Source organism: Gobius niger (assembly GCF_951799975.1).
Source record: "Gobius niger genome assembly, chromosome: 20".
NCBI classification, from domain to species: domain Eukaryota; kingdom Metazoa; phylum Chordata; class Actinopteri; order Gobiiformes; family Gobiidae; genus Gobius; species Gobius niger.
In genome coordinates this window covers 16,944,191-17,051,510 of record NC_136871.1, presented here as the reverse complement: position 1 = coordinate 17,051,510, position 107,320 = coordinate 16,944,191, and the positions used below count along the sequence as shown (strand labels likewise).

General features: G+C 39.9%; 6 protein-coding genes across 7 annotated transcripts; 3 read left to right on the top strand and 3 right to left on the bottom strand.

Moving 5' to 3' along the window:
• Window positions 1-10,939: 10,939 nt before the first annotated feature.
• dynlrb1 (dynein, light chain, roadblock-type 1) lies at window positions 10,940-13,272 on the bottom strand (the record flags this gene model as incomplete). 2 transcript variants are annotated; one of them, XM_079578977.1, is made up of 4 exons in its annotated part: window positions 10,940-11,076; window positions 11,157-11,324; window positions 12,808-12,883; window positions 13,123-13,272. In XM_079578977.1, 4 exons carry the CDS (start codon window positions 13,123-13,125, stop codon window positions 11,033-11,035), a joined length of 291 nt encoding a protein of 96 aa, XP_079435103.1. In that variant the 3' UTR covers window positions 10,940-11,032. The 2 variants fall into 2 exon arrangements, with proteins under 2 accessions (XP_079435103.1, XP_079435102.1); XM_079578976.1 differs by lacking the exon at window positions 13,123-13,272 and having other exon boundaries at window positions 12,808-12,892.
• A 2,765-nt stretch (window positions 13,273-16,037) lies between these two features.
• Window positions 16,038-17,553, top strand: npffl (neuropeptide FF-amide peptide precursor like). Its single transcript, XM_079578931.1, has 3 exons — window positions 16,038-16,211; window positions 16,683-16,798; window positions 17,246-17,553. Exons 1-3 carry the CDS (start codon window positions 16,065-16,067, stop codon window positions 17,364-17,366), a joined length of 384 nt encoding a protein of 127 aa, XP_079435057.1. The 5' UTR covers window positions 16,038-16,064; the 3' UTR covers window positions 17,367-17,553.
• A 6,152-nt stretch (window positions 17,554-23,705) lies between these two features.
• On the top strand, window positions 23,706-45,429 carry LOC306980140 (protein phosphatase 1 regulatory subunit 1A-like). Its single transcript, XM_079579383.1, has 7 exons — window positions 23,706-24,091; window positions 33,083-33,143; window positions 39,018-39,055; window positions 39,124-39,187; window positions 39,802-39,987; window positions 42,701-42,823; window positions 44,192-45,429. The coding sequence occupies exons 1-7, from the start codon at window positions 24,011-24,013 to the stop codon at window positions 44,269-44,271; spliced, it is 633 nt and encodes a 210-aa protein (XP_079435509.1). The 5' UTR covers window positions 23,706-24,010; the 3' UTR covers window positions 44,272-45,429.
• Window positions 45,430-47,218: 1,789 nt separating this feature from the next.
• On the bottom strand, window positions 47,219-64,811 carry LOC306980173 (dual specificity calcium/calmodulin-dependent 3',5'-cyclic nucleotide phosphodiesterase 1B-like). The gene is made up of 14 exons (XM_079579436.1): window positions 64,690-64,811; window positions 63,117-63,230; window positions 62,035-62,217; window positions 61,673-61,739; window positions 61,467-61,583; window positions 61,218-61,358; window positions 60,815-60,915; window positions 59,105-59,230; window positions 58,081-58,182; window positions 57,719-57,839; window positions 57,202-57,283; window positions 56,943-57,060; window positions 47,813-47,949; window positions 47,219-47,585 (listed from the first exon to the last, which is right to left on the bottom strand). The coding sequence occupies exons 1-14, from the start codon at window positions 64,740-64,742 to the stop codon at window positions 47,494-47,496; spliced, it is 1,554 nt and encodes a 517-aa protein (XP_079435562.1). The 5' UTR covers window positions 64,743-64,811; the 3' UTR covers window positions 47,219-47,493.
• LOC306979988 (uncharacterized protein) lies at window positions 50,750-52,636 on the top strand. Its single transcript, XM_079579177.1, has 8 exons — window positions 50,750-50,879; window positions 50,955-51,132; window positions 51,200-51,276; window positions 51,362-51,548; window positions 51,621-51,869; window positions 52,007-52,178; window positions 52,243-52,391; window positions 52,460-52,636. Exons 1-8 carry the CDS (start codon window positions 50,796-50,798, stop codon window positions 52,588-52,590), a joined length of 1,227 nt encoding a protein of 408 aa, XP_079435303.1. The 5' UTR covers window positions 50,750-50,795; the 3' UTR covers window positions 52,591-52,636.
• Window positions 64,812-83,441: 18,630 nt separating the features above from the next.
• Window positions 83,442-100,469, bottom strand: nckap1l (NCK associated protein 1 like). Its single transcript, XM_079578898.1, has 31 exons — window positions 100,299-100,469; window positions 99,075-99,185; window positions 98,897-98,989; window positions 97,807-97,863; window positions 97,152-97,294; window positions 96,930-97,020; window positions 96,572-96,709; window positions 96,069-96,117; window positions 95,584-95,740; window positions 94,880-94,936; window positions 94,716-94,812; window positions 94,405-94,514; window positions 94,189-94,324; window positions 93,724-93,805; window positions 93,256-93,314; window positions 93,048-93,193; window positions 92,846-92,972; window positions 92,224-92,343; window positions 91,782-91,921; window positions 90,870-91,001; window positions 89,831-90,049; window positions 89,297-89,427; window positions 88,494-88,591; window positions 87,799-87,892; window positions 87,498-87,580; window positions 87,160-87,240; window positions 86,211-86,304; window positions 85,671-85,787; window positions 84,605-84,714; window positions 84,310-84,399; window positions 83,442-83,817 (listed from the first exon to the last, which is right to left on the bottom strand). The coding sequence occupies exons 1-31, from the start codon at window positions 100,386-100,388 to the stop codon at window positions 83,701-83,703; spliced, it is 3,369 nt and encodes a 1,122-aa protein (XP_079435024.1). The 5' UTR covers window positions 100,389-100,469; the 3' UTR covers window positions 83,442-83,700.
• Between the last annotated feature and the right edge of the window lie 6,851 nt (window positions 100,470-107,320).

The window sequence follows — 107,320 nt, the reverse complement described above, 5'->3', positions numbered from 1 at the left end:
GGCTCCTTGTGATTCCACAGAAAAGCCCATAATCTTATTATAACTTTAACTTTAACTGGTCCTTTGCCAGCTTTATAATCTGAGGACAACGCGCCGTGGGCATGTCATTTGTCCTCTTTACTTCTTTTTTTTTACTATGTATGTCGCCATATTCACTAATACAAAAAATGCTTTAAAACAAAAAAAAAATACAAAAAATAATTATACCACACAACTTTCTGCTAGTCAGTGTATAATAGTATAATAATAAGCAGGCATCATAGCTGTTCCCCATTGGAGAGGTACACAGGTGTACTTTCAAGTTGGATAAGTTCTGTCACATGATGTGAAACCTAACCCCGCTCTGTCCCCTGAGACTCTTGTCCACGTCCTGCAGAGCTGCCACATGCAGGCTGTCAGTGCCACAGCCACATACAGTCAGCTATAGTTCAACATGATTTATATAGTCAAGTAAAGAAATTAACACATTGGCAGCCTTTTTCACATAAATGACAACATGTAAAAAAAAAATCAATACATTGGAATTGTGTTAAACATTTCTACAGTAATTATTACCAAAAAGTTCATCATTATTTTTTTATTTATCTTGTAAAAAGGCAAAAGTATAATCTGCAATTCTAATCATTTTAAAGGACATTTTCTACATTTTCCTCACCTTTGTTAAATAGCCCACACCATAATCAACCAACACCATGATTCTGACCTAGTAATGTAGAAAAATTGTTATGTACCTGCTATTCCTGTCTCAGAGATGACACATTGGGAGGCACATAATGATCTGAGCGCCCTGGCTGCAGTGAGAGGTCATGGAGTTGGTCCCAAAAGAACCCTTGTATCTGGTACAGAGGGAAAGAATAGCTGTAGAAGAGGTTATCAATTGGGATTAATCTCGTTTCATTCATACTCCTATCTCGAAGGTGACCAACTAAAACTCCTGTTTGTAAATAAAAATACAATTTTACTGCACACTAACACGTCAAACAGCTTTCTTCTGAAAATATTTATTATTGTTCAGTTTCTTCTGCTTTTTTAAATCTGAAATAATTCCAAGTGCCCCTGAACCGCTAGGAGTCCTTATACTTGTTCTTTAAAATTTATTTATTGGTTTAACAGTGCATGTTAATGGGTCTCATGCACACGGGATTGCAGCCTTGGGTTAATTTCCATCCGTCGTCCCCCATGCGCACTCTCAAACACACTCACATTCATCCTGGCCTATTGTACATGTTTTTAGCGATGGGGAAACCGGAGTACCCAGAGGCAGACACGGGGAGAATATGCAAACTCCACACAGAAAGGCCCCGTCCCTGGTGGGAATGGAACCCGGACCTTCTAGCTGTGATGCACGAGCGCTAACCGCTGTGCTACTGTGCCGACTAAAATGGTTGGGAATTAGGTTACACAGTGGCTTTGGGCTTCTGTGCAAAATTTGTTTAAAGGGAATAAGTTGGTTAGATGAATTATAATTATTATGTTATTATAAGCTTTTGATGAAAAAGTGATCAAACAATAGTTGGGCTCTTACATGAAGAACCTCTAAACTTCATTGCTCCCAGACCGTCCAATTTCCCTTCGATGTTTTCCTTTTTTTTTCATCCTGCTGAAAGAACTGTGCTGAGTCAAAAGCTTAGAGTTGGACAAGAAGAGAACAATGCAGGAGCCGTTAGGGACATCCGTGTGAGGTGACGCTCATAAACATCCGTCTGACTGAGCGTCTAATATTGATTTTAGTGGGAGAAAGCAAACAGACTCAAGAGCTGAAGTTTGGCATCATCATTGTGTTTGAATAAGTAAATGGCTTCTGACAGAATTTGCATACAGCATGAGATAAGTGGAACAAAGTCGTCACACCGGGCTTACATCTCGCTCTATGCCAAACCTCTCATATGATTAAGCAGTGCTTATATCAACTGTTGGCAGTGAGCCTGGTAAGATCAAGGACACGATATCTAGGTCAACGAACAAATGCTCCTTATTGATATTGTCAAAACTGAAAAAGAAATGGTAAAAAAGTTAACAAAATTGATAATGATTTTTGCTTTGTTTGAGCTGTTCTTCTACACTATTAGCCAGTGTAGTGTTATATAGAGGAAATTAATCTGTCAAACATCTCAGCAGATTCACCAATAATATATATGACAATATATGTAGAAAAGATGAATTATATATATGAAATATATGTTACAGTGAGCTAAATGTTTATGAACATTATTATTATTATGTTCACTCAAATTAAGCAGCAATAACCAATAGGACTAGGGGCTGACGTTTAAAGTTAAGGCCCGCCCATTTGTTTGTTTGAATCACGAGCCACTCCTAAAACACATAAATCAGTTTAATTATCTCCCACAGACAATTTTGGTTTCCCCTCATTTAAACATAGTAATCTGAAAAGCTTTTCTCCCAAAAAGGTGCCATTTCCTGTTGTAGGATATTGGTCACGAGTTTGAGATGACTCACACCTAATAACGCACTGGGAAGTCACTTTATTGGTATCACCCTTGAAACACTAACAGCCTCCATGCCTGCATTGTATGCTCAAATGAGTGTCTGTTGAGTCAACAAAATGAAAATTAAAAACAGTAGACTTCACCAGTGACAGTGAGATGGAGACACTGGGGAGATTTGGATACAATGTAATAATGGAAATGACCGAATATACAGAGATCAACAGGTTACATAAGAGTGTGCCGAGGGCAAACCCTGCAGCAAGTGGACGGACTGGTTTGAAAAATACATTCACTTTGGCTTTGTGCAGCTCTCTCTGTACTGACTTACTGGTGGCATTAACTTATCACTACAGTGCAGTAGAAACAGAATGGTACCTAATAATGTAATAACATGGTATTCATGGTAATCATATAGAAACGTCCAGTGGGCAAGGTACTCTAAAACTGTAATATATTCTATATTAGTAGTTACAGTTTTTAAAATGTCATATGTTTGTATTGCGTAATACAGTTTCAAAACTGTAGCTCAGTTACACTACTTTGAGTTACTTCTGAGTTTCTTTTGTCAAAATATAAACTGAATGTAGTAATAATGCCACCGAGCCAAAGTGCAGTCAAAGATTTCCTTTTCTTTTGCTTTCCTCGTCCTCTTGTGTGTGTGTGTGTGTGTGCATTTTATTTGGCGGGAGTAACTCGAGTAACTTGAATTTTAATGAGAAATATAGTTTTACGTATTTTGTTTCAGTAATATCGTATATTCCTCGTTACTTCAAAAAGTTATTTATTTTTGTAACACGTTATTTTTATTAATACGTTGCCCCCCCCAACACTGGAAACGGCACATATAATGTGATTCATGGTTATATGACGAGCTTGAGCCCAATAACTAACCCATTATAAAGACTGCAAATTACCAGGGAACATGGGTTGTATTTTCTTGGTAAAACTATTGGGTTGCAAATTGCATTGTCCTTTGTAGTAACCATGCTATTTTAATCTTATTACTGTGCGGTAAAGGGCAAACAACTTTATTGTGTCCATGTGGAACAATAGTACAATAGAAATAAGGTTTTACCAGTTTACCAGATTTTCTCAAAGACTTCCTTGAGCTGCATTTATTATTATCACCCTTGATATAATTAGTCTCAGATGACTGCTGTGTCATCAGCTACTCTAACACTGAATATTTTGGCAGGACACCTTAGCATTGTTCCCTAAACGGACTTGGATGATGCTCAACCATTTTTTTTTATCAAGTCTAAGTGTTTTTTTATAGTGTCCACAAATAAGCTTTTCACATAACAGCAGTTCTTGAGTAATATCTTAAGAAACCACTGGAATCAAACCACTTGCCTCTAACATACATTTGTATGAACCAGGACACAGTAAAGGTTACTCATTTATTCAATACATGCCTCTGTTCGAGCTTTGAAAATAATATGACTCTCACTGGATTTACTGTAGGTCAATGAAAATATTGCATTGTATGTTGTTAACTCACACAGACGGCAATATCGTTTTAGTTTATTAAAGGTATTCTGATATTCCTTATCTAAAAGTATCATTATGCCACTCGAGAGAAACATTTATAATAATATGAACACATAAGCCATCTCAGTATGATATGTAGCCTATAAAATCCAGGCAGCATCTCGATTAGCCTACATAACATACAGTTGCACGACAACAAAGATGTGACAAAGATGAACACTCTGACCTCACAAACTATCCCAAGTGAAGTTAGAATAATACTGTACTGGGACAACAGTATATTGACACATACAAGTACGGCCATGTCATCAGCGGGTGTAAACTTTCACTGTGCTCACATGAATGGAGACATGAACCCATAGACACACAATGTATGGCAGCATCCAATTATCTCAGTGTAACTCTACTCTCCGGCTCCCTGCATATGCACATTGTGTTTTTAATTAAACTATTTGGAGCATTTAGTTGGTAGCAAAAGAGCAGAGTCAGGGGGACAGAGTACGTCACTCGCGGCGGAGTCCTGCTTATATAATGAGCCCGTAGTGCTGGCAGACCGGTGTCAGTGTGAAGAGAACACGAGAGGGCGGCTGTGCTGTGAATGGAGGCATCTCACTGAAGAAACACTCTCTCCACTTTGTGCCTGAAAACACCAGATATATTGAGAATTGAGAATATTACATTACAATTTATTATGGTGTTACTACCACTCCAAAACTTGGAACTTTGCTGTAAAATTGCAGTTTAAGCGGTATCAATTTGAGTGGCTAAAAGCAGTGGGTGATTGTATATTGTCCAGGTATCGCACAGTGATTAATTGCATGTGTTATTGTTGAAGGGGTGTGGCCAAAGCTACAATTTCAGAGCAGCACACTTCCGAGTAATGACCATTATTATGACCGTGTATATTTCTGGAAGAGGAAATACAAGGATATTCTTACTGATATAGCCGTACTGACAGTAAATAGTCTAGTCAAGATATCGGCTTGTGTTGGAGTTTGAGCGTGAGACAAATAAGTGCTTGAGTCCTTTTTTTTTTAATGTTTCCAATGAAAAGAGTATTCTTTTTCTGTGGGGCTGGTAGGCTGGGCTCAATCGTTTATGTTTAAAGGAACAGGCCACCATTTTCCCATACTGAGATATGTTCTTACCTGAGCTTAGACGAGATGATGTGTACCTGTCTGGTCTTTGTGCGTGCGCTCAGTCACGCAAAAAGACCAAAGATGTTGTTAGCATTTAGCCTCTCCTCCTCTCCTCTATGGCTCCAAACGGGGTTGAAGTTAGAAGCAACCAAGCTCTTCCATGTTTTCCCCATTTGAATACGGTTACGTGAGTAGTCACACAAAAATAAACATGTCGATTTCCGCGCAGTAACGTCGAAGCGCTTCTAAGGTGTTATTACGCCTTACAATATAGTTCCCCATTTCAAGTAGCTTCTTGAGGATATGAGAGACATCACATGACATCAATGGGGTGGCAAGACCTTTACTAGGAATGGCAGCTCCCACCCTGTGCCACCCCTCTAGATCCACCCTGTGTTTAACTGTACTTGGATCGTGTAACTACTCATGTAACCGTATTTAAATAGGGAAAACGTGGAAGTTTTTCGAACTTTACTCCGTTTGGCCCCATAGAGGAAAGGAGGAGAGGCTAAATGCTAACGACATCTTTGGTCTTTTTGCTCAGGTAAGAACATATCTCAGTATGGAAAAACAGTGGCTTATTCCTTTAATCTTTCTTCACTTTCTACAAGATACACAACACAAATTCTGAACGGCATATATGAAGAACTATCTTTGGACTTTGAAAAAACATTACACCTCTCATCCAAGTATTGAGATATTTAAGTGTTTAGATGTCATAATTAGATAACCGGCAGTTCAAACTACAGCCGAATCAAGCTCCCAAAGGCAAAATACAAAAAGTGCTCAAGGACTTACTCTGGTTGACTGATCCTTGACCCCAACAGGTCAAAACCTTGACTTGTTTTTATGAGTCCTATATTACAAACAGGGCCTGCTCAGATAATGCCTGTGCTGTCCTCCCACTGCTCTGACAGAACAGCTCCGATGAAGCAGCTTTGGTTCACAACTCATGATTACAGCTCATACGTGAGAGACTGCCCATTGTCCGGACGCTGTTCTCCTCACCACAGAAAATGCCAAGGAGAAGGAAGGTTGAAATTAAAATAAACCACACAATAGATCTTTTGTCGGACAATCAGCTGTTCTCATGCAAGTTATGGATGGTGGATAGAAGCAGCATTGTGGAAATGACTAAAGTCTTGTTTTTATGCTTTGAAATATTCATAAAAGTTAATAATGCCAACTCGGGACAATTCAGCCTTTTCGAGATGCAGAACCCAAGCTCTGTCTTGTTAGATAGTGAAAGTTTATAGTAGAATACTGTCTACATGATGTCACTTTGATCCACATTGTTGTATTTATATATATAAATTTATGTCAAACATTTTAGGTCATGTGTGCATGTGCAAGACGTTGAGTAAAATGCACAGGTTCATAAAAACACTTGAGCAGATGTCATGTAAGAAATAAGGTCAAATCAAAAATATGAATGTGCAGTTGTGAAGCATGAAGAGAATACACGCTTTGGGCAAAGGGACAGGCAGGCTCCAGCTTGCAACTTACTGGCACATCAATAATATTCTCAAGCTTTTCTTCGGTGACAGAGTGCATAATGTCAGAACTAGGTCAATAAATAACTATAAATGCCAAACTACCACACACAATTACAGGCCTATGCATCAAGAGGTGAAATAAGGGGCACCTCCACTTTGAGACCTATAACGCTGGAACCTGCTGTGCTCAATCCAGGTGACCCAGAAAGGACAAAATGTGAATAATGGACGTAGGTTCATTTTGATTTGGTAATTGAGAACAGAGTAATTTCCAGCAAACGGAGCATTTTGAAACCAGGGGTGGGCGATATTGACAAAAATGAATACCTCAATATTTTGGGGGACTTGATGAAGCGATATTTTTGCAAACTGTCAGACGGAGGAAAATGTGCTGGCAAACTGTGCAGGAAAAACACTTAATACCCTTTTTCTTATATTGCCCACCTCTATTAACCTGGCTAACGCCATGCTGCTGTGTGCGCTCGAATCATTTCGAACTGCACAGCAGCCTGGGGACCATGGCCGAAATTTTCGCATGGATTTGGGAACCAATCACAGAGCGAGGAGGGACGGTGAGATGATGACGAGCTATTCGATATACGGAAGCTTGTAGTTTATATACGGATCATTTTTTTTAAAGTTTATTTACGGATCAAACATGACAGCAGCAGACGCGACGCTTTGATCAAGCTTTAGGCCGTGTTCTAAAAAGTTTAGCTCGAAAGTTTACAGCGGGTACGTCATACGTCATCTCATATGATGACACGATTGGCTGTGGCCACGTGCAGATGCATGATAGACATTTGTAGCGCCCAATAAACGGCTATGGACGATCGTAAACCACACCTTTCCTACGAGAAAAGGAATTGGCGGTCCCCGGACTAAATATCACTTGTGACTTTAGTCTGGCGTTAGCCAGGCTACACCTCTATTTGAAACTTAAGTCCATTCGCAATTACACAATGCTAACATTATGACAGCAAAAAGTCCACAATTTTGTTTATTTTGGCAAAAAATGTCTGGAAAACTGACATTAAGACATTGCTATACCTACGCTAAGTGCATGACAGGTTTTAATCCTTTGGTTTGGTTTATTTGGTGCTTTGTTATTTTGACTTTATATCTGGGGTAAGAATCTTGCTTTTAGTGAGGCAGCAATGTATTGAAGAAAAGATGAGAGAAAGGGGAAAAACTCTTTTTTATGTTAGTGACGTAGATAAATCTTTGTCTACCCTCCTACAAATATCTCTTTACATTTAAGAGGATTAATTTTGTGAACTACTGGTGGGTTGAATCAATAAAGGCACTTCATACAATGAGTGTTTGTTTTTATTGGTCACATGTGATCTCCTGTTTTGAGTTGTGGTCATGTTAAATAAATGGTATTGTGTAAGTCCATGGGATAGTCCCAGTGTCACATGATGATGGGTTTACTGTCTACATGAGCTTGTAGGAAAACTCAAAGATACAATCTATGTTTTCATCTGACTTATGACTTGAGAGAACTTATTCCATGAATCTGACTCATTCTGACCATTTCCTCTTTTATGAGTCACACGCATGATCCACAAATGAGCCAATTTAATAGCTTTATTTGCAAATATTTCAAGAGCTGGCTATTTTGTATCTAATTCGCACATGCTACAAACATGAACATTTGTTTAACTAAACAAACAGCCCAACATATTGTGCTGACCCGTCATTTGTCAGTCAACCAAACGCCTGCATCAAATGTGTTCCCATAGCGCCCTCTCCAGACTCCAGCCTACAGCGACTTTTCAAGTTGGCAGAGGTGGAAGAAGTACCACTATTAAAAGTGCAGATACTGGACCAAAAATGTCCTTAAGGAAAAGTAGAAGTTTCTGCTATTTTTTTTATTAAGTAAAAGTACAAAAATACTTTATAAGTAAAAAAGTAAATGTTTTGAAGAGTTTAATGTGCAGGATTTATAAATCATTTGAATCAAACCAAGTCTAAACGAGTGAACAACTAACTCAGATCAAAAACAGGAAGTAAACAAAGTCTAAAGCCGGACTAAACTAGGTCAGGTCTAAACCAGGTCTAAACAAGGTCTACAGGAGTAAACCACTCAACCAAGTCTACACTGGGACTAAACCAGTTCATGTGGAGAGGTCACTTTGAAAATAAAGTACAGATACAGGCTCTAAAATGTAGTGAAGTAAAAGTAAAAAAGTATTCATCATAAAATGTACTTGAGTAAAGTAAAACTACTACCTATAATTTGTACTTTTTACTTTGTTACTTTCCACCACTGAATTTTGGCCGGACAAAAAGTTTCATTCGTTCTTTCTTTCTTTTCTCAGTGTTTGATTGGCGTGCATGTAGCGTGCACGTGCTTAATTGGCTAAGGCCACATGGCACAACGAGATGAACTTGCAGGTGCGGAGAAAATGGGCTGAAACACGGTATGTGCACGTGCTCTAATCATCTTTCTTATTTAGTTTAGTTCTACACTGTGGTGTGGTTAGTATTTCGTCCGATGAAGATAATATTTTGCGTTGAGTAAGAAATTCCGGCTTGCAGCGTGAAGGTAGGCGAACCTTTGAAAGCTGTTGGAAACTTTGGGGTTTGCCTATTACAATACCTGATGAAAATCTTTGTTGTGTTTAAAGCACATATGTGTGGACTAAAAACAAGTTATATCAGCTGTAATAGTTAAATACTAGTAATAAAATGTCTATGGGAGTGTTTCAAAATACTGTTGTTCACGTTGCTGTAGTACCACAGATTGGCCAATAGGAGGAGCACCCTGTGACGTTGAGTGTCTTGGCCAGTAGATGTCCCTCTAGCGTTAACCGAGGCAGCGGTTTTGAGTTGTCGATCACGTGACCAGAAATACTACATTAGTAATTGTTTGTTTGTTTTACAATGTATCCACAGCATATGAACTGCACTGTACATTACCCTGAGTACGTTTTAAGTTTATTATACAAACATGAGGGTGAAAATCCAACGCCGTCGTCTCTTTGGAAATGTTTGCTATGATTGGCTGATAGAAGGTCACGTGGTGGTCTTTACACAACGACCATACAGGAAAAAAGATCAATTTACAAACTAGTTACGCATTATTACGAGTTTATTCAACGCGCAGATACGGTTGTATGTTAGTATATAGTGTATACTTGTGTCTAAACCCGTAAGCAGAATGAAGGAGGATAAAGAACCATATGAACCGTGACTGTGACAGTCAGTGCGGAGATTGACTACCTCCACTTTGACTCTACTCAGGTATCGCTTCTCGGCCTTTTGGCTAAGATCAAGTGTAGTATCTGTTCTTATCAGTTTAATATCTGATACGTCCCCTACCCGGGGACCATATATTAAATTGATTTTTGGAACAGGGAGATGGAATAGGGGCTTGCTCCGTCCACTCCACGCATCGACCTGGTATTGCAGTACCTCCAGGAACGGTGCACCCCCCGAACTGTGCAAAACAAAAAAAACTGAGCAACCCTGAGGCCGTTTCTTGTCTTTTGTGTTACATCTTTGTAATATTTGCTGTACAAAGAAGATCCTATTTTTTCTCAAATGACATCCATGCTAAGTAGGCTGCAACTAACGATTATTTTTACGATTAATCGTTTGGCTGTGAATAGTGTAAGAAAATTGTTTGTTTGTTTTTTTTAAACAAAATTTAGCACACAAAGCTAAAGTGCTGTCGCTTGAGGACGTGTTGATGGAGTAAACTTAAATGTTTGTTGGAGGCTCTTGGCGCTAATTCAGCTTCTGCTTGGATGAGACACAGATTCATGAAATGTACAAAACACTACATACACTACCTATGAAAAACTAAGTAGGTTTCAGAAAAAAATTTCATGTCATTTTTGCTCTATTTGAGTCTGTGTGAACCAGAAAACGATTAATCTATTACTAGAATAGTTGTCGACTATTTCAATATTTGATTAGTCGTTTCAGCCCTAATTCTAATAACTCATGAGATCAGGTTCAGTCTTCAGTGTCACATCACTATAAGTATTAATCAACAGCAGACAAACTCTTAAGAACACCACAAAAGTCACATTAATGTTTACTTTATTTCGTTACATCATCAAGAGAGCTAAGGTGCAACATACCGCACCGTAGCTCACCAACAAAATACTGCTTTGAAGAAAATGATAAATAAAAAGCTTAGAAAAGAACCATTATGCAGTTATCAGGTGGTGATTAAATGCTCCTGTTTTTGTCTGGTGTATGAGTGCTCCTACGGTCGCACAATAAAACTGCAGAAAATATATCTTAAACTACTAAGGAATGCTAAATCACTTGCATCATAAAGTGGATAATCCAGATTTAAGTACATACAACTTCCTCAGCATCACTGAGTACGACCCCCCTTAACATTTCTGGTAGATCAGTTGAGTTCTCAGTTTCTTTATTCTTCTTGAAGAAGAATATTGACTTTACAGGTTGACGAGCAAATTCATTGGCTACATTTTCAGTCCGAGGGATTCTGAATCACAATTAAAAAGTAGTCTTTATCTGTAGAGACAAAAAGGAAACGCATGAAAAACACAATGTATATCGAAATAATCTAGTCTTGGTGAATATTTATGCTTTACCTGGTGCTATCATGATCTCATTCTTTTTAGAGCGGACCCGAAGGAATGTGAGGTCGTTCTGAGGGTCGATGTCCCGCACGGTGCTCCTGGCCTTCAGGAGCAGCTGGTGGATCAGACCTGCGTACTGCACCGTGCTGGAGTTGTCTAGTGTTGACTTGATAGGAATTCCTGAAAATATAAGGATTGAGTAAAATTACAAGTCCACCAAGTGGGATCAAGAATGGGAAAAAAATACGAATGGAACTATGTGTCTTTTCTGAAAATTATTAAAAAAAATAGCATTAAGATAAAAGTTTTCCCCTGAGGCATTTTAGTTTAATCAAAGCAAGGCCTGTCCTCACGGTGTAAGACAACAAACTGCATTGTAACCAGAAAAGCAACAGCCACATGACAAGCAAAGGGGGGGGGCTGACATTTTAGTTTAGTCTGCAATCATCATAATGTCCTGTTCTCCAGTTTGGCTTTACCCAAATCTAAAAGCTTCTACACTGGCTGACTACAAAGCTGATTGTGAGTTTTATGTCTCGTCGCCGGGTTTTTGTCACATTTGAAGCGGTGTTGTCGTGTGTTTTTTTTTTTTTTCGTGTTTAAGTCGTTTTTTGTTGCTCTTGTCACTCTTTTAGGGCTGAAACAACTAATCCATTAATTGACAACTAATCAATTATTGAAATAGTTGACAACAATTTTAGTAATAAATTAATCGTTTTCTAGTGCAGGGGTTCTCAAACTTTGTTGGCTGGGACACCAAAAATTGACACGTAAACAACTTGGGACCCCCATTGTATAAAGTTATTGCCTCTTACGCTACTTTAGGGAAGAAAAACATTTTAAAATCAAGTTAATGTGTATATAATCAGTTTTATTTTGAATATTTGGATGAGTTTCACAAATGATATGCAATTTTATACAAATAAAAATATAGAAAACAGAAGCATTTTTCTTTTTACCTCATCCTGAAATCATCTGGGGACCCAAAGCCTTGCGACCCCCACTTTGGGAAGCATTGTTCTAGTAAACACAGACTCAAATATAGCAAAAATGACATGAGCATGTTTTACTTTTGATGGAAACCTACTTTGTTTTTTCCCCCAGTTAGGATAATGTAGTGTTTTGTACAGTGAAAATGTCATAAATGTCTGTCTGGGTCTCATCCAATCAGAAAGCAGAATTGGCACCAAGAGCCTCCAAAAACACTCACTTTCAGTTTACTCCATGATCAACATGTCCTCAAGCGGCGCCACTTTAGCTTTATGTGAGTTTAAAAAAAAAAAAATTTTCATGAAAAATCAGGTAGATTAATTGATTACCAAAATAATCGTTAGTTGCAGCCCTACACTATTGTTGCTTTTCTGACACCGCATTTGTTCCTTCTTTTGTGGCCTTTTTTGTTGTTAATCCCTCCTTTTGTTTCATTTCTGTCATGTTTTCATCGCTTTTTTATTTTCCTATTGTCACTTTTTTGGTCACATTTTTGCTGCGTTTTCATCCTGGTTATTTTGAAGCTTTTCCCAGACGCTTTTAGATTTCCGTAAAGCCAAACTAGAGAATATCCTCACTTCAGGTGGGGATTAAGAGGTTAATAAAATATTAAATAATGTGAGAAAGTGCTTAACCATGAGTATATTGACAAGCACACGAACAATGATCTTACCTTCTGAGTTGGCTATGACAACTCCCTGAACCCCTTTCTGGCTCTGAATCCTCTTTAGAGTTTCCTCTACTTCAGCCTGCAGCATGAAAACAGCACAAGTCAACAAAATCAGCAAGCAATTAAAAAAAAAGACCAGACACTGAGCATATATCAACACCAAGAGGGCTCGTCTAAAGCTAATCCGACAACGCCCGATTCTGTGCTAGCTCCTGTCGTCACACTAAATACGAAGCTACATTCAACACATTAAGCTACGATCACGAGCAGAATAGGTTTGTACTATAGGATTAAATGTAGAAGTGTGTCATACTGCACCATTTTACGGTCGAGATACAGCCAGTAGCTATATTTTATAATGACAAAGGCTTCAGACAGTTCACAACAGAGCAGCCGTGTTGCCTGGAGAACGCTGAGGTAAACTTCCGGGTCAACGTTGCTTTCACGGCTCGCGGTCGATTTATGTAAACATGGAATATATGTATAATAATGTGATAATTTTACATTTTAGAGTACATTTTATTTACATAGGTGTCGATTCCTGAATGTAAATCCCAATTTTGTTCCTTTTTAAAAATGAACTGATGTCCTTGTATAAGTCTCTTAAAATTCTAGAAGGTAAAAGTGCCTTAAAACTGTGTGGAAAAACTATCTGTATATATGAGCTAATGTCCTGATGGTTTTTTTATTTATTTATTTTGGTTTATTTTTTGATGCTGCTTAGATTTTCATGCACAGCAGTCATTTGTATTGCCTTTTTTGATTATTGACTTTGCAATAAAATTTAAAAAAAAAAAAAAAAAAAAAAACATGATGCTGCGGCCATTGGACTGTTTACTCTTATGCTAATAGGTTATATTAACGCGTGTTTAAAGGGAGTACCCAGTTTTGCAAAATGAATAGTGAGGCGCAATGGAAAATCAACGCGATCAAGTTTAAAAATAACTGATCGGTAGTTTTCCAAATAATCCACCAGAGGGCAGTAGCGTGTCGCTCCAGTGCCGCTCAGTTATGCCTATGGTTGGGAGGTAATATTGTTTTTACTAAAATATTATAGATATTCAGTGTTGGGTTGTTAGAATACTTGTGTTGAGTAACTGTTACACTTTAATTTGAGAGTCTTTAGAATACTGTTACTTTCCAAATAAGGTCAGATAAGCCTTTATTGATCTCACAATGGAGAAATTCACTTGTTACATTCAGCTCTCAAGAAACAGGGTGTGCGAAATAGACAGGAAATGTGCAAACACTTAAATAGTAAATGGAGGTATCTTATATACAATTACTACAAAAAAAATGGTTTACAGTCATAGTGCACGTGGTTGATAAAGTGATGCAGATAGAGATTATTGCACATGTTAGTTTACAGTAGTGTTGTACAGTCTGACAGTAGTGGGGATGATGGATCTGCAGTAAATATCAAGGGAATACAGGTACTGGTACTCAATCATTCCATTTTAGCTCCATATTGCACAACATTATAAATAAAGAACTTTAAATGTTGACCTGTTTTTCCGCCTAAAATAAAATAAATGAGCTGTGATCTGCTGCTCCTGTGCATTTGCCAAGAGAGTTAAAGAGTTCCTAATTAATGGTAAGTGAGTTTATAACAGATGTTCCAACAATCGTTATGTCTATACATAAATGAATGACAATCAATGTGAAAGTATTCTAAAAGTATTCAGAATACAGTACTCTGACTAGACAAAGTTACAGAAAATGTTACAAAATACATTTTAAGGCAAGTATTCAGTAACTAAATACAACATCAAAGTGTTCTCCCCAACACTGAGTAAAAATTAGGTACTATGTAAGTGACTTAAAGGCTACCCATGTACTAATGTAGCCTAACTACATTAGTACATGGTAGTTGTACATGGGATATATATATCCCACATATAAGTGGGATATATATTTTTCCCTACACTCAGATAATGAAGGCTGATATTCCCTTTGGTGCACCTTATTCTATCACCATTTTCTACAAATAGCTGTTGTCAAAAGCTTATCATGTGATTAGGGCGGCGTGGGGAGATCCGATTTGTGTAGCTATAAATGGAACATATTTACATTACTTCAGAGAACGTCCCTAAATAAGTAAAATATCTCTGTCCTTCGTAATAGATTTTGTCACAATCTTCCGGGGGGTTCGGGCAGATGTAACCCCTGGGACTGACGTTGCCTAACTGCCCAATAGTAGACATAGGTCTATACATTTTCAACTCAGACAATAAAAATACATGCTCTGTCCTTATCCGAAGAAACTTCTTGAATCTTGAGACTGTAATTAGGTAAGAAACAGTTTTCAGATGTCACTGCAGTTGCCATGGTGCTCAGAGAGACTACGTCCTCCTGGGAGCGCCTGTGGATTAACGATTGTTTCCAATTAGACCCTGTGAAGAGATCTTGATAAAGATGATTATGTATGGAGGAAGTGACTAATAATGACCAATGCGTGTGTCAGGCCAGAACAGTGCTGGAAAATTTGATCAATTAAATGTGCTTTAACTAGAGCTAAAAGGGTCGAGAAACTTTTTATAACTTACAGACATCCTCATTTTATACATGTTTATATTATAGAGTTAAATATTTTGTATCATGTACCAACAGTGACCATTGGACACTGACCGACTAAATTAGCAGTGATCATCAGCACTCACAACCTGTTTATAGTAGAAGCTAATACACCAGGAATTGCTTTGCTCAGTATAAATTAATGTGTGAGTCCGAATGACCGCACATATAGGACGCAAAGGTTCAAAGTGCTACGGAAGATGTACAGAAAAAACTATAATAGGGGATTAGGAATAAACTGTAGTTTTCTGTATACGTTTACATAGGGCTGGACAATGAAAGTAAATGTATGTATTGACTCAATACATTTAGTTCGTTGGCCAGACTTTGGGGCTAATCTGCTTCCCATTGACTCATGATTAAGTATCCTGGTTGCTGTCCAAGAACTATGGACAATAGGGACACCTGTCAGGGGACCATTTACTGGGATTTATCTTTAATAACTGGTAAAGTTGTCTTGTCCCTACCCTAAGGGCTTCATAATGCGTGGGTGTGCTCAGTCATCACTAATTCTCTAAATGGACATGTTTAAGACTCATATTAGGTCCCTCCTGGACACTCAGGTCTTTCTGCATGTCCCTTGAGAATGTGTCTCTAGTATATAAGAGTGAAGACCGTAGACATCACCACCTTCAGCCTGTTTCGCTCCACACGAAGATCTCGCTCCTATCGGTCTCCTCCTGATCATGGACACAGCTGCAGTGATGACAGTCCTAGCCCTTGTCCTGGCAGTGACAGGGGTCAGTCAGGCTTTGCACGTCCAGGGGGGTGTTGAGAGAGGAGACGTCCTGCCCAACGGATCACAGGAGGACACAGTCAACAGCCTGCTGCTGGTGAGACTACACTCCACACAATGAGGAGATCATGAAACACAAGATGCACAATATGGTTTTCAGATGTTCTGAAGTCAGCCACGCTAAAGGGAAATGGTTTAAATATACAGTATGCAAATTCACCCTGCCATACAATCAGCCATGCAGGTATTTGCAATAATAGTTTCAAATGCATTTGAATTATTCACAGGACCATTTTGATTTCAAATCGAATCTACATCATTTAGGTTAATGGATTCTACGGTCAGCTGCCAGTCAGAGTAATCAAGCACTGGCACTAACATTGAAAAATAGGCTTTATAGAAAGACATCTGCATATGGAAAAGGATAAAACCATCTGAGACTTCTTTCTGCCTTTTCAGTATGACAGAGAGCTCGTCACAGCGGGACGGGCCAACTATCCCCAGGCTTATAGAGTGAATGATTTGTTTAATGTTTTAATAATGTGTTTACTTGTTCATGTGTGTTCAGGAAAGTGATAACATAGACAACACAGTGGATGAGCGTCTTCTAACAATGGCTCTTAATGCTCTGTTGTTTGGGTCTCAGAGAGACGCCAGGAACTCAGTATTGCACCAGCCACAAAGGTAAGTTTGAGAAAACATATTGATGGTATGTGCGGCTGTTGTTGCATAGTGATTTCCAGCGTCTGTCGTTCCAAGAGCACCTGTCGCTCAAATATTCGATTATAATCTTTGATTTTAACATATACCGGCTTTCAACCACACGACAAGTAAAGTTAAAGTCACAATAATGTGTCCTTGAAGACCACACCTCTAGAGTCAGAATAAAACGTTTGTCCGGGAAGTTTTGTTCACCTTATTTAAATGTTCTCCAAGGGTATAAAAAATCACACTTACACATCAGTAACCTGTTGGGTAACTTTGCCGTCACTGCCTTCACGTAAAGTGCTTTACATCTTTAATAGATTCAATAGGTTTTGTGTGCACGGCATATTTCTGCAACCTTATAATAATACCATATTTTAATACTAACCGTATGTATCTGCGTCCTCCCTTCCCCCCCGGTGGCAGGTTTGGCCGTAGCAACAGAGGGCCCCTGCTGTCAGAGGAGCAGATTGTGTCTCGCGACGGAGAGGCTGTCCCGGGCCAGATCTGGAGTATGGCTGTTCCCCAGAGATTTGGCAAGAAATAATTTGACGCAGAGAATAGGAATATGAAAAACGCAGGATTCAGCTGAAATCTTCCAATGCTCTGCCTGACAATTAGAGCTTCTTTGACAGTCAGTAATATATTTAGTTAATTGAAAGATCTACATAACAGACTTCTTTGTAAATTACTAACGCTGCTAATATTGTTCAATAAGCACATCTCACTTAATTTCATTAAACCTGTAAATGGATATGCTTTATTTTTGTGCGTTTTGTTTTTGTTTGAATAAAATTGCTTTGAAACTATGTGCACAATATCATCACTTATTGTATGTCAAATATTTTATATTATTTCCAGACACAGATAAAAAGACCAGACATTTTTAACTGGTAATACAAAAGATACAACACTTTTACAACATTTTGATTTGCCTTTGGGGTTTGTTTGTTTTCCCCAGAATCAAATACTCGAGTTCGGGCGCAGGTCTGTACACCATTGTGAGGCAGGATCACATAGATGACCCTGAAGACCAAGTACACCCAGTACATTTTGAGAACCACTGCACTAGATCAGTGATTTTTAACCGTTTTTCACTAAATACCACTATAAAGAAAGACTTGAGACTAAAGCAGGATTACACCAAATCAAACTAGGCTTACATTATAATATCTAGAGAAAAACTCACTTGAAAAAACGCATATAAATGTAAAACCACATTCACTCACCCTTTACAGATATAACACACGCCTGCTTAGTAGTGTGTGTGGTGGATTTACGGCACACTGGGGGAAGTGGCACGCAATAAGCTCTGGCCCTAATTAAAACACAGCAACATGCAATTAGCCCTCACTTACACACGTCCCACGGACAATTACTGGAAACCACAGCGCGTCAGGGGCATTTACTTCTGTTCACATGACCTCCACAGCACTGGATGTAATGTGTCATGGTCAGGGAGAAAAAGAGGTGTAAAAATAAGGACAAAAACATCACCAATAGACCCTTTTATTGTTTGTAAACATTCTGGGCTTAGCTGGAGGCAGGAAGCTATAGATTCCTAATTGTTGTCATAGCAACGATAAACAACCTTTTTCTGGAAATATCAGAGAAACCTTATTTTATCGTCTCAAATGTCATTCCTGTTGTTCTTGCACCTTGAGCCACAACAGGGCCACACTTTTGAGTTGTAGTTTAACACTTATAATTGCTAGTTTTAGTTTAATCTTATTTATGTGGATCACTTCCTGCTTCCAGCTGACGTCACTGATGACGTAAGCAGTTAAAGGGTCTGCAACTGATGCACTGATGTTGCTCTATGGTCGTACACTGGTTAGTTTTTTGAAGATTTTGGAAACTTGGATTGTCCACCTCGAGTTTCATCTCTTGTGTGCTCAGAAATTGATTGTAGTAGTTCTGAAAGGCCGTTTGATTTACAACGGGTTTAAGGGCCGGGGCTCTAAAACATGTAGACCTCAATAACTATACATGTATGAAACTATAGTTCATGTCCCTTTTTTCCTAATTCCTTATTTAGCAGGCTTACCATTGTTCGTCAATATTCTAATGGTAACATCACACTATATAATAAGATTGACTAATTAAAGAGATATGTAATGTTATACTATCAGCTGACTAAGATTCATAATACATCATGTGGCAGTCATCTGGTTTATTGCATCTTATTACACACACGGTAGAAATGTTGCATTGCTCTTGCGCTACCGGAGAAAATCTTTGTCACAGCTTGATGTTCTCTGTGTGCTCCTCAAATGTAATACTCAGTGCTTCAAATCAACAGCACTTCATCTTTTTTATGAGTTGATGCAAGCTAGATCAGGTCACACAATGTTCCTATCTAACATCATTTTAACGACTGAGTATTGTGTCGATATATCCCGGCGAGACAAAGGAAGACCCTGCATCAGCATTTGATCCCACAGCTGGGATAAAACTGCTCATCTGAATTTCATGAGTCTGCATGGGTGCACTGTGACAAAACTGCACAGCAATTATGGCACAGACAGACAGAGACTGCTCCAGACTCAGCTTTAAAATGTGTAGCCAGTACATGGAGTTATTATAAAAGTTTGAATAAAAAGTTGAAACTTAACATTATTTGAATATTAATCTTTCTTTGTCAAAAAAAATAACATTATTCTAAAATATAAAAGTTTTGTGTGTGCAGGTGAAGCCTGACCTTATAGCGACCCCTCATCCTAATGGAGAGCAGGGCAGCCATTTTCAGCTGTGCAGGAGGTCTTGGCTGTTAGAGGAAATGTCCATGACACAGCGAAATTTGTCAGACAGCAGGCTCAACAGTCAGGGAGAATTATCCTTTTACCACAAACAAGGGCACTGTGACTTTCAGCAGCAAATTACTAAGGGCTTTGCAGAATGAGTCAAGGGAAAAGAGAAAAAGACTCAATTGTTCGAATAGAACAGACATCAGTGACCGAGAGGGTATGCAGATAATGTCGTTGCATGGCAAAAGAAGCCAAATGAATTGCAGCGTTAAGTTATTATTGTGAACATTGTGGGTGCTGTTTTGAAGGAAAATTATAGGCGCAATATGGTTTTTCACCCTGCTCCTGCGGCTCTTTGCCTGTCTAGGTCGATCTATTGGTTTAGTTCTGGAGTTTTTATGTTATTCAGTCCTGGTTTATTTCTTGTTTACCCCTGACATTCACAGTAAAATGGGTTGACAGAAACTATCGCTTATTTGAATACAATTGTGTTCATTGTTTGTTTTTCCCCTCTAACGTTCTTCATCAAACATTATGTGCTCCGTGCTTTAGAAATAAAGCCTGTTCACAGCACTAGTTAGGGTTAATTAGCTTGTTGCATAGAAAAACATCCTCATCATTGTGGAAATTATGCAGAAGGCTCTTGCTTAGATAAATCCAAGTGGGGACTATGTTTGAAATATGCTGCTTATGATCAAAACAGGACATAAAAAGGCATACAATTTCAACAGTGGGCCTCAAAATAATACTAATGTGCAACGAGTGATTCATTTTCAACCATTCTGAATGTCTCATCCAACAGAACACATTTTAAAGGCTGGGGCTGAGATGTCCCCACTTGAGAAGTGTTCTGGCAGCGACGCTTGGCTCTCAAAGCTCCCCATGTGTGTCCTCATTCATTATCTGGATTCTACTCCTGCTGCTTGGAGCTTACAGTGTGTAGACACCATCAACAAAAGAACACCTGGGACCAGTCCATGTTCATGAGCGAGATCATCCCTCGGGTTGCCCTTAGTCTTTCTCTTTTTGCTTATTCACCTAAAGAATCATCTGAAATTGCTGTATTTTTATGATTGTTTGTCTAAGTATTATTAGAGTATTATTATTTGATTATTATTAGTAAAGATATTTTAAATCAGTGGACCCACCATCAGTATAAGCCAACCCGAAAACAAATCTGATTTGTTATATGTAAAATTCAAGATGCTGTAATTTCCTCACTAATTATTTTCGAATAAGTGTTACATAAGCTGTTAAAGATGAAAGTGATCAAAACAACTCAGTAACAGTCACTTTAACAGACCATTTGTCAGTTTATAATTGTTGTTGCTCACATTCATATCATGTTTTTTCTTCCAACTCTGAGCTTTTGACATGAAGGAACCATCCACCCACCCAGCATTTGTCATAATATCTCCTGATTTAAAAGTATATATATACATTTCATATCCAATGAAGCTGGTGCCATTTAGCTACATGGCTGACTTGTTCAATGTAAATTGTAAGAACGGGAATTTCATCTTGGAGCACAGGGAAGGCATTAGTATTGGTCACAGTGGCTGTTTGCCGTGCCCTCTAATTAGGTCTCTGTGATGACAAAAGCTTTATGCACCAAGGTTGTTATTACTGTGGCAGCTTTTTATTATGTCCCATCTATTACCCTCACAGCTGTGAGAATAATAAATGTAATGGGTCGATAAATGACTAGCGCACAGAGAAACCAGAAATTCACGTGTTATGGATGTAAAGTATTTTACTTGGTGAAAAAGTACTCGGGAAGACCGGGGCTATTTGTCACAATTTTTTTTCTAGACTTTGCTGCTCATCAACAAAAATCCCTCAACACTCAGACCTGCATGAAATGAAAGCTTGGACCCTTGACTTGAAGTAGACCTCACTCTCTTTTTTTCTATCATATTGCAATAAATCGTTATTAACCGTCAAACACAAGAAAATTGACTGTGACAATGTGCCCCATATCCTGGCAGGGCAAGTTGTCACAAGGCGTGGGGTTGGTTGGCACTATTGTTTTTAATGGAGTTTTTAAATGGTTTTTTTTTGTACTTTTTTGCTTTTTGAGATAAAAGGACTAAATATGTCTTAAAACAGTCGCAATGCCACATGTGTTCATAACAATCTTTTTAAGTAATTTTTTTTAAGTAAAGATTTTTTTGCAAAATGCTGTATGAGGTGTAAAATGTACAAATTCACTAAAACGACCCAAACACACAGCCTCTATAAAAGCTAATGTTAAAATAAAGTGATCAGAAAAACATATAAGACACAAAAGAAAAAAATGTTCCACCATGTTATGCCCCATGTGACAAATGACCCCTCAGTTTTTGTGACAAATAACCCCGAGTGTCCACTTTACCAACAATAAGCTAGCTAACAAACGGCTTTAGCATGCTAGCTCTAAAACGGCTCAAATCAAAGCTAACATCTGTGTCTTTCAGATCAGTGTCTTTTGAATAAGGCACTAACTAAAGGAAAGCTCTCATTACTTAAATAACCCAAACATTAAAGTTCAGGAGAAGGCCTTAAAAACAATTCAAATGTGTCCTGTCCTCACGTCTTCAGTCCAAATGAGATGAATGATTATCGGTAGAGAAGAGGAATACCAATACACAAATTATATATCAGTACTGCGCCTTCTAGTGTGGCTATAAAAAGCGCTTACCCCGTGTGACAAATAGCCCCAGACTCCCCTAATAAAATAGAGGCTGAAGCCATATAGTAGTAGGAGCTGGTCTGTATTACTAGACATAGCAGGTTTTACTTTGTTAGTGTTATGCTTCTGATAATTCAGTTGTAAATAGGTTTTGTCACAGTTGCATTTGGCCCCTAAATTCTCCTGTTAATGTGTAACGGGACACCAGCCGTCTGCTCCATGGTGTCACGTAACAGGCCACAGCTGTGGATGTGTGATTGTACAGACAATCACCCTCGCATCGAATCAATAAGGACTGTCCCGGCAGCTGTGCCACATGTGAACAGGGGTCACACGAGCCTTAAACCACATTTGGAGCACTCACCAGTATCTTATAGATGTTATGTTGAACCATTACGGCACGTAAGGATCAAATGCATGGATTAAATGGAGTGTGAAAGTCACTTCGTATCTGATAACCTGTAACTAATGTGTCACCTCTTTTAGAATACGCAAGTTCAATTGCTCTATGTAAAATCCTTGTGAATTTGAAGATATATGAGCTTGGTGTCAGCGGTGATTGGGGGCAGCACATAGGCCACTACTGGAATCTGATTGCCACTCAGAGGGGCAATAACACGTTCAATTCAGATGTCATAAAGCTGTATCAAATATGGGCCATAAATATTCAAAATTAAGGTGTACTTTATTGTGCGTGGAGGAAAATTTTGTAATAGAATAGTTCAAATTCGGTAGCCTTCTCAACCTATACTAGTAAGGTAGATCCTTAGATTTCGCATTAATTCAGGATATTTTTAGTGCTGCAAGGTGAACTGAGTCACACTATCAGCTTAGGTGGGTCACACTGGACAATGTCACCTCAGCAGTTCCAATATGCGAGTTTTTAGAAGGTTTTAGAACAGAGAACCTACATAGCACTGGGGAGGGGGGGGGGGGGGGGGGGGTCTGCTGTAAACCCCATGACCCTTGTATCATTAAGCCTGCACATTTCTACCCATTTAAATACTATATCTGGGTATTCACCACCATCACTTGATATTGGCTGGCCTTCAGTAATAATACATAAGTGTCTAAAATCAACTTTCTTGTCCATAGCATTGCAGCGTTTGGGCGTTATGGATTCATCATGAGTCAGGTAAGTGCAAGTGCAGCCTAATCGTCGCTTTGAAGCTTGCACAAAAAAAAAAAAAAAAAAAAGTAGGTCGTGTCCTGCAGAGTATGTAGGCAGGTGCTTGTTAAAAATACTTGGAGTCAGATGATGCACGCACGGTCGGTTCCCACTCACTTTCCAGAGCCAGTGTCTTTTGTCATCCTCACTCTCCCATCTCCATCTGCTGCAGAGCTAAACCCGCGCTCCCGCAGCCAATGCAGCGACACGGAGCTGCGAGGAGGGGGCGGGACGTAGCGTGAAGAGGTGTACAGCTCGGCCAATGGGAAGGAATCGCTTTTTTCTTTTTTGCTTTTTTGCGTGCCCTTGCCTCAGAGCTGGGAGTGAGGAGAGGAGGAGAGCGCGGTATAGAGAGGAGTGACGGGGTTGTCTCTTGAGCAGGTGCACGTTTTTATTTCTTTGGAAGCATCAAGAAGACACGAGAATTAAATCAAATGTGCCAACTCATTGAAAAGGCTAAAAAGTCGAGTGTTTGAAGAACTGGAGTTGTATTACCCCCCGTGCGGCGCAGCTGTCCTTCGTGATTTTATCTTTTTTTTTTTGTAACTCTATCATCACGCGCGGATTCTCGAGCACCAGCAGCATCAGCAGCGGCGAGTGACGCGATGGAAACCGGCAGCCCCAGGAAAATCCAGTTCACTATGCCCTTACTGGACACCCACCTGGACCCCGAGGCAGCGGAACAGGTGAGGAGCGAGTGACCTGCGGGAGGAGGAGATGCAGCGCGTAAATGTGTGCGTGACTCATGGGTGCCATCGGACATACAGTAGGCCTATTTAGGAGGAGGATGCGACCGTGTAATGCGCAGTGGAACAAAACTTGGTTCTGTCTTGAAGTTAATTTAAGAAGGTGTATGAGATTGAAGCTTGAGTTTTGAAGCTTGAGTTTTGAAGCTTGATTTTTGGAATAATTTGGCATGATTTTCTGGAGGCTATATCATCATGACAAGCTTATCTGAAGGCAATTAACTTTTCTGCTATAGCTTCCATTTAAGGAAAAAACATACTTCAAACTTTTTTAATGATAGAGATATTATATAATATAAAAACAAATCAAAGATTCAATATAAATCCTATTTATTTATGTATTTATGTATTCTTGCCTCTTTTCCCCCCTACAGGCGAGCAGGGTTTGTTTCATTATGAGCTTACAATGATGCAGCTATATAGTGTTTTTTTAAATAAAGTAGTACATTTAAGTAAATCTGGTACTAATTGTTCTTCATTGTATTGGCAATAGAAAGACTTCTTATTAAACATTTGTTTGAGACCACACTTTGGATGCTTTAAAACCATCTTGATCTCAAGGCCACAACCCGACTTGTCTTTATGACATAAAACTGAAGAATTCCAGTGCCTGCAGAGAATATAGTGTGAAAATCTGTCCCATTTGTACTTTGTATGAATATAACATGGACAGGGAAGTCATCCATAATGAATCAGTCTTGAGTCTAAAAAAAAATTAATGAGACTTATGGCCGAGCCCCGGGATCTGTCTCTGTCTCTGTCTTCCTCCTCTGTCCACTGTGTTCCTTAATGTCACAGCAAACCATTTAAATAAGCGAGTTTGGTTTTGCCCTTTCAGAGAGTGTGGGATGTTTTATTGGGGTGGCATCATTTTGGTCATTTGGGGACAAGGTCAGGATAATTAAGAATTAGATGAGCTCATTTGGAAACGCTGTGCTCCTCCAAGCTTGGATATAGAGAAGCCATTATTTCTTGGCCAGGAATTGGAACTGGAAACTCAGATAATGGCTGATGTGCAAAAAGATTGTAAAATGACATTTTATCTTTGAATGTCTCACCTTATGTTGCATATAGAAACACATAGTCATTGTTTTTGTTGAATACCTGTGTTTTTTCTGTGTTGTGGGTTCGGCAGGCTTGCCTCCACCATCAATGCAAAAATTATTTCTAGATATGTATGTAGATTGCTCATATCCAAGGATGATCAGTCTCTTTGCCGTCAATATGACAAGGGTTTGTAACTTTATGTGGTTTTAGTGTTTAAGATAACAGAGTCCAACATTAATCATTTTATTAATCAATTTTCAGATTCAAATTCAGAAAACTCAAGGGCAATTACTTTGCTGCAACCTCAGACAGATATTGCACAAACACTCACTGTGTGTCACTTCCAACAGTACAGACAATAGTAGATATTTAAGAAAAAGACACATTTCAAAAAGGTCAATGTCACTTAGTAAATACACTCCCTTCAACTCCCAATTCAACAGTTCAGTGACAGAGGGGACAAAAGTTTTGGAGAAACCATTTATTCGAAAAGGTCCATATAAACCATAAGCGAAAACTCTGAGGACAGAGCATGGAGAGGCTGACCCAAGATACAGTTAGAATTTTTAAAGTACACCAACTTTTCTGTCCTGTTACAAATTGCTGTGTATTATCCAATAGGGCTGAAACCAGTAATTGAATATTGAAATAGTTGACAACTATTGTAGTAATCGATTAATTGTTTTCTGGTAAACACAGACTCAAAAAGATGACATGAAAATATTTTTTATCTTTTTTGTGAGGGTCTGTAGAGTGTTGTCAAATGTCATAAATATATCTGTCTGTGGCTCAGGACAATTATCCAATCAGAAAGCAGAATTAGCTCCTCTCTTATTGTTGCCAGATCCTATAGTTTAAACCAGTTTGGAAATTGCCGGGCCAACCAAACTACATGCTTTCGTGTAGTGACGTCACTAAACGCCTACTACACGAAACGCTCAGGGGAACGTACAGGCTTGCAGTCATAAGTAGTGACACTCATGTTTTAGGGTCATTGTACCCACGTTTTAAGACAAATTTGCCATTTTAAAACCTAGTTTGGACTTTATTTTAAATCAATTTGATTTTCTGTCTATCTATTCATTTCTTCATTACACCAATTTGTGTTACGGATTATGTGAGTTTTAACCTATCCATGGCCCTAATCTTAAAATACTTTGATTTCTAATGCCTAATCTGGAAAACAGCCTCATTGTTGGAAGGGAAAACGACACACAGTGTCACTACACTACACGCCTTTCTCTTGCAGGCCGCAGGTAGAAACTCTTGTAATTGACAGACGGCATCAACCAATTACTGAACTGCCGGATATGACGCCGGATCAGGCTGCAGGAAGCCTTTTCAATAAACATTAAACAAGGAGGGAATGGCATGACTGCCAGTACAACGTTGTTTGTTATTTAAAACAGTGGAAAAAGCAAAAGAAAACATGTCTCAGTAGCCGCGATCTCCATCTTTAATGTTTTGGAAGAGTGCAGTGACAGTGTTGAACTCCCTCTCGGTCCATGAGTGGACCGATAGTGGTAAAATTGGGAAATGATTGGCTGCGAGAAGCTGCTCAGACGGTTCTTCTTTTCAACAGAAAGGAGAAGTGTCTGGCTGGACAGGCAAGTTTGGAAATAAACTTCCTCAATCCCAGCTCCTGTCCCGACTAAGTCCCAATAATTTCCAGTTGCAGCTCAGTGGCTGAAAACTTCGTCATACTTTCAAATGAGGAATGCCCCGTTCACAGAAACGTGTACTTGTTCATGTGCAGCTTTGAGCAAACCAGGTTCAACTGTAGTGACGTTTTAAAGCACTTTGTGCCTCCTACAAACAATCAACTCAATCAACATATCCTTAAACAGCATCACTTCAGCTTTATGTGGGAAAAAGTCTCAAAAGCCTTTCACAGCAAAGCGATAACTCGTAAAAAAAAATTATCTGCTGCTTTATCAAATACCAAAATAATAATTTGTTGCTGCTCTATTATCCAGTAACAATTATTATAAAAAAGAGTGAATTATTCCTTGCTGTAACTCAGCATAAAAGTCGCTTTGAAGGTACTTTTTAAAGTCGGCTTTGAGGAAAAACAACAACAATATTTGTGGGAAATTTAAAAGATCACATCAAGACGACACATTGGTACGCCCATGGCAATGTGTGTGTGTTATTTTTCCCCATCTTTTGCTCAAGGGCAATGTTTGAATGCTTGCACAAATAGTCCAAGACCATATTTCAGTTTGAACGACTTTCTTTGTAGATCAGCATTATGTCAATGCATGGGGAGGTCAAAGCAATTAGTGTTTCAGTAATATGTACAACAATGGTGTATTAAAACATGCGTGTGAGTGTGTGCGTGTGCCTGTGCGTGCGCGCGCGCGTGTGTGTGTGTGTGTGCGCATGCGCGTGCCTGTGTGTGTGAACCTGCTGTGTTTGCAAGCACCTTGAAAATGGCACTGTAGGGGGCTTCACCCACGGCCCAGTGCTCTGTGTAAACCTGACACCTCTCAGCATGGAAAAGCAGGCTCTGTGGAGACCCCGCACGTCAGTCAAAACAAGAGCTCTGACCTGCACAACAAAACCACAGCCAGTTCTGTCAGCCGCATCCAGTCACACTATGCTGCCTTTACTCACCTCATTATAAACCAGCAGATTCGTACAAACAAGGACACACCCCATACTGTCACTATAGTGGTAACACTTGAATAATATGAAGTAATATTGCTGCTTCTACACCTTAAAAATGTACAATCAATCAATCAATCAATAAAACTTTATTTATAAAGCGCTTTTTTACCGAAAGGTGTCACACAGTGCTTTACAGATTACAGCATTTACAACAATACGCCTGGTGGAACCTCCCATATATATACTTTTTATATATTGGGATTAAATAAAGATTAGTCAGTTAAAAGCTAAGCTAAAAGCTAAAAAGGTGGGTCTTGAGCCTGCTCTTAAAAACATGAACGTTCTCTGCAGCCCTGAGCTCCTCCTCAGGTCGTTCCAGAGGCGAGGGCCGTAATATTGGAAAGACACCTCATCATGAGTCTTTTGTTGACTCTAGGAATAACTAGGAGACCCCTGCCGGAGGAGCGAAGGGGCCGTGAAGGTTCATAAGATAAAAGCAGTTCTGAAAGATAAGAAGGACCAAGACCATTAAGACATTTAAAAAACATTAAAAGAACTTTAAGATCGATCCTGAAACACACGGGGAGCCAATGCAGCGATTCAAAAACCGGTGTAATGTGGTCCCGCCTCCTGGTCTTCGTCAGGACACGAGCTGCTGGATTTTGTAAAAGTTGCAAACCTGAGATCCTCTTTTTGGGAAGACCAGAAAGCACATAATGTGTGATACAATATGTGATATATTGAATAAAGTGTCCTTTCGAATGTGTGAATAAAGTCTATTCTAAATCTTTTGTCGCTACCCCAAGTATCACCAGCGCTAGCTTTACATAGCAGTAATAGAGTCCAGCCTCCTCAGCCACATCACTGCGCATCAGAGCTTTTTTCTCAAGGACACCTTGGCAGGGATGAAAACTAGTCCGATGTGAAGTGTTTTTATTCTGTGACTGTGCAGTACAACAACATATACCCCATAAGAACATGGAGCACACAATGAGATTTTTCCTGGTTAAATAAAGGTTTGAATGAATGAAAAAATAACCATATTTTAATAATAGCCACATTTATTTACAAGAATATTAAGAGATTAGAGGTTCAGGTTAATCAGCAATGTGACTTTTCCTTAGATTTTTAGATTTATTTCAAACATATCTGCTTTGAAAAGACAAAAACAAGAAATCATTTGCTGTACAACGTGAACATAAATTAGCAACAGAGCAAAATAACTTGAGCATATGTTGATTAAGACATTTTTGAAAAGGAGAGGGATGAAGTGTAACCTTTTTTTTTTTTTTTTTTCCACCCCTTTAAATCTAAATAAATCTAAAAATAAATCTAGACTTTTCCATAGCCATAGCACAATTGTTTTTAATGATAATAAATGCTAAAAAAAAAGAACTCTAGTTATATTTTTTGAGCGTCTACAGATCCTGTGGCGCTTCCTGCACTGTGCGATTTGAAGCATTTTGCGCGAGTTGGGCTGGATGAACGCGTTGGGATAGATGAGCTTTTGACAAGGGTCTGAATGCATGACAAGCGTCTAACTTAAAAAAGCACAAGCGTCACTAGGGGCGATTTGGACGCTTCAGAAGCTTTTGGTCTGAACGCAGCATTAAACTCAAAATAAATAATCAATGGGAAAATGTATTACATTCACTACATTTCTTTCCAGAAGCCCCGTCCACTGTTGCAAACTCTATACATAAAAAGATGGTTATTATCCAACAGTTACTGCAGGCATGGATCATTTGGCGCATGATTGGTGCTTCGACTCTATAAGAAAAGAAGAAGAAAGAGCGAGATCATTGAAAACTATTTGTGAAGAGTCTTGGCTGTCTGGGTGAAGCTTAATGACTCGTTGGCATCCCATTGTGTTGGATCCATCAAAGCTTTTGGGGGGCATCTGGAGAATTATCGTACCCAGCAGGCTCAGGTCAATGCGAGACAAGAAGATGGAGAACGCTGTCTCTGTTCCACACAAAGACCTTTAATCGGATCGCAATGGACTGAGATTAAAGAGGAAATGAGCCTCACTGAATAGCTGCGTTTTCTTTTATTCTAGGATTGTGAGATGATTCATTATGTCTGATTTCAGCTATTAGAGGATGGTAATAATTCAAATGGCTGAGAGAATGCAGACTGTCGCGGTTTCTGCTGTTCTTGCATGACCCCCTTGTCAACAAACCACTGGAAGTTCACTTTTTTTGGCTTGTAGGTCATTTTTGATCAGAATAGCGTGAAAGCAGGTAAAGAGGGGAGATCAATGCCATATGATGTAACCCCTTGGCCACCAAATTTCTGCACACGTGACCAAGAGGGTAACCAATTGAGTGCATCCACTTCCTTTCATCACTTTCATATGTTATTTTCCCTCATTCGTTCTTGGTGAACAGCAACATGTAGCCTGGAGTGACCCACATTATGGCTTTAAATACAACAAAAGCTTGAATTCTCCATTGTTCTGGGTGGAGTTTTCTCTGCCTACCAGATCTGGAGGCATGCTTGGCTTTTTCCTGCCACCCACCGCTTTGTGACGCTTGTCGCCTGTTTGTTGACTGCAGCTGAGCCTGGTCCGGCGGTGAGAGGAGCGCTCCTGCCCGCTCACTGTGGTATTTGTGTGAGAGGACAACAGTGCTGCCGCTGGCTGAAGGGAATAACAATGTGCTGGTAATCAGTTCCACACAGACACCGTTCTGGCTTTAATGTAGGCCAAGGGTGGGCTGTTGTGCATTTAACTACAGAAAAAGACACAGGATAAAATACTGAGAGCAGAGAGAACAATATTTAAATGCCAAATTCACCAAACCTTGATACATTATTTATTTATATTTCATTTTACCTTTGCACAATGACAAATGAAAACATTGTTTTCTAAAATAATCAGTAATGTATGTGATAAACTATAATATAAAAGATTTTAGGAGAAGAAAATCATGCAGCCTCAACTTCAGTTGTGTTACATAAACAAGTGCCCTTTCTTTCAATAAGGAAAATATATATACACAATTATACTCATATTCTATATTTATACAGTATCTACAAAGTGAAGTATATATCTGAATATTGATCATTTGTCACACTCTCCAGTAAGTGCTGGGATCTTTGAAGTAATGTGTATTTGCTGTTATTGGAGAAGACAGCAATAACCTACCTCGAGGAAGGTTGTCATGATCATGATTACCTTCATGACAAATGATTGACTCTTTCTGGGTCAGGGGCATTTGTAAGTCAACACTGCATCTATAATATACACTTCAGTCTATATTAAGGTACAGCATTGCATTTTCTCATGCTCCCCCTCCCCCTTTATTTTATTTTAAAAGTATGTTTTTTATGTTACTGTAACTCTACAGGTGTTGTTCTAGTGAAATAGGCCTCCACAATATGAGAATTAGCAGCATTTGATAACTGTCTTGAATTTGAGACGACATCGTGTTCTATTATAGATAAAACATTTTCTTCCTCCGGGTTAAGAGATGTTATAGAATATTGCAATATTTCACATACATTGCAGGTAAGAAAGTTGTAGTTTGAAAAGCAACTTTTATCTAAAAAAAATCCCGGTTTCCAATATGTTTCATTGAGATAGAGGTATTCTTCATTACATTTGAGTTCCTTTGTATAGCTTTCGCCCGTACAGACATGAAAACATGATGACAAAGTTAAAAACAGTGACATCACTTGCAGAAGGAGAGTCATAGTACACAGGGCGGACAATACTATAGTCAGCATTTTTTCTCGAAAGAGCATACAAAGCACTAGCACTCTGGATGCTGCTGGTTCAAGAAAAGACAGTCTCGCCCTTTCTTTTTTTCACCTGCTCCTTATCGTCACAGTACAAATCTGAATGGCCAATTAGACTCTCTGTGTGAAGCTGAGATGTGCACCTCACGTGTGACTGCTCATCTTTCATTAGGAGGCATTTTAACCACAGTTTCATCACTACTCGGTGTCATTACGGGGTGTGAAAGAGCAAGTGTTTTCAGCGTGCACTCAGTGACGTTCATGTTGCATCAGCAGCTCTGAAAATGTGCCGCCTCATTTATGCAGCATGTTGTGGGCGTAGACATCCATGGGTGTAGACTGACTCATCTATTCAGTCATCAAAGATTCACAGCAACGGTTGGAAACGTAGTCAGTGTTAATTGGACCAGGCACCCCCAAAAAGTATGGTGTTGTTTTGCCTTTTTAGTGTGGTGAGGCCTACAGAGTATGCCTTAACAGGTCTAAAGCTTCCCAGAATGCACTGCACCCACCATGCCTATGTATGAATGTAGACTGTGCGTGATGGGTCTGCACTTCCTAAATGTTTTTCATGTTGCTACTACCATCATCACACAAATTAACATAAAACTAACCCAAGCCTGTTCTTAATCCTTATGTTCATCTTTATTTTGTTTCGGAATCAGAGCATTCTTGAAGTGGATTTTATATTTTCTGGTATAACAAAGTAACTCACCAACCTGAAAACTGCTGCATGTAATATCATCAACCATATCCCTGATCCTTAACCCTATTCTTAACCAGTTCAACAATTAAACTCAATTTACCATCAAACTGAGCCGAAGCATTACACAACTCACCAATGCACAACAGTCAGAGGGAACCTTCGTGCTGGACTATCTCCTCTTGGAAGAAATGGCATACATTTAGGGAGTCTCGTGGTTCATCAGGGAGGCAGCTGTTGGGGTGGATTGGCATAATTTTCTACCTGTTAGCCCAAGATAATTATGAATAAGACAATGTAAGTTTCAAGTTTCAAGTTTAATGGTTTTGTATAGCCCAATATCACAACAGAAGTCGCCTCACAGGGCTGCACCAAACATTAAGGCAATAAAACAGAGCAATAAATATCACAATTAAAAGTTCAGGTGAATCCAGGCAAATATAATGTCCAATAGGAGGTAGCGACGTGCGGCGTGGGTGTCCCTCGTCCTTAGACTCTCCAGCACGGCAAGGAAAAACTCAAAAACCCGGCAGGAGAAAAGAGAAAACTTGGGGAGAACCACAAAAGGAGAGATCCACTCCCATGGACGGACAGGCTATAGAGACCCAGGGCCGAAGGATCCCTCAGCAGACGGGCCAAGATCACAGTCCGTCCAGTCCTCAGATTCAAAGCAACCTTTTGCAACAGAATGGATAAACCATTGTGCTGAGTCAGTAGAAGCTTCTTTTTAATCATTAATCATCAGTCATTGTCGAGCAAACAGAAAGGCAGTGTGGATTGTAAAATGCTTGTTTCAGTTTTATCAACATGCACCCATTGTTCTTTTCCAGATCAGAAGACGCAGACCCACACCAGCGACTTTAGTGGCATCCAGTGATCAATCATCTCCTGGTAAGACATTCATCAGCGAGAATTTGGCTGCTGGAAAGAGCATCACATTTCTGGACTAAAATAAACTGAATAATGCACACTCAAATCCTATAATGAGTTTATGTTTGCAATTTTATTCTTTTATAAGTTTAAACTCATTACAATGATGTGAACTAGATAGATTCCTCGTTCCCACTACATTAAAGTAAAACAAAAAGTGTCTTTATGTGTCTTATGTCTTTTATAAACTCAAGCGCAAAAATGTTAAATGCAGTAGAGTTTATCCATCCATCCATTTCCCCTGCTTTATCCGGGGTCAGGTCGCAGAGGCATCAGTCTGAGCAGAGATGCTTCCCTATCCCGATCCACACACACCTCCTCCAGCTGTTCTGGGAGGACCCCGGGGCGACACCAGGCCAGCTCAGAGACATGTTCCTTCGAGCGTGTCCTAGCTCTTCTGCGAGGCCTCCTCCAAATAGGACATGCCTGGAACACCTCCCGAGGGAGGCGACCAAGAGGCACCCGAACCAATACAGAACCAATATAGAACCAATACAGTATGAACTTTTTACATTTTCTGCAATATGGCAGTAACACCTACTGGCTTTAAACAAAAGAAAAATCTATCCCTCCCTCATTTAGTAAATTCTAAAACGTTGGCACAGCTTGTGAAGATCTAATCTTGTCTTCTACATATTATCTATTTGATACAAACTGGTGATGGTGGTGTGATTCTGTTATTTGAGAGACTCTTACTTCTCGCAGCAGTGTGTTTTGTGTTCTTCAGCCCTGAATACCACCATGTGTTTGTGTGTTTAATGTGAATTTTTAATCATCGGGTGACTCCTCTGGTGTGGAGTGAGTCATCCAGGCTGGTCCCTACGTGATGCTGCTGACTCTTCTGTGTTACTATGCAGTGCAACTCATGAATCTGTGGGTGGTAGCACGAGTGCACTTTGAGATCTTAATTCAAGTACTCAGTACTCACCCAGTAGAACTTATAAAAGCCAGTTTAATCTTTACTCCAGCCAGTGCATACTGTGGTTATGTCCAAGACACTTGACCCACTTTGCTCATACATATGAGTGCACTGTGTGTATGGTTGCAGAGCAGCAGTTCTGCTTGTGTCATGATCGGTTCTGTTCAGCTTTAATTGCACCAGAAACTTGCTGCTGATTCTGAACAACATGTATCAGCATTATCTTTGATCTCAGAAAACATAAAGAGCCCTCACTACATTCCTCCGCCAGGGAGATCAGACAGAGAAAAACAGATGCAGGGAACTTAAGAGCCTGTGAAGTGTGTACAGAGAACAGAAGTTTGAGAATCCTTCACAAAGCCTCTGAAGGGGATACTTCCCTCTCTTTGAAGTCCTTGTTAAAATGGTTTCTATCATCCAAAGGACCTATCTGTTCTATCATTGTAATAAAAACTGCAGACTATAAAAAACGTCATGAACAATGTGCTGCATGTGTGTAGTGGGAATGTATAACATTGGTTAATGATATATCATATGCAGATGTAAATTAAACTATTTTTATGTAAACGTTATTTTAGACATTATCTGTAGATTTTATTTATATTATTTCAACCAACTGGATTAGACTTTTAGACTAGAATAAAATCTATAAATCAACTGGATTATTTTATTAATGTAACATCCCTCAAGATCCAACAGTCAAACTGTGCATTTCTTAACTTTGATCATGATGTCAGTCAATAGTACAGTGGGAGGAAAAAGTAAGTACACCGCTTGGAATTTCTCACCTTTCTGCCTAAAATTTGGTCTAATCTTCAATCATACAGTGATTAAACAGTGTCTGTTTGAACTAATACCACCCAAACATTTACATTTTATCATATTTTTATTGGCCATAATATTCACAGGAGAGCGTGGAATAAGTGAGTACACCCCTGAATCTCACTGAACTGCAGCAGTTTTGTAAAGAGGAATGGTCCAAGATTCATCCTGATCGTGAGCGTCTAATCTGCAACTACAGAAAAGCAGTTATTGCTGCAAAAGAAGAATCAGCCAGATATTTAATACAGAGGTTCACTTACTTATTCCATGCATGTTGTGAATGTCTCAGGTTTTTCTGCAAAATATCTTTATAAACTTAATTTTTCCATTGATGATAGCACGTTGTCCAGGCCCTGAGGCAACAAAACAGCCCCTCACCATGATTCTCCTGCACTACGCTTCACAGTGAGCATAGGGTTTTGATGTTGATGTGCTGTTCCATTTTTCCTCCACACATTGCGTTGTGTGTTCCTTCCAAACTATTCAACTTTTGGTTAATCAGTCCAAGTGCTCCTTCGCAAACCAAGGTTTAATATTTTGGGAGGAACACACAACGCCATGTGTGGAGGAAAAATGGAACAGCACAGCAACATCAAAACCCTATGCTCACTGTGAAGTCTGGTGCAGGAGAATCATGGTGTGGGGCTGTTTTGCTGCCTCAGGACAACCTGCGATCATCAATGGTAAATGCTAAATGGACTCAATTTATATAGCGCTTTTTTTTTCTACCTTTGTCAGGCCCTAAGCGCTTTACAGTAAGGAACCAGTCACCCATTCATTCTGTCATTCCTACATCAGTGGAAAAATTACCCAAGTTTATCATGATATTTTGCAGAAAAACCTGAGACATTCACAACATGCATGGAATAAGTAAGTGAACCCCTGTATTAAATTCTGTCTGATCCTTCTTTTGTAGCAATAACTTCTTTTGTGTAGTTGCAGATTAGACGCTCACAATGATCAGGATGAATCTTGGACCATTCCTCTTCACAAAACTGCTGCAGTTCAGTGAGATTCAGGGGATATACTTGCTTTTTCCACGCTCTCCTGTGAATGTTATACATGGCCAATAAAAATATGATGAAATGTAAATGTTTGGGCGGTATTAGCTTAAGCAGACACCACATTTTATAACCAATTTAGGCAGAAATGTGAGCGATTCTTACTTTTCCTCCCACTGTATATTTATTTTTAAATTATATTAAAAAAATATATAGTTTTAAATTCAGGCTTCATCTTTACACACTGTTATTCACTGAGTGGGTTCATTGTCACACATCTTTTTGGCTTGCTTGAGTCACTGTACAAAACATAAAACTGCTCGTGATTCTAAAGCCCAAAATTAATTAGAAGATGACAACAGTAGATGCCATTGTTTACTACCATTTTAATTGCTCAGACACAACAAACTGTTTACAGTCTAATTTACTGTGCGCATAAATTTGAATTTGATTAGAAAAAAGATCATAATCAAAAGGGTTGCAAGATAATGAAGCCCCCCACACACGGACACACGGACACATGAGCACAAACACATACGCGGACACACACACGGACACACACACAGTCAGACTAAGATCTGGGAAATGGATCTTTACTGAAAATTTGAGATGTAAAAAGAAAGCTGTAGCTGTAGCTGTAAAATGCTTCAGACAGATAAATCACATTAGGGGCTGGTAATAGGAGACGGTGCCGGAGACAGTCAAGTCAAACTGTACAGACCCCACGCGAGCGGAGGAGTGTGATGGGAACAGAGGTGCACTGATGGTGTGTGCATTATTTAATGCTCTGCAGATCACTGTGGCTGTGAGCCCAAACTACAGACTCATACAGACGTATACAGGCAGCTGGATCAGGAGGTGTTTGTGGAGTGACACACATAACATCAGGGGTGGAGGGCACTCAAAATAATTTATTTATCTCCTTTGTAGAAATGTGCATGATTTGCTCAAAACAAAAAGGATAATTCCCTTTAATTACATTGATAATATTCTTATCTCCGTATCTTTGAAGCTTCTTGAAGTTCACATCAAATAAAGAGTTTACAAATTTTGAAACAGAAACAAAACTCATCCTCATTTATTGTATCAATTTCACTTTTAGTCATCGAACGGTTTATCAGATCTATTTTCTCCACACATGTGACATTTGACACTCATATTAGCATAAAAGCCCATCAATCATTGCAAAAGAGCACTTGCGGACAAAAGCAATTGCGCTGTACTGTTGATGTGGTTTAGCAGCTGACTATAAACTCTGTACCTTCACCAAAAGCTCATAAACAACTGCACTAATATCAAACGCAGTGCACAGATTTATGTCTAGGAATACTCACTACTGCACACTGTCCATATGTTTCTGCCTCTGTGTGAAAGAGGCTATATACAGTGTATATACTTCATGAATTGTTCATTTAAAGGTATTATAAAGAACATGTTTCTTTATTTCTTACACATAAAGCTTAAGTTAACTAAATCCCGACAGCAGCCTTGGTGTGTTGTTTTTCTCCACTCTGAGTGAGTATCAGCCGGTGTCTCTGTTCTCATCTGGCTCAGTTTCAGACACACAGTCATCTGGGAGTTGCTGTGATAGACTCATCAGCGAACACCGATGGAGGGCTGCTTTATTGGCCTTTTCACACATTCTGACAACAGATGGGTTCCCCAGACTCACACACAGTCCAGAATTGGACACACATGCAAAAAAAAAAGTGGGATCGAGTGGGATGTAAGTCAAATTAGACTTGATGCTAGTGACAGGGAACTCCCTTGTCCTCCCCTGTGCGAGAGTTTATGTAAATTGTCATAATCATAAATGATATATTGGATATATTGTTATTATTTATTATCTAATAAAAAATTATAAAGAGAATATGTGAAGGCACACTATGGGTATGGTTTATAGATATCAACATCTGGCTTTTGTTAACATTCCAGAGGACAAATTTGGTTTTGAAGATTGTCATATACTTACACGCATAATTCAACATGCGCTTAATTAATACTTGGGCTTACCCCATATGACCTTTTTCTGGATTTGAAACAAGGTCGTCAGTGTTAAGTCAGTGAAGCTCCTCAGAGATGCTCAAAACACAGTAAATAAAAGACGACTCTCTAACTGGGGTATAAAGGTTTGCTGGTTTTGATGCGGCATACTGAGACGAAGTACATCAGTGGCATTTCGATCAGCCCAGAGGATACTTTTAAGTGTGGATAATGTATGCACATGCTCAGTACTCATAGTGCCATCCCTGTGCCTAGGGATGCAGAGGTTGCCAGGCAACAAGGAGGTGTCCCAGAAAGAAAAAAGTTTAACGCCTGAAAACACAGAGTGAGATGCAAGTTCACATCAATCAAAGTTAATGGCTGCGCTGTACTAATCTAGACATACATATGTATGTCCATCATTGACCACAGAGTCATATTTTAGGCTCTGTTAAGGCTCCTGACGGTCGTTTAAGCTGCTTCGGTTGCTTAGACTCAATATCAAAACAATTACATTCACTCATTAATTATGTGCTGTGATAAGATTTCATTTCAAAATGTTTTGTTTTTAATCAATCAAGGAGAGGATTCAAGACTAAAAAATTAAAAATACAGTTTTAACAAGAATATCTGAAATGCCAGAACATGGATTACGTTTTGAATTAATATTTATCTGTTTGTTATGTCTGACGTCCAAATATAATTTTAACAATATTATTTTTAAGTAACCTTTACTTTTCTCCACTTTAGTTTGAGGGATTACTGAGCTGCACTAAACCACATCACACAATTCAACCCAATTTCAATTGGTCTAAAATCAACTAAGCTCTAGAAGATGAGTCTTTTCTATTACTGTATGTTGATGCATTGGCTACTAAGATATACAAACAAAATGGATACTGATGCTCTATAGAGACTTGTTTAAGTGAAATAAAGCCCAGCCACCAGCAGACACTTTACTGCTGCGTCCGATAACCATCTGTGCGCAGGTCACCTTATAGTCTCTGCAGATGCTCTCCCACATACAATCAGTGGATACATCCATACGATGTCACTCACTACCACAGGTGTTTCATGTTCTCCATGCTTATATTGTGTGTTTCCCCACAGAAATAGATGAAGATCGCCTCCCAAACCAGTTGTACAAGGTATGTTTGCAAAATCAGTTGTGCTTACCTCAAAACTCCTCGCTGAGTGTTGTTGTTTTTATTTTCAGGCAGCTTTATTGAATTCTCCTCGACAACGACGGAAAGGGCAAAAGGGTACACCGACTATGAAAGGTATAAACTCACTCAATTTTGGGAATTTTTTCAGTTCCAGAATATTGTCTTTATAAAAAAAAAGGTAATTTTTGTGTTGAGTGTCATAACATTTCTAACTGGGGGTGTATGGTGGTGCATATAGCAGCACAAGTATAACAATACCAATGCATGGTTAGGTACCACAAAGCTGTATACTGTAATTAACAATCTTTTAGTTTTTTCACAAGATATATTTCTCTAAACAAAATAAATAAAACTGAGGTACTTGTGATGGGGTGGAGGCGAGGGCATAAGCTAGAAAGCGGGGCAGGTGAAGATTGAGTAATGTAGAATCCTGGGGGCGATGATTGGCTGCCGCGGAGGCATGGCTGCTGCGGTGATATGAATATGAATTTACGGACCCCACCATAATTTATGCAATTTTCATAAGCATTGAATTTATAAAGTAAAAAAATATTCTCTTCAACACCTTCTCTCTCAGTCATGCAGAAGCACACTCAACTTTTTTCATCTACACGCTATTCCTGCTTCTTTGTTTTCTGCACTCCCTCCGCACGCCTGCCCTCTACGCTCTGTGACTTTGAGTTTCTGACTTTAGCAGAAAACCCCTCTGCTCTTGCGCGCCCCTTTAGAGCTGCAGTTCCTCGTGGAGCACCATTTGTACCGGCAGCAGCAGCAAGGAGGGGGGGACGAGTGCTCCTCTGAGAGTTGCCTGTCGGACCGGCCTAGTCCTGACTCAGTGCCCGCGGGGGAGGAGCTGCCCCACGATGACGACGCCACTGTGGAGGCCTTCGAGAAACTACGCTGCCAAATGGAAGGTCAGACCACACAGGGTCACGCCACTTTCATAATGTGTATGTTGGCCTGTTTGAAAAAGTACTGTTTTCAATATTTTATGCATTATAAAACAACTAGACTAGCACTCCATTATGTTTTCTTATTCTATGAAAGATAGATACCTGAAGTTCTAGTGTATGTAAATCACCATCACTGACTGGCATGCTAATGGACCTTTATGATCATTTTGACCGGACTATATGTCGACCAGTCATAATCGTTATGCAATTTAGCAACCAATGGCAGGAGAGAAATCAGTGTCCTATTTTTCTCAACAATATATGGCTGGCTGCTTTTAAAGTAGAACAAAGTAATTCATGCCCCTAGAGGCCATAAGCGCCACTGCAGGGGTCGTAGCATGTTGCATTTTTTCATTAATTGTCCGTGAGAGTAAATACTACACTGACAGAAAAGACAAGAATGGAGAGAGGGATATTGTACATCCAATTGCACAATGGAAATATTTTTTTTCACTCAACCTTGGCTGTAAATACTGATTAAGTGGTGCTAGCCCACAGTTAGCTTTGCCTGTTAGCTTGTTAGCTTCTTCTTCTTGATTTCATTCGTGTGTATTGCCCCTGCAGGCAAAGTTGCAAGGGTGGTTTTCTGGCCAGAGACACCAGGGGGAGATGAAAGACCCCCCAGTCATCCCATCAACACTTGTGTTACCTCCAGAGGGACGTACAAAAAGGATTTATTAAAGTTACTTAGTTCTTCTTTAAGTCAAATATTTTTCAGCTGCTCCACCAGTATTTGCACTCACACTTACAGACTACACGGTTCAAGCTGATTTCTTGCTATTGTTTGGTGAAAACTGGACAAGATAGAACATGTAATTTACTGACCGTTAGTTGGTCAATATTTAGATTTTCCTTGACTGTAAGACTAAATCTTGCCTGTAAAAACTAGTCTAAACTACAGTATAATTTGAGCCATAAATGCATGAATAGGGCCAGAGGCATCTCCGCTCATCATTTCAGCTGAACAAATAGCATATGCACTACAAAGGCAGGGAGGAGCAGCGGTCTGATTTGGAGGAGTCATGAGGGCTTTTGAGCGCCAGAACAGAAGAGAACAAGGTCAGTGAGAAAATGGCTGTAGGATCATGAGTGCTGTGAAGCTGCTGAGTGCGAGAACTGCAAATTACTGAAGTGGTTTAGTTTAATAACAGAAGAAGAAGAAATGCAATAACCATGGGACAGAACCAAGTACAAAAACAGCTGATGGGCATTATGGTAATAAAAAAGTGGGTTTAAAGAGAAACTGAAGGGTCTGACTCTGAAATGATCATACTAATAAGTAAGTAAGTAAGTGCTTTATTTGTCATTATACAATTGCGTAGATTAGATGTAGGGTAGTCCTGCCACTTGTGAAACTCCGTCTAACAGTTGAGCCAGGACTTGGAGAATATAAAAACACAACAGTCTTTCACCATCTACCGGGAAATACCACAATCCATCTTATTCTTCAGTGACAGAACAATAGTAGGAATGAAAAGCTTGTGTGGTTAAGCTGCAAGTCCTGCCCGGATACCTTCTTGTTTGCCCATTTCTTGTTTGCTGCAGTTCCTCTTGTGACGCCTCCACTGCTGCAGGTGTGAGGAGCTTTTGGTGCCTCTTCGGTGTCCAGAAATCTGTGGATTTGTCTCAGATGTCTTCAGATCATCAGCTAGTTTGTTTACTTTTAAAGAAGCTCTTTCCTTCATGACAAGTTAGGACTCTCTGTAGCAAAAAGAAAAAAAAAATCAGCTGAACTTTAACAATTGGTTCTGTGCGTAACTTCAAATCATAACAACGCCGCCCAAGAAGTGACTTCCTGTTTTGATCCAGCACATCAAAATAAAAGCACCATCTTATTTATTAGTTCAGCAGTTCATTAGTTCAACTTTTTTTTCTCCCTAACTATTAACAGACAAAACTGAAAATGTGTGTAATTAGTTATATTCTCGTAATGTTGCAAGTACCTACAAACTGTGTGCTTTTATTTTGGCGCGCTGTATCGAAACAGGATGTCACTTCTTGGGCGGCGTTTGAAGTTCCCGTCCAGGTTTGAAGTCAATTAGTGGGTTTTAACAAAATGCTTTTTGCAAACTGTCACTGTTCAGTTCCACAGAAACTGAAAACACACATACAGTACGTATTGCATAAAAATAAATGACAAGGAATTTCCAGTAACATTTAGCACAGCCTATAGAAACAGAAAAGAGCAAAAGTGCTTTGGATATTGCTTGAATGACAGTCAGAGTTTGCATTTTCGGAGCCAGCCAGTGCGTTGGTGGACTGGTCTGAAAGCTAAATTGTAATTTATATGTAGGCGGGCTATTTTTGGTTTCCCAGCCTTAATGTTACACCATAATGTTCTTAGATCAATTATGATGCCCAGTTATAGAGTATGTTCAAATTAAGTTTCCAGTCTGGAGAAAATGTGCAGAGACAAAGCTGAGATGACAGATCAATGGCCATTAGCTCTGGACGAGCTGAAGGTTGCTTTGTCTACAGACCATTTGTTTGAATGGCTTCAGTCAGTAAATAACTTACAAGGGTAAATGTCACAGGATATTGATGACACAGTGAAGGCCCACGTCATATTCTTGTTTACGCCGACACATCAGAGATTATTTATTTGAACGTGTTTGAACATTGTTTGAATCGCTTACGTTGCTTTACTTTCTTATGCCTCTTGTTGCTCTTGCAGAGTTTTCCAGAGAGAGCTTATTAGAAGGAGGGGGAGGCCCGGAGTGTCCCCCGGCCACAGAGAAGGATTGTGCTTCTTCTGCATCTGCTGCAGATCCCTCATCACAACAGAACACACAAACAGGTACATGTCTCCCAAGTCCTCGTCACCATGTCCCAGGGCACATTAAGCCTTCCTAAATTTACTCTGTTGTTTATGGCAACATTATCAGCAGTTCAGTTTAGTCTCATAGGTACAACTTAGATTTACAAGATTTACTGAAAGCTGCTATAGCTGAAATAAGCGAATGCAGGTGCACAGTGTTTTTGCAGAAAATATGCAGGGCACATGATCAGAGGTTGTTGTTTTCCCATACAGTTTAATCTGTAAGAGCACATTTTAGGTAATTGCCTGTGTGGTAAACACAGGCAATTAGTGCCCATGGTACTCATAAACATAGTACCATGGGCATGTCTTCTGTCTTTATGGACTAAACACTTGAACAAAGAGTGTAACCTTTGGTGAATGATTCATCTGATCAGTTTTAAGAATTTTTCTGTATTGGCATGTTGTATTGGCCTATCTTCTGAACTGGTATTTAGTTTTTACCAAAATGGACAAATGGGTTGGTCAGTAACACATTTGTAGCCTGTGTGAAGCTCTCCCATAGTGTGCGGTCCACTCCAAACTGGTTTCATTTGTTAGTGCTTCATTAGTGCACACAAAATGAGTATTTGTGTGCGCCTCGTTTTTGAGGTATCGTTTGTTGATCAATCACTCCTACCTGGTGTCATTTGTGCTTTTTTGGGGGGGAACACTGATCGCTAACGGCGTCCCAGAATTTTCTTAGTGGAGTGCACGTTTCTGTGTAGGTTTCCTCCAACTTCCGTGTCAAAAGAGTGACGCTACTCGAGTCACGAACAACACGTGACAAATACATGAATTTGATTGCACGGGCTCGTTTGAGTTTGGCAGAAGCGGTGACAACTCCCTACCAAGACTGATAACCCCGTGTATAAAATATACAGAGGGGGATCATTCTGGATGCCAGGCTAGGGCTACAGGTAACTTCACACAGGGGAGACACCTAAATATAGACAGCTGGACTTTTTACATTCTGTCAAATAAATAACTGAAGAAAACAAAAAAATGACAAGGAAGACTACTTCTTTCTGGCTTCCTTCCACCACACGAAAATGTGCCATAATAAAAGAGGAATTGCATACGTATAGGGAAATAATGAGAGGGAATTGACGTCTGTCACAGTGCGTCTTGGTGACAAGCTGTCTATTGTCTGTCCATCAGTTGCTGGGAGAGACTACAGCCACACACTCTCCCAAAGCGAAATGAGCAGCAAGTTTTAAAATTTTCATCAAGTTCTTTCTGATTTTATGCTATTGTGATGCTTTCTAACCTGCCAAACTAATACACATCTTGTTTTTGGTGGTTTTGTGACACATTCACAGCCATTTGATTTCACATTACTTCATTTCTTGTTACTGTGTGTTTTAGACACAAAAGTGGCGTCATGCAGCTCAAGTCAGTCGTCAGCAGAGAAGACAAAGAAATCCAGCATGAAGAAGGAGAAGTAAATGTACAGCTCAATGGGCTCGAAACAAAGAAATGTGTGTGAACCCACTTGAATACATCAGGGCTTAGACAAATACACTGGACAGGCCTTAGTTACCACTCCCAACACCACAAAGGTTTCTACGGCCTATTCAGTGAAAACAATGTCGCGCATGGGCCAATCCATACTTATGATGTTGTTTTCTTTAACTCCCATGCACAAACACCGAATATTTATAGTCCAACAGTCAATCATCATAAACCACTTTACTTTTCCCCAGCCATGCTGAAATAAATTAGATTATCTGAGATGTGCCAAGACCAATTTCCGTCCCATCTCCAAGCAATAAAATACCTCACAAGTGATGAAATCATATTCGGTTATATTCAAATCTCAATTACTCCAATGCACGTAATTATCCACACACAATAGTTCATATGTTTTATCTCTGGAGTTACAAAATCTGTCTGTGTCTCAAAGGGCAGTGCAAAGGCACGGTGGCACAGCGGTTAGTGCTCGTGCCTCACAGGTCCCGGGTCGATTCCCACCTGGACGGGACCTTTCTGTGTGGAGTTTGCATGTTCTCCCCGTGTCTGCGTAGGTTTCCTCCGGGTACTCCGGTTTCCCCTACCACTAAAACATGTACAATAGGCCGGGATGAGTGAGAGTGTGTTTGAGAGTGCGACTGTGGGACAACAGATGCAAATTAGCCCATAGCTACAATCCGGTATGTGTTCATTAACATGCACTGTCCCGACCAAATAAACAAATAAACCAATAAACAAAGGTTCGCTTAATGATTGAGCCAACGGCAATTTGAACATTTAAAGAGACTTGGTACAGTTACAAACTAGCTTGTAAACATTTAAATTCAAAAACAGGTGATGATTACAACACATATGTTGTTATTTATGTGTTTAGCTTTTGTACAAAATACATGGCACTGAGGTATTTTTCTAACAAGAAACACATGTGGTTAAGGCAAAAGTAATAATTTAAGTTTTTCAAGATCAATGTGTGAATGAATCTTTCCTTTGTTCTGTAAACGCTTTGAACCTGCGCTGATGACAAATTTGAAATACAAAGTTACAAGTGTATTATGTTTGATTATGAATGTTTATCATAAAATCTATGTCCCCGGCTGCTTCCGAATAGGCCAATTATGACAAACCTGCCAATCAGTGCTTGTTACTACACGCTCCCTCCACTTTTCAGGTCGACCTAAAAGAGGCTGTCTTTCAGCCAGAATTCCACGTGTCGTTTCTTGAATTCGGGTAGATTACGGTATATGCAAAATCCAGTTTCACCTTGGGTCATAGATCACCTTCATGCATGGCACTGAATGTACAGCATTTCTGGAAGCAGATGTTTACAGCGCTTCTTTTTATACAGGGACTAAACCAGTTCTAAGTGTTCCTTTTACTGACATGTATCACAGACTTTCTGTACATTTGTTAGATGTCATTATGTTTTCTGTTTTGAAAGTTGCATTACAATGTACTTAGACAATCCTTTCATCAAAGACAGCATCCACTCCAAATAAAAAAGATATGAATTAAAATAAACATTCCTATACAAATTAAGATTTTCTCTGCAATGTAAACAACTTTAACTATGATGTTTGTTCAGTTCTCAGTGGTAATGTTGTACCTATTTAGTTACATTTGGAGAGCTTTTGTTTCAGAATTACTTGAATTAATTGGCATTTATGTCCGTAATTAGTTTTGTTTGATATAATAAAGTCTTGATTGAAGATATTTACTTTCTTGTATACACATTTCAGGGACTCGGGAACACTGCAGTGCTGTATCAGTATCTGTACGCTGACAGAATATTTCATAATGTCTATTTTTAGAAGCTGCTACCTTGAAAGCCCCGTGTCTTGATGTGAGAATTGTCTTTTCGTGTGATGTGTCCAAAACGGGGTAACCTGAATTTCACTACGCTCTGCTTGGAAGAGGTTAGGCTTTTACTTCATCCTAAAATAGTGCCCATGAATAATTGAAAGACATAGAACCTTGGAGCAGAAAACATACATTTTTCATACCCATAGCTGAATTAAAGAGGTATATTTAGTCAAACTGCACAAATGTGAGTCATCTATTTGCTGAAGACTTCTATCAGCTCGTATCTGTGGTTTTTTTGCTGCTTTCTTTCTGCTATGGTACAATTCTGTGTGTCAACTCTAATGCCTCTGTAATGTAGCTGATAGTCTCCCTATTTTCTGAAGGAATAAACTTGATAAGGATCAGCCATTAAATATAGTGTTAGTGTTTCCACATTACTTGAAAGATAAGAGGCAATGTGGACTGTTCTCCTGGGCCACCGTATTTTCTTAGACCTCATGTAATAGGATTTGGCAAGTGCACATACAACTGTCCCTAGAAAACCAATCATTTTGCTTTGAAAAGATTATAAGCTTTTAAATCATCCTTTGCTCTATGTCTCCCTCTGTTGTAAGAGGCGAAAATAATCAAAGAGAGTGAAGTCTTTAGTGTTTATTATGGTTATCCCAAGACCCAAGTACATATCTTCCAAAGTTTACATTTACACGAGTTTTGTTGCCATATACAATAAGCACTGTCGCCGTTAAACATGGCCAGCATGTAAACCGTTTTTAAATTAGCATTTATATTATACACATAAGACATGGCATCCTTACAACTATTACCTCTTTGGTTTGATATTGAGTAGTTGTTTTAAGTCAAAATTGGGGCAGTAAAATTCTGGTTTTATTATAAACATACACTGCCGGGTTTTAAACAAAAGTCGCCAAAAAAAACAAAACATCACAACTTAGGATGTATTTGCTGTGTAATTCTTTCAATAATCTTCTGCATGTCAATAGATTTGTTTCTGTCCAGTGTTTCGTTATTTTTCAACATCTTGTATTGTTGGTGGGAAAGTCGGGCCACTGCACAAAGCTTTCTTCAGCACATCCTAAAGATCGTCAACTTCTGGGTTGTGTTGGTCAACCCAGATGTTTAAAATCAAGTCTCATGCTCCTGGAATCACTCTTTCACAATATGAGCCTGGCTTTGTTATACTGAAATATGCCCGTGCCATCAGGAAAGAAGATATCCATTAATAACCTGCTCTTTAAATTCAGGTCCTCAGCAAATCTCATTCTTTGGGCTCATATTGTTGCTGAAACTAAACATGACCGACTGCAGCAACCCCTGATCCAAGTGGCAACCTTCTTGAGGCAGTGTATATATATTTAGTGAAAGTACCGCTATAAAAACTACTGTGTTGTTGTAGACATGCTCTGTATAGTGTTTCCAGATTGATCTTGCTGCCTTTTCTGCTCTCGCGTCACGTCAGAGTCTGGAAATCCTGCAGGAACAGGGAAGAAAAATGTTAATATGAAACAAAAGCAATGCTAAACTTAGTCTAATGGACAGTTATTGTCAGATAAATCAAATCAAGTAAACCGAGCTACTTCACAGAGAAGGGCATGTTCCTGATCACATCTACAAAAGACTGTCTGCTTTTCGTAGACTCATTTAGTAGAACCACTTGCCCATTTATCATGTGCTTGATTTATGGAATACACGTCGTACCGTTGGAGCCGCTTTCTTTCCATTTGAGCTTGTTGTCTTCAGTGTGCCGTGTCCAAGTGGAGCGGAAGCTGACCAGCTCAGCCGTGATGTGAGCCAGGCTCCACTGCAGACCTCTGGAGCTCTCCTTCCACAAGTTACTGGTGAGGAAACACAGCATTCTCAGTCCAGCTCAATTCATTTTGACCCTAATAGTTTGCGTTCACGTGACTTTGGAACATTTTGAAGAGCCTATAGTCAGATACTGAAGTGGTGGACGGGCCAGAATGATTTAGCCACTATATAGTCACTTTTATGTTTTATGTGTTTACACTCAATCAATCAAAACGGCCCATTTTTATCAGTTAAAAGGATTTCAAGCCAATACATTGATAGGGCCAAATTTGCTGACAATAAAGTGGATAAAATACATTTTCTGGTTAGTTATTTTTCTCAAAAACAGCGAATCACAAATAAATTGCCCCAGCTACACTATAGAGGCTATTGATTTGAGTGTGGCTTTTTACAATAAATACGAGTCGTACCAACAACATGACAAGGTAAATCCCTCTCTACTGGATGTGTACATATTGAGCTTCTTAAAGAACAACTAACCCCAAAATCAACTTTTTTGTCTAGCTAAGTTGTATAAATGGGTATCTTATAGTGTTGTCTACATGTATCTGTCACTATTTTAACAATTTAGTGCATATTTGTTGAAATCCTGTCTTTGTGTCCAAAACCGTCTGTGTGGCGCCATCTGCACCTTATCGAGTGCATTACATGCTTTACTGTTGGTTTCCTTCGTGATTAGCTCTGAGCGGGGCGCTTACGTCAGCAGGAGGGCGCCGACGTCAGCGGCCTCTCTTCTGTGGAGTATAAAAGCAGCCCACTCCGCACACGCCCCCGTAGCGAGTTGGAGTTTGGAATAGCGAGTGTCTTTATATCGATTTTCAGGTTTGCGATTTATTAGCGTAGCTTTTAGTTAGATTTATTACATAGCTTTTAGTTAGATTTATTAGCATAGCTTTTAGTTAGATTTATTAGCGTAGCTTTTAGTTAGATTTATTAGCTTGTCGTAGTTTAGATAGTTATTAGATTTAGTTGTAGTTTAGTCTTAGTGAGAGATTAGTAGCATTTAGCATAAGAATTAGCTAGGTTAGCTGTATTTAGTGTTCTGTATTGTGTAATATTAGGTGTAGTGTTGTAGTCTTGTTTGTTAGGATGGGGAGAAAGTGTAGTGTTGTAGGTTGTCATAGTTCTGTAGGTTTACATTACTTTCCTCAGGACTTAGAAATTAGGCGCCAGTGGCTGCGCGCAATTGGCCTGGGGGAAAACTGCGAACTCCCGCCTCGTGCTGGAGTTTGCAACCAACATTTTACTTGCGATTCCTTCGCCAACTCCTTGGAGTTTGAGCTGGGCTACAGTAAGGTTCTTCGTTTGAAGAATGAGGCAGTCCCCACCCTTGCTCTTCCACGACTGAGCCCACCGACACTGCTGCCCCGCCAGCAGGACGATTTCAGGCGCCAATCTGAGGTGAGTGAGAATAACAACAACCTAAAACTGCTACTAATGTCATGTAAGTAGAATTTCGATAGTGCACGTTGAAATAGATTGTAGTAGTGTCTCAAACAATGCGGGATCTGGCGTGTAAATAAACTATGCACTGGGTGAGGCTTGTTGCTGCGTGTGCTCCAAGCGGTGCGCCCCGCACTCGTTCACTTGACTTGGGCAGAGAAACAGCAGTCTGCATCCATCAGCTGCCTGGCAACTCCTCTAACCCCGCTCAAACAGAGAGCTATGAACCGCATGAGACGGTGAGCTGACAGTTACACCGCTGTATATTATGACATGTGAACTTTTATAGCCTTTTGTAGCTAGCGGGAGTGGCTAATGCATCAGTCTGCACAACAAAGTTACGCTGAGACCGCGCGTAATTGTGCTTGAGACTGAGCACCAAACTAGTCTACATTTTCGCGATGACAGTAGCTTTCATATTTGACAGCAGCTGCGCAAAACGTGAGTGCATCTACAAGCTAACCTATAAAGCTAACGGATAGCTAACATCTAATGTGTGGCTAAACTGACCGGGCAGGTGCCCGTGGCTCCGCGCGCGCTCGTGTGATATGTGATCGTGGTCAGTGAGGGGCGAGAGGGCTGACCACTCCAGGTGGACCGTATGGTTATTGGGTGCTCAGGTGCTGGGATCCATATGTTGGCTTACGTTCACTAATCTGCATTAGACAACAATGAAATGCACTAAGGAAATGTGACACATTACCCTTCTTCTGTAGTGTACATTTTAAAAATAATATGTATATTTACGTTTTCAGCCAGTGACCAGAGAATTTGGCTGCCAGACTGATCCAGTCATTGTAAGGCATGCAAGTGTCCAGGCCAATGTGAAGCCGAGCAGGCGAAGCAAAGGTGATATCTCTTTTTATTGTTTATACAGTCATTTTATTTCTAAAAACACTCTGTTTTGTGTAAATGATAATTACGGCCATTTTTAACATGTTTGTTTATTTTGTTTGTGTTTTGTACAGCTACTCAAGCCCGGACCGCTTACACAAGCGTCGGTTGTGGTACTGAGGACCTGATGGAAATCCCTCTTCCTGACAGTCCCAGAGCAGCCTCTACACCTTTAAAAAGGAGAAGGTGTGAGGTGTCAGCGTCTGACCCCAGCTTCCACATTGATGACAGCGCCAGCACTGTGAACTGTTCAAGGTAAAAAGGAAATCTAGCTTTTTAATAGAAAAAAAATATACAGCGTCCTGGTTTTTTGAGGGATGAAATATCCTTTATTTTATATAGCATTCCCACTGAAGTCCCTCCACACAAGGACAAAAAATATATTGTTCACGAGGACCAACTGCTGGAGCTGTTCAGGCGATGTCCTGTCTGCACTGGTCGCTGTGCTGTGGACACCATCACAGTCGGCACACTGCTGCGGGTCACTCAACAGTGTCCTCGCTGTGAGTTCTCCAGTCAGTGGTCCAGTCAGCCCATGGTGAACAACATCCCAGCTGGAAACCTACAGCTCTGTGCTGCTGTGCTGTTCACCGGCTCATCATTTAGCCAGATTTCAAAGGTACAGCAAAAATTATTTTGTTTGGATTTTGTTTCCATCTATTATCAGTTGATAACCTATTTTTTCCTTTTATAGTTCTTGGGGGCCTTCAGTATTCAGGGACTGTCAGAGCAGTGCTTCTACAGGCATCAGGCAAAGCTCCTCATCCCTACGGTCAACTGGCAGTGGAAGCTGGAGCAGGATGACCTCATCAGGGAGGCTCTTGAAAGCGGCTCTGTGTCACTGGGCGGGGACATGCGGGCAGATTCACCTGGTAAATACATTTCATTAACATTTATCAGAAGTAAAAGTCAGCTAATGTATAACTTGCATTCGTGTAGGACATTCGGCCAAATATGGCAGTTACACGATGATGAATCTCCGTAATAACAAAGTCATTGACATCCAACTAGTCCAGGTAATGGAATTCAAGGAATGTTTCAATATGTAATTTGGGATCACTCTGTGCATTTCAGCACCTAATTTATTTTTTGTCTTATTAGAGCAATGAGGTTGGAAACAGCGTGCGCATGGAGAAGGAGGGCTTTGTGCGGAGTCTGACTATGCTGGAAGAGAGGGGTGTCAATGTGGAGGCCATTGTGACGGACCGACACACCGGCGTTCAGAAGTTTTTAAGGGAGGAAAAGAAGGAAATCAGGCACTACTTTGACCCATGGCACATGGGAAAGGGTATGCATTTGGGGAATGCTGTGTAATATTATGGTTATTCTGCATTTAGTAAATATGTATTTTAAACTCTAGGAATTGGGAAAAAAATTGATGAGCTCGCAAAGAGAAAGAGCACCCAGGACGCTGGCCAGTGGAGAAAAAGCGTGGTAAATCACCTCTATTGGGCAGCTTCGACTTCCTCCTCGGGACAAGAGGCTGTCGCTAAGTGGACGTCTGTGGCCAACCACATGCAGAATGTGCACACGCACGACAATGCCCTGTTCCCTCGGTGCCTACACGGGCCTCTGGTTGGGGAAGGGTCAAGAGTGTGGCTCAAACCAAGTAAGTTTTGCATTTGTTATCAGTAATACTGGCCCTCTACTCATTGTATTTTATGTACATTTCAAAAATGTAAGGTTGGCATTGTCATTCGAAACAAAAATTGCTTTACAATTATGTCATGGTAATTTACTCTGTAGGCACAGCAGCATGTGAGAGGCTCAGTGACATTGTGTTGGCTCCACGCTTTGTGAAGGATGTGGAGAAAATCAGCCCGGTGTACCACACGTCAACCCTTGAGGCCTTCCACAGCCTGATAATTAGGTTCTCCCCCAAAAGTGCAGGCTTCTCCTTCAGAGGAATGTTAGCAAGGTAATACATACATACATTAAAAAAAAAAAAAAGTTGTGTGAATCTGTACCTAAAAATGTTGTAGGTTGCAAATTGCTGCCCTGCACTACAATGAAAATGCTACAAGGTCACATGCTACAACACTTGAAGGTGTACTGCGGTATGCGATAGTGTACCCAAAGTACAAACGTGGCGACTACACCGTGCGAGCCCTGAAGACCAGAGCTACCTCAGGTATGTCACATTAAAAACAACACAACCAATGCTTTTACAAAGACAAATGTTTTGTGCTTTGTTTACAGTCTACATTGACCAACTAATGGCCCTGCTGTTTGAAAGTGTGGTGGAGGATCCTCTCCCATACCAGGAGCACACAGACAAAGTACCTGTGCCTGAACCACTCTGTGCCCAGTATGAGAGGCCAGACAAGTAGGAGGCTGTGAGCAGGCACAGGTCCAGATTTTTCAAGAGGACATAAGGTGAGCATGTTAAGTTTTGGCTTGATTATTTTGTGTGGCAAATATAATACGTAGATTACATAGCTAGTTTATAATGCTAGACTATAGTGCTAGTTTAGCAAATGTAGAATAAGTAAGGATTAAACAACAAGAAGCTGTGTATTACACAGGTTTACTGCACAACGCAGAGTCAGTTTTTTCAGATGATTTATCTAAAGCGACTTCCACAACAATAGTAGCTTAATTTTTAATCATTACTGTGGAAATTGCTGCAGTGGAGTGATATAGAAGATGATTTTCAGACGAACTGTGCGATTACAGGGAAATAATGCACCAGTTACCATTAGAATTCTCAGATAATTATGGATTGACTGTGGAATATGCATTATTATATTTTCAGACTGGCCTGGCAGTATGGAACAAAATCTTTTCAGAATGCAGACTGTGTTGCCTGAGAGAAGTGGCTAACCATGAACCAAAGTCCAGTGGATGAAAAAAGCCCGTGTATGAGTGGTTTTCTGGATTTTCCAGCTTGAGGTGTGTGCAAGACAGGACTGGCCACTCATTTGAACTGTCATAAGTACCTGTAGGTGAGCACATCACAATATTGCTCAACTCGCATTAAAATTCGAACAAATGTAGCATAGGAGTATTGTATTTTACACCAGTAAGTGGGAGAATCGTTTTTAGTGTTGACCAGTAAATGCATTTGTTGACACCTATCATTTTGTTTATATAACTATTTCCCCAAGTGGTTTATATTTCTTCTCATTGAAAACAGTTTTTTGCCTTATTGAGGACTATATTTTAAATGTAAATTAGAATGATGCTAACACATCTTGCACGCAAAAATGTATGCTGAGTTGTAACAGACTTTTCTTGTCCATGCAGAGTCAGAGGTGGAGAAAGAGGTGGAGAAAATGCATGCAAACCATTCTTCATGTCCACTGTATGTATCGGATCACACGGTGATGCATTTGATCAGTATATTGATGACAGACTTCCCTTTTAAAGTAATTCATGTCTTAGTGTGTGTTTTTTTTTTTAAATAACATTTCAATTCACATTTTCAGACGACCTCTCTATCGGGCAAAGAAAGAATGTTTCTGGAAATGGAGGCACATTGGACAAGGACAGTCGCCAACCACATATAGAACGATGGGAGTAAACATTGCAATATGAAGAATTCTATAAGCTGACATGCCACTGGACAACATAGTAGATGAAATCAATGTTCCATGCAAGATTTAATTGTAGACACTGATCAGCAATCCAAGAACAAAATGAAGCCTTTAGCTGTTTCTGTCAGATATTTCACAGGATGGTTTGGTGAGGTAGAACCAGCACCACTTTGTCTCTAGAAGCTGAAAACTTAATGGTGCATGTGTAATTATTTTAGTTGGTATTGCTGGGTTGCAGGTTCTATAATGTGATGTCACACTCCCCAGTGGGGAGGCAGGAGCCAGTTTTTCATATTAACTGCATTACACTTTCACAAGTTGCAGCCAAAAAAATAAATGTATGAATTACAAAAATGATCACTAATTTCAGTCACTGGGTCCATTATCTTTCTTATACAAGACCAAACATTTCCTCAAAAATGAAATAATTGTACCTCTATATAACATTATAGGCCTTTAGAACACTAACCTGCAACCCAACAACTGTATAGCCATAAGAATCAACTTTGTCTCCTGTGCATTGAGAAGACCTGCATGTATGCATGCATGCAGCATACTGTACATGAGCTACTGCTACTTCCTGTAGCTCAACTGTGGATGCAAGAATTCAGCTTTACTGCTATGTTTTTAATGCCTTGTCCCCTCAAAACTGTAATTATATCAATCTAAAAGGCGTATCAAAGTTTGATGGATGATCGAGCCACATTTAAAAATTCAGTTCAGTGTGTTCTAGTTCTGATTCCATAAATTAAGTATTAAACAGTCAAGTTCGATATTGTATGGCAAGTATTAATTTAAATTGTATTTGTTCAATTTGTTTATTGCACACATCTAGGTAGACTAAGTGAATAGAGTACCACATGCAGCTTGATCCTCAAATGAAATATAAACTGTCATTATTGATTGATTGATATTGTCGTAGTAAGATTAACAAAAGAAAAATTGCATTGGGTAATTGCAATGTTGTAAAAGCCAGGAAGTACAAAATTAAGTAAGAAAACTTACCAAAAAAATAAGATCTATCATTTTCACTATTTCAACTAAATAAGCATACGTGTAAAGACTTTATTATAGCCTTTACTCATCATTTAGTGGTAGTTCAGTGCGTGTGTTACATTGGTTAAACCTGTAATTCACTAAATGTAGTAATAATAGAAATGACTTTGTGGACCCAAGAGCCTAATGTTACAGACCCTTAGTTAAGCCTTTAGATAAACATGGATGATTTATCTGCTTTATCTTCAATGACCAACCGAAAACTATTTCTAGGACAGTGTTCTTGCACAATATTTTTTTTTTTATGTGACATGTTTTGTGCACTTTGCTGTGAGAGAAATAAAATAAAGCTTTGTAATACATATAATCAAGTCTCTATACCTCACACATTCTCTGCTTGGGACACTGAGATACATCTGCCATGCTTATGTAGACCACAGTGAAAAGTCTACATCTAAAATAGATTGGTATATTCTGAAAGCAGCCAGGACAGTTACGTTTGGTCCCTTAGCTGCGATGCTAACATCGATCTAGCTCAATGCTAAGCCGTTAGCTTTGTAAATGACAGCGGAATCACTAATAAAATAACCCCGCGCCTCAGAGCAGTCTCGGGTACAAGGCCACTGTCTGCCACGATGCCTGTCCTGTGTAAAGAGAGCTGTAGAGCTGTCTCACCATGTTGCTAAATAAGTTAGCTCGCTGTGCTCGAACTTTGTTTACGAGGAGCGTTCCGAGTGCATCATTGGTCAAATGACTCAGGCCTGTCAATCAGACCCCGAAACCCCTCCCACCCCTCACCCCTCCCGCGTGCCCCTTAGTCCTCCAGGCAACGCCCCTTTTCTGTTGAGATTTTCAAATCTGACACTCTCAGGCTGAGCCTCTGGAAGGGGGGGTTAGATACCCTTTAAAGATCATTAGTCTCTGTTGAAACGTTTTATGAAAGTGGCGAAACATTCTCAACACTAAAGCCGACACTAACAGCCGACAGCACAAGCATGTTTGATTTCCGAGGGAAGACCCCAGCCTCCAATGATATCACGCATAGTTCCGGTAGCCATTTTGAATACCAAAGTAGAATTTTGCAGTACTACAACATGTAACAATATCTCTACTCCGGATGAAAATGAAAGACAACTGATCTGCAGTGGCATTTTAATGGACTAGTAATCATTGCTCAGGAAGATAACAGCTAAAACATGGCCCCAGAGAGAGCACGTTTATGTGATATAACCAGCAAATGTGGCACAGATGTATCAGTGCTGTCTGTCGAGCTACAGCAGGATTTACTAAAGATCTGCTTCACTCCTCATACTAAATTAACACATCAAAGAAGAAACAGAAAACCTTTCTCTGTGATTTTTTACAGTTTGTCAGGTCAATAGAGTCTGAGTCCGTTTTTAAGCTACTCAAGACGTTAGCATGCTACCGGTTAGCAACTGTCAATCATTGACTTCAACACGATAAACGCATGTGTGGCTCACATCTATGGACACTGAGGAAATACCACAGTAACAGCTCAGCTCTGACCTCGGTCACATATTGCCAAGGCTAGATGTGGTTCAGGGCTTTCTCTTGGAGAGGCTTTTTGAGTTGAAGCTAAATGTTGCATGCTAGCATCTTGAGCAGCTTATTCTTTATTCTTTATTAGGATCCCCATTAGCTCCCACAAGTGGTTGCTAGTATTCCTGGGGTCCTCACATAATATAAAATTACAAAACAGGTAAAATGGAATACATGAATGTTACACATTTCATATAATCATACAACCATAGGACACATATAGGACATGGTGACTATGCTCACATGTACTGAGCTTAAACACTGATTCACTGGTTTCTTCGCATAAACTTCGTCTCTGGGCCTGTGTTTTTACTTTTATCTTCTTGAGCAATGATTACGAGTACATAAAAGTGCCACTGTCAATCTGTTGTTTTTCATTTATTGTATATCCTGAGTAGAGATATTCTTACATGTAGTAGTACTTCATAATTCCACTTCGGTATTCAAAATGGCCGCCATAACACATAGCACATGTATACCCGCCCATAGACTTATACAGGCCCCCGCCCTCCATCTCCTATTATATTAAGATCAATTTCTAAAACACTGTGAATGCAGCCTATTCTCTGCATTCAGTTCCCCAGCCTCACCTGTGTCTGTTGCAGGGGTCAGGGGGCCCGGGGTTCTCCTCCACCAAAGGAATGACAATCTTTTCTGCCATGTCGGTCAATAGTGAGAATGAAGGATACACAATAAAATCTATGAAACCTGTAGGACAGAAGATTTTACTTTTAGTTTTGTTTTTTGTTATTTTGAGCTGATGGTTGCAAGATAAAGGATTTACTTTTACCACACAACTCACTTATAAATCATCAGAGATATGATTTAAATAGATGATTCAAGACATACCAATCTGGGAATCAGCCACCAGTGTGGTTTGGCGATCGCAGAGGGGAGAGAAGGGCAGTCCGAGCTCCGCCTCTCTATCACCCTCACAAAGACAGACAGAAAAGAGAAGATCTTAGAGCGCATCCACACACTGCTTTGAAGATGCATTTGAGCTGTATTGACTCTAGCCACCTGAGACCTTTGACTGACAGCTGTGGCTGGCTGATGCTGCCATTCATGGTGTAATAAAAACAGATCGCACACAATATGAATAAAGGCATGTGCAAGAGCAGAGGATTTAGCCTCCTTTCTCGAGTCCAAATTGCATAAGATAAGAGAAGATAAACTTTATTGTCTGTCCCTGAGGATGATGGAAATTCGTTTTTGACAGGCTCAAAACATGCACACACACTCCCATAAAAGCCCAAGGCACATTTAAAATCAACATAACAATAATGAATGCCTTTTTCTCGTAAAATGTAGACAGAATACCAGCACTCATAAAGAAAGCCACACGACTGACCCATTCAAGGCCTACCTGCCTAAAGAACTCCTCCATAAGGGATTTTGTCCAGCGAGAGTGAAGTGCCCAGGGTTTCGATGGATGGCTAATGTCTGCGGTGTGGAGAAGCAGAGACAGTGCTTTGGCCTTGTCTACCCTGTGAGAAAAAGAGAAGTGACAATTTATACATATTTCTATATATTGTATAGGCAACGCCAGGCCCAGGCACAAATTCAGTCCTCCCGCACAAATGCTTTGGTCCTTGTATACTAAAACAGTGTATGTGGAGAACAAACCACTTTATGTACATTGCCAAGCTTGAATTGATTTGATTAGTTGCACAGTCAGTTTGTGTTTTTATTCATCGTCATTTATTACGAGTAGGCCTATACACTTACCGCTCCTGTTGCTGCAGACAGGATTTCATGGCTTTGAATTGCAGCAGGTGGGAGGACATGTCCGTCGCCAGCACCATCTCAATGACCAGCGATCGCAGCTCCCTGACCGCAATAACAAACACAGTTCAGCAGGCAACCATAGTCAGTAAAAAACACGACTCAATATGGATGACCTTTCAAGATTTCATCAGTGATTTCACTGTTCCCATGGTAACTGATGATTGCAATTTAGCCTGTATGAAGCCGTGTCTCTTTGGGGCCTACAGGCCTCTGGTTAAACAGGAATTTGACCATCTAGCTTTTTGGATAGAACTTTAACTTTTCAAGTATAACGGTAATGCCTGCACATACATTAGATAGTACAAGAACATTTTCTTGATTTTGAGCTGCATTTCATAACTTTTTGATTATACAATTGCCTGTTATATACAAATTGTGTCATCAAGCTCAAAAGGTCAGGCTCAAGAAATAGCAACAACGATCTTCCTTTATCCCAGTTTGCCATATTATTTCTCACACCTGCCATCCTTTGCCTCGATTTTAAAATGATAGACTTTTGAGAACATTGAAATTCAAAGTGCAATGACTTGTGTTCTGTTTTGGCACAGGTCAACAATCTTCATTTGGGACAGGTGATTTACACGTCCAACTCAAATGATCACAATTAACCTCTTAACCCCCGCCTGAACCAAGCTCTTTTTTTTTTTCCAGTTCAGCTTTACCCAAATCCATAAGGTCACAGCCTATAGGCCACGCCTCATTTGAAAGCTAAGACCTACAAGACTCAAAAATGACTTAAAACTTGAGTTAAGACTTAAAATGTTTTTCCCATCGCTTTTTTGTTGGGTTCTCATCACATTTTTGCTACATTTTCATTGCTATTTCGTCACATTTTGTCAAATTTTTTGTAGCTCTTTTGTTCCATTTTCCTCCTCATTTTCATCACATTTTGACCCTTTTTTCAAGAAGCTTTTAGATTTGGGTAAAACTGGGTTAAATGTATAAATAAAAAGCAACAACTTACATCCATTCTTCACGTGTCAAATGTACAAATATGTTCATGCTGTCATCCTGTAGGAGATGAAACGCTGCACTGAGGTGGTGGCTTTCTTGCACCGACCGGTCATTGTAGATAAGTGCAAACTCTGATCTGGAACACAGAGAAACACAAGAATCCAGTGACTGCTGAAATACCTTTCACAGGCGAGTTTAGTTGGTACTTGTAACTGAAGGGGAGACGGCCCCAGGGAGTCATCCCAGTCCAATCAGCAGCTCTGTAGTAATGATTTAGAACTGCTGAGGGCAGAGGGAGGTGATAAAAAGCAGGCACCATGTGGGTTTATTGTCTCAATACAGCAACTTGATTAACTAATTTCCCCTCTCATTTACATAATATGTTTTATTAGATAGTTAAAATACCGCTCCACAAAAAATCCCCTTTTGTTTGTAAAACCTAGGCTTCAAATGGACATGGCATTTATGATAAATGAAGGTAAATTACATAACATCATAGATTACATTTCAATTATCTCTAAGATAAGATAAGATAATCCCTTATTGATCTCACAACGGAGAAATTCACTTGTTACAATCTACAAGTTATAACCTGGTTATACCATGCCCTCGTACTTACTTCGTTTCGTACAAGGGTCTGAAACTTCTCAATTGAGCTCCGTTATCAGGTGGGAGGGGTGAACTCAGATTTTCCTTAGCGTTTGGTTGTGACGTATGTAATGCACCCGAGTGTGTGAGGAGAGCCATCATAGCTCTTGGGGGCATTCCTTGCACATTCCAAGGCTTCAATTTAATTTCTGGATATTTGAGAATCGAGCCAGAATGGATTGAAGAGCTTCCATTACTTTCGTATCGTAATCCGGTGCAAATGCTTGACGCCTCCCCCGATCGCTGAATGGTAGGTAGAAAGTCAACCAATGTAACGCAGCCACTTAGATCAAGCCCAGACGTATAAGGAAATGATAATTGACCGGAGTTTACGGATGGCTAAAGCCAGGCTATCATTATATTGTAGTCATTATTCATTCACTCCACACTCTGTGGTGGTAAGCTACTATTGCAGCCATTGACCATTTACCACATGGCTATAATGTCTTGTTTATATCCTATCTCTTATCATGGCAGTGCCCTCTGCTGGGCACGCGTGGAATTATTTCCTTTTTTAAATTTAAGTTGCCCCTAGTGGCTGGAATGAGCATAAAGCTTATTTCCTTAAAAATTAACATTTTTTCATTCATTTTTTGACACTGGAATTTATGCTCTGCAAGTCAGGGGCCGAATATGGGCTGCATGTTTGACATGCTAGAGACTTCCTTTTACATTTATCCTCAACAAGTTGTGGACTGTATTAAATCATCTTGTGGGCTGGATCTGGCCCGCGGGCCTTGTGTTTGACACATGATTGTGATTTGTAAAAGAAAACATAACTGTGCTGCTAGTCCAAAGAAATAGTAAGAATTTACACTTGATTAACTGCTACAAGTGTCTTTGTGTTTCACAAAATGAAATATATGTTTGGTGCCATCTTCTGCCTCAGATGTGGAAAATCCATCCACATCTAAAAATACAACACTGCCTTGTGAAGTTACTTTCTCCAGGTGTCTGTCTGCCAGACGCTATAACTGGGATATTGAGACACACCATAATATTGTGCACTTTGCTTTAGGAAGAGATCTATAGGGCTCAGTCCTTAATGAAGCTTGTTCCGGTTTAAACTTACTTTGTGTGGATATGGAAGTTGTTTGTTGTTCCTGTGTGCTCGAAGTCATGGATTGCTGCAGCAAATAAAGATGCCATTACTTCAAGCTCCGTCAACCAGTGCTTTAAACACACAAGAGACAATCCTGTCAAATGTTTTGACTTTGCCTAAAGGGCGTGCACTGTAGATTGTTAGTTCTATACACAACTACAGCTCAGATAAAGACCCTGTTTTACACTTTGGGAATTTTTTTCTGACCTACTTTATTACTGAGTAGTTCACATATAGCAGTAAATGCACAGAACAAATGGACAAAGGCATTAATTAGACAGAGTATATTTAACACCATTTCCTTGGTGATTTTTAGTGTGTTATCATTTAATAGAATGAGGACTAATTATGAGTGTGGTGCATGAGCGAGTACCACAAGTCCAGAGCGCAGCAGCAGACAGTGCAGGGTTTGGGTCACGTCAGCGGCGTGCACATGGTTGTGGTAAGGGTTGTTGTGTTTGCAGTATCCTCTCTCCAAAGCAGACAGGAACTCTGTTAGACATGAGATAGGGATCTGCAACATGCATTATTAAGTCAATATGAAGTCAAAGAGGCAGGTTTGTATCTACAATAAATGTGTCCAGAATTATACACAGTTTAAAACAACAATGTTTTTTAAAACCTTAAATCTGTTGTTGAGGTCATATCTTGCAACGAGTTCAAAGACAATTGTGTGCAGAGCGTGGTCTGAGCTGGCAGTGCTCAGAGCAAACACATCAAAACTCCAGCGGTCGACGTCCTGTATCAGAAGTGAAGATATCAGCATTAAAGCAGGTGTTTCCACTGAATATTTTGCTGTGTGTAGATTTATGAATGGCCAGTGCTTACCCTGAGGCAGTTTACAACCACTGACGGCTGGTCTGGCAGGGCCGCTGTGTAGGACCTCTTGAACATCCTGAAATAATGCAGTGTTTATGTTGAGGTTAGTTATAGTCCATGTGTTGACACGGTGCAGCCATCTTGTCTAAGGAGATGTTTATATAAATTCTACATAGGAAGAATGTTTTAAAGAGGAAACCAGGTTTATTTTACAAACTGATTATATAACTTAGAACAACATTTATACTATGTGTTATATATAATGTATTCTCCCCACAACACCATAAATTATTCAAAAAGAGATTAAATGTGCTAAAATTGAACTCATTAAATTAATAAGTGGGTGATCAAAGACTGGGTGATCAAATTACCTTTCAACAAAAATGCCCGCCTGGACTGCATGGACAATGCTTCGAAACTTGGGTTTCTCATCTGATCTTCGAACGGGGCGTCTCATCCTCTGAGTGAAGGTGGATGCCAGCCAATCAGTGACCTCTGAAGGAACACCATCGGACTGCAGCTGCTGCAGGTCGTCCTCTGACTCCAGACTCTGCCTGAGGACAAACAAACAAGACCACGCACACACAAGCTGAGTGTTATAAATATGTCATCCAGTGGACCATTTACTACCATCATTTGAGCACCCCTTTCATACACCATAAACACTGAAGTTATATTTCACTGATGGGTAAACTTGATGTCAGTTCACTTTTATTTGAAACATTACTTAAAAATGCAACAGAAACAAATTATTTATCATTAATAATTTTATGGATAAACAATTTAAGTCTCTGGCGTGGATCCACTGTCAGCGATAATGAACGCCCCGAGCAGCTGCAGAAAAAGGCTTCAGTGGTTGTATTCACCTTATTCAGCCCCAACCAGCATTTCCCATTAGCACTTCCCATGAGCGGGGATTTTATTCGTTTATTTTTTATTTTATTTTATTTATTTATTTTCACAATTTCGCACATACAATCAGAAATTCAACTTATAGTCAATCACAGAGAGTGACAAAAGCAAAATGGGAATGGACAGAAAACTTGCGACAAAGCTCAAAGGAAATAATAAGGTGATTATAGCTTCATTTTATGTTGAATGAGTCCTAAGTTGCAAGTTATGATGGTGGTAAACAAGAAGGGAACCAGAGGAGATCCCTATGTGGTGGCCCGGTGCAATAAGGGTTGTAAACAATAGATCAACACACTGCTCCTTAAAAGATTAACCTCCACCCTACAGACAAGGGTTGTTTGGCCCATCCTCAACCAGTGCCTCAGGAGCAGTGGTTCAGTGTCTATAGTAACTTGAAGAGCATGGACCTCTGCTCTCCACGAGATGTGAAACCAATTACAGGACAAACAAAGTTGATTGGCTGTTGATGGATATCACAACATAAAGGAAACATCTCCATGTGTAAAGATGAATGTTTGAGGCTCAGTTATGTTTGCCGTACCTTGAGCCATCGAGGTACACTGCCTCAAGCAAAGATGCAGTAATATCCAAGTTATTTTTAATTTCCTCAAAGTCAACCTCTTTCTCTTCCAGCTGCTTCAGCATACTCCTTAGCCTGAAAGAGAAAGAACAAAAATATGGTTAGAAAAAAGTTTTAGAAGATACACGATCGAGATATCAATTTGAAAACTTTGAGAGCGATTCAGACATTGATTTATACTGATCAAATAGGCTACATTATTTTGAAGCCATTCAGTTGATGCCTGAGAATTATGGAAACAATATATTCAGTATATTCAACAACATTTGTAGCTAGAAACGCTTTGTTCCGAAGTAATTTCTCTGCCAAGATGTCCAATGGCAGGAGGGCATAATTTGTGCCAAAGAGGAAACTTCCCATGGCTCTTGGATTCTTGGCTTACATAATGCACATTCTGTCAAAGTCGTCTGCAAAAACATTTGCTGCATTCGTGTTTGAATGAGAACATGTCAAGAACTGATATTGAACGTTATAATGAAATCACAGCTGGAAAGTAACAGTGTTTTTCTTTCAAAACAAAAAAAACAAAACCTGTATAACGAAAACAACAGCCAAGTATCTCCACCCTGAGTGATAACGCTGATTTATTAGCCGTAAGTCTGAGAGAAAAATGTCACTCTTATTAAACATGACTTGACATGACACAATGGAAAATGCATTTGGTGCCACCTCACCTGGATGAGTATATTTCTAACATTTCTCAAAAGGAATTGTAAACAAATTAAAACAGTATAAATCGTAAGCCAACTCTTGTGGATGAGACGCTCACAGCTTTCAAGTGTTTATCACACAGCCAAAGGCCTTTCAAAAGCTGTTGAGTCATAAAAATAGCTCCATCTGAATGCCATGGCTCCATTTATACTGTCAAGTAATCTTTCTGATAGCATACTCTTATAGTTTTACTCTCAGTACTCCGATGGGAGCACTACAGGAAATTTCACATTAAGTCCAACTGAGACAAATGACAAGCCTCCTTTGTAGAATAACTATGAAGAAGGAGTGCACTCCAGCTGGCTCACGTCAAGATAATAAACAGACACACCTACAAGTATAAACTACAGAGCTGTAGAAATGTGTGAGTTTCCAACGAAGCAAAACACTCAGGGTACATCAAAGCATTATCCAAAACAAAAGTACGTGACCAACTATATCGTCCTTTGAAGCCAGGACTACTTTGAGGCACGACTAAGTTGGCTTTTCACACACAAAAAAAGAATGTTAATTAATACTATGAACAGTTAATGAACAATTAATACGAATAATGAACAATTGATCTTCATTCGCTTCATCCACAGCTGCTATAGTGCTCTGAGACAGTATCAAAGCAGTGAAAATTATTCTTTTATAACCTTTTTGGGACTCTTTTGAATAGATTTAGACTGTCTACAAAAAATGAAGATGCACAGTGAGGGGCATTGTTTTGAAGTCTGATAAAACCACGCAAAATCCAGCGAATATGTGTTGTTTCTAGTTCAAATGACTCCTGAGGGTTAGTAATAAAAATTCTATAGGAGTAATTTTCTTCCTCTCTTACCTAGAGATGGGCACCTGCAGCCGTTTCTTTCGTATCCGCACAAGTTCAGCCATTTCACAACAGACAAATATAAATAAATGGATATATGCTATGAAATGGGTGAGCTTAAAAGTTGTCCAAAGCACCAAGTCTAAAAGTTGTGCGTCCTGGGACAGACTTGTGTTTCAGCAGCTCTCCCGCCCACTTCAGGGGGGACCGGCTGCACTGGGCTGTGATTGGTTAAACCGGCCAAAACTACTGTCACTGTGTTGAATGTGTAAACCTGCTGTGTGTGAAGTGTGAGGGAGCTGACCTCACCAATCGACTGTTGACTGCCAGGTTTTCAAGCCGTGTGTACTCAAATCCCAAATGAGAATTTTCCACCACGGCCACAAATCAGAGAAGTGCACAGAGGTTCTTTGACTGAAACCCACTTCTTACCCCCAACCAGAGCACACAAACAAAGGCTGTCCTCGAGAGCTGCATGCCCACAACAGCTCAACACATAAGCTGCAATATGTCGTGTGGTCACAAATGAAACTGCAAAGACCATTTTGTCATATTTTTGTATGTGCTACTGATGCGACCTGTCAAGAGCAGGGGCCATTCACTGTACATGACCTTGATCAGGAGAGCCAAATAACCTGTTACTTTTTTTTGTTAATGGGGGTACACACATACTGCGCTGTGTGGCGGGGTATTGTATAAAACAAACAGAATCAGATATACCCTGTGGAGCACTGATACTAAACATAGAAAGTTGTACTCATCTCGATGGAAAAAAAGGTTTGGACTTAGGACATGCTCTGCAATAGCACTCTTGGGATGATGAAGAAAATACTTTATACAGTACTTCATAACTCTTCTGATAACACATAGATAAAAAAAACTCTTTTCAAAGCTTAGATCATGACACATGATGTGTAATTGTAACGCCTTGTCAAAGAACTGTTTTGGAGACAGTAAATTAGGAATGTTTGGCTTTCCCTCAGAGGCCTTCAAAGGACCCCACACATGCTTTACTAACATGAAATTAACACAAAAAAGCAAAAACATTTTCCAGGTAAGTTCTGAAACGTTTCTGAATATTATTGGTAATATTGTAACAGACTGAGTGCTAAACTATAGAATCATTATGTGCCTTGGGAAAGCCCCTGCCTGATGTCCCTCCACACTGCTCCGGCTCTGCTCATTCTCCCATGATCTTTGACATGGCGCAACAACGGCAAAAGTCAACACATCAAATGCCTTTCATATTATTCATCTTATTACTAACTATGAGGGCTGCAGCTTACAACTATTTTGATCATAATTCAATTGAATTTATTTGATTAATCAATAACTCAATAGATTGAGAAAGGCATATTGCATTAATTTTGAACCACGTGAAGCTAAAACTATGCCGTCTTAGGAGCTCTTGTGACAGTGGCTGCATGGCTATCACAGCAATAAGGTCCCAGGTTTAATTCCCAGGCCAGGTGGGGCCTTTTTTTTGGAAAGAAACCTTATTTGTAGCACTTTTCACATGACACAAGTCACCCAGTGCTTTACATAGAGTAGGACTTGTTCTTCATTCCCTTCACACACAGAGGTGGTCAGCTACGTATGGGGTAGACTGACAGAAGCGTGACTGCACACATCTGTGCCAACGGTGCCTCTGACCAACACCATTCACACGCACGCACACACACACACACACACAAGCACGCACGCACACGCACACACACACACACACACACACACACACACCTAGACTGGTCTGGAGTCAATTGTGGGGACACCTGACAAAATCGTCTCTTGTGGGAACCACCCTTTCTATTGGGTCTACAGCATACAAAAAAATCAGGTAAAGCCCCCTAGAGTTCAGAAACAGTAATATCACCTCAAAATGTCAATACACGGAAAAAAAAAATCCACACCTGAAATTTACTATATTTGTGGGGACTTTCCAGGTATTTCAATATTTGTGAGGCCCACTCATACACAGTTTCAGGTTTTTATATACTTTTAAGCCCAATCATACACAGTTTCAGGAGTTTAAATACTTTTGGGCCCAATCATACACAGTTTCAGGAGTTAAAATACTTTTGTGCCCAATCATACACAGTTTCAGGAGTTTAAATACTTTTGGGCCCAATCATACACAGTTTCAGGTTTTTAAATACTTTTAAGCCCAATCATACAGTTTCAGGAGTTAATAAGTATTCAACTCTACAAAACACAAATGCTGGGTCTGTATTATTGTAAAATATACATATATATATATATATATACATATATATATACATATATATATATATATATATATATATATATATATATATATATATATATATATATATACATATATATACATATATATACATATATATACATATATATATATATATAATAAAATTATAATAATCCTGTCTTAAAATGTCTTTCTCACACACACACAAAAAAAAACTTAGTCATTGACAAAGAAGGTAATCACTATTCAGGTTTGATTTGAATTGAAGAGAAAAAAATCACACTATAACTTTTGAACGGTTTGCTTTGTGTTTTATTTGTTTTGTTTTTTTCCTAACAAAACATCCCAGTGTGTCAGGATTACATTTGCAAAAGTGGTAATTACATTACACTCAAGTAGCAATTGATTACCGTTTTGTAATATGTTGACAGCTGAAAACCTTGTTTCAAAAATTGCCCAAAAAAATTGTAGAGGTGCTTTGATCATAAAAAAGTTTGTCTTTAATCTTTATTTATAGTTTACAGTGTAGTATTTTTATAGTCCGTGTTATTTAGGTTCCTTGATCTGTGGATCAACGATGGCTCAAAGTCCTAAGAAAAGTAGGGGAAACAAACAAACATTTGTGTCTATACCTCTCCCGCTATACCTCTACGTATCTCTCTCTCTCTCAGACATGCAAACATACACATACATATGGTGAAAAAGGTGACAGTTCACGGGGCCGTGGCGGAACACGCAGTTTGTGGGAATTTTTAAACAGAACACAAAGATTCTACTGAACTCAAACAATCACAATTTGTTGAATCAATATATTTAATATATGGACATAGTAGGTCATACGTACCTCAGATGATACTGTTTTCTATTTGAATAATAAAAGGATAAAAAATATTATGACAATTTGGTTTTAAATATAGATTTTAAACCTGAAATGACTGTTGATAATATAGCCTTTACACTTCAGAATATGCCAACCTATACACACAAAATGCAATGGTAAGGGGTTTATTCTGGCTATGGCAAGCTACTAAAAGCTTCCAAATGGTTTGGCATATAGGTTGTTTTCAAGTTATAGAAATCTCCAAAACGAAAATTGACAAATGCTTTTCCTCATCAGCATTTGGTAGTGATTGGATTCACACCTTTCTACTGCCCAACATTATGCTCAAGTTTTTGAATATCGTCTCCACTTTTGGATGCCTTTATGAGGAAACAATGGGACATTAGTTTATATGTGCTGACAGAGGAGACAATGAACTTTGAGACAGTTTTTGTTTCATGTTGATTGTCTTATTAATGACTGAGATATTTGTCAAAAACTAGGACAGAAAATATCTAGCAGTTCGCCACTTACTACAGTTTGTGAATTTTCAGTTGCCCTCCACCTCCATTTTAAAATATAGGCTATTTAGAATGTGGTAATGTCACGTGAACGCAATTTGAATAGTTGCAAGTCCAAAGTGTAAACTTGCCAACGTTAACATCTCTGATCAGCTGAAACCACGTCAGAATCGCTCATATCTATGAGCGCCCAATGACCACACGGCCCACATGGAGTGGTCATCACTCTCCTCACTGACCGCGAACACGCATCAAACGAGCGCTTGGCACCTGCCCTGTCAGGTTAGCCTCACAGTGAATTAAATGATAGCTATCATACTAGCTTTATAAGTTAGCTTGTGGATGTAGTCGTCACAAAACTTGTATTAGTTTGCACAGCAAGAAATGTGCAGAAAACAGATGTATAAGCGCGTTGCTGCTAGCTACTAATTAAAAGCAGCAAAAGTTCACGTGGCGTAATATACAGTGGTATAACTTTCACCTCACCATTAGTGCCATGTCTCATGTGGTTCATCGCTCTTGGTGGTATGTCTGTTGGAGTGGGATTAGCCAGTAGACAGACAACCGGTGGGTGTGGGCTGCTGTTCCACAGCCCTGGTTAAGTGAGCGAATGCACACCGCCTGGAGATGGATCGGGGAAATAGCATGTTTACTGTAAAAGCTCCGGTGAACTTTTACAAGCCTCAGCCAGTGTGTAGTTTATTCACACGCCATATACCCCTCCACCCCCATTTTGTTGTACTACAGATCTACACGATTCACATGAATGGCATTTTCTGAGGTAAAATGGCGAATTTTGCCAAAAGGCGACAGATTTGCATGTATGCTCTCTCTTTAGGAAAAAAGTACCAAGATAAATTGTTATCATCTCAGTCACCAATGGCACCAAAAACAACAATGGTCCTGACAAGGGTGTTTTGTTTTGACCCATTAAGTGCAGTAAAACCGGAATGTGAAATGAAAAAGCTGCATTTCCCACAAGAAAAGTGGTTGTAACGTGTTTACTGTAACATCAGGCAGCTAAAATGCTAACGCAAGTATTTCAGTTGACAATTACATGACCCACTATGAAATAAAAAATAAAATGACCTGTGAAATGCTTATGGAGTACGTTGAGTCTTTGTCTTGCTTTGTGGACATGGCGGTCAAGACAATCTCAGTCGAAAGCTGGGGCTCCGCTGCATCCTAAAGAAATAAAATACAGGGGTTAACTTTACCATTCCATGACTCTGGTCACAGATGTACTTCACCAAAATGCAATGAGAAGCTAACAGCACCCTCAATGGTATAATTGTATGTTGCGAATATATAAAGCGCAATCTAAAGGAACCTGTACTCTGATAAAGTGTAGGACAACTACAGAGTACAGTAGATGAATACAGTTCGTAGTAAATGCTGCGGCAACCACAACAGTGATCCTGACTTGTGTGTACTGTGGTCCTCAATAGTGGAGTAAAACCATACTGTTGTATACACTAGAGTTCATATCAGTAAATAGGGTTCAGAGTCCAGAGTACATGCTGCGGTTCCCACAACAGTGGTCCTCAATAGTAGAGTAAAACCTGGCTTTTGTGTACAAGAGTTTATATCAGTGAATGCTGTTAAGAGAATAGAGTTCAGAGTGCATGCTGCGGTTCCCACAGTGGTCCTGACTTGTGTAAACGGTGGTCCTGACTTGTGTAAACGGTGGTCCTCACTAGTGGAGTAAAACCTGACTGTCGTACACACTACTGTTCATATCAGTGAATACTGTTCAGAGTAAATGCTGCGGTTTCCACAAGAAGAGTGGTCGTGACATGTGTTTACTGTGACCTCTGTAAAATGAGGCAGCTAAAAAAAGTATTTCAGTTGACAATTATATGACCCACTGTGAAATAAAATAAAGTTACCTGGGTAATGCTTTTGGAGCCTGGTGAGTTCTTGTCGTGGTTTGTGGACATGCCGGTCTCAAGAAAGTCGGTGGAAAGCTGGGGCTCTAATGCATCCTAAAGAAATAACACATAGGAGTTAACTTTACCATTACCTAACTCTGGTAACAGGTGTAATTAAGAAATGCAACGTGAAGGTAACAGTACCCTCAATGAAGGAAGGATAGTAAAAGCAATGTTTGCATTTGGTCAACCACGGACCCCACAAACTTGACACGTGTGCTATGAACTTCTTAAGAGCAGTAAAACTAGATTACATTTCATACTAGACTTTATATTAAGACAGTAATTGACAGAAACTTTTGCTTTCATCATGAAAACAGTGGCTCTGATGTGTGCTATGAAGATCTTTAGTGAAACAAGAATGTGCTTTACACTGATATATGCAATTGCATACAGTCTGTACAAAGCACTGCGGTTCCCATAACAGTGGTCCTGACTTGTGTAAACTGTGGTCCTCACAAGTGGAGTAAAACCTGACTGTGGCACACAATACAGTTCATATCAGTGAATACAGTTTGTAGTAAAGGCTGCGGTTCCCACAAGAGTGGCCCTGACTGGTGTAAACGGTGGTCCTCTCTAGTGGAGAAAAACCTGACTGTTGTGTACACTGGAGTTCATATCAGTAAATAGGGTTTAGAGTATAAAGTTCGGAGTACATGCTGCGGTTCCCACAACAGTGGTCCTGCCTGGTGTAAATGGTGGTGCTCAATAGTGGAGTAAAACCTGACTGTTGTGTACACTAGTGTTCATATAGGTAAATATAGTTCAGAGTAAATGCTGGCGTCCCCACAACAATGGTCCTGACTTGTGTACACTTTGGTCCTCAATAGTAGAGTAAAACCGGCTTTTGTGTACAAGAGTTTATATCAGTGAATGCTGTTAAGAGTATAGAGTTCAGAGTACATGCTGCGGTTCCCACAACAGTGGTCCGGACTTGGGTAAACGGTGGTCCTCACTAGTGGAGTAAAACCTGACTGTCGTACACACTACAGTTCATATCAGTGAATACAGTTCGAAGTAAATGCTGCGGTTCCCACAACAGTGGCCCTGACTGGTGTAAACGGTGGACCTCAGTGAAACCTGATTGTTGTGTACACTAGAGTTCAGATCAGTAAATATAGTTCAGAGTAAATGCTGGTGTCCCCACAACAGTGGTCCTGACTTGTGTAAACAGTGGTCCTCACTAGTGGAGTAAAACCTGACTGTCGTACACACTGCAGTTCATATCAGTGAACACTATTCAGAGTAAATGCTGCGGTTTCCACAAGAAGAGTGGTCATGACATGTGTTTACTGTGACCTCTGTGAAATGAGGCAGCGAAAATGCTAGCGCAAGTATTTCAGTTGACAATTATTTGACCCACTGTGAAATAAAATAAAGTTACCTGAGAAATGCCTTTGGAGCCTGGTGAGTCTTTGTCTTGGTTTGTGGACATGGCGGTCTCAAGAAAGTTGGTGGAAAGCTGGGGCCCTAATGCATCCTAAAGAAATCACACAAAGGAGTTAACTTTACCATTACCTAACTCTGGTCACAGGTGTAATTAAAAAATGCAACGTGAAGGTAACAGTACCCTCAATGAAGATTCTTGAGTCATGTTCTGTACTCTGTAGTTAAAGTGTAGGACAACTACAGAGTACAGAGGATGACTCAAGAACCTTCATCTAAGATGGACAACTTCTGTACAACTGAAAGCCTATTGTGGTCCTGACTTGTATACTGTGGTCCTCAATAGTGGAGTAAAACCTGACTGTTGTGTACACTGGAGTTCATATCAGTAAATAGGGTTTAGAGTATAGAGTTCAGAGTACATGCTGCGGTTCCCACAACAGTGGTCCTGACTTGTGTAAACGTTGGTCCTCACTAGTGGAGTAAAACCTGACTGTCGTACACACTGCAGTTCATATCAGTGAATACTGTTCAGAGTAAATGCTGCGGTTTCCACAAGAAGAGTGGTCGTGACATGTGTTTACTGTGACCTCTGTAAAATGAGGCAGCTAAAATGCTAACGCAAGTATTTCAGTTGACAATTATATCACCCACTGTGAAATAAAATAAAGTTACCTGGGAAATCCTTTTGGAGCCTGGTGAGTCTTTGTCGTGGTTTGTGGACATGGCGGTCTCAAGAAAGTCGGTGGAAAGCTGGGGCTCTAATGCATCCTAAAGAAATAACACATAGGAGTTAACTTTACCATTACCTAAGTCTGGTAACAGGTGTAATTAAGAAATGCAACGTAATGGTAACAGTACCCTCAGTGAAGGAAGGATAGTAAAAGCAATGTTTGCATTTCATTTGGTCAACCACAGACCCCACAAACATGGTCATGACACGTGTGCTATAAACTTCTTAAGAGCAGTAAAACTAGATTACATTTCATACTAGACTTTATATTAAAGACAGTAATTGACAGAAACTTTTGCTTTCATCATGAAAACAGTAGCTCTGATGTGTGCTATGAAGATATTTAGTGAAACAAGAATGTGCTTTACACTGATATATGCAATTGCATACAGTTTGTACAAAGCACTGCAGTTCCCATAACAGTGGTTGTGACTTGTGTTTACTGTGGTCCTCAATAGTGGAGTAAAACCTGTCTGTTGTATAAATTAGAGTTCATATCAGTGAATACAGTTCGTAGTAAATGCTGCGGTTCCCACAACAGTGGCCCTGACTGGTGTAAACGGTGGTCCTCAATAGTGGACTAAAACCTGACTGTCGTACACACTAAAGTTCATATCAGTGAATACAGTTTGTAGCAAATGCTGCGGTTCCCACAACAGTGGCCCTGACTGGTGTAAACGATGGTCCTCACTAGTGGAGTAAAATCTGACTGTTGTGTACACTGGAGTTCATATCAGTAAATAGGGTTTAGAGTATAGAGTTGAGAGTACATGCTGCGGTTCCCACAACAGTGGTCCTGACTGGTGTAAATGGTGGTGCTAAATAGTGGAGTAAAACCTGACTGTTGTGTACACTAGTGTTCATATAGGTAAATATAGTTCTGAGTAAATGCTGGCGTCCCCACAACAATGGTCCTGACTTGTGTACACTTTGGTCCTCAATAGTAGAGTAAAACCTGGCTTTTGTGTACAAGAGTTTATATCAGTGAATGCTGTTAAGAGTATAGAGTTCAGAGTACATGCTGCGGTTCCCACAACAGTGGTCCGGACTTGGGTAAACGGTGGTCCTCACTAGTGGAGTAAAACCTGACTGTCGTACACACTACAGTTCATATCAGTGAATACAGTTTGTAGCAAATGCTGCGGTTCCAACAAGAGTGGCCCTGACTGGTGTAAACGGTGGTCCTCACTAGTGGAGTAAAATCCGACTTTTGTCTACACTTGAATTCATATCAGTAAATAGGGTTTAGAGTATAGAGTTGAGAGTACATTCTGCGGTTCCCACAACAGTGGTCCTGACTGGTGTAAATGGTGGTGCTCAATAGTGGAGTAAAACCTGACTGTTGTGTACACTGGTGTTCATATAGGTAAATATAGTTCAGAGTAAATACTGGCGTCCCCACAACAATGGTCCTGACTTGTGTACACTTTGGTCCTCAATAGTAGAGTAAAACCCGGCTTTTGTGTACAAGAGTTTATATCCGTGAATGCTGTTAAGAGTATAGAGTTCAGAGTACATGCTGCGGTTCCCACAACAGTGGTCCTGACTTGTATACACTGTGGTCCTCAATAGTAGAGTGAAACCTGGCTTTTGTGTACAAGACTTTATATCCGTGAATGCTGTTAAGAGTATAGAGTTCAGAGTACATGCTGCGGTTCCCACAACAGTGGTCCTGAATTGTGTAAACGTTGGTCCTCACTAGTGGAGTAAAACCTGACTGTCGTACACACTGCAGTTCATATCAGTGAATGCTGTTCAGAGTAAATGCTGCGGTTTCCACAAGAACAGTGGTCGTGACATGTGTTTACTGTGACCTCTGTAAAATGCGGCAGCTAAAATGCTAACGCAAGTATTTCAGTTGACAATTATATCACCCACTGTGAAATAAAATAAAGTTACCTGGGAAATGCTTTTGGAGCCTGGTGAGTCTTTGTCGTGGTTTGTGGACATGGCGGTCTCAAGAAAGTCGGTGGAAAGCTGGGGCCCTAATGCATCCTAAAGAAATCACACAAAGGAGTTAACTTTACCATTACCTATCTCTGGTCACAGGTGTAATTAAAAAAATGCAACGTGAAGGTAACAGTACCCTCAGTGAAGGAAGGATAGTAAAAGCAATGTTTGCATTTCATTTGGTCAACCACGGACCCCACAAACATGGTCATGACACGTGTGCTATGAACTTCTTAAGAGCAGTAAAACTAGATTACATTTCATGCTAGACTTTATATTAAAGACAGTAATTGACAGAAACTTTTGCTTTCATCATGAAAACAATAGCTCTGATGTGTGCTATGAAGATCTTTAGTGAAACAAGAATGTGCTTTACACTGATATATACAATTGCATACAGTTTGTACAAAGCACTGCGGTTCCCATAACAGGGGTCCTGACTTGTGTTTACTGTGGTCCTCAATAGTGGAGTAAAACCTGTATGTTGTTTAAATTAGAGTTCATATCAGTGAATACAGTTCGTAGTAAATGCTGCGGTTCCCACAACAGTGGCCCTGACTGGTGTAAACGGTGGTCCTCAATAGTGGAGTAAAACCTGACTGTTGTGTACACTAGAGTTCATATCAGTAAATGGGGTTCAGAGTACATGCTGGCGTCCCCACAACAGTGGTCCTGACTTGTGTACACTGTGGTCCTCAATAGTGGAGTAAAACCTGACTGTCGTACACAGTACAGTTCATATCAGTGAATACAGTTTGTAGTAAATGCTGCGGTTCCCACAACAGTGGCCCTGACTGGTGTAAACGGTGGTCCTCAATAGTGGAGTAAAACCTGACTGTTGTGTACACTGGAGTTCATATCAGTAAATAGGGTTTAGAGTATAGAGTTGAGAGTACATGCTGCGGTTCCCACAACAGTGATCCTGACTCGTGTAAATGGTGGTGCTCAATAGTGGAGTAAAACCTGACTGTTGTGTACACTAGTGTTCATATAGGTAAATATAGTTCAGAGTAAATGCTGGCGTCCCCACAACAATGGTCCTGACTTGTGTACACTGTGGTCCTCAATAGTAGAGTAAAACCTGGCTTTTGTGTTCAAGAGATTATATCAGTGAATGCTGTTAAGAGTATAGAGTTCATAGTAAATGCTGCGGTTCCCACAACAGTGGTCCGGACATGTGTAAACGGTGGTCCTCACTAGTGAAGTAAAACCTGACTGTCGTACACTAGAGTTCATATCAGTAAATGGGGTTCAGAGTACATGCTGTGGTTCCCACAACAGTGGTCCTGACTTGTGTACACTGTGGTCCTCAAGAATGGAGTAAAACCTGACTGTCGTACACACTAGAGTTCACATCAGTGAATACAGTTCGTAGTAAATGCTGCGGTTCCCACAACAGTGTCCCTGACAGGTGTAAACGGTGGACCTCAGTGAAACCTGACTGTTGTGTACACTAGAGTTCAAATCAGTAAATATAGTTCAAAGTAAATGCTCGTGTCCCCACAACAGTGGTCCTGACTTGTATACACTGTGGTCCTCAATAGTAGAGTAAAACCTAGCTTTTGTGTACAAGACTTTATATCAGTGTGTGCTGTTAAGAGTATAGAGTTCAGAGTACATGCTGCGGTTCCCACAACAGTGGTCCTGACTTGTGTAAACACAAGTCCTCACTAGTGGAGTAAAACCTGACTGTCGTACACACTACAGTTCATATCAGTAAACACTATTCAGAGTAAATGCTGCGGTTTCCAGAAGAAGAGTGGTCATGACATATGTTTACAGTGACCTCTGTAAAATGAGGCAGCTAAAATGCTAACGCAAGTATTTCAGTTGACAATTATGTGACCCACTGTGAAATAAAATAAAGTTACCTGAGAAATGCCTTAGGAGCCTGGTGAGTCTTTGTCTTGGTTTGTGGACATGGCGGTCTCAAGAAAGTCGGTGGAAAGCTGGGGCTCCAATGCATCCTATAGATATCACACAAAGGAGTTAACTTTACCATTATCTAACTCTGGTCACAGGTGTAATTAAAAAAAAACGCAACGTGAAGGTAACAGTACCCTCAATGAAGTTTATTGAATCATGTTCTGTACTCTGTAGTAGTGTAGGACAGCTACAGAGTACAGAGGATGACCCAAGAACCTTCATCTAAGATGGACAACTCCTGTACGACTGAAAGCCTATAGTGGTCCTGACTTGTATACTGTGGTCCTCAATAGTGGAGTAAAACCTGACTGTTGTGTACACTGGAGTTCATATCAGTAAATAGGGTTTAGAGCATAGAGTTCAGAGTACATACTGCGGTGTAAATGGTGGTCCTCAATAGTGGAGTAAACCTGACTGTTGTGTACACTGGTGTTCATATCAGTAAATATAGTTCAGAGTTAATGCTGGCGTCCCCACAACAGTGGTCCTGACTTGTGTACACTGCGGTCCTCAATAGTAGAGTAAAACCTGGCTTTTGTGTAGAAGAGTTTATATCAGTAAATGCTGTTAAGAGTAGAGAGTTCAGAGTACATGCTGCGGTTCCCACAACAGTGGTCTTGACTTGTGTATACTGTGGTCCTCAAAAATGGAGGAAAACCTGACTGTTGTGTACACTAGAGTTCATATCAGTGAACACTGTTCAGAGTAAATGCTGCGTTTTCCACAAGAATTGTGGTCGTTACATGTGTTTACTGTGACTTCTGTAAAATGAGCCAGCTAAAATGCTAACACAAGCATTTCAGTTGACAATTATATGACCCACTGTGAAATAAAATAAAGTCAGATCAGTTTTGGCTTAGCTTTCAAATTAGGCGTTCCTCTCGACTATAAGCTATAAAGGTCAGTGGAGAAGTGTCGAGAAAATATGCCTGGCTAAGCATATTTAAAGAGTTTTTGCTTGGTAAGGGGCAATTTGAAGTTCCATCTTATGTTACTGTTTATTACGTCCATTCATTTGAGGCTCCATTACTATTTAGATTAGAGAATCTGCATAACCTCCATTGCTATTACATTCTGAAAATATCTATATGTTATGTACCTTTTTCCTCCATGGCCAATCAGATCCTCCATAGTCCTCTCTTGCATTTATGTCCCTCAAGGCAAAAAGACATAGATATAGTTTCCTTTCAGATGTTATCCTCTTCATGTTGCTGGAATGATCAATAATAAGTACTTTAAACATGTTTTAATAGAAGGCAGTGTCTATTGAAAACCGCTTAAACAGCTTAACATGTTATTTTTGGTTAATTGTATGCACTTTGTAATGGTTAAACTGTCAAGTTATTCAATATTGAAAAATAAACTAAAAAACTAAAACCATTTTCCTAAACCTACCCATAATTGTTATTCCCTATTTCTAAAAGTCTGCGTTTTCCAACTCCTGACCTTAACCTTACCAGTTAAAAGTATGTCATTATTAAACATGTGAAGTCCCATCCGAAAGCATTGTAATGAACAAGAAAAAATGCTAAAATGTATAAAATAAACTGGACATCTCAATACTAAATATATGGGTAGTACACTGTTGACTTGAGCAATCAAAACATACAATATGATAACTTTTACCTTGAAGATGGGTCTTTCCCATCCACATACATGTGCTTGTAGCAGCTAGGCTAACTAGCCAGTTAGCAAAATTGCAAAGCTCATTAGCTAACTCGCACTTGCTTAAAGATGCTGCCTTATGCAAAATCAACATTTTAGAGCTTTTTACCATGTTATAAAGTTGTTCCCTCATGAAATACATACCTGGAGTCGTGTTTTGATCCACAAGCATATCTTTGAGTGTTCTTCTCCAGGGGCTAGCCTTAGCACTGCGTCGACAGCTTCCTGTTTTGTTGTTTCTTTTTTTTTTATGTTGGTCTTCAAATAAATGTCTTGCCACTTCTGTCCTTCAGTGGAATTAAAAATGTCCCTTGTCCATGCCTGAGTCCCCTGTCTATAGTCACTGTATTGTTTGAAGACTTAAGTAAAAAAACAACAACGAAAAAAACAGTGTATTAATGTTTGTTATTATCAACTTGTGGGGACCGGCACAGTGTGCGCATGCGCATTTAGCAAAGTGTGTATGAAGTGTGTGTAGGTGCAGTACCTCCCTGACCACTAGAGGCCGATACTGAGTAAATTCTGTTATACACACTTTACACACTTCAAACTGGTTTTTGTCACTTATGGAGCCCAAGCTGAAAATTTGCCAGGGCCATGTTTAGAGCCTACTTACATCAAATATATAGCTAACTTTGTGGGGACCGGGTTTTTGGTCCCCACAAAGATTTTGGTCCCCACACCGCGGGTGAAATTTCAGGTGCTGGTCCACACAAGGTGCTAAAGACAAACACACACACACACACACACGCACACACACACACAAGCACGCACGCACACACACCCACACACACACACGCACACACACACGCACACACACACACAAACACACCCGCACACACAAGCACGTACACACACACGCACACACACGCACGTCATCCTGGTGGTTTATGTTTTGTGTTCCATCATTGCACCAAAGAAAAAATCCTATTTTGTGAATGTACTTTCACTGACAATGGCAAAAGAACTTGATTCTTATTCTTCTAATTATGTTCTCCTCACGTGGATTTCCTCTGGGCACTGCATGTTCCCTCATCAACCCAACCCACGCACAGTAGGCAAAACCCTCAGGTACGGTCCTGGGGATGGGTCCATAGGTGCTGCACTGTGGTCACCCACAGCTCCTGAGTCCTGACAGGTTGCCCTGGTGGGTGGATGGATGGATGGAAACAGTCAACAATAACTCTTAAAGAGGGGGTATTATGCTTTTTTCAGCCACATAGCACCAGTCTATAGCACACTACAATGATGACGAAACCTTCTGTTGGTCTGTCAATGCAGTAAATTAGAATAACTGCCTTGTATAAAATTGCTCTTTCAAAATGGCGTTGGCAAATTTTTTTTTTTTTTTTTTTTTTTTTTTTTTTTTTTATTACATGTGCGATACAACAAATATGGCAGGAATGTTCCGTATTACAAATTGTTAAGTCAGAGCAGGACATAAACACACACAAAAAATAAACAATAAAATAAAAAATAAAAAATAAAAAAAAATAAAAAAAGTGAAATGCAGTACTAGAGGATGCTTGTTAAGTCCAGATCATCAATGATGTTTTTAAGGTTCACACCAGCGTTTTTTCCCATGAAGGAAGCAGAGGAGAAAAATAGAGACAGTTCTTTGTGAAAAGTGACAAATGATGGTTTTGTTTTTAAGAATCGACATTTGTGGATGAAGAATTTACCCAATATAATGATAACATTTAAAATAAGTTCTATATTGCTGTCCTTTTTTAAGATTCCAAAAATAATGTCCTTGCTTGAAAAGTCCTGTAAATTGGGAATCTTCGGGAAAAGCCAATAATGGATGTCATCCCACAATACTTTGGAGAACATACAGTCATAAAACAAGTGTTCTGTAGATTCAATATCAACAACACAAAAAGTACAACAGTTATCTTCCCACCCAAAACGATGTCGAAGAAGCTCTTTGGACGGGTAAATGCCCGAAAGTACTTTAAAGTGAACTTCCTTGGCCTTTGGAGGAATGGGAAATTTTAAATAGTTTGTTCTGATTTTCCGCTTCTCATTGTGTGAGAACATTATCGAAATTGAATTTGGGTTTGAGATAAAGGGGAAAAGGATCTTAGTGAAGAGATTTCGAATTTTGCAGTTTGTAAGATTTGGAGAAGTAATGTTAATTCCATTTACCAAAAGTTTAGGAAGACACGGGGATTTACAGCTAGGATTAGTAAACAAGAAAGAAACTGTAGCCAAAATATTTTGGGGGTTAGGCGTTAAATGGCGTTAGCAAATGACTTGAAATAGGCCTTTGTCTCTTTAAGAACCTCTGACCCTTTGCGACACGCCCCCTCCACACGCTGTCTGTGGCATCACAACAACACTCCGCTTGTCTATACAGTATTGAAACTACGATCGGTGCATTTTAATTTTTATTGTTGGAAAGGAGCTACTGTTTATCACTTTGTGAACGATGGCCACACAGGATATTATTTGGAAACGAACCTTCCATACCGGACGCTTGGAAGGGGCTCTTGCCTGAAAAATAACTGCTGTTTGGAGGCTATCTCTTTGCATCTGCCATGCCCTATGGATCTCTAACTATACCCCCATGGACGACACCAGGATCTGCAGGAGCCCATACGATTCAAAGACGGACATTATCTGTGTAGGTGGACAGTGGTTTTTCGAGGTTACCCATTAGCTTGTTATAATCGACTACAGCTCATTGTTGATGAAAAGTCTGTAATAAACCACAAATGTGTAAAGCCAGGCTCATTGTGTGATCATCGTAAAGGCTGCTTCGAGTAGTTGCCGGCTTTATTGACGTTATTTGTGCATAATATGCTGCCTGTTTTCAATGAATGTTGTGAAGGTGAAGGTTGTTAGCTTGTCGCGGCTAATAGTGCCTTAGCTCCGGGAGAAACCACTCGGCTACGACTCACTGTAGATGAAATGTGAGCAATAAACTACGAAATCAACAAGCCCGGCTCAGTGTGTGATCATCATAAAGGCTGCTTCAAGCAGTTGCCTGTTTTAGTGACGTTTTCAATGCATAATATGCTGCTTGTATTCAGTGAATTTTCCCGTTAGCTTATCGCGGCTAGCTTGTTAGCTCCGGGAGAAAACCACTCGGCTACGACTCACTGTAGATGAAATGTGAGCAATAAACTACGAAATCAACAAGCCCGGCTCAGTGTGTGATCATCATAAAGGCTGCTTCAAGCAGTTGCCTGTTTTAGTGACGTTTTCAATGCATAATATGCTGCTTGTATTCAGTGAATTTTCCCGTTAGCTTGTTGCGGCTAGCTTGTTAGCTCCGGGAGAAAACCACTCGGCTATGACCCATTGTAGATGAAATGTGAGCAATAAACTTCCAAATCAACACGCCTGGCTCCGTGTGTGATCATTGTTAAACGGTTCTTTATGTGTGTGGTGGTTTTATTGACTTTATTTGTGCATATTTCTCGTTTTCACGTGATGACTCGAGGTTTAGCTTAGCATTAGCTTTCTCCGGAGGCTCTGTGCATCATCAAGGCCCAGCGCAGAACCAGCCGCTGAAATAAGCGTTCTTGTCACCGGTTTGAATCCTGGGTGTTTCGGTAACAGAAACACTGATGTGTGTCTTTGTAAAAGTCTGCTGTAGCTCCGGTTCACAACACATGGAGCTAATCCTCCATGATGACTCTGTTTACATCTTAGGGCTAGACACTGCGGGGAGGGGGTTCTGCTGAAGAGCAGTGGTTGGTTACTCGGCTGGTGACGAAAGGTCGGAGGCGTATCCTGGAGGTCGAGGGCGTTTCCTGAAGGAATCAGGCGTTTTATCCCTAAAATGGCCGCCATCAGAGTTTCTACAGATTACTCGAAAATACGTGAATGTGCCCAGGCAACACTTCAGGCATGGTTTTAATGAGGGAATGACTTAATAACATGATGTAAAGCTTGAAAAGGTCGATTTTGCATAATAGGCCCCCTTTAATAGAAATGTGTTATTGGGGTCCGTTTGTAATAACTTGTATAACTTACTAATATTTTACTGACTTTTCTTCCATGGCATGTCTTTTGAAAAGCTTCCTTTCTGATCTCCCTGTGCTGATACTCAAGCGAGCCAATAATTACTGCACTTCAAAGCCGGTCTCATTTTGTAGCCCCACGCATTAATTTGAATAGTATCATGTATGTGTGGGAATTACAACATCTGATCTTGTTGCAAGGGGCAGTCATTTGAGTTCAGACTTACATACTGTATATGACACAGTCATTTCTAACAGGCCATGTTTTGTTTTGCCAATTAAGGCTAGTTATTACGCTCATCACACTCAAAACTCAAATTCAAACAGTTTCAAAACATAACTGAACCTTCTGCATCATTAGCTTTTTTTTTTTTTCATGTAGGCCTCCTTCTTGAGGGGGTGGGGCTTCCTCAAAATCCTCCCCCTGTCCCCCATCCTGTAGCTATATATTTACTTTGAATAGCCTAAATGTAATGTTGACATTGCCCGCTTTATTCTATTCTCTTTTCTTAATATCTTCCATGAGAGACTTATTGTGGCAACCAGGACACTGTTAACTTTCAATCACCATTTCACCTTTCTGCCAACAACAGCCAGGTGTGGGGAGCATTTACCACAAGGACATGCGCTTTCTTCATAACAATTTTCATAATTACTTTGTTTGCACAGGTTTTTCAAATCACACGGAAAATAAATTATGAAAGAAAACATCCTGCTCTGATTGTTGGCTAATCATGACACTTTTTTTTTTTTCCCAACCGGAGAGCTACTCAAAGTAAATAAACTCAGTAAGTGGGATAAGCAAAGAGAGAGGCCTACCTTTCCTGTGTGGTCTTGCATGTGTAGCGCCCGAGCCATCCATCACAAACACTGTGTATCCTGTATGCCGGTGTCATGACCCCCTGCAGACCGTGTGCTGCTCTAAATCTCGTATGTGTAAGAGTCCTCAGCGAGAGTCTGCACAGTCCTATGCTTTATGTTAATGGATCGGCCGCTTTGTTTATTCTTAAGACTAACACCAGCCTTTCCTCCACTCTACAACTGTATTTGCTTCACGGTAATGGTGCATCAGTGCCATTCTGTGGCGCGAGATCCACCAATCAGCAGGAGAGGTTTGCGTCACCAACATAATCAGGAGAGAGCTTTATATCAGAGCCAAAGTTTCCACCAAAGCGCATCTCAAGAGGGGATCCGCTGAGGGCATTCCTGCTAACTCCTCATCTGAACTGAAATATGTAGTCCTACTCTGTATCACACTTTTATGAATCCACGCTAAGAATGTTTAGTTACAATATGTCTCTTATAAATTAACTCTTATAATGCTCACTTACTTTGTCAGTCAAAGTGTGTTTACACAAGGTTTCCTGTTGTTATAGAGGGAATTGAAACCCCTGGTGGGAAAAAGATGGCACTCAATACAAACAAAGCTACACCTCTTGTGTGGCAACTGGTCGCCTATGATGATGTTACAGATCAAGGGTAAAAGCAAGCGGGGATAGAGCATTCACTAGAGGACTTCTAAAGTTAGCAACAAGTCATTACCTCACACGCACTCGGCAACAGTTTGATGGAATTACACTTTAAAGATAAAAATATTACAGTTTTCTTCCAGACAGTTTTATTATGGTGATTTTAACAGTAAAAAGATATATCTGCTAGATAGACTAAACCAAACACATGTCGCAACGTTCATCCAGAAAAGTTATGCAGTGAAGGCCTTGCTTACAATAACAATACAAATGTTCTGTGTTAGTTTGTTTTGAGAAGTACAAGAATATTCTGTTCATCATGGAGCGGTGATATTAGAAAAAAAAAAGCCTTCAGAGCGCTACCCATGGATAAGCTGAGATTTCATCGGCACATTTCCTGCTGTGTGTCATAATTGTAGAGAGTATATCATCCCAGTGTGATGACGAAGGATTTGTACACTTCTCTGTAGGCGTTTCGGAGCAGCACATACGGGAAGCAGCGCTCCAACATGTCCTGACTCAAGAAGGGAGACTCTTCCACAATCTGCGCAAAAGGAAAAACATTTAACTCTATTATATCTGACAAACATAATACGCTGATTATGACCAGTGAGTAACACAAATCCTAACTTTGTGTATCCTTAAGTGGTAGTTAACCTTAGAATACTTTACATTAGAAAGTCAATGTGCTAGAAGAAAGAGTCTTCAGGAGAAATGGGGAATAGTTACATTTGAAAGAGTCCAACACTGGACAAATTATGTTCATTTAAACGATTGGTCAAAGCTGTTAGAAAAACTGCCTTTTTTGTGTTGAGCTTTTTAAATAACTGAATAAATACTATGCATAAAAACACTAATCACGTCACCGTGTATTAGTTAACATTAATTTAGAGTATTTATGTATGCTTTAGTTCTACATTTAATGTGGGTGTTTTTCTGGTGTCGACATGGTGTTAATCTTGTCCAATTTAGTTACCTTTTAATACCTTTCTTTTTGTTTCTTTGATAAAAATATGTGGCATGAATAAAGCTTTACCATGTGTAAGAGCAAGTAAACGGACTCTCGGTTCTTGCTCTCCACCCGCTCCATATTCTGTCCAAGCTGAAGTAGAGCAGATGACGCCAGCTGCAAAGCAATATTAAAACGACATCAAACAAGTTAAATGATTTGACAGTGGTGCATGTGACCTCAGCTGGGACAAAGGTTAGCAGGGTCATGGGAAACCACTTTAACACAAATACAAAGTGCCCACGACACTATTTGCTACATAATCACGACAAAAACAGTAACATAATTCTATTGTTAGAACAGAAACAAGACTCCTCCTCACCAAGAGAAACTCTTTGAGGTGCTGCTCAATGTTCTTGCTCTGAACAGTAAACATGGCAGCCAACAGCTGGTTGATGGCGGTGGCTAAGCAGTGGACGTTGTTGTTGTGACCTGGCATATTTTGAGCATGAAAAAAATGAGAAAGCAAATATTATTCAGTCATTGGAGTCTGCCGCTTGTCTCACCAACTTTTGGTTTCACATTTGGCACACTGATGATGGCCAGGTTGTTGACACTAAGGTTTTAAAGCGTGATTTATTCTAATATTGGAAGAGAACTTGTTTTGTCCGGCAGTGTATTGTAAAAGCAGACGTTGGTGAACAAAAAGCCCTTTGTGCGCTGTGTATCTATTAACAAAGCCTTTTTTTTTTCGCAGGCTCGTTATTGTTTACATCACCGTGACAGTATTGTTCCCTGAAAGTTGTGAGAAGTGATTATTAACTCAACCCTGGAAAAAATGTAGATGCTAGAAATACATAGGAAAGTTAGGAATGAGTTTGGAGCACAACTAAAAATTTTTTAAAGGGCCTTTAGATTCACACTTTTCCAAACTTGAAAATACATGACATGCTAAAATAAAGTGAGATGTGGGATATAGGGGTAGATAACATGCCCTGCAGCCAAAAGGATGTTTTTATTGAGCTGTTGTAATTAGGGATCGTTACCTAATGGCCGAAAGGACTTATTTCCAAAGGCTTAAGGATACGTTGATTTCAAAATGGGCTAGTGGAAAAATAAAAGAGAATAATCAGCACCCTTTGCACTGATACTGATCTAAGCTATTTACTGCCCTTCATGTTAAAGAGAGGAAACAAAGCCAAAAGAACCACAAGCCAATAGTAAGTGAATCAAGCCACGTCAAACCAAACTTATCTGTAAACAAAAATCTGACTAGAAAACGTGTTTCCAATTAGGCAGAAAACTTTGACTTAAACCAGAGTCGAGGCGGAAACATGCGATACAAAAAAATGTTAATGAGGCTCATTTTTAGGGTGGAGGACGTTAATGGCAGGAACAGGATTCAGTGGCTTTGGGCAGTGTGTGAACTCAGGTGAAGAAAAGTGCACCTCCGTGTTCCCGAGTGTAGCAGGAGTTTGGGTCGAGGGCCAATGCAGGCAGCGACACAGCAACGTAGACCAGCAGTAAACAGGACAGCTTGTACTCCTCATCAATGGAAGTGTTGTCTAACAAACAAACACAAGAACACTTGTATTGAGTATACAACTAAAATGACATCAATATGTAATAGGCTCTTCAGTCCTGCCATCAGGGAGAAGACAGTGGAGTCTCAATCTATACGAGGTCAAACTGCCTGAAGGACATGCTGCTTCTTCCACCAGGATGTCGGGAAGCTGAACTCTTCCTTCCACTTCTTGTGTGTATACAGTATATGTCTACATATATATTTGATATTGTTCTGTATATGGTGTGAACCTGCACCAAAAGTTGGAGAGTAGCTTATAATGTATGTGCAGTTGTGTCGTGATGGTGACACTGCTCACACACATTAAATTACGACAAGATTAGAGTGCATGACAAGAGTGCATAAAGACGCTACAATGCAGTGAAACAATTTCACTATTGTGCAGGAATAGTTGACATATTACCTGTTTGCATGCTGCCGATGGCAGCCACAAGAGCCGGATCAATATTGCATGACAGACCCGCTGCTGAGGCCAATTCATTCACAATGAGAGTCTCCTGCAAAGTCACAGGAACTGAATTAGACTTTTTCATGGATTCATGGTAAGACAGTCGCATTAAGAACGGCAGTAGTTTATTTGGCTACTAAGTGGCATACCACAATGTCCAGGGCCTAATTTTGGAATGCTGTTAGTGATCTTTCCCTATTTGTAGTTGATGTATGTTTGGCCTGTCTGGACATACAGTTTCCACTGATGTGGTACTTTTGTGGTGTGTGTCTCTCCCAGAGGCACCAGCAGCCCTCTGACGTCTGAGGGGTTATTCAGGAGAGGGAGGTGGCATGGCCCCCATAGCTCATTCAGACGTAGGACCAGACGCAAGTAAAGAGCAGTAGGCGGGGCCGGCTGCTTTGGAGAAAGATAAGGAATCTCTTTTTGCTAGTGGTATTATGCCACTGTGGAAGGCCCGGTTGTTTGGTTACATATTACATTTTACATACATGTTTTGTAGCACTGTGTTGCATAAGACCTGATTTGAAATGCATTTATGCACAGCATTTTTGTTGGCCTGACACATAGTGATTATTCAGAGACACACAACATTATTTTAGCATTGCAGATCAAGCATACACCTTTTACAGTATCTGATGTAAAATAATTGTAATGCATAAACAGTGCATTCTCTCCTTTTTCATTTGTTCTGCTGGGAAATGGGATACACGCTCAGGGTTCAATAACTTTATTGTCCCATAGGGGACATATGCTTTTATTCAGAGAGCATCATTGATGTGAGGCAGATAACATCAAAAAAGGGCACATCCACAAGGAAACAGAGAAATTAGAATTCATGTCAAGTAGTAAATGTGTAAATGTTGAAGGAGGCCATGGAAGCTCAGTAACAATGTAACAATACCTTGATGTCGGCTTCAGGGGAGAGGTTTTCGCTCAGGCCCTTAATGGGCCCCATCAGATAAGGACAGTGCTTCTCCAGAGTCTATGTAAATCATGTAAGTTTTAAGTTAAAAATTGAATATCATTATTATACATTTAGAATATATTGTATTAGCTTCACATGCAATATAGTATGGACTCCAAAAACAAATGCACAGATTAATCTGGTAAACTGAATGCAAACTATGCTGCAGTTGGTTTGCCCTTAATAAAGCAGACTAAAGTATTGGCTTTAAATAATACTAATTCAGAACTTAATCAATAGACTTCTTCAGAAAAAAATGAATGTTTCTACATTACATCTTTGAGACAGTCTTTCGCCATCGCCCTGAAAGACAGGATCACGCCAATGATTGTCAACCTCTTCAACATGTTCTCTCCTCCTTTAGTGGAAATCAAAATGATTACTGTTTGAAAGCAGTTAGGAAGTTCCTTTATTCAGTCTATATTAATGGTATATAAATTAATCAATCAATTAATCAACAACTAGATAAATACACAATAATCTACATATTGGTACTAATTACCATATTGTTTCATCCCATATCTATCTGCATATAGCATGTGTAGCCTCGACCCCCCCCCTCCCACCACGAGTCACCTGTCAATCTCCTCTTAAGGTTGGCCATTTCTTCAGGCTTGTCAGAGTTGTTCCTCATCTGCACCAGGACATCCATATTTTCAATCACCAGTTTCTAACAGAGGAGAACAAAGTCAGTGAAATCCACCCCGAGCTGTGAGTAAGTGGAAAAAGAGGTCAAACGTCATCTCCCTGACAGATCGGAGTTTGAGCGCCGCAGAGATCAGAGACGCAGGGGGGGCACTTCCCTACTTCAATCAGGGATGACCGAGAAGGGGCGAGAACAGGAAAGACACTAAACTCAAAGAGGTTTGTCCTAACCGTAGCATAGTGGGAGAATAGTTTGCAAAGGAATTTACTTTTCATAGTGCATTGTTTTCAAAAATAACACTAAAAAGATGGCTTTTTCATTTGAGAATCAGTTTAGGAAGGATGGAAGAGTATCATTTACATCATATTTGTCATGACAAAACAAATGACAACTTTAACCCTTACCCTCAGTGCTAATTTGGTGTTTTGATCTGTACTTCTGACATCTTGGCCAGAACACCCTTGTTGATGAGATCTCAACCTCAATGGTTATAAATAAAGAAATGTAGAGATTCTACATTGCACAGTACACTGCAGTTAATAGACACGGTTTCCTCGTTATATTCTAATGGAGTAATTCTTGAAGAAGGGCGTTTTAAGGAGGAAAAATATTTCAAAAACTTTACCTTGATCTCACTGACTTGAGACGTGATGTGCCACATCAGGTTCTCGCTCAGAAACTTGAGGCCATATGGGCCAATCAGCTCAGCCAGGGCCCTCAACTCTGTTTATAGGAAGTTAGGGACAATATAAGCATCACATAAGGAAAAACAGCTTTATTTCACTATGAGCTCATACACAGACTTAAGAGCAACTAGATTTCACTTTTACATAAGAGGGATCAAGGGGGACACAAAAATCAGTGCAAGAACAAGTGAGTCACTGATGGTTTATTCTGAACTCAAGTAAATATAGACAATGGAGAGGAGGCGCAGTTGTGTGTAATGTTCTATGGAGCCTACAGTGTGAATGGAAATGCCTTTATTTCTGTCGTATGTCCAGTCCACTGTTCCTACGATACAGCGGAGGTGGCATGGCGCTGCGGAGGAGTTACACTGTATTTGTGAGAGATGTTGTTTGAAGCTGAGAAGATGAAAGTTTCTGGTTTATATTAGGTCATGCTGCAACGCTCGTGAGAAAAACAATTGTATTAATTGGCAATTAGTAAGCCACATGTGTGTCTTTGTGAGGTGTTGTAGGAGATACACAAACTATGTGCCTGTGACAATGAGTGAGGCGGAGAATAAAGCACAGATTATTAAATGCTCTGGTGCAGAAGAAACATATTGATTCTGTAAAAAAAAACAAAAAAACATGGGGTACATCGTTCAGCGTTTGCTCCGGGTAAACCACAACTACAGCACATGCACACTGCTTTTGTTGTGTATTGAGATGTCTGAGTGTTTTGTGTGTCTTGCAGTAGACTGACCTGATATGTCTGAAAACTCCTCTGCCTTGAAACTAGGGTCGTTTTCCGTGACCTGGTTGACAAAGCAGTGCATTGTGGGACAGTGGACGATGAAGGAGTTACTTGCTTGACGCAGTAGACTCTCCAGGTACCTGTGAGGCAGAGCCAAAGCAAAACCTTAAGCATTTCTACTTACATTACAAAGAAACAGGAGAAAGGGGAGATCAATAACAATGATTTCATTTTATATTGCCCTTTACAAGAACAGTATTCACTAGTCAGCACTGGCATTAAAGGGCAAAACCAAGAATGAATCAGAAACTAAATCAAGCCATAAACCTGACTTATTGGGCCAAAGTGCACATAAAGGGGGATGCCTAAATTGTAATGTAATGTATAAGTAAAAATAAGTAAGTAAGGGTCATGCACTAGTAATGCACTAAAAAATAATTGTATTTCACTATAAACTCTAAAACCACACGAATAAGGCCAGGTACCATCAGTGATATATATACCACAGTTTGAATAACACTTATTTAACGTGATTTCCCATACCAATTTGTGTATAAGGTGGTGATGGTCTGTACGCCACGGGAGTCGAGAGGCTGGGTCTGCTGCAGTAGGACACTCTTAATCATGCGGGTGATATCCACGTTGACGTAGCTGGCCAGGCTCTGTAAGGTGGCAGTGTAGGCTTTAATGCCAGCCAGGAGGTCTGACGGACGCGCTATCTCCTGGGTGGTCTGGCTGAAATTGGCCATTCTCACGATGATCCTGGAGGAAAACATGTTTCACTAATGTCACTTATCAATGGCCTGGAGTGGATTTGAGCTGGACAGATGGCACTTTAAAATGAGTTAAACGAGGCATACAGTGGAGGCATGGCACCAGTCTCATAAGGTTAGCACAGTCATGGCTCCAGGCCTGTACTAACTGCCTAATGTTTATTTATCTGCCATCACACTGTTGCACGCACCACGACGTATGTGGTTTATGCAGTTGCTTCCATAAAGAGACCATTGAGTTCACTCAGGGGTGCTAAATTTAGGGCGACAGAAGAGACAGGACCTATACAATAATCGTTGTCTGGTACCAAGACTAATTCAAATAAAGGGTCAAACTTTAAAATGACACTGAGCAAAACTAACATGACAGTTTTCTTTTCAGCTATTACCTCGATGGGACATAGCCTGGCAATATGTTCATTACTGTGATGGAGCGGACATTTTATTATAATCATAGAGACAGGAACAGCTGAGTAGAAGCCGGCATAGAGCTATTTCTAGTGCTTTGTCACATCATGTCATTGTGGTACTTTTGCACACAGAAATCAGCACAATTGAGTGAATTTATGCCAACGCAATTTCTGTTTGTCTCTAAGAGAAAGTGAATTCAAAGCTGATCATAGAGAGCAGGCAATGTAGAACATCTACTCTTCTACAAAAGTATGGCAATTTGGCTATCCATAATACAGCAGAAATTGAGGTTTCTATAAAAGGCAGCAGAAGAGACCCTTATTTTATGTGTAACAGAACAAATCAAGAAAACAAGATCCAACATCATGTTCATAACAGACTCATTGTCATGCACATACTCAGAGAAGCGCGTCTCCAGATGAGAGAGCAGAAACTCAGTGGGAACCACAATATGCTCAGAGACGATAAGGTCAGAGCAGAGACTGTAGGTAGAGCACAGCTCTGTCAGCATCAGGTGCAGTTTGTCCACACTGTGAGGAATAAAAACATACAAAATTAATAAAGAAATGAATTGTAAATGAATTGCAAATATTGACAGTTCTTGACAAATGCTGTACCAACTGTTCATAATAACGTCTTGTTCCTGGATATCTTCCTTCCTCTAGCATCCTGTTATTGCGCTCTAAGCCTGAGATAATCCCTCTCAACAATGCAATATATATTACACAGTCTGTAAACAAGCTTTAAAGCTTATTAGTGTGTATGTGACCTTTCAGTGACTGAGTGCTGGTATGGGTGGTTAGCACGGCGCCTTTGCTTTCTGATCTTGGAGCGATGTAGAGGCCACCGTGATAGAAAGTAAAGGCGCCATGCTAACCACCCATACATTAGGTCACAATTAAGCACAATTTTCCTCGCATGAAAAGTTCTATAATGCACCTTTGACTTAAAACCTGTTCCCAACTCTTAGACAAGTAGTACATGGTAGAGAGCCCATTCATAAGATGTCAGTGAATCAGTGACACAATGACTCAAACGGATTTGATCCAATTAGAGTCAAGTCTCTAAAGTGCGCACTCACTGTAATGGGCTATTGTCAACCCTTACCATTATGACATTATTAAGAATAAAAAGGCACAGTAATGGAATAGAATGGAAATAGAAATAGAAATAGATTTCTTCCACCATGTGACTTGAGAATTTCCTCAATGATGGTACAATTATCAAACTTCTGTACAATGAAAGGCGGTATGCAGGCTGATCAAAGATTGTGATCATGTAAGAAGGTAAATGAGCTGAATCTGACTGACTTGGAGACAACTGCACGGTCTTTCCTGAGGCTTTCTGCCCCTGGTTTCTCCTTCTGTACTTCTCCCTTCTTCGGCAATGGCTTTTTTTGTTTTCTGTAGCGAGCCGCACTGACTGTCTCTGCACAGTGTTTAGGCAGCAACTATAGACAAAAACAAAAAGGCAGGGAGAGTTATTGAAAGACATTAAGTACAAGCAACAGAGAACAAACATGGTCAATTTCACATTCACTGAGCAGGATTCCAAACGAAACATAAACTATTGAGTTAGACTTTACTCATGGGATTTGAGAAACAACACAGCAATAAAACTAGTTCAAAGTTTTAAGATGGACTTTCTTTCAAATGTGAACTCTTGCCTGAAGCTAAAACCCAGTTGCAATTGCCATAATTACATTCAGATTGCGCAGCAGAGATTCCAGTTTGGCAGATAATTTGATTTCACCTGGTCATGGAGTGTACACTGCTCGGCGCATATCTCTAAGATGACACTGCTGGTCTGTTTGGCGATCTGCTCAAGGAAATTCACACATAGGCGCAGACTTTTCTTCTCCACGACCTCTGTCTGAAAACACACACAAGTAATAACTATTGATTAATAAGACTGGGGAATGTATGTAAACTTTATGATGTGTATATTGCAAAACATTACAGAAGAGCAATTGTATTTCTTATATTTGTTATTTGAATCAGGGACAATGCACAATATACATTTATCTCAAGAAGGAGAGATTAATTTTGCTGGGTTAAGTAAATTTACATGTTTGGATGGCTGATATTGACAAAAACTGATTGTCAATAACAATAAGTAAGTAATAATGAATTGAAATGAATTGAAAGATGCTGATCTTTCCCTTTTGCCTGGAGCCTATCCAAGGAACTTTGGACTCTAGAGGCGATAATGCTCCCTGGACAGTGGCAAGCGATATATAAGCTATATTAATATTTTTCCAGTACTTTGTGTGGGCTTTTAATAGCCAAGTTGGCTGCCATGACTACTGTGTGAAAGCACAAAACAAACCCCTCCCCTCTAATGTGAGAAGAGACACAAACTACTGAAGACTGACCTCTTCTGGACAGAGGGGGTGCCCACAGTCGCTGAAGTGGGAGCAGACTGAAGGGAACGACATAAGGAAGCGCTTCATCTGGTCACTGCTCTGACTGAACATCTTCTCAAACACACGTGGGAAGAAACTGGACATCAAAAGGGATAAGTCAATTTTCCTCGATGATTCATAATATTGAAGGAATTGCCGATGAAATACTGACTAAAATATGGACAGCTCTGAGGTCTCATGGAGCACTTCTTCGATGTCGTCGACCATCTTAGTATGAAACTGGATCACGCTCATCACCCTTGCCAGATCTGGGTACTGTTTAATGGGCAGGGGAGCCTTGCTGACACTTGAATAGGCCTAGGACAGAGACACATTATGTTGCACTCCCTACCAACTTCAAAACATGCAGGATTGTTAACCTGTAGTCTCAGCCAGTCCAGTCTCAGTGGTTGCAAGTCAAACTCTTCCTTGTTGTCCACTGCAGGTAAAATGCAAATAGATGGTTAATTACAGTTTTTAGTGTAAAAATAGGGCTGCACAAAATAACTATTAGATTTTTCACAATATTAGCTGACGCAATATCCATAATATTTCAAGAAGCCACAATATATCACAAAAGCAGCTTTTCCTTTTAACTGAGATATACATATTATTTGCTAACAAACCATTGCTTTTTGTTTAAATGTAATGAATCATATTATATTGAAATGGTAGAGAGAGACTGTAAACTCCAGCCAAGAAGTTTTTAGACATGGGTAAAGCCGAACTGGGGATAATGTGCTTGGTTAAGGCTAAGAGGTTAACAAACATCAGAGTTTTTTCTCACATTGTGCAGCCCTGGTATATAATATATATAAATTACTGTTAAACAAGTGTCTGTGGGTTGCCTTGTTTGATGGAGAGAGCTGACAGAGTTGAGACAAACGAACTCAAGAGAACTGACTCCTCTTCAGGGCAAACGTACATGTTCTGAGAAAGAAAGATTAAAAACAATATATTAGGACAGAACTGTCATCCCATAGGACAGTCCTTCTTTCTTTTCAGGAAAGCCACAATAAATAATTCTGGCAATGTCCAACTTAACTCTCCCACTGATCTTGGCTTGGGACAGACACAAAAAACAAACAAATGGGCAACTGTTTGTTTGTTTAATTTAATAGAAAAAATATCTAAAAAATATGTGATCTGTGAAAACGTCATCACTTTTCGCTTGACCCTGATGTGGACCCTTGGATCCAAACAATCATTGTCTCAAGAAATTAAAGAATTAAAGAAAAAAAAGAACATGAGGTAGTAATATTCTAAACGCTGTAAAATGAGGGATGTTTTTCCTTACTTTCTATCACACATACCTGTGTAGTATCATTAAGAACCAGGGCATCAAACTGAGCCAAATACTGAACATGGTAACGCTGTACTACACGGTACTTGTACTTTCTCATCAGGCCTCGCAGTTTCTCCATGTAAAACAGCAGTTCGGCCATTTGACTGCAAGACAAAAGGCGAAAAGAAAAAAGAAAAAAGAGTGTTCACGTGCGTTACTTCAGGCATGTATTAGAAGCCCTTACTTGTCAATGTAGTCTTCAGGTGTCTTAATCTTTGGCATGTTGTCAGAGTGTCTGACAAGCCACAGGATCTCATCTCTGGAGAAAGACAGGGCCATGCAGACGAAAAGTGCCTAAAGTTTGAATTTAGAAAAATAAGGTATGAGCACATTGCAGCAGTGACAGCAGAAAGTCACAATTATTTTGAAATACAGGGTCTCCCAGTTCACATAATAACAGACTCCTCAAGGAAGCAACATCCAATTTAGAGCTTATAATGAATAATTTATACTCCACGGCACAGTGTGTTATGGTTATTATTGCGTCTCTACCACCTTGGGTCCCAGTAGTCCAGGTTCATCCTCCAGAACATTATATAACTCCTTCAGCGCTCCTCTCAGAAAGTGTCTCCTCTCCCGGTGCATGGCTCCACTGGACAAGGAAGATACACATGAACCACTCGCTCTGTCGCTTGTCACTGACATCCAAACAGACCTACCTGTTTACAAGGACATGTTCACGACACTCCTTAATATCTGCAACTCGCTTGCTATACCTGAAAAGACATTTAACAAATAGTATAGTTTGGGGATACAGTGGATAAAACTATTGAAATTTTGACGTCAAACAAAAAGTAGAACTATGTGTAATAAAACTATAATAATGATGACGATGATAAGGTCTTGTGACATTATGAGATAGACATCTAGGAAAAATGTAATATATAGGCCTTTTTTTTTTTTACATGAATAAAATAAACACTTGCACTATTAAATCTGTCCAATAGTTGGAGGTCTACATAATACAGTTCATGACTGTGATGTCATATCGCTAAGAATCATGGGTTTAGCAGCAATAATAAACTAATGGAGATTTAAAAAGGTAAAATACTGGAGTTATTGTTCACATCAAAACATTTGGACACCACAGTGTGTTAGATGGATTTACCAGTAGTGACTCAACAGTTAACCGAGTTGTTCCACGGCTTTTTTTCTCCACTTTTTATTCTAATGTATGCTAACAGCCACAAACATAGCGAATCTCCATGACAACGGTGTATTTTCCTGTTAGCCTACGCTATGCTAATCATGCGAGAGAGAGTTATTTGTGTAAATTAGTAAGTTAGTTAGCACGTTTAATTAGCATGTTAAGTAGTTGATCACGTCTCTTTTTAACTAGAGTAGGCCTTCTATACGACTCTACCCTTTGATGTTGTCGAAGAGGTCCTCGGTGACTTTGTGGATGTTGAGCTGTTCGTCCCTGGTGAGGGTCAGGAACAGGCCGCTTCGCAGACCCATCTTCCAAAGCTCCTGAGAAGCCAGGTGCGTATTTAGGCTGCTGTGGCACAACAGGAACCCAACTGCAGCACAGAGACCAGAGAGTTGTACTTTTCAGATCAACTTGATTTGCATGGATTTGTAACACAATGCTGGCTCAAACCTATGATTGCACATTTTCCTGACTATTTGCACCCCGAGTGTCTTTGAGAGCTGTAGCAAGTGAATTTCTCCATTGTGAGATATCTTATCGTTGACATTAAAACTTGTACCTCTACACCAAACCAATGGACTGAAAACCGTAATGAACTGCTATGGTTCTGGACTCAAAAAGTGGACAACATAAATAGTGTTCTTCTAACAGTGGTTTTGTTTATGACTCTGCACAAGGCAGTGATTTAGTTTACTTACTAATTATCCACCGCTCCATCACTTCCATCGACAAATATTCACACGCAATCTGTAAAACAGTGTCACATAAGATAAGCCTTGTCATATTATTGCCTTATTATTTGAGATCTGAACTGTGCCACTACAGTGACCCTCGAGGGCAAAGTGTTATAAAAGTGTTGGTCAAACCTCAGTTCAGTGAGACAGCTGAGACAGATGAAACTGAACCATTGGGAGGAAGTAACTTTATTTATAGTTTAAATGTGTTCTTTTATGCCTAAAGAACTCAAAGACAAAGCAGCAAGAACACACTGGAATAAGGCCAATCACAGTCTCCTGCAGATAATCCAGGCGGTTGTCACCAAGGCCCTAATAGTCTTTAAATTTAAAAATGAAAACTCACTTTGGAAACACATATTTTACTCTTGCACTGTGGCTTGGGGAAAAACAAGGGTTCTGCTTTTGTCTGCACTCTTCTGAACTGACCCTTGCCTTCTCTCATGTGTGTGTGTTCACAGCCTCACCGTGTCACAGCAGGCGGGGTCCAACATGGTCGCAGGGGCACTGAGCAGGCTGAGGAGCTGCGCGCTGCGCCACTGCTCCGCTGGAAGGTTTCTGCGTGGGTACAAAGCACCCAGAGACAGCAATGCCGAAGTCACCGACTGGAGCAGAAAGGAGACCACAGGTGTGCTTTCTCAAATTAAAGATTTCTACCCTGGTGCTGATTGAACTGATTGAAGCTGGATTTTATAACACAGGATAAATTCAAGTTCCTTATCATGCTTTGTGGAAATGTAATCAATTATAACTAAGATCGTTCTGTATTGATTCAATTTTTTTCTGGCCTAAGATTGAATATAGTTTGTCAATATGAGTGGTTACTCGTGTGTGCGGACCGAACTCTTCAGTAAGCTTCTTCCAAGGATGTTCATACTCGACAAACATCTGTCCAAGTCGTGGGTAGGAAGGGTCACTAGAAAGCACGAGATCAGGTCATCATCATACAAAGACATTTGCACTAAATACTTGTTTATTACTAATGTATTATAATTTACTGTGAGATTACAAAACTGTGGTAGCATCATAAATCCTTGTAAACTGCACCTGCTGCCGTTGCTCATCTCGTGAGCGCAGTTGAACATTCCCACAAGGGATTTCTTGTCATCAATGCGAGAGAGTATAATGATGACGGAGGTATAGGTAGTGATCAGGTCCAAGTAGCTTTTAGTGAAGTCAAAGTTTATGGCCTATCAAGAAAACAACAACACTGAAGTAAATACAGTGACTTTTGCCAGTTGTTACCCACAAAGTATTAGGGCATAAAAAGTAATTTAATGTGTCACACTCATTTTTTAATTTGTGGTTTATTTGGTTGGGACAGTGCATGTTAATCACGCTCTGAACTCATGTGAGAACACATCTGTCGTCCCTCACTTGCACTGTCAAAGACACTCTCACTCAACTTGGCCTATTGTGCATGTTTTTAGTGGTAGGGGAAACAATGTGCCACTGTTTTTTAGGATCAGTTTAATCAGAGCAAACTTAGGTCACAGTCACGCATGAGGACCTCCATAATTCATCAAATATTCTTTTTTTAGTTTTTCAGTGAGATGAAACGGCATCATAATGAGAGATGAGAGAGCACTGATGTATAATGCAGAATAGTAAGAGCAGATGGTATGTCCATGTGTTTTGCACAGATGTCGTGTAAACAAATGTCTGTGGCTTTAAATGTTTTCCCTCTTCTTGTAGTACTCACAATGTCAAAGAAGCACTGGCAGGCATCTATTGTGTTGAGCAACTCATAAACATGGTCCTGGAAGAACAATAGAGAATGATGAAAATATGACAAGACACCTGAACTTAGATTTTTGTGAAATGCCAACATTTCACTCCATGCAAAGCCTCCTCATGGCAGTTTTGTGTGACTGTCATGCCCACCAGAGATAGATGTGACCATGTCTGGGACATAAAGGCAGGAAGCCCAAAAGCAGAACACTGAACAAACATAAGGCTCAGATCACCCTCCAATATGTGGCCAACCTGTCAGAACATATGTTTTCCAAACATTATGTGAGTTCTTCACTAAATTATTTTCACACCTTACACTTCCAGCTAGTAGGATGGGAAAGGAGGAGTTTGTGCAGTTAATCGCATGAATGAGACAGGTCACTGTTGGATAAAGAGCCACGGTGGTTTGAGAGAAGGGTGGAAGCATACAGTAAGAGATAGCTGTGCCCGGCCCTCAACAGACATGGAGGACTCAGGTTCCAGCTGTCGCACACCTGGCACAGAGCCATTTGGAGGGTGCCCTGGACATGACCTGGAGCCACACCATTTCTGGGGCTCCCACCTTCCACACCCTCGTCTTTATCTGGTGGACATGGCAGTCATAAAAACTGCCATGAGGAGGCTCTCTGGAAGGAAAGTCAAACCTTGGCATCTGTCAATATTGTAAGTTCAGTTGTCTTGTTTGAACTTCAAAAGACAGAAACGTGTGCATATATTTATGACTGTGCATAACATTGCAAAAAAATGAAAAACTGATGTCTTGGCACTGACCCCACTCACTGACTTATTCATTCTGAGGCGTAGCTAACTTCACTGACCCAACTTCTCTCAACATTTGGAATGAAATCAAGTTTTCTATGTGAAAATAAACCACTCTGTATGTAAATTTATTCCGAAAGCGCGAGAGGTTTATGCAGCCATAAAATGAAAGAAGAAAAATCCTGTATAAATTAGAAGGTTCATTATGTACCTCTGTTTGTTTTTCATTTAGGAGGAGAGCACCGAGAAAGCTGCTGACCTCAATATTGAAAATGTAAATTGAAAAGAGATAAAATCACCCTGAACTCTATGACATCGAGGAACGAGTCGTAGTAGATGGATGTGGCTGAGAGCACTTCAGATTTCTGCCGCTGGATGCAGGTCAGACTTTGCTGCATTAAAATACACATTAGTGTGAATTCACTTAGACAAACAAAAACAATGTGCCAATGAAGCCATCGAGCCATGCAGACTTACACTATTCCCTCTGAAGTCAATGCTTGGAAATTTTTTGTTGATGTGTTTGATGGCTGGCTCCATGACTTTATCGGTCAAGATGGACGGTCGCATTTTTGGGTCAGCACATGTCTGAAACACAAAACAGTGTAAATTCAATGTATACTGTGTAGTTTCATATTTTAGTGGCTGCAGTACTCAGCAATTTGTATTCATGAAAACATCTCAATGACCTTTTGTTCTCAACCAGACACAGTGATTGGTGCGTGCAATGCTTAATAAGATAAGATAAAATGATAATTTATTGATCTCACAATGGAGGAATTCACTAATACTTGAAGACGTGGCTCTCTTCAGTTTGGATGAGGTTCAATCATTTATTTGGTGAACAACCTGCCCATCACTTTTGTGACAGTATGCAACAAACAGAATAACAATGTGACAGAAACCATCACGAGAAAACAAGTGGCGCAATGCAGCAATATATTGGGTGTGAATTCACAGCACGAAACTACAGTTTGTTGTTTTGTTTTGTTTTCATAGTATGCAACAACAAATCATATTATGTGATCCCAGAATAACCGGGTTAACCAAATTTGTCAACCAAAATCCCTTGGCTCATTCTCCTCCTCTCATAATCAGTGCCATACTCTGACCTTGACAGTTTCAACTCCCTTTGCACATCAAAACTGGCCAAAAGAACTGTAATTGTAAAAAAGAACAACACCAAAAAAATGCTTTTGGTGACACAAAATACCAGTATTGAAAACTTTGTGACGTCTGCATCTGTCACTTCCTGATTATTATCACGACAAGTGCTTCAGATGCAAACTAATTGCCCAACATCAACTCTAATTCAGCTCTTTCCAACATATTATTACCAGTTTTTATTTTATTTTAATTTTTTTAAATATTGCCACACACACTTCCAAATATAGCTGTACTCAAATTTGACAAGACTGAGCTCGGGCGAACTTCCTGTTCACGCTTCCTTTTTACAGACTGATGCGGTGACAAAGAACCTTTTTACTGACATTGTTATTTTAGATTATGCGCTGACAGAAGTGCACAGAATAATAACTGCATTTACGTACTTCAAATTTAAATTTCAATCTTATTACTGTGTTCCAAATGTTATTTTAGAAGTGTCTGAGTAAATTACCCTAGATCTAGATTGAAAGCATAAAATTGAAGTTCCTTTTCTTAGTGACTTGTACCGCTCGTAACACTTCCTGTGCTCCTCACCTTCTTAATATAGTTCATCCGTATGAGCACCCCACTGCCCCTCTCATTCAGGATGGTCAGCTTCTCTGCTAGTTTCTGCAGGTAGTCCATTGCTTTGGCCTCCGTGCACCTCCGTCAGAGCCCGAGTCTCCTGTTCGTCAAACTTGTGTAGCACCCACAGCCCCACCCTGAACTGGGTCACATGGGGGATAATGGAGAAGTGTCACTGACTATAATAATACTTTTTGATCTCTCTTAAACTTTCATGAAATTACGACTACAGCATATCTTAATGGACATATTTATTATTATTTTTATTAAAAATGTATATTTTATATATATTTTGGTCTACTAATGCCATCTAACAATGTACAAAATATGCTCCTAATGACCAACTCAACACAGAAAATACTACTTTTGCAGTGGGTAATCAAATATATAGATATGGATGGGGACCTAACCTATTTAAATCTTAAATTTTGCTGACTTTAGTCGACATCTCCTTGGAGACGAGATGGAGACGTGCCCACTCCCAATAAAGATACAGTCATGTCTTAGGAGGTATTTTTCAATGATGAAAATATCTGTCATAAAATAAATGCTTGTATTTGAATTTATTGGGTAAAACTCTATGCGGTGTAGCTTTGGGTTACTAGTAGACTTGCTCCTGACCACAATGACACAAAAATAACTTCTGACTTTAGATTGATATTTATAGTCAAGTGAAACCTAAAATGAACAAAAGGCACAAGGGGAGACATGATCGAAAAATTTAAATGTATGTCTTTTCAATCAAAGAGCCCCTTTCCATAAAGATATATCTAATTGTCAACTGACAACATTGTCAACATAAATAAATAATATCTTAGCCCGGCACATTATCTGTTAATGATGTTCTCTTTATGTCCACCTGATGGCAGTGTCCATCAAGCAAAGTTTCTGGCCAGAGGCTGGAGTTAGCGAAAGGGACTATGCTGTTGTGGCCATGATGAATACGGATCAACGGAGTAACGCGCCACGCACGCACACACACACACACACACACACACACACACACACACACACACACACACACACACACACACACACACACACACACACACACACACACACACACACACACATACTTGTAAATCAGTACAAATGGGGACCTCAAGGCAAACTGCTCCATATGGGGACCCCATTTTTTTTAAGGGAATAGAGCCACCAAAACCACTCTCAAAATTTTTTCTTGAGCCTTGGGCTCCAGATGCAAATTTTGAACCAAAATCTCCTAAGTTTTCTTTTTTATTTTTTGTCCGGTAATTGGTGACTTTTGGGGACCTGTCTATTATGTAGTACCTGAAACAACCACCAGATGGCAATAGTGGGGAAAATGGTATTTCTTGTATTTTTTGTTATTTTTGAATGTTGGTAGATAGGTTAACAGGAAAAAGGAGGAGGTTTAAAACAAAAAAATCAATGCCCAACAAATGTTCATTAACAATGAAATATTTATTTACAAAAAACTGAACATGGGTCTGTCGCCCAACGGTTTGCCAGTTATCATGTTCTTCAACACGAGTAAGTTGGAGGGAAAGTTTAATAGAACTCTTGACTAGAGACCTGCAACGGGCGGGAATTCTCACGAGACTTGCAGGACTCGACACTAATTTTGTAGGATCGGTCAGGATTCATAAAGCCTTAGGCGGGAACGGGCGGTCAGACCAAAACATAATCCACAAAATCCATTCCTGTACAGGTCTCTACTTTAGACTCTTGCATAACTTTACGATTGCACAACAGTATGAAAACTCTACCTCTAGCTGTTACTTCCTGTATTTAAAGGAACAGGCCACCGGTTTTCCATACTGACATATGTTCTTACCTGAGCTTAGACGAGTTAATGTGCACCTGTCTGGTCTTTGTGCGTGCACTCAGTCAAAAAGACCAAAGATGTTGTTAGCATTTAGCCTCATCTCCACTCCTCTATGGGGCTAAATGGGGTTAAGTTAGAAGCCACCAAGCTCTTCCACGTTTCCCATATTTAAATACAGTTACATGAGTAGTTGCACCTCGACATCTGCGCAGTAAGACGCCAAAGTGCTTCTTAAGTGTTATTACGCCTTACAATATAGTTCCCCTTTTCATCCACTTAGAAAATTGACATGTTTAATTTTGTGTAACTATACTTGGATCTCACATAACCATATAGGGGGAACGTGGAGGAGCTTGGTCGCTTCTAACTTCACCCCCATTTGGCCACATAGAGGAGAGGAGGAGAGGCTAAATGCTAATGTCTATGGTTTCACACATCAAATCACAATCAGGCTCAGGCAAGAACATATCTCAGACTGAAAAAACAGTTGCCTGTTCCTTTAAAGGAATAGGCAACTGTTTGTACATACTGAGATATGTTTCTTACCTGAGCTGTGACGAGTTCTTTAGGACCTGTCTGATCTTCAGTCACGTAAACACAGCGCAGACGGCGTTAGCATTTAGCCTCTCCCTCTCTCCTCTATAGCTCCAAAACAGGTCAAGATAGAAGCTACCAAGCTCTTCCACGTTTTCCCTATTTAAATATGGTTACGTGAAGTGTTCCACTACAAAGTATAATTACACAACATTAAACAATGTGGATTTTCTAAGCGGATAAAAATGGGAACTATATTGTAAGGCGTAATAATACCAGGAGTAGTTCGAAATCCGCGCAGTAATATCTTCACTTTAATGCACAGTAATCTTCACTTTACTGTGCGGATGCCAAATTACTCCTGGTATTATTACGCCTTACAATATAGTTCCCCTTTTATCCGCTTAGAAAATCCACATTGTTTAATTGTGTGTAATTATACTTAGTGTAACACTTCACGTAACCATATTTAAATAGGGAAAACGTGGAAGAGCTTGGTAGCTTCTATCTTGACCAGTTTTGGAGCTATAGAGGAGAGAGGGAGAGGCTAAATGCTAACGCCGTCTGTGCTGTGTTTACGTGACTGAAGCCACGGGGGAAGACCAGACAGGTCCTAAAGAACTCGTCAAAGCTAAGGTAAGAACATATCTCAGTATGGAAACACGGTGGCCTGTTCCTTTAAGGATCAATAAAAGCCAAAAAATATATATACAACAGGACAACGTTTTCTTTAGCCAACTCTTACAAAAACGGTTTCTGTCATCGTACCTAATGTGTCATAAGCACTTACTTACTTACTTATTACTTTCTTTTACAACTTTGTCGTCTCCCAGCCTCAATCCGGTTTTTGACGTAAAATTTGACACCCTCCCATGTCCTTGTTTGAAGTGCCCCAGCAGACTCTTCAATACATTGGATGCACTGCGCCTTACCAGGGACCTTTCCAGACTGAATGTTGTCCATGAGGGTTTCTTCTACTGCATTCACTTCCTGCACTGTCCACGGTCTCTTTTTTCCTTTAGATCCTGGAAGATATGCAAAAACTAGAATCAGAACACTTTTTATTGCCATTGTTTGAGAACAGGTTCACAAACTAGCAATGTTTCTCAGTACAATCGTGCAACAAACATAGAATTCAGGTAAAAATAAGCTATACAAACTTTAAATCTACAAGGCCATAAGGGCATGCAGAAAAAAAAAAAAAGTAAAATATAACAAGACGACAACAAAGACATAGACATGACTTACTATGACTTTACAGACAATAACCAATTGTATTGCAAGTAGTTGGAATGAGCTTTACCAGTGGAAGTAGACATTTCTTCTGTTGGCGTCCGTGTCTGCAGTCCCTTTCCTCCCGTCTGTCCTGAGTGTTCAAGACAAGTTATTAGTAAACTAAACTAGTATATAGCTAAAAATTCCCTTTTCCTTGGTTCTATGGGCATAAAGAAATCATTGATTTCACTCACCAACATGAAATTGTTTTTTTTTATGTTTTTTTTTTTTTTTTTTTTTGTAATTACAGCTTCAGCTTTATTTCTGTCCCTTTTAAATTAAATGTATGAATTGTGAGAGCAATATATACATGGTTCACACAGTAACTAATGCCAACGTCAACACGCGTTTGAAGACCCACAGAATAATAGAGACGCAATGCTGAGCGGGGACTTAGCACAAGTTCCTGGATGTTTCTCCCATAAAATGTATCATCACTTCATTCTGCAACACTATCAGACATTTCTGACCAGTACCAATCCTTCCACTTCTGTTGCTCTTGTGTTGCTCGCTCCAGTCTCCCTCTCTTTACTCCTCCATCCCTGTTTGCATCCGTTTCTCCTTCGTCTTCTCTCCCCCTTCCTCTCCCATTTCTACTCCTCTCACTCCCCTCCTCCCTCTCATCCGTTTGCCTCTCTCCCCTCCACCTGTCCTACATCTCTCTCCTCAGTCTCCTCCTCTCTCCCCTCCGCCTGTCCTGCATCTCTCTCCTTAGTCTCCTCCTCTCTCCCCACCGTCTGTCCTGTATTTCTCTCATCAGTCTCCTCCTCTCTCCCCTATGTCTGTCCTGTATCTCTCTCACCCGTCTCCTCTCCCCGGTCACACTCTCTCTTCTTTCCTGAATCTCTTCTTCCCGAATCAAACAGCCAAACTCTCTCCTTCATTGATTGTTTAAAATACCTGGAGACTTCGAAGAAAACCCAGGGATATGATCTTCACTTCCTGGTTGAAGGTTTTGGAGTGCAGGCTCTCCCCTCTTCCTGGTTCCTGTGGACATAATGAGATTAATCTAAGCAAAATACAGGAAATAATTGTCTTGTTTTCTTGTCCTTGGTCTCCTCCCTTTGTGTCCTTCGCCTCCTCTCCCTCTCCCCCACATGTGTCAAGTGTTACTTGTTCAAATACCTGGAGATTTTGAAGATGACCAATCTGGGGCTGAGATTGGATCAGTTTCATCATCTGATGCCTCTGTGTCTTCCATGACCCCCTCTAAAAACAAAAATGAAATGGTTACCAGGACACTTAATAGATAACAGGAAGTAACAGTACATGGCATTGTGAAACTTATCTTACCTTGTGGATCTATATTTATTTGATCCAGATTCTTTCTATGTGGTTGCTTCTGGTGGGCAGATGAATCGTCGTCTTCACTGTCTGTGCTGCTCTTTGTGTGATCTGGGACATACTCATCTTGGCTACCTTCAGATGTGGACATGTCATCCTTTCTGGGGTTTGACTGAAAAAGACAAGACTCAATTATGGATTTGGGCATGCAGTCATTTAACAGGACACAACCTGGACGCAACTAGACCTGGACGTGAACAGGTCTGGACAGGAGACCAGACCTGGCTTGTGTCCGAATGTCCCTAACCCCTCATTCACTATATAGGCCTGCATTATATAGTAGTGTATAGTCCACTCATTCTGTTGGCGATTTGGACAGAAGCCACTACTTTCTCCGAGCTGCGCGACGTCACATGCACTGCGGCTGCAGATTTCTTTATTTCTTTTTTCTCAGAACTTATTCATTAGACAGAGAGACCTTTTTTTGACGGGTTGACCTTGCTAAAGTTTCTCCATGAGTTGAGTGGCTGAGCTAAACCTCAGCAAAAAAAAAAAAAAAAAGCAAAGTCAAACTTATTTGCTATATAAAAAAAAGTGTTGGGAAAATATATAACTTTCGTGGGATAGAGTAATCTGTTTTGCGCATAATCTGTCATGTGGACAGAGATATTTGTTTATATTGCTGTAGAAAACTCTTTATTAAAATATCCGGTTAACTATGGGGCGTTATTTTTTTCCTTATAGGCTATATGCACAGTTTCCCCACGTGACGTCTTCCTGGACAGTCAGCCAGACGCTGGACTTCTTGTCGCTGATCGTTTACGTTCACAATTAGCAGGTTCCCACACAAATGTAGAGAAGCTCAGGATCTGGTTAAGGACAACGAGTTACTGATGGAGTCACAGAAACGTGTTACAAACATCATGTTCGCTGTGAATCTGCCCCAAAGGAAACGCCAGCTGTCGTAAGGGACGGAGCTTTATCTTAGAGCTAAAGGCTAGTGTTGAAAAATGATAATATAACATGTAAACAAGTAAATATAATTTAAACTAACAGGACGATTCTTTTTTGCGCAGGCTCGTTCCAAATGCCTCGCTAGTTTTATTTTTTATTTTGCGTTAGCCGCGTTAGCCTCAAGACAAAAACATCCACGTTATGAACACGGAGTTTCCTCCAGTGAAGTCGTTACGTCTCATGTAATATTTTCTAACCTGCTCCAGTCACATCTGAACTTTTACTCGCTGTCCTTTACCAAATCTTAAGCTATTGCTTCATTTCTGTGGGACCTGCTAATTCGGACATGAAGGACAGCGTCTGGCTGACTGTCCAGGCGGAAATCACGTGGGGTCACTGTGCATATAGCCCATTACCCTGCAGTGTCTTGCCTTAAACAATATTGTATGCACAGACTTACAATTTGAGGTAGTGATGTAATTTCAAAGTTTTTGTGTGTTTCCTTTGTGAGCCACTCTTCTTGTCGGGTCACACAGGCATCGTGGTGATTTCTCAATGTCTGCAGCCAACGAAAATATCTTACTTGTGACTACAAAACAAAACAAAAAAATCACTCGCTGTGTTTACATGTATCTGCCCTATAAACAGCATGAGACTTAAGGTTAAAACGTTGGATAAAACATTATGGCCATGTAGTGGTATTCCTTTTATACATGTATTAAAAAATGAATGAATAAATAAAGCCTTTTCTATACAGTACAGTGGTTCACAAGAAGAAGAAAAAACATCTCACCTCAGATTTCCCATGTCCCTCTTTATCCTTCGACTCATTCATTGTTGCTGAAAAAATAAAGTTGAGTTAACTATGGTAGCTGTGAACAATCTTTGCTTAACGTCCTGAGATCTCAGACATAGTCTATTGTCCCATTGTTAGATGAGTTATTTATGTTTAATGCCTCTGTGGAAGTCTCAGCTCCACTTCCCACAGCACATGGTGCTACAGCAGCTTCTTACCACTATGCTAAACATGTTCAATGTTATGGTTATTCTCAAAGCTAAGACTGGGTCAGACAGAAAAGTTATGGACGACCCAATGCAAAAAAATGCCCACCAGTATTGTGGAGCTCAAAATAAATGT

Coding starts and splice junctions, on each gene's coding strand:
- npffl (XM_079578931.1), top strand. CDS start 16,065: ATGGACACAGCTGCAGTGATGACAGTCCTAGCCCTTGTCCTGGCAGTG. Junction 16,212..16,682: donor CAGTCAACAGCCTGCTGCTG/GTGAGACTACAC, acceptor ATGTGTGTTCAG/GAAAGTGATAACATAGACAA. Junction 16,799..17,245: donor GTATTGCACCAGCCACAAAG/GTAAGTTTGAGA, acceptor CCCCGGTGGCAG/GTTTGGCCGTAGCAACAGAG.
- nckap1l (XM_079578898.1), bottom strand. CDS start 100,388: ATGGACTACCTGCAGAAACTAGCAGAGAAGCTGACCATCCTGAATGAG. Junction 97,864..98,896: donor TCGATGTCATAGAGTTCAGG/GTGATTTTATCT, acceptor TTGTTCTTCCAG/GACCATGTTTATGAGTTGCT. Junction 93,806..94,188: donor TTCTTAATGATACTACACAG/GTATGTGTGATA, acceptor TTTCTTTCTCAG/AACATGTACGTTTGCCCTGA.
- LOC306980140 (XM_079579383.1), top strand. CDS start 24,011: ATGGAAACCGGCAGCCCCAGGAAAATCCAGTTCACTATGCCCTTACTG. Junction 24,092..33,082: donor ACCCCGAGGCAGCGGAACAG/GTGAGGAGCGAG, acceptor GTTCTTTTCCAG/ATCAGAAGACGCAGACCCAC. Junction 39,056..39,123: donor TCCCAAACCAGTTGTACAAG/GTATGTTTGCAA, acceptor TTTTATTTTCAG/GCAGCTTTATTGAATTCTCC.
- LOC306979988 (XM_079579177.1), top strand. CDS start 50,796: ATGGTGAACAACATCCCAGCTGGAAACCTACAGCTCTGTGCTGCTGTG. Junction 52,179..52,242: donor TTCAGAGGAATGTTAGCAAG/GTAATACATACA, acceptor AAAATGTTGTAG/GTTGCAAATTGCTGCCCTGC. Junction 52,392..52,459: donor GAAGACCAGAGCTACCTCAG/GTATGTCACATT, acceptor CTTTGTTTACAG/TCTACATTGACCAACTAATG.
- LOC306980173 (XM_079579436.1), bottom strand. CDS start 64,742: ATGGCTGAACTTGTGCGGATACGAAAGAAACGGCTGCAGGTGCCCATC. Junction 63,231..64,689: donor CTGCAGGTGCCCATCTCTAG/GTAAGAGAGGAA, acceptor TTTCTCTTTCAG/GCTAAGGAGTATGCTGAAGC. Junction 61,584..61,672: donor TGGTTGTAAACTGCCTCAGG/GTAAGCACTGGC, acceptor CTTCTGATACAG/GACGTCGACCGCTGGAGTTT.